We start from the raw sequence: 144,179 nt of genomic DNA on the forward strand, positions 1-144,179 counted from the left end.
AAATAGCAAATGATCTAGTTTGCACGGAGCGTTGGTAAGACCGGACCACGCAGGGCCTTGAGGTCATAGCAGTTTGACCTTTCTATGAGGATAAAGAGGAGTTTCTGAAAGATCTTAAGCTATGGAAAGCTTAAAACGCATTACAGCTGCGTCGTAGTATCATCACCTTGGTATGCAGATGGACAATGGAGGTGCGGGGCCTGGGTGGGGCCTTAACGAGGAAATTAATGGGCGGTCTGGGGCGGGGAGTGAGCAGTGTGGTGAGCTGGATGGAGAGGAGGGACGCCCATCGGTTGTTTCGACGGTAGGACGCCGAGGTGGGCGTGGGGCGTGGAAGGCGTCGGTACAAATGAGAGGGCGCGGGTACCACTCATTGCACCAGGTGACCGCGCGGGGGGAGCAGGTCAGCCCTCCGCCGCGGAGCCGGAGGCGCCTGGTCACTTGTCCCTCGCGCGGCGCCGTCTGCGCAGCTCTCGGTGGGGTCGAAGGAGGCCGCGGGCTTTGCGGTTCCACTTCTGGTTCCGGTTCCGGTTGGAGCTCACCTGCGGCGAGGGCGGGTGGTCATGGCGTACTCCACCGTGCAGAGGGTGGCCTTGGCCTCGGGGCTCGTCCTGGCTGTGTCGTTGCTTCTGCCCAAGGCCTTTTTGTCCCGCGGAAAGCGGCAGGAGCCACCGCCGCTCACCGAAGGTAAGCGATGCTACAGGGAGGGCGGCTCCGGGAATCTCCGTCCCCGCTAGAGAAGGCGGACCCGGCGGCGTGTGGGAGGTGCCAAGCCCCTGGGTTCTTTTGACACCAGCGGGCAGCAGCCCGAGCGGGTCCCTCCTGACCTTCCACCGCAGGCAGGACCAGGAGCGCACGCAGACAAGCCTGGGCACACTCCCCGGTTGCTGGCAGCCCCTTCCCCTCACTGGCCTAACGCAACTAGTCACCGTCTGCTCAGGTGCTCTGAGTCAGGAGGGCTCCCTCTTGGATTCCCCTCTTCAGGGCTTCCGTATGCTTTCTGTCGTGCATTTGAATGAAATAGTTGGAATTGGTACTGTTAACCTTAATTCATTGTGTACTTTCAGTTTGGTGTTGGGTGCTCACTGCTTCAGGCTTTTTTTGTGCCTTTGTAAATATAACTTGAAGATTTTAATAGTAAGAATTTAAATTGCTGAGATGAACAAAGCTCTGCGTTGCCCTTACCTGAACAAGTATTTGTCAATCTTTTGTTATTGGCATGATGTATGTGGTGGTTAAAAATCCACTGTTTGGTCTGCATTCTGGGACTTTATGGGTGAGTGTAACACGACAGGGATGCCAAGGCTGGGAGAAAGAACTGGAACAGTCCTTTGTAGGTCGTGAAGTTACGCTAACTTGAGTCATGGTTTTACAGTCTCCACACTTACACTAATATGCAACCTGTTGATTGTTGGACAGCTGCTTTTGAACTGAAACTGATTTCCCTCTAATTTGTATACACTGGCTGTAACTCCACCCTCTGGTACCTCACAGATAGTAAATACTAGAAACGCAAAGCACCAAGCTCTAGGGATGGAGAGCAGATCGAACTCATAATTGTTTATAGAGTTTGCTTAATAATCTTTGTAAAACTCTACCTGGGAGAGACTTCTTAAAAAAAAAAAAGTACATGGTGGTTTTTTTTCTTCTTTCTGTTTTATTACAAAACCCCAAAGGTTTTACTCACTTTGTCTAATGATATTGTCTGCATTGAAGAAGAGTAAATTTGTGATGACCCTAAGCAGTAAAGATTTGTTTAGAATAGTCTCATCACAGTGAATTTTCATTATGCTGAATTATCTTGAATAAGTTCTATTCACTGTGAGTGGGAGACACTCTTCTGAATGTTGTATAGAGAGGCGTTTAGACATGGCTTTTTCTCTTAACGCAGGTGGTAATAATCAATGTTCTCATCTCAGAATCTTTGCACTTTCTGTTCTCTTCATTCTTGAAGTGTTCTTTTCTCAGCTTCCTTCTCATTGCTCACGTTTCAGCTCAAATGTGATCTCCTCAGAGAGACTTTCCCTGATGACCCTAGCTAAAATAACTTTTTTTTTTTTTTTGGCCACACTGCGTGGCTTGCGGGATCTTAGTTCCCAGACCAGGGGAACCTGGGATTGAACCCCAGGCCACTGCAGTGAAAGCACTGAGTCCTATCCACTGGACCATTAAGGAACTTCTGACACTACTGTTTCTTTTCACTGTTCCTCCCTTGTCTCCGCATCCCCTCCCTTCCCTAATTAAAAACTGTTTGAACCTGCTAGTTGGAACTCTGGGAAGGTCATGGAGGCCGAATGAAGCCGATTTTCTGTAATCGAGTAATGAGGGACACAGAATTTTGTGCCCAGGAGCCCCACAGTGTCCTGCTCAGTATCAAGTCTTCCCAGGTTTTTCAGTAGTTCAAAGAAACTAAGAAGCCAAGCTTAGAGAAGATTTAGTTTGGCAGATGCAGAAGAAAACTTGAATACGAAAAGTGCCTAGAAGTGGGGAGGATAATGAGGGGCTTTAAAAATAATCACGTTTTCTAGAGGTTAATGCCAAAGCGAGGGAAATAAAAGGTTAGAAGCCGGACCCAATAACATGCAATTAACCAAGTTCACATTCTATTTATGAATTCATCTAGTTTATGCCTCTTTGTTATTCCTGTGCTAGAAAACCCCAAGTTCCATCTTCACCACACCCCACATGACTTACACAACATTTCAGGTCTGAAGACAAAATATACCTCCTCTGGGAAGTCGTTCCTGGCCACCTCCTGACCCCAGGTGCCCCACACATGTGCTGCACTTAACTCCATCCTATCATATACAAGGCCCTACACTGTAAATGTTGGTGACTGAGAGACCCTTGAGGGTAAGGACAGTGCAGGAAGAGAGGAGGGAGAAGGGAGAGATTAAGAGATGATTCTTAGAAAGAACCGCTGGGTGAACATAGGAGATGAAGGAGTCACTAAAAAGTTGCACCGTCTGTCGTTTGAACAGGCACAAATATTAATGCAAGTTCATGTGCCCGACGAAGCGTCGGCGTTTGGAGCAGCGAAAGGTTTATCGCGAGGCCATGCAAGGAGACAAGGTGGCTCATGTCCTCAAAAGCCTCCTGCTCCTAAAATAACTCTTTACACTCCCCTCATTCCCTATTTCATCATGTTTTATTTTCTCTGTTGAAGGCATTACTCTATGATACGACATTTTCTTATTTATTTGCTCTTTTTTTTGTCTCCACCTTCTAGAATGTAAGCTCCTGAGGGCAGGCACTTTGTCTTGTTTACTATTATTTCTTCAGCAGTTGGCATATAATGGACAATCAATAAATACTTTTAAATGAATAAGATTATGAAGATACTAATATTGTGAGTTCTCTTTTTGCATTAATTAACCAAAGTAGTATAATCTAGGCAAAAACCTACCTTGAATGATGTATTCCAGTAACTGAAATTTGCTAACTAAAATCCCTGCCCTGGTACACTGACATTTTAAAAACAGTGAATCCTAACCATTATTGGGTTATATACCCCTTTGAGAATCTGATGAAAGTTATGGATTTTTTTCCCAGGAAGAATGCACATGCTTTTTATACATACGTTCAGAATTTGAGAATCAACTCAGAGAATCCACAGAACCCAGACACCCCTGTTTTGAATAAAGGGACAGCCCTGATTATTTGAAAATTCCTAAAATTCGTGCCATTGTATCAATAGCTTCCATTTCTGCCCATTGGCATATATGTGGAACAAGCACAGTCCCTTTTCCATGTAACAACTGTTAGGATAGTCTTTTAGCAAATATTTATGATGTACACTTTTACATAGTTTACACACAACGTATAAATATTGTTAATTCCGTGAAAAAATGAGCCAAATCCCTGCCTTGAATCCACAGTTTAGTAGAGGGAAACAGACATTAAATAAGTGCAAAAAAGTGTCAATTACAGGTACTCAAATCCTTGCAGGGAAGTGGGGAGACACATGTTAGAATGGTCAGTTTTTTTGTATTCTTTTTTTTTTTTTTTTGCGGTACGCGGGCCTCTCACTGTTGTGGCCTCTCCCGTTGCGGAGCACAGGCTCCGGACGCGCAGGCTCAGTGGCCACGGCTCACGGGCCCAGCTGCTCCGCGGCATGTGGGATCTTCCCAGACCAGGGCACGAACCCGTGTCCCCTGCATCAGCAGGCGGACTCTCAACCACTGCACCACCAGGGAAGCCCAGAATGGTCAGTTTTATTGGTGGCTCAAGAAAGGTGTCATGGAGAAGGAGAGCCTTTTTTTTTTTTTTTTTTGGTAATAGCTTTCTTAAGATATAAATCACATACTGTGCAATTCATCCATTTAACGTGTGTAGCTGAATGGTTTTTAGCATGGTCACAGAGTTGTGCAACCATTAGCACAATCAATTTTTAGAACATTTCATTATTTTCACCCCCCCAAAACCCATACTATTTAGCCATCACCCTTCAACACTCCCCAACCCCTTCAGCCCTAGGCAACCATTAATCTACTGTCTGTCTTTATAGATTTGCCTTTTATGGGCATTTCATATAAATGGAATCATACAATATGTGATCTTTTGTGACTGGTTTCTTTCACATAGCATGTTTTCAGGGTTCATCCATGTTGTAGCATTTATCAGTACTTCATTCCTTTTTTTTTTTTTTTTTTTTTTTTGCGGTACACGGGCCTCTCACTGTTGTGGCCTCTCCCGTTGCGGAGCACAGGCTCCGGACGCGCAGGCTCAGCGGCCATGGCTCACGGGCCCAGCCGCTCCGCGGCATGTGGGATCTTCCCGTACCGGGGCACGAACCCGCGTCCCCTGCATCGGCAGGCGGGCTCTCAACCGCTGCGCCACCAGGGAAGCCCGAGTACTTCATTACTTTTTATGGCTGAATAATATTCCATTGTGTGGAATATTCCATCCACATTTTATTCATTCATCAGTTGAAGGGCATTTTGGGTTTTGATTATTAAGAATAACACTGCTGTTAACATCTGTGTACAGATTTCTGTATGGATACATGCTTTGGTTTCTCTTGGGTATATGCATTTGGGAAATGTAAGCATTTTAGTGTAGCTGGAACTAAGAGTGGAATCTCTGGCTCATATGATTACTCTATGAGCAGTTTTGAGGAACTGCTAGATTGTTTTCCAAAGTGGCTGCATCATTTTACATTCCCACCATTAGTGTGAGGGTTCCACTTTCTCCATATCCTCACCGACATTTGTTATTGCTTGCCTTTTTGATTATAGCCATCCTAATGGGTGTGAAGTGGTATCTTATTGTGATTTTTTTTTTTTGTATTTCCATGATGACTAACAACACTGACATCTTTTATAGACTATTTGTGTATCTTCTTTGGAGAAGTGTGTATTCAGACTTTTGCACATCTTTAAATTGGGTTTCTTATTGTTGTAAGAGTTCTTTATGTATTTTAGGTACAAGTTCATTATCAGATACATGACTTGCAAATATTTTCTTCCACTTAGTAAGTTGTCTTCACTTTCTCGATGGTGTCCTTTTAAGAAAAGTTTTAATTTTGATGAAGTCTGACTTATTTTCTTCTCTTCTGCTCTTGGTGTCATATCTAAAAGCATAATTGCCAGATCCAAGGTCATAAAGATTTATGCCCATGTTTCAAGTTTTATAGTATTTACTCTTATATTTAAGTCTTTGATCCATTTTGAGTTAATTTTTATACATGGTGTGAGGTAGAAGTCCAACTTCATGTGGATATACATTTATCCCAGCATTATTTTTGAAAACACTATTCTGTTTACATTGAATTGTTTTGACACCCTTGTTGAAATTCAATTGACTGTAAGTGTGAGAGTTTATTTCTGGACTCTCAATTCTGTTCCATTGATACAAATATCATATACACCCATCCTTATACCAGTACCACACTGTCTTGATTACTGTAGCTTTGTAGTTTTGAGGTCATGAAGCATTAAGTCTTCCAACTGTGTTCTTTTTTCAAGATTAATTTCTGAGTCTTGTGGCCCAGCATTTCCATACACATTTTAGGATCAGCTTATCAGTTTCTGCAGAAGCCAGCTGGGATTTTTGATTGTGTGGGATCTGTAGACCAATTTGGAGAGTATTGCCATCTTAACAATATTAAGTCTTTCAATCTATGAACATAGGATTTCTTTTTATTTATTTGGGTCTTTAATTGATTTCAAAGAACTTTGTAGTTTTCAGGATACAAGTCTTATTTTGTTAAATATATTCCTGAGTATTTTATTATTTTTGCTGTTATTGTAAATTGAATTATTTTATTTTATTTTCAAATTGTTCACTATTTTTTAGAAACACACTTTTTGTGTATTAATATTGTATTCTGCAAACTTGCTGAATTGTTTATTAGCTCCAATACATGGTCTTGTTCTCTGCGAACAGAGATTGTTTTACTTCTTTCCAATCTACATGCCTTTTCTTTCTTTCTTTCTTTTTTGCCTAACTGCCTGGGCTAGAACCTCTAGTACAATGTTGAATAGAAGCAGTGAAGAGGGAACATCCTTGATTGTTCCTAATCTTAAGAAAGCTTTCATACTATTAAGGGTAATGCTAGCTGTGGATTTTTTTAAAGATGCCCTTTGAGGGAGTTCCCTTCTATTCCTAGTTTGTTGAGTATTTTTGTTATGAAGGGGTGTTGAATTTTGTCAAATGCTTTTTCTGTGTCTAGTGAAGCGATAATGGGGTTTTTGTCCTACATTCTGTGGATATGATGCATTACATAATTGATTTTGGGGTGTTAAACCAACCTTGCATTCCTTGGCTAAATTGAGGAGGTAATTCTAAAGTGTTTTTATTAGCCAGATTAAGAAGAACATTCCAGGCAGAGGGAACACAGAGCAAAAACAACACCCAGAGCCTTGAAATAGCTTTAGAGTTGTAAGAGATGAGACTTGGGGCCAAACTGTAAAGATTTTTTTTTTCTGCCATACTTAAGGAGTTTGGATAGTATTCTAAAGGAAGAGGAGGCCATTGTAAGTTTATGAGTAGAAGAGAAACATACAGTCTGAAAGGACACCTTGGCAACAGTATTAAGTCTGTATCGTGAGGATTTTTTCAGGGAGAATATTGTTGCAGTAGTCCAGTTGAGACATGAGCATCATTGAGCGAATGTCTTTGGGCTCATCAGTTAGGATTCTCATGATAAGTCACAGGAAATTCAGCTGAACTGTCTTAAGTCAAAAAGAGAATGTATTGATTAGTCCAAATGAAAAGACCCTGTGTTAGAATTGGCCTCCTGTGTGGTTTGATCTAGAGATTCACAATCTGATTTTCTGTGTCCTTTTCACTTCTGGGTTCCTTCTCAAGTTGACTCTGTCTGTTGACTTCTCAGGGTAGCAAAAATAGTTGCAACAGTTCCAGATATCACCTCCTCACACTTAATTGTCCAGAGAAAGAATGTTTCTGTTCTTTTGAACTCTTCCTTCACTCCCATCTTACTCTTATCCCCTCCCCCTCCTCCCACACCTATTCTTTCCCAATAGTTCCAGCTAACACATCCTCCCATCTTACTAGCTTGAGTTAAGCTATTTGCAGTGCTGTGGGTAGAAAGAATATGCTGATTGACCACTGTGGAGTTGAGAGTGATTCCCAAAGGGAAATAGGGGTACAGGAAGAAGAAGGAGTAAATGGAGCAGGGGAGGCATCAACGTTGGATAGGAGGGAAGAAAACAATTTTAAGAGACATTTTTAAATAGACATGGAGCGTGAGAGAGAGGGAGGCATCTTGAATTATTCTCAGTTTATTGGCTTAGGTGAATACATAGATGGTAACACCCTTTACCAAAATAGTAATGAAGCAAAGTAGATTAAAGGGGAAAGATGATGAGTTCAGGAATTTGCAGACTAGTGTCACGTCCCCTTCTTCCATCTTTTTTCCTAAGTTGACATCCCTAGCTGCCTCATCCATTCCTCATATGACATAGTTGCAAGTATCTAAACATAGCCCTCTTAGATGGCAAACAATAGCAAGTGTAAGCCAGTTAGCTCATGGAAGAGCACCCCCCCACCCCCCTTTTTAAAATTCTTTACTTCTATTAATGCATCTTGGGGATTGCTTTAGATTTTTGGCATTTTACTTGCTGACCTTGCTGTATATTAGAATCTTAAATTTTTTTTTTTTAAATAGGAGCTACTCATCTAGGTTTTGTCCATTTTGTACATTCACTTGATGTTTTGGAACCAAATATAGCAGTTTCTAGCCTTTCCTGTTACATTTTATCTATTGGTCCAGAATTCTAGCCTCTGGACATTTTTTCAGAATATTTATCGTTCCATTCAGTGTATTTGTTTTACCATCGCTCTCAGCTATATGCCATTCTTGATTTTTTTAAAAAACTTTTTTGTTTGACATTTTCAATCATAAGCAAAAGTAGAGAGAGTAGTAAGATGAATCCACATCACCCTGCTTCATCATCTTGTATCATGTATATCCCCACTTACTTTTCCCCCCATATACTCAATTATTTTGAAGCAAATCCCAGACATTGGGTCATTTCATCCGTAAATAATTTTGTATACATCTCTAAAAAATAAGAATTCTTCTTAAAATAGCCGCAATATCATTATCACACCTAAAAAATCAATAATTCCTTAATGTCATTAAATATCCAGTCGGCATTCAGATGTCCCTGACTGCCTCACAATTTCTTTTCACAATTTCACCCTTGCTTTTGATTAGCATGTCGTCTTGATCATTCAAATTATTTTTTTAAATCTGTCAGTCATTTGAAACTGCTCTTCAGATCACCCCAGTCTATTCATTGAAACCTTTTGTGTAGAGTCATTAAACCAGTTGGTCATTTGATTGCTTTACTCCATCTTATTCTGTCTGTTTTAGGCTGTGGTCCACCTTCTTCCTCCCTTCTCCCTTCAGTCTGTTCTCAACATAGCATCCATACTGATCCTTTTAAAGCGTAAGTTTCTCCCTCCATAAAACCCTCCAGTGGCTTCCTGACTCAGATGAAAAGACAAAGTCTGTACATGACCTACTTAATCCTTTTCCCCATTTCCTTCTCCTTTTCCTTTCTTTCTCATTTTGCTTTGACCATGCTGGCCTCTCACTGTTGCTTGAACATGCCAGATGTGCTCCCACCTCAGGGCCTTTGCATTTGTTGTTTCCCCTGCCTAAAATGCTCTCCCTTGGATAGCCATGTGCCTTTCCTTTATCTTCTTTAGGTCTTCATCTCCTGAGCCTTCTCTGGATACTCCAGCTAAAATCTTTATTTCCCCCCAACACATCCTATCCTCTTTGCCTGCTTCATTTTTTCTCTTTAGTATTTATCATTATCTTGTGTATTATCTTTTCCCATTTAGAAAGGAGGTTCCATGAGGGTAAGGATTTTTGTATGTTTTGTTCACTGCTGTATCTCCAACTTTAGACCAGGCCTGCACATTGTAGAAAATCAATATTCATGAATAAAGGAATTAGTGAATTGGGCGAATTAATGAATGCTGGCTCCCAGGGATCATGGTTTCCTCTATTAGCATTTATAAGCCATTACTTTATTATTACTATTATTATTACTGTTATTTATGGTTACATAAACTATTGTGCATCCATATGATAGACTATTATGAATCTAGTAAATTATATTCATGAGGGGTTGGAGTTTTTTTTGTTTTTTGTCTGTTTTGGTGGCCAGTTTTCTTTTTCTTTGAAATCAAAGGGGAAAAAATACCAGTTTGTCTGGGATCACTGTGGATTTATAAACAGAGTAGACAATACAAATACAGTATTAATTATACCTGAACTTGAAATCTGATACTGTGTACCATACCTATTTTTTTTGAGGGACTTTCTTTTTTTTAATTGTAGTTGATTTACAATGCTGTGTTAATTTCTGCTGTATAGCAAAGTGATTCAGTTATACATACATATACATTCGTTTTCATATTCTTTTCCGTTATGGTGTATCACAGGAGATTGAATATAGTTCCCTGTGCTATACAGTAGGACCTTGTTGTTTATCCATCCTGTATATACTAGTTTGCATCTGCTAACTCCGCACTCCCAGACCTTCCCTCCTGCAACACGCCCCCCCAACAACCACAAGTCTGTTCACTATATCTGTGAGTCTATTTCTGTTTTGTAGATAAGTTCATTTGTGTCCTATTTTTTAGATTCCACATATAAGTGATATCATTGGTATTTGTCTTTCTTTCTGACTTACTTCACTCAGTATGACAATCTCTAGGTCCATCCATGTTGCTACAAATGGCACTATTTCATTCTATTTTATGGCTGGGTAATATTCCATTCTATATATGTACCACATCTTCTTTATCCATTCATCTGCTGATGGACATTTAGGTTGTTTCCATGTCTTGGCTACTGTGAATAGTGCTGCTATGAACATAGGGGTGCATGTATCTTTTTTGGATTATAATTTTGTCTGGATATGTGCCCAGGAGTGGGATTTCTGGATCATATGGTAATTGTATTTTTAGTTTTCTGAGGAACTTCCATACTGTTTTCCATAGTGGCTACACCAACTTACATTCCCACCAACAGTGTAGGAGGGCTCCCTTTTCTCCACACCCTCTCCAGCATTTATTTGTATACTTTTTAATGACGGCCATTCTGACCAGTGTGAGGTGGTACCTCATTGTACTTTTGATTTGCATTTCTCTAATAATTATCGATGTTAAGTATCTTTTCATGTGCCTGTTGGCCATTTGTATGTCTTCTTTGGAGAAACGTTTAGGTCTTTGCCCATTTTTCAGTTGGGTTGTTTGCTTTTTTGTTTAAGTTGTATGAGCTGTTTGTATATTTTGGAAATTAAGCCTTTGTCAGTAGCATCATTTGCAGATATTTTCTCCCATTCTGTAGGTTGTCTTTTTGTTTTGTTTATGGTTTCCTTTGATGTGCAAAAGCTTGTAAATTTGATTAGGTCCCATTTGTTTATTTTTGTTTTTATTTATATTGCCTTAGGAGACTGACCTAAGAAAACAATGGTACTATTTATGTCAGAGAATGTTTTGCCTGTGATCTCTTTTAGGAGCTTTATGGTGTCATGTCTTATGTTTAAGTCTTTAGCCATTTTGAGTTTATTTTTGTGTATGGTGAAAGCTGTCCAACTTTCCCAACACCACTTGCTGAAGAGACTGTCTTTTCCCTGTTGTATATTCTTGCCTCCTTTATCGAAGATTAATTGACCATACGTGTATGGGTTTATTTCTGGGCTCTCTGTTCTGTTCCATTGATCCATATGTCTGTTTTTGTGCCAGTATCATGCTGTTTTGATTACTTTAGCTTTGTAGTATTGTCTGAAGTCTGGGAGGCGTATGCCTCCTTCTTTGTTCTTTTTCTTTGAGATTGCTTTGGCAATTCTGGGTCCTTTATGGACCCAGGATTTAGGATTATTTATAAATAAATAAATTTTAGGATTATTCTAGTTCTGTGAAAAATGTCATGGATAATTTGATAGGGATAGCATTAAATCTGTAGATTGCTTTGGGTAGTGTGCTCATTTTAACAATATTAATTCTTCCAATCCAAGAGCATGGGATATCTTTCTATTTCTTTGAGTCTTCTTCAATTTCTTTTATTAATATTTTATAATTTTTAGCATACAACTCTCACCTCATTGGTTCGGTTTATTCTTAAGTATTTTATTTTGGGGCGTGTGATTTTGAAAGGTATTGTTTTTTTACATTCCCTTTCTGATATTTCATTGTTAGTGTAAAGAAATGCAACCAATTTCTGTATGTTAATCTTATTTCCTGCTACCTTGATGAATTCATTTATCAGTTCTAGTAGTTTTTGTGTGGAGTCCTTAGGGTTTTCTATGTATATAGTATCATGTCATCTGCATATAATGACAATTTTACCTCTTCCCTTCATTTGGATACCTTTTATTTCTTTTTCTTGTCAGATTGCTGTGGGTAGAACTTCCAATATCATGTTGAATAGAAGTGGTAAGAGTGGGCATCCTTGTCTTGTTCCAGAATTTAGTGGGAAGGCTTTCAGCTTTTCACCATTGAGTATTACATTGGCTGTGGGTTTGTCATAAATAGCTTTTATGTTGAGATATGTTCTCTCTATACCCACTTTGGTAAGAGCTTTTATCATGAATGAATGTTAAATTTTGTGAAATGCTTCTTTTGCATCTACAGAGATGACCATGTGGTTTTTTGTGTTTTCTTGTTTATGTGGTGTACCACATTGATTGATTTGCGTGTGTTGAACAATCCTTGTGAACTTGGGATGTATCCCACTTGGTTGTGGCATATGATTTTTTTTATGTGTTGTTGAATTTGGCTTGCTAATATTTTGTTGAGAATTTTTGCATCTATATTTATCAAAGATATTGGCCTGTAATTTTCTTTTTTGGTGGTGTCTTTGTTTGGTTTGGGTATCAGGGTGATGGTGGCTTCATAGAATGTCTTTGGGAATGTTCCTTCCTCTTCAGTTTTCTGGAAGGGTTTGAGAAGGATCAGTATAAGTTCCTCTTTGTATGTTTGGTAAAATTCGCCTGTGAAGCCATCTGGTCCTATAATTTTGTTTGTAGGGAGTTTTAAGATTACAGATTCTATTTCACTTCTAGTGATTGGTCTGTTCAAATTAGCTGTTTCTTCTTGATTCAGTTTTGGTGGGCTATATGTTTCTAGAAACTTGTCCATTTCTTCTAGGTTATCAAATTTGTTGGCATATAATTGTTCATAGTATTCCCTTATGGTTTCCTGTATTTCTGCAGGTATCGGTTGTTAGGTCTCCTTTTTCAATTCTTATTTTGTTTATTTTGTTCTTGGTGAGCCTGGCCAGAGGTTTGTCAATTTGTTTACCCTTTCAAAGAACCAGCTCTTGATTTTATTGATTTTTCTTTCTGTTGTTTTTTTTTTAATTTAGTTTATTTTCGGCTGCGTTGGGTCTTCGTGCTGCACGTGGGCTTTCTCTAGTTGCAGCGAGTGGGGGCTACTCTTTGTTGCAGTGCACGGGCTTCTCATTGTGGTGGCTTCTCTTGTTGTGGATCATGGGCTCTAGGCACACAGACTTCAGTAGTTGTGGCTCATGAGCTCAGTAGTTGTGGCTTACGGGCTCTGGAGCACAGGCTCAGTAGTTGTGGTACACAGGCTTAGTTGTTCTGCTGCATGTGGGATCTTCCCAGACCAGCGCTCAAACCCTGGTGTCCCCTGCATTGGCAGGCTGATTCTTAACCACCTTGCCACCAGGGAAGCCCTCTATTGTTTTTTAGTCTCTATTTTATTAATTTCCTCTCTGATCTTTATTGTTTTCTTCCTTCTGCTGACTCTAGGGTTTTTTTGTTTTGTTTGTTCTTTTTCTGATTCTCTTAAGTGGTAGGTTAGGTTGTTTATTTGAAGTTTTTATTGCTTTTCGAGGAAGGCTTGTATCACTATGAACTTCCCTCTAAGAACTGCTTTTGCTGCATTGCATAAATTTTGTATGGTTGTGTTTTCATTGTCATTTGTCTCAAGGTATTTTTAAATTTCCTGTTTGATTTCATCATTGACCCATTGTTTGGTTTTTTAGTAGCGTGTTGTTTAGCCTCCATGTAATTGCTTTTTTCTCATTTCTTTTTTCTGTGGTTGATTTCTAGTTTCATGCCATTGTGGTCAGAAAAGATGCTTTTGATAATTTCTATACTCTTAAATTTGTTGAGGCTTGTTTTGTGTCCTAGTATGTGATCAGTCCTAAAGAATGTTCCATGTGCACTTGAAAAGAATGTGTATTCTGGTTCTTTGGATGTAATTTCCTGAAAATGTGAACTGTTCTATTGTATCATCTAGGATCTCTGTTGCCTTATTGATTTTCTGTCTAGAAGATCTGTCCAGAGAAGATCTGTCCATTGATGTGAGTGGGGTGTTAAAGTCTCATACTATTATTGTATTCCTGTCATTTTCTCCCTTTATGTCTGTTAGTATTTGTTTTATGTATTTGGATGCTCCTATATTAGGTGCATATATGTTGATGAGCATAAAAACCTCTTCTTGTATTGATCCTTTTATCATTATATAGTGTCCTTTATCTTTCTTTATGGCCTTTGTTTTAAGTCTATTTTGTCTGATATGAGTATTGTGACCCCCGCTTTCTTGTCATTTCCATTTATGTGAAATATCTTTTTCTGTCCCCTCACTTTCAGTCTGTGTGTGTCCTTTGCCCTAAAGTGGGTCTCTTGTAGGCAGCATCTTGTAGGCTTTTGTTTTTTAATCTAATCTGCCACTCTGTCTTTTTATTGGAGTATTTAGTCCATTGACGTTTAAGGTAATTATTGATAGATATGTATTTATTGCCATTTTAAACATTATTTTCCTGTTGATTTTATATTTCTTCTTTGTCCCTTTTTCTTGTTGTTTTTCCTTTTGTGGTTTGATGCTTTTCTTTTGTATTATACTTATGTTCTCTTCTTTTTGGTTTTTGTGAGTCTATTTTATGTTTTTGATTTGTGGTAACCCTGTTTTTCAAGTATGTTAACCCCATTGCATATCTACTTGCCTTAGACTAGTAGTCACATAGGCTCAAACACATTCAAGGAAATTTAAAAAATCTATGTTTGCTTACTCTCCTCCATCACATTTTATGATTTTGGTGTCCTCTTTTACATCTTCATGTTCATTGTTTTGCTGTTCATTGTGGTTATCATCACTTTCACAGAAATTTTTTGATTTTTTTTTTTAATCTGTGTACTGGTTTATTTAGGTGATTTGCTTTCTAATTGTGATTTTCTCTTTTCTATATATTCTATTTAGAGAAGATCTTTCAATATTTCCTTTTAGGGGATAGTTTTAGTATTGCTGTATTCTTTTAGTTTTGGCTTGTCTGAAAAATTCTTTGTCTCTCCTTCTATTCTAAATGATAATCTTGCTTGGTAGAGTACCTTAGGTTGCAGATTTTTCCCTTTCAGGACTTTGACTATATCTTGCCACTCCCTTCTGGCCTGCAGCATTTCTGTGGAGAAATCAGCTGATGGCCTTATGGGGGAACCTATGTAATTAACTCTTTGTTTTTCTCTTGCTGCCTTTAGAATCCTCTCTTTAACTTTTGCCATTTTTATTATAATATGTCTTGGTGTAGGTCTGTTTGGGTTTACCTGTTTGGGACCCTCTGTGCTTTCTGTATCTGGATATCTGTTTCCTTATTTAGGTTTGGGAATTTTTCAGCCATAATCTCTTTTAATACATTTTGGATCTCCTTTTCTCTTTCTTCTCCTCATGAAGAGTTCCAAATAATATGGGAAAATTGTATACTATAAATGAAAAGTAAAGATGTATTCACTGTATGTATTCACTAGGAAGAAGTAGGTCAACATCTTAACAGTGGTTATTTCTGGGTCATGGAAACATGGGTGGTTGTTATTTATACTTTTCTCTACTTTCTCAATTTTCTATAGGTATGCGGGTTTTTTTTCTTATATAACCAGAAAAAAAGTTTCTTCCCTTCCATGTCCACTCCATCAAAAAAAAAAAAAAGGAAGAATCCTTTTTAGAATTGAGTCCAAGAAGCGTTCACTTCTCTATAGTTGAAAAGTCCACTATCCACCTTTTGCTTTTTGCAAACTGGAACAATAATTATGTCTCCATTCGTTCAAGATTTCTCTTTTTATCAATATAATTTCTTAAAACTTTCTTCAGTTCAGTGACCTTATGTGCAAGTTTTACCAGTTTTCCTGGTAGAAATTACTTAGTGAACAGACTTGTATCTTACCCTCCTCACCCATCTGGAACTTTTTTTCCCTCTAGGATTGTTAATTCTCTCCCATTTAACCCCAAATTGATACCCTTTGATAGAGAATATGGAAGCAAAATAGAGGTTGAGAAATTCTGCTTTCTCAGCATTACATTTTATCATCAAGCAAATTGCCTTTTCACTCTAAAAATACCCTTTTTGCTTTTGCTAGTCTTTTTTTTTTTTTTTTGTGGTACGCGGGCCTCTCACTGCCGTGGCCTCTCCCGTTGCGGAGCACAGGCTCCGAACGCACAGGCCCAGTGGCCATGGCTCACGGGCCCAGCCGCCCCACGGCATGTGGGATCCTCCCGGACCGGGGCACAAACCCTTGTCCCCTGCATCTGCAGGCGGACTCTCAACCACTGCGCCACCAGGGAAGCCCTTGCTAGCCTTTTTGTAAACCTTAATTTGTTTTGGACCTTGGCCTCCTCATGTGGTCCTTCCAAGTCTTGCTACTCTTTCATGCTGATTGCTGATGTGCTCTTCTGTTCATTTTTTGTCTGTTCTTTTAGAATAGCTACCAGTACATCTGCTGTTTTCCTTTGCCTTCCCCACCTGCTTAAGAATTTTTTCAATGCCCAAGCAAAAATGCACTTTAAGAGCTTTCTTCTTAGAGTCTCATGAAATGGAACCACGTGTCTCTGTTCTCAGGACTTCTTAATTCTGCCTTCCTAGAGCCTGTGCCACACACCCCCTACATTTTTGCCACAAATTCTAAGATGGCATGATCTCTTTCTCCTATGGTTCTCGTTTGATTTCACCAACAGGTTTCTTCTTTGGCCAGAGTAACCATTCCCTGACTCACCTTATGTACCTGTGGAACGTGAAGATGTCAGCATACTAGGTCAGGAACTTGTCAGTTGTTCCTGGTTAGCTGACTGGGACTTTGAACAGGTTCCAGAGTAGTTGAAGCCCTCCAAGGTGACAGTGTGCTGCTTCTATGCTAGAATTGGCTTCAAGAGAGTCCTACCTTCCATCTCCGTTGGCTGGGGCCTGGGGGACTCCTACCGTAATGTTAACGTTTGGCATCTCTCCTGCTGACCCTGCCCACCTGTGTTTTCCATTGAGCGTCTCACTGTGAATGCCTATAAACAGGATTCCTTACCAGCCCCTCCCCAGTAACCCTGTTCCTCTGGAATAGTTCAGACTCTTTTTGTCACCATATTCTCCTCAAGTGAGTCCTGCTCACTGAGTCTGAAGCTCTCCAAGATGTGAAAATACACACACACACACATATGTGTGTATATGTGTGTATACGTATTTATACGTGCATAGGTAACACACACATATACGTAATTCTTTGTTATCTTAAATTTATGTGTTGGTATGTAGGTGCCTGAGACAAATGGATTATTTGGGTCCTTTACCTTTTCTCTTAATGAAACATCAGACATCTACTCTGAAAGTGTGCAAAGAGGAGCAGAGACAATTTGAGAGTCTGTGAATGAATGTAAATTAGACACATTTTCAATTTCAGAAACTCAGAGGTGGGTGGGTGTGGGGCACCTCGATCAGTCTGACTGCCATTTTCTGTTCTCAAAACTGTGAAATTGAAAACACTCAGGATAATGAAGTAAAAAACTATTTTTAGCTCTGAGAGTGACTGGGCTGGGTCTTCAGATTACAGCAAGGCCAACAGGCCTAGTGTAAGTCATTCAGATCAGTTCAACAAAGTGTATAGCATGCAAGACCCAGAGCATGCTCTGTAAGCATAAAGAAAATACTAGACTTCTATTAAAGAAGTTCATAGTTTGTCCTTCAGCCACAGAGCACCAGGAATGCACCTACAGTTGAATAAATTGGGTTTATTGCTTGTTGCAGCAAAGGAGGATGCACACCACGAGGAAGCACGCAGCATCTCAGTAAGAGTGTTAGAAAAGTCTTACTATAGGATTTAGGCTTGTGTTAGGTGTGTTTGGTTTTTTTTGCGGTACGCGGGCCTCTCACTGCTGGGGCCTCTCCCGTTGCGGAGCACAGGCTCCGGACGCGCAGGCCCAGCGGCCACGGCCCACGGGCCCAGCCGCTCTGCGGCACGTGGGATCCTCCCGGTCCAGGGCACGAACCCGTGTCCCCTGCATCGGCAGGCAGACCCTCAACCACTGCGCCACCAGGGAAGCCCCATGTTAGGTGATTTTGAGGAAGGTTTAAGGATGTCGGGCTTTGCTGTGGATCGGGTGCTGTCAGAAAGTGGGGCACATTCTATGACTGGGTATCTTAGTAGAGTTTATGTCAAGAGAGAGCAGTCTAAAGAAAAGCTATAGCTATAATTGGCAAAGAAGCAGCAGTCACTCATCATCCAGGAATAGGGGCTATTTGATATTTTTTTGGTTTGGGCAGTGTTCATGTTTTGTGTGTGCTCAGACAGATTACACAATGTTCTTATTTCTTTTGTCTTGATCCATCATGGTCACAGAATGGTCTTGCCTGATGTTCATGTCTGAAATTGCTTATGTGTAAGAAGAGAACACCAAGACCTAACTGTGAGTGCCAGGCTAGCTCATAGCAATACCAGACCAGCTCCTGGGTATCAGAGGCTGCTTTTCTTATTCTCAGGTATGCTTTGTAGGTTTTAATCAGCACTAGCTAAAATTGGGTAGAAATGGTACTTAGTGGAAGATGTTACCCATTTCTGTTCCAATCCATTCAAATAGAGGATGTAAGACACATAAATAGAACTCTTGAATAAGGCCAGGTGCGATAAGTGCAATTAAAGAGGTTCAGACAGTGTATTCTAAGCAATGGGGATGATAAGAGAAAATGCTTCAGGGACAAGGGCAGTATTTGGCCTGGGCTCAGGACAGACTGGATTTAGATATGTGGAGTTGGAGGGAAAAGCAAAACCATTGGAGTAAGCAAAGGCTGAGAGGTAAGAAATCACAAGGCAGGCTCAAAGCATGGTGAGAAGTCTAGTTTGGCTGAATCAGGAGTATGTAATGAGAAAGAAGCATGAAGAGGTACTTTTGGGCTAGATTGTGGAATTCAGTTGTTTAGGAGTTCACTTTGTAGGGAGGGAAAAATCAGAATTTGCTAAATACCTACTGTGTGTGCTGGGAGCTTTGTATATGTTATTTAATCTGTAACCCTTGTAACAACCCTGAGAAGTAGATCTCATGATAGTCATTTTATAGATGATGAAAATGAGCTCTAGTAAGGTTAATTTAACCTCCACTTAAATAGTTGGACACACAGCGAGGATCTTAATAACTCTGACTGAAAAGGTGGTACTCACTTTATTGATACTTCCTTCTGCTCTCTCCTGTGTGATGCAGTCTCTTGTCATTATGGGAACCGTTGAAAGCTTTTGATCAAAGGAATGGCAAGACCAGTTAGAATTATGCTTTAGGAAGATTACTCTGGTAACAAACAGTAATAGTTAACATGTGTTGAATATATGGACTAGGTCCCGTGCTAAGCAACTTAGACACACAAATATCTCTTTTAATAATATGTAGGGGGCTTCCCTGGTGGCGCAGTGGTTGAGAGCCCGCCTGCCGATGCAGGGGACACGGGTTCGTGCCCCGGTCCAGGAAGATCCCACATGCCGCGGAGCGGCTGGGCCCGTGAGCTATGGCCGCTGAGCCTGCGCGTCCGGAGCCTGTGCTCCGCAACGGGAGAGGCCACAGCAGTGAGAGGCCCATGTACCGCAAAAAAAAAAAAAATAATAATATGTAGGGTGAGTTGGGAGTGGGGAGGTTGGTAAAAGATGAAGGAAAAAATCTGATTAGACAAGCAGAAAACATTAAAGCAGTGGTCAGCAAAGTAGAGTTAGGTGGGAGGGGAATGCGGTAAGATGGGTCCTTGGGGGAGACGAGCTGGTGAGGAGGAGACAGTCAGCTGTTGTTGGAGACTCCACTTTAAGTAATACTGAATCAAATATGACCTCAAGAACGTCCTCAGTATTTAGGGAGACGCTTTCGTATCTTAAAGGACTGGCTACATTAAGACCTTTCTTGTTCTGTGGTAATCTTGTTCTTTATTGATTTATTTGCCCTAAGAATGAAATGCTGCAAATGGTTTAATGTTGCTCTCAGAAAGCTCTTTCGTTAACAGTGCTAGAGTTTCTGTTTTTGTTTTTAGCAATAGGGATGGTTATTAACAAGGGAAAGTAGAACTGCACTCTGTAAAATCCATTAAGCTTTTAGTCAAGCTTAAATGATTTGCTAAGTGAACTTTTAATAATTAAGTAAACCTAAATATGGGGAAAGCTTTCAATAAACAATTGGGATTTAGTCAAGTCCATTTAATAGAATACTTAAGTACATATAGAGATAGGGAACACAGCTGTTTTCTATTTTGGAAGGTCTGCAGTTTTAATGTTCTAATATCTTTAATGTTCTGATCTCTTTAGTTGTTTGTCTTAAAGCAATTAAAAAACAAAATCACAAATCCTAACCTCCTAATTTATCCCACCCCTCCCCGCTTTCCCCTTTGGTAACCATAAATTTTTCTATGTCTGTGAGTTTCTGTTTTGTAAATAAGTTCATTTGTATCTTTTTTTAAAATTCTACATATAAGTGATATCCTATGATATTTGTCTTTCTCTGTCTAGCTTACTTCACTTAGTATGATAATCTCTAGGGCTGTCCATGTTGCTGCAGATGGCATTATTTTATTCTTTTTTATGGCTGAGTAATATTTCATTGTGTATATATTACCATATGTATGGGATTAACATATACACACTACTATATAGAAAACAGATTAACCAACAAGGACCTACTGTGTAGCACAGAGACCTATACTCAATATTTTGTAATAACCTCTAAGGGCAAAGAATCTGAAAAAGTGTGTGTATGTATGTATACATATAAAACTGAATCACTTGGGACTTCGCCTGGTGGTGCAGTGGTTAAGAATCCGCCTACCAGTGCAGGGGACACGGGTTTGAGCCCTGGTCCAGGAAGATCCCACATGCCGCAGAGCAACTAAGCCTGTGTGCTACAACTACTGAGCCTGCGCTCTAGAGCCCACAAGCCACAACTGCTGAGCTCACGAGCCACAACTACTGAAGCCCATGTGCCTAGAGCCCCTGCTCTGCAACAAGAGAAGCCACCACAGTGAGAAGCCTGCGCACCACAACAAAGAGTAGCTGCTGCGTGCAGCAACAAAGACCCAACGCAGCCAAAAAAAAAAAAAAAAAAACTGAGTCACTGTGCTGTACATCTGAAACTAACATGACATTGTAAACCAACTATACTTCAATTAAAACCCCAGAAATCCTTTTTGTAATGTAGCTATAAAGTAGAACATTTGTAATAGTGAAAAATTGTGATAGGTATACAAGGAGATGTTATATAGCAGTTTGAGTGAATGAACTGGAGTTGCATGTATTAACTGTATACATTTTGCCAGAAAAAGGCAAAAAGGAAGTTGCAGAAACATCAGTACAGTGTGATACTGTAATATAAAGGTTTTTTCAATTGTGGTTAAAATATACATAACATTTATCATTTCAACTATTAGATATACAGTTCAGAGGCATTAAGTACATTCACACTGGTATACAACCATCACCACCATCCATTCATAATATAAAGTTTTAAAATACTCAGTCAATATTGTATATTGTTCATGGATGTATACTTACATAGTAAAGTCTAAAAGCACATATTCTAATAATAACCAAATTCGGAGTTGTGGCTATTTCAGTGAGGGTGGGAGGAAGAGACATAAGGGGCTCCAGTTATATCTGTGTGGTAGGTAGGTATACAGGTGCTCATGTATTATCATCTGTAGTTTTTTGTACCCTTGGAGTATTTTCTTTAAAATTTTTTTCTTAAAAAATCATTTCAGCTAGACATCTCCAGGTGTTTGCTAGCCGTTGACTTTTTAGGCATTCTGGGCTGTTCAGTTCTAAGAAACATGGTGATACCAAGATCCAAGAGGTGAGCTTGCTCCCTATTGAGAACAGTTAACTTTATGAAGAGAAAAATCTGTTCCAAATTCAGCAGTCTGACCCTAGCCTGCCATCTCAAGTGTACCCTTGGTCACAGGTGGCAGAGGTTATAGGTCTGAAGCCTAAAGGTCTGAGAGAGTGACTCTACAAAGAAGAAATACAGGAGGAGAGCAGGTTTTGGAAGGTGAAAATTAGCTTCACTTTTAGGTTTGAGTTGATAGACACACAAAAGAACATATATATTAATGGGATTTAGAGATAAGAGCTTAGAGGACAGGTCAGAACTAGAGCTATACATTTTGGACATTACAGTGTATGCCTTGAGAATGAATGAGTTTACCAAAGGAAGAAGAATAAGGAAAGAACAAAGGTTGAAACAAAACGTTGGGGAGAGAGGATTAAAGAAGAACCAGTAAAAGCGACAGGAAGAAATAGGTTGAAGGACTAGTCAGTGGGGAAGGAAGAAATCAGGAGAGTGATGTGCCACAGATATTAAGGCAGGAAAGTTTGACAAGAATTTGTTCAGATTAATCCAATATTTATTGAATGGCTTGTGGTAATCACTTTCTTGTGTAGTAGAGGAGTCTTAAGAGTGAGAGCTGAGTAAAAGCCATTGGATTTGATGGTTACAGTACAGTTACCATGTTGTGACTATACTTCTTATTCATAAACTCTTTAAATACAGGCATTGTTGTATTTATCATTTTAATCTCAGTGTCTGACACAGTGCCTGGCATGTTGTTAAGTGTTCAGTAGTAAATATGTGAACTATTACATTGAATATAAAATGCACAGATTTCTCCTAGGATATAAAACTTATTTTTACCATCTAGCCTGTCTCTTCCATTGCTCTCAGTTGCCCCTCCTACCTTTGAAAATAGTATTCTCTACTATTTCAGTGCTTCTTTGATTCTAGTGTACAATCTCTTTATCAATAATCTCTTTTAAAATCAATTTTAATGTTTCTCTACTTCTTGCCACATCACCATTCATTTAGTATTGCTTTTTGGAACCCTATATCACACTTCCTTTCTTACTCCCATTGCTCACCCCTTAACTCAATATAAAGAAGACAGTTCTAACAATCAGAGCTGTACAGACGTGGCATGGGCTTCCTGTGGGGAGAAATACTGAGTTTCCTGTTTGATGGTATTCAGCAGAGTCAAGACCACCACTAGATGACTCTTCTAAAAAATTTCCAATTTATTGAGAGATAAATAACATATCGTGCAATTTACCTGTTTAAAGTGCACAGTCAGTGGCTTTTAATATAGTCACGAAGTTGTACAACCATCATCAGAATCGTCACCCCTCAAGAAAAAAAAACCATACCCATTAGCAGTCACTTTCCTCTGCCCCCTCTCCACCCTCCCTCCCTCCCCCCAGCAAGCAACCACAAAGCTACTCTCTGTCTCTATGGACTTGCCTATTCTGAACACTTCATATTAATGGAATCATATAATATGTAGTCTTGCATGACTGGCTTTTGTTCACTTAGGATTATGATTTCGAAGTTCATCCATACTGTAGCATGTGTCTGCACTTCCTTCCTCTTCTATGGCCAAATACTGTTCCATTGTATGGATACAGCACATTTTTATTTGTCAGCTGATGAACATCTGGCCATTATGAATAATGCTGCTTTAAACATTTGTACAAGTTTTTTTTTTTTTAATTGGGGTATAGTTGCTTTACAATGTTGTGTTGCTTTCTGCTGTATAACAAAGTGGATCAGCTGTATGTATACATATATCCCCTCCCTCTTGGACCTCTCTCCCACCCCACCCCCCATCGCATCCATCTAGATCACCACAGAGCACCGAGCTGAGCTCCCTGCGCTATACCGCAGGTTCCCACTAGCTATCTGTTTTACACATGGCAATGCACAGACGTCAATCCCAGTCTCCCAGTTCATCCCACCCTCCCTCCCCAACCCCCACCATGTCCACACGTCTGTTCCCTATATCTGCATCTCTATTCCTGCCCTGTAAATAGGTCATCTGTACCATTTTTCTAGATTCCACATACGTGCGTGTATATATATAACACCATACACAAAAACTTAAAATGGATTAAAGACCTAAACGTAGGGGGCTTCCCTGGTGGCGCAGTGGTTGAGAGTCCGCCTGCCGATGCAGGGCACACGGGTTCGTGCCCCGGTCCGGGAAGATCCCACATGCCGTGGAGCGGCTGGGCCCGTGAGCCATGGCCGCTGAGCCTGCGCGTCCGGAGCCTGTGCTCCGCAACAGGAGAGGCCACAACAGTGAGAGGCCCTTGTACGGCAAAAAAAAAAAAAAAGACCTAAATGTAAGACCGAACACTATAAAACTCTTACAGGAAAACATAGGAAGAACACTCTTTGACACAAATCACAGCAAGATCTTTTTTGTACATAGTTTTTGTGTGAACATATTCTTCTTGGGTATATACCTAAGGGCAGAATTGCTGGGTCATATGGAAACTTTGTTTACCTTTTTGAGGAACTGCCAGACTGTTTTTCAAAGCAACTGTACTATTTTACATTCCCACCCAGCAGAGTACAGTAGTTCCATTTTCTCCACATCCTCACCAACACTTTAGATTATGTCTTTTTTTTTATTAATTTATTTTTTGGCTGTGTTGGGTCTTCATTGCTGCACACGGGCTTTCTCTAGTTGTGGCAAGCGGGGGCTACTCTTTGTTGCAGTGCGCGGGCTTCTCTTTTTGGTGACTTCTCTTGTTGCGGAGCATGGTCTCTAGGCACTTGGGCTTCAGTAGTTGTGGCACGCGGGCTCAGTAGTTGTGGCTCATGGTCGCAGTTGCTCTGCGGCATGTGGGATCTTCCCGGGCAAGGGCTTGAACTCGTGTCCCCTGCATTGGCAGGCAGATTCTTAACCACTGCGCCACCAGGGATGGCCCATCAATTATGTCTTTTTGATTATAGCATCCTATGGGTGTAAAGTTCTATCTCATTGTGGGTTTAATTTACATTTCTTTGATTGCTAGTGATGTTGAACATCTTTTCATGTGCATGTTGGCCATTATATATCTTCTTTGGAAAAATGTCTATTAAGATATTTTGTTCATTTTTAATTGGATTGTCTTTTTGTTGAGTGGTAAGAGTTCTTTATATATTTTGGATACTCAACCTTTATCAGATATATGATATTTTCTTTCATTCAGTGGGTTGTCTTCACTTTCTTGATGGTGTCTTTGCAGCACAAAAGTTTTAAAATTTGATGAAGTCCACTTATTTTTCCTTTGGTTGCTTGTGCTTTTGGTGTCATATCTAAGAAAACAGTGCCTAATCTAAGGTCACAAGGATTTATGTTTTGGGGTTTTTTTTGTAGGATTTATGTTTATTATTTTTCTAAGACTTTTATGGTTTTGGTTCTTATATTTAGGTCTCCAATCTATTTTCAGTTAGTTTTTAGAAATTTAATATGGTGTGAGGTAGGGGTCTAACTTCATTCTTTTGCGTGTGAATGTCTTGTCCCCATAGCATTTGTTGAGAGGCTGGATGACTTTTAAGGCTCCTTCTGACTCTGAAGATTCTATGATGCTTTGTAGTATATTGGTTTCTGTTATTGTCCAAATAGGTGGACAGTCAAGATTACATGTGATGGCCATCTTTTCCCAAGAATACATTGTGTCTAAAAACAGGGATAGTCATTAGTCTTTTATCAGTTTGTTCTAGATTTCTCAGTTGCTTTAAAGTCTATCCTCCTTTGACTTTTATGATACTGGTTTGCTTCTGGTCTTCTTTGACCAGCGCAGTTTTCTTTTCTTCCTATTTTTGCACATAAGTACACATACCCCTCCATTTTTTTTGGTACGGGAACTGTTCATGCAATTTTAATTAGCTTTGTCATTTAGGTAGCTCAGAGTTTCTTCTCAAGCCTAACTACAGTCTAATAAAAATTTCCTCTGAATATGCCAACAACGCCTAGAATTTAACATGTGAAAAATAGGTGTTCAGTCTTCCCCTAACCATAAGCCCTCCCAGTTTTCCTCATTGTCTTCTCTTAGTATCTTAAACCAACCTTCGAGTTTTCCAATCCCCCACTCCCCATTCATTATTAAATGTTGCTGATCATTACATGGTAAAAGCCCTTGGACCCATCTTTTCCTTTCTATAGCTATAGCTGTCTTCTGGCTGATTTCCCAGACCCTAGTTTCTCTCTCTTAGGTCCTTACTCAACTGCTGGAATAACCCTCCTCAGACACCCTTCTGATTAAATCATTTCCCTGATCCTAGATCCACAGTATTAAATTTATATGATACAAGTTAACATTTAACCCACCACTGCTTTCCTCTCCTTATCTCTTGTTACTTCCCTTATTGGATTTGAGTTAACCTTATTTATTCTTTGTTCTTATTTCTTTGTTCTCATCTTTTTTCTCATTGCACAGTCCTCTTTTCTCCTAGTGTGCCTTTGCTTCTCTTCTGTTCTGAATCTCACTCCCTTCAGTGATTGATCCCATCTGATTCCTCTCCCTTTTTTTTGCATTCTTTCAATACTTAGACATTTAGTTTGTCTAGTAATAAGATCCGTAGTACCCTGTTCCTTTTTTGCTGTTTGTTTTGGATATGCTACTTTTTAAAAGCATTGTTTCACGTGGGAACCATTGTTTCCGTCTCATTTATGGTTCTCTTCCTTTCCTACCTACAGCACAGAGTCCTGAACATAATAGTGGTCCAATAAATCTTCTTGGCTGACAGATCTATAAAAGTTTTGGGGGCAGATGTGTGATGTTTAGCATCATCATTTTTCGATTTTAGAAATGCAAAATAATGCCTTTTGTGCCATTATTTGGTTTTAATTTTTTATATTTTGTTTTATGCCAAGTTTTGAGAACAGTCTTCTCAGTACAATTAAATGAAGTTCAACAACGTATTACTACAGATATTAAATCTAGTTTATTGAGCAGCAACCACCCGATATATCAGATTCTCTCAAGGGAAAGGTTAGCTTCTTACATGCTGGCTAGGCATTTGTTCAAAGTGCATTATAGCCTTAAAGCTAGGACCATTTAAGATATTAAGATCCTTGACAGTTTAGTAGCAAAATAGTCACCAGTACCCGGAATAAGGAGTAGTGACCTGCTTGCTTGCTTCTACTGTCTGAAGTTGTGCTTCTGTTGCTGGCCTCCTCTTAAAAAGAAGCATTTCTTCTAACTTCCATGTCACCCGAAGTCAGTATCAAGAGGGAAAAAAGGATTGTTGGGGTGGAGCCCGGCTGAGAGAGGATACAGGCAGAGGGCAGCCCCCAGGCCCAGTGGCTGCCTGTCTCACTCCTTGCCTGCCCACCCACCATCTCTCTCACCTCAGGAGCAGAGAGTTGACTTGAAGATAGTCCTCAGTTCATAGCCCCCGATTAACATCACCAGTGCAAGGTTGCTTTCTTATTTCGTTACTTTCTTTTTAACCCTTTAACCTTCACTCCACATGCCCATTCCTTTCTCCGTTCATGTGCACCCACTCTAATGTGTTTGTTTTATGTCCTTATACCTACATATTTGCTTGAAAGATATGTAGTATAATTATAGTGTGTCTTTAGCTTACATGTGGTATTTGCTTATTTTTCTCAATGCTGTGCTTTTTAAGATATGTTCATATTGCTGTAGGTGTATCTAAAGTGTTTTCTAAAAGCTGCGTGGAATTTCATGTTTGTATCTACTCCATTTTGATTCTGCATTCTAACAGTTACAGAGATCCAAGTTACTTCAGGCTCCCTGCTACAACATCGTCACAGTGAACATTCTCACACAGGTCTATAGAGTCTATAGTTTGAATTCGGATACAGACAGCCTTATTTGAGAATTTCTCTGGAATTTATCCACCAGTATAGGATCACTGGATAATAGGGCGTAGCTTTAATGTCACTCAGTGCAGCCAGATCACTTAGCAGAATGGCTGTATCCGTTTACACTCTTACCCATAATACACGAGAGTTCTTGCCTCCCCACATCTTTGACAGTACCTACCATTACCCACCATTCTAATTTTTGCCCTTCTTATAGGTATAAGTGCTAGCTCATTGTTTTAATTAGCATTTTTCTTGTTGGTTTTATTTTGATCATCTCTTTATGTACTTGTTAACCACTTGAACTTCTCTTTCTGTGAGTTTCCTACTCATATCTTTTGGCCATTTTTCTATTGGGTTTCCTCTGATGTTCATATCAAATTGTAGGAATTCCTTGTCTATGCTAGAGATTTAATCCGTTGTCAATTTTAGACGTTGCAGAAGCTTTTCCTTGCCTGTCATCTATCTTAACCCTGTTATGGTATTCTTTATTGAACAGAAATCCATAATTTTATTGAAGTCAAATCCAACAGTTTTTACTGTGTAGTTTGTATTTTTAGAGCCTGAGTCGGGAAGTCTTTCTGCTCCTTAGTGTTTTCTGTCAATGGATTATCCACACAAGCCTGTTTACATGGCCTTTTGAAGAGAAGTCTTTCCTTTCTTTGTCACCTGTGACTTGGAGGAGGCTTGACGCTGTTAATGTTCGGCTGCCCCTGATGGAAGAAAAAAATGTGAGAAAACTGATGCACGCTCCTTTCTCTAAGCCCTGAACTTCCACTCACAGGACTGAGCCCCTGTGACCGTTTGTACTACATGAATCCTGTCTGCTCAGCTACAGCTGATTAGAAAGTGCTGCATACCTACCCAAGCTGAGAAGGTATGCAGGGAATTTGGAATTATGACCAGTCTCTGCTGGCCCCTTGAAGGACATGCAGATTGAGGTGTTTTGGGAGTGAACATCTTCCTTTATGTTCACAGAGAAGCTAGAGAAATGCTGGCGGAGAAATGAGAATGAGGAAGATATGCACAGAGGAACAGAGAAAAAAGCCCTCTGGCCCCACAGAGAGGGAGAACGATTGAAGTAGAATGTGAGAGTAGCTGTCTGGTATCCTGATGGCTTTCCAGTTTCTGATTGTGTTCTCTTCTGAGATCAGATTGCATTTCCTTATGTGTATTAGTTAGGGATGGCTAACTACTCTAACAGATAAACTCCAAAGTGTATAATGGCCCTAGCACAACAGAAGTTTATTTCTCACTCACATAAACAGGTCCAGATGGTTCTAAGTTGGTGAGGTGGTGGCAGTGGACGGCTCTGTGCCACACAGTTACTCAGGAACTCGGGTTGATGGAAGCTCTGCCATTTTCAACACATGACTTCCAATGTCTCTGTAGGTGTTAGCATCCAGCCTGCAGAAAGGAAATGAACATGGAGTTCAATACCTGGGACGTTGTATAGGCCAGGCCTTGAACTAGCACCTGTCATTCACATTGCTTTGTCTGGAACTCAGTCACACGGCCACATTTAAGTGTATGGGAAGCTGAAAATGTTATCCACCTGTGGACCCAAAAGGAAGAGAAAATGGGTTTGGTGAACAGCTAGAGATGGCCACATCATATTTATTATATGTGTGATACTCTTGTGATGCCTCTATATCCTTAAAATCAAGTTGGGGTTTTTTCTTAAACTTGTTTGAGTTGACTTCTGTTGTGTATCTCAGTGCGTGAGGTGTTTTCCTAATAGCCATATTTAAAATAGTAGAAGTAATAAAGACTGATTGATTTATTTTCTCAGGGAAGTTGGGTCGATTTCCACCTATGATGCATCATCACCAGGCCCCCTCAGATGGCCAGACCTCTGGGGCTCGCTTCCAGAGGTCTCACCTTGCGGAGGCCTTTGCAAAGGCTAAAGGACCAGGTGGAGGCACTGGAGGAGGAGGTAGTGGAAGAGGCCTGATGGGGCAGATTATTCCAATCTACGGTTTTGGGATTTTTTTATATATACTATACATTTTATTTAAGGTAAGTGGAGTCATCCTGATCATATTACATCAATGAAAATCCAGTATCATCATAATAAAAATCATTGTCAGCATTAAAACCCTTTATAGTTCATAACCCTTTTTCAAATCTATCATCTCTTTAAATCTTGCCTCCTCTTTATGAGGTACCTAGGATAGCTGTCACGTATCTCAGTTTTACAGATGAGAAAATCTTCACTCAGAACCTGAACAATTTGCCCCAGAATTCACAACTAAAAATGCAGAACCAACACTTGAACCTGAATCTTCTAGTTCCTAATCCGCTGAGCAATAAAGTTCAAAGCCTACCCTCCCCCGACCCTGCCCCAATTTTTTCTTGATTGGGCATCTTTGCAAACTGTAAAGGCATAAAGGTGTTCTAAGAACTTTATCATGAGGATTGGCATAATGATTTCGAGGTAGCCACTGTGAGGCCAAATAATGACGGTACCAACACCACTTTTTCTTCCTTTTACCCGCAGGAGCATGAGGTGCTGTTTTTAACATCAGTTGTAGTAATTCTCCTGAAACAGAACTGCCGCGTCCTGAAACTAAGCCTGATATTTCCCAGCTCTGGGGAGATATGATTTGGGTCCTTTTATTTTATTTTTTTGCGGTATGCGGGCCTCTCACTGTTGTGGCCTCTCCCGTTGCGGAGCACAGGCTCCGGACGCGCAGGCTCAGCGGCCATGGCTCATGGGCCCAGCCCCTCCGTGGCATGTGGGATCTTCCCGGACCGGGGTACGAACCCGTGTCGCCTGCACCGGCAGGCGGACTCTCAACCACTGCGCCACCAGGGAAGCCCAATTTGGGTCCTTTTAAAAGTAGACTCCCAGTTAAGTTCTACCTCCAGGCGGGCTTTGGCCAGCCATGAGCCTGGGCCTGGGCACTGTAAGTAGAAGCAGGAGGCTGCCCTCCTAGCTAGAGTAAGAGGTGACTTCATTCTTGCCTAGGAATTCTGCAGGCAGCCCAGGTTGAGTCTTGGATGAGCCTGGGCAAGGCAGATGGCTTGTGAAGAGATTTTTTTCTTGTGCCTTGACCTTGATAATTTTTTACTTGGAAACCTTCTGTTGGCTTTTTTTTTTTTTTTGAGATGTTTCTCTAATGTTGCTATTTGATTTGATTTTCTCCCAACCTTTTTTTTTTCCATTTAATATGAGGGGTTCCATGACTTTGAGGTTCTGAGCTGCTGTTGATGTACTGTACCTCCTTCAATTCTCAGCTCTCAAAGGGGAAAAGTACTGCAGAGGATCGGAAGTGCTCTACTGCCACACCTGGAAGCACCCACAGGAAAATTAGTAAGTGCCCCTTTCAGTATATTTATAAGTTTTATTGAGTCAGACAGCTGTAATACAGCCAGAGGGACAATCTGTGGATATGTCTTAAAAGCATGTCTCAAAAGTTGTCCCAGATTAATCTGATGCCGATTTTTACCTTAGCTCTGGGAATTCTCAAGTTTCCATATTGATGTTGGGCTTTTAAGGGAAAGATAGTTATAAAAAGTAAACAACCACCAGTTCACTTTTTTTATATATTAGCAGCTTAATATTTTACACTCGGAATGGGTTACTTCTCATTTCTAGACTTCAGAATATTGGTAGCAAATTTCTTTACTTCACATAGAGGAAAACTGAGGCAGTGAGATCAAGTCATTGTCAAAGTCAGTTATTAGATCTAGGGACAGAGTTTAACACTTCTGACTCTTGAAACATGATCATCCAATATTTACCGACCAATTAGAATATTCTGTGCTCTCTGGAAAAATGAAATATATATGGCATGCCTCTTCCCTCTGAGAATTTATAGTCTAGGATGAATGTCAGGGAAAAATAACTTGTGAAAAGTTTACCACCTAGAAGGAAGGGACTTGGCGAAAGCCTTCTGGGAAATCGCACCTAGCTGTGTATGAAGGAGGGCCTATTAGATAGGGTGCTTGAGTAAGACGCAGTCTGACAGAGGGCAGCTGTGGGAAAGAAGGCATGAAGAGTAGGCAGGATAAGCTGTGTTGTTGAAGGCCAAACTATCCTGTGGATACTGAAGCCTCATCGGAGTTTTTTAAAAGAAAGGCATCAGCAAAATGACTGTGATCCCTGCTGTATTCTTTTTTTTTTTTTTTGAATTTTTGTATTCTTAATTGAAATAGTGTCTTACCAAAAGTGATTGTAAATGCATCATGAAATTGTTTTTAAAGACTTGTGAACTAAAGAGTAGCAAATTCTGTATCCTGTCACATAATGCATTTAAAACAAAGATAATGTAGTAGCAATTATATCAACTTCTTATGCTTCAATTTTGAATCATACAGAAAATAAAAATAACCTAAGCATTTGTGTGGCACAGATGTTAATTGCATGCATAAGAATTTGTTGTACAAGTACTAAAAAGCCTTTGAAATATTACATTTTATAGTGACCCTCTAAATATATCTGTGTACAATGATACTCGGATGTGAAACAGAATAACTAGATTATCTACATAATGAGCAACATTTTATTTTCCTGTTACCTTAAAGTTCATTTCGTGTACTGATTGAGTGATTGATTTTTTATGTTCTACTTTTAGGGTCTTAACATTACTTTTAGTAGTTGTGGTCCTGTCTGACCCTTGTTGAGAAAGCTGCTTCTGGGAGATAGGGTTATACCACTCACCCCAGATGACTGAAGTAGAAAACCTTGGGCAGGAAGGTCTCAGCCCTAGTTCAAGACTTCTTCTGTTGAAGAAGAGTAACTTTTATACTGTTATCTTCCATATAAGTTTTCAGACCCTAGGGACAGGTGAAATATTGTTCATTTCAGGGTCTTAACACCTTTTCTGAAGCCCTTCAGCAGATTTGGTACTTTATCCTCAAGTATCATTTGAATTAGAAAGGAGTTATCTTCATTCCTTCTTGGCTGACTGTGTAGGGCTATGTTTTTCACTCCTAGGTATTTTCTTTGGCTGGTCCTGCTATATTTCTGTGTGTGAGAGAGTGATTTATTCATCACTTTCTAAACGTGTATCCTTTAGATCTTGGTGTCTAGACCTCAGTACCCTTTGTGTCCTGATTGGATTAGCTGGATCTCAGGACCAGCCTGGATTATTGTAGAGCGTCACAGCCAGCCGTGTTTCAGAAAAGGGCTTAGGGAGTTGTACGTGTTGGTTCTTAGATTGATGCTTATTTTCCAGCCAATTTTGAGCTTGTTCAACTACAAGAAAAACTGAAGGAGACAGAGGAAGCCATGGAAAAACTAATCAACAGAGTGGGGCCTAATGGTGAGAGGTACGTTTTCGCATAACAGAGGTCAGACTGTTTCCCATTTAGAGAGTCAATTCAAATTTTTGTTTTTCTGGCCCACTTGCTTTCATTGTTGTCATATTTGTCACTTACATATTATTTTTCCCTGAACATTTCCATTTTCACACTCTCAAGCAGTTTCATCTTCAAGAGTATATGTTCCATGTTGTGCAACATTATTGTGAGAGTGAGTAAATTTGTGAGCAGATACTACAGGCTAAAATAACTGGGTTTTAAGGAAGACAATATCCTAGCTGTCTAAAAAAAGGCAGAATTTTAAGTAAAACCAGATTATTAAATATTGTGGTTTCTGTTTGAGGCAAAATGAGAGAAGAGAGCAAGTACGATCAGAGTACACGTTTGTTTTGTGTTGACTATTCCAGAGCAGAACTAGACGTGTAAAGTAGGTGTCAGGAGCCAAACTAGCCCTTGAGGATGCTCTGCAGCGAAAACACACTCCTCTTGCTACAGGGCTGGCTGAGGATCCGAAAAGGTGGCTTCAGGGGGTTGATGGAAGTGGGCATCAACTAAGAAAACGTGGGTGTAGGAAGGCCAGGGAGGAGAAACCAGAATGTGAGATTGAGAACAAAGAGGAATTCGGTTCGCGCTAGGCCTTCTGACAAGAATGGAGGAAGCACTGGGGGTGAGCGGCAAAATCCCGTGCAGGAGGATGTATTGAAAGGTCCCTACTATAGCCCCGTGGGCTCAGTGTGGAGTCTTTGCCCCAGAAAACTGCTCTACCTTAGCCTCTTCTGTTTGCCATCCTTGTGCTGCTAGTACCCCACACTGGTTCCCCTGCTTCCTGGCTCCTGCCTTGCCCATCTTTGGCCAGATAGCAGAAGAGTAAACGTCCTCGAATTGAAGTCCCTTGGCTTGGCTTTTCCCTGCAAAGTCTACATTGCTGCTGAAATGACATTCATGAGGGTGAACCTTGCCTATCTGGGCCCATGACCATTGACCTTCTTTTGGTCCAGAAAGCAGAGTGACTATCTGTACTTCTCCAGAGTGGTAGAGATAGGTGTACATATCTATACGTGAGTATATCTCTGTGAGTGGATAATACTATTTGGCATTATTGAGCACTTGCTAAGAACAAAGCTCTAAGCTAATGCTTTATATACATTATCTAATGTTTGACTGTTTTGTATGAGTGTGACTAAACCAATTTGTGCAGCTATACTTTTCTGGCATTTTCTGCCCTTATCCTGTACCATTCACAGTCTGGGTGGGGAAGTACCAGACCTCTATAGACCCTTGTGCCTCAGAAAATATCTGTACCCTGGCCCTGGTCTATTTGAAGCGCTAGGCCACACCTAAGTGTCAGGAAAACTATAGGTGAGTATCTGTGGGCAGGGCCTCCCACCTAGGAGATCCAACCCTGGGCTTTGGGCTAAGAAACCATGTGAAGATATTTTCTCACTATTCTTCACTGCTATTCAGACTCCCTTAGCTCAAACCAGATGACCCCACCACGCATACCATTTGTCCATTGCCGAAGCCAGGGGTGCAGTACTGTGACCCCTAACTGCCGTCTGTCCTCCTTGTGCCAGCTAGGGTTGCTGCTCCACGTTTTATGTGCGAAGGCAGAGGAGTTGCGTGCCACCACCGCCACTGCCGCTGGAGCTGCGCCATCTCATTGTTTCTGGGACAGCGGGTCCTAGCTCAGGTTATATATTCCTAGTAAGTTGCTGGAGCATGGGCTCTTTGAGAACATGCTGAGGCCACTGCCACATGGCAATGATTGTGTAAAGTATTTTCCACAGTACCTCTCAGGAACCAGGGAGCAGCTCTCCTTCCCCTCAAGAGAGCATAGCTTGTGTCTCTCTTTCCCAGATGTCTCATTTTCCAGTCTATAAGGAGGTGACCTTCTCTCTGAAACTCCTTAATCTAAAACCTTTTATCCTTACAGGTAGGCCCTATGGGACTTCCACCTTCAAAACTGCAAGGGCTAGGTAGCTGCATGTTTTACATTCTTTTCCTTTTTATGCTTAAAGCCTTTAACCTTAGTTTCTGTGGCATTTGTTCTTTTACAAGTCTGTGCTTCTAGGATTATTAGAAGAGCCCAAAATACCCCAGTATTTTTTCTGTCAGATAAGATTTTATCACATTGCCAGGCTTCTGGAGGTCAAGGAGAGGATTTAAGACAAAGAAGGCTTGTTCCTTTGCAGCCTTCTAAGTCCTTTTATATAATATCACTCCATAACTGTAAGATTTTGCTTAAAATTCCCAAAATATGCTCTTTCTGATACTTCATCTTAATGCTTATGTAAGCATCAAGATATGGGAAAGGTTTTTAATACTATCTAACAAAACTTTTCAGACAGCTTTCACCTGTGAGCGATATTAAGTCTGCACACATTTTAAATAATTAAGCCTCCTGGAAGGTTGGTATTGTGCCATGTTATGTCTGACATTAAGCAGACTCTCTACCCCAAGGACACAAAGACTAAGGAAAGGATCTAGGAATCCGAATCAAGGTGTCCTCATTTTTGTCCTTGTGATCAGTGAAAGTTCCTTCCTGGAGCAGCACGTCCCACTGTAACTATTTACCTAGAAGCATGGAATGGCCCAAGAGGAGAAGTGAGGGTACAGCCTCGGGCAGCAAACACCTTGGCAGGCATGTCAAGCATCATGTGGGACCACAGATTGCTGGCAGGCGTTGTGGGGGTGTAAAGTCTGAGGACAGGCTTAGTCTCTCTTGTTCACTGTGTTCACATAGTAGGTACTAAGTAAATACCATTGGAAAAGAGTAGATATTCACTTTTGATGCAAGCATCTGTACTTATTACCATGATAGAAGAGTAAATCATGGCCATTCCCTGTTGAGATCCTTCTCTTCATTTGCTGACCTCTATATTCAGGGTCCTACTGGCCATGTCTCATAGATAGCTACTCTTATCCTCATCAAACAGTAAATGTCCCCTGAGTGAATGAACATCCAAAGTGGAACTCATCATCTACCCCCAGATGAACCTATTCTACCTTTAATGTTCCCCATCTCAGCAAATGGCTCCTCCATCTACTTAGTTGCCCAAAGCAGAAATTAGATGTCATCTTTGATTCACCTTTTCCTTCACTTCCCATATCTCATTAATCACCATGTCTTGTCATTTCTTCCTAATTAATAAGTCTGTCTCCCTGTAAAACACTCTAAACTCTACTAGGGCAGGGATTATCCTTCTTATTCCCAGAGCCTAGCACAAGCCAGTAGTAGGCTTTAGAAAAGTATTCATTGAAATGGAAGAATGAGTAAGTGAGTGAGTAGAGAATGCCTTTATTTTTGACATAGGTCAGAACTGTCTCATGTGGTTTCTTTTCCTCTAATTTGCCTCCTTTCAATTCACTTTCTGCTTTCCAAACCAGTGGATTACGTCTTTTGTTTTAACCCTTCAGTAGGTCCCTGTTGCTCTTGATAAAGAGTAGAATCTTTAACATGACTTACATGGTCCTAGGTGACGTGGCTCTGCGTACCTCAATTGCTTTATCTTTCTCCGTTACTCTCTCTCTCTGTGTCTGTGGTCCCGCTACACTGCTTGCTGTTCCTCTGAAGTACCTGGGCACTTCCACTTCTAGGATTTTGCATATACTTTTTTCCTTTGCTTGGATGTTGCCCCCGACCGCCTCCCCACACACACTTGTTTTAACTCTTGCTTGTCTTAGAGGTCTCAACTTAGACATCATTTCCTCTGAGAGTCTTTCCCTGAACCCACAACTTGGTTAGGTGTTCCTCCCATATCCTCCCTTGGCCACCTCTGTTTGCTGGATAATGTAAGCATCGTGTTACTTCCTTACCTTCTGTTAACTTTTCTGTCTTCCCTAATGCCCTGTAACCTTATTGAGGACAGGGAATTTTCATTGTTCAAACTTGCATTCCTAGAGCTGGCTCATTGTTCAAATTTCGTTCCTAGTGCTGGCACATCGACAGTGTCTGTACATGTTGAAAGAATGAATGAGGTAGATGTAAAGAAAGTAGTTTAAAGCAGGCATTTTCAGCAATAATAAGAATATCTTTGGTACCTATTTTGATTCGTTCTGCACAGCCCTCTATGGTTGTCAGTAGCAATTATTTTCTCTTTAAGGAACTGCATCTCAGAGAGAAAAAGTGTGCTCTGGGAACCTGTATTAGTTTTCTGTGGCTGCTATAACAAATTATCCCGAACTTGATGTCTTAAAACAATACACGTTGTTATCTTATAGGTCTGTATGTTAGAAGTCCTACACTGGGCTAAAATCAAGGTGTTTGCCAGACTGCGTTCCCTTCTGGAGGCTCCAGGGTAAAATCTGTTTTCTTGCCTTTTTCAGATTTTAGAAGCTGCCCACATTCCTTGGCTCATGGACCCTTTCCTCCACTTTCAAAGCCAGCAACAGTGGGTTGAGACTTTCGTACGTTATATTATTACTTTGGCCTCTTCTGCCTCCCCTTTCTACTTTTAAGGACCCTCATAAATACATTGTGTCCTCCCAGATAATCCAGGATAATCTGTTTTAAGGCCAGCTGATTTGCAACCTTTATTCCATTTGCAACCTGAAGTCCCCTTATGTATAAGGTAACATCATTATAGGTTCCAGGGACTAGGATGTGGACATATTTGGGGCTGGTGAGGAGACATTATTCTGCCTACCACAGAAGGTCTCAAGAAAAAGAGAGAATTTAAATAAGCCTTACAGGATGGAAGGATTCCCTCTGGCAGAGTTGGGGGAAGAATGTTCCAGAGGGAGAGGGGGGCACAAGCAGCAAACAAGGTGAGAGGTGAGGCACGTTTTTTGGAATAGCAAGTAGTTCGAAGTAACGGGAGTAGGGTACACCAGGGCTGTGGTAAATGGTTAGGGAGGTAACTCATGGGAGAAAGAACTAGAAAAGTAAACTGGGGGCAGACTGGAAGGCCCTGGACGGTAGGCTGAGAAGTTGGCATTTATTGTCTTTACAGTGGAGGGCCTCTGACGGCTTTTGAAAAGAAATGGCATAATCTGCTGTGCTTTAGAAAAATAACTCATGTCTAGGGTGGCTGTATGCTAGGACATTGAAAAGGGTCTAGTCTAGGGTGGCTGTATGCTAGGGTGTTGAAAAGGTTCTAGTCTAGGGTGGCTGTATGCTAGGATGTTGAAAAGGTTCTAGTCTAGGGTGGCTGTATGCTAGGATATTGAAAAGGTTCTAGCAAAAGTGATGCATAGGCCAGTGAGAGGAGAAAAGAGGTGGGGGGCAGATTAAGGGGACTTCAAGGAGGAAAAGAGAATCGCAGGCTGTATCAGGATTCCTTGGTTTCAGGCAGACAACTCTGGGTAGCAAAAATTTGTTTTTTGGGGGGTGCGGCCGAATTTATTGGAAGAGTATGGGGTCGCTTACAGTATCAAAAGAATAGCTGAAGATCTAAGTTTCAGGAAGAATGGGAACCAGAGCAGCTGTCGGGATTTAGGAGCAGGAGCAAATAGACAGTCTCTTCAAGGACTGCTGCCGGGATGAATTAACATGAAAAATTTTCAGTTCAGGCTTCGCTGTGTTCAAGATCCAGTTTTAGGAGAAAGTGTAGTTGGCCCAACTGTATATATCACTGAATCAGTCACTGCAGCCAAGGGGATGGAGTGTGATGATAGGCCGTGGGGCACGTGGCCACTGTAGAAGGAGAAGTGAGGGGATGGGTGGCTTCAGCCTCTGCACTGTGAGCAGAAGAGGGATTGGTTTTCCAAAGGCAGACTGACTAGATAAGAGAAATGAAGGAGAGGAGATGGACGATTTGGAGACTTACAGCCCAAACTGGGAGGAAGATTACGGCATCAACCAAAATAAAAACACAGAAGAATGAAGATAAGGCTTTGGAATAGGGATCATGAGTTCAGCTTTGAGTATGGTCGAAGTGCCACCAGAACACCCACGTATGATAAGCAGCAACAATAGGAAATTTGGGTATTGAGGTCAGAACAGAGGACACAAGTCCGGAAGTCACTTGGCTGGGAGCAAGAGGTAAGGGCCATGCGGGGAAGATGAGATCCCCAAATCCTTGAGGCATATAATTACTGTGTGGCAGTCGCCAGCATTCTTTTGCTGGTCTGGTTTCCGTCCTCATCATGAATGGTGTTGGAAGACACTGTTTCATTCTTCTCTCTGTGTTTAACGCTTGGACTCAGAACTTGATGCTTCCTCTGGATTTACAGCAGTAGCATTCAAAAGTCTGAGTTATCTCCCAGCTTGACTTTTTATTTTTCTAGCATCTTGGAATCGGCCATAGCCAACCTCACCTAGCTTACCTGTTCACACAGCTGCTTACGATCCTGGGCCAACTAGGACGTGGTTTTGAAGCGTGAATTTAAGTTTAACTTTATTATAGTGACAAGGCCTCCAAGTAGAAATGCCCAGGAGGTAACTGGAGTTATGAGACTGGCCTTTGTGTGAAAAGTCAAGATTAGAGGTAGAGATTGGGCGTCGTCTGTGTAGAGGTGATGGTTTAATCTGTGTAATTGGGTCAGCTTCCTGAGGGCATGCTTGTAGGAGTGGAGAAACAAGAGTCCTAGGATTGAGCCTTCAGGAAAACCATGTTTTAGGATGTGGGAGTAGGAAAGTGAGCCAGGATCAAAGATACAAGGAATGGTTAAATAAGTGGGAGGAATACAAATGCCGAGGGAGGAGGACATTTCAAGGAGAGGATGGTCCTTAGTACAGAAAAGTCAAGAAGAATGAAATGTGAGAAAAAAGACTTCTGGACTTTAAAGTGGTCATTGGGGAATTCCCTGGGCAGTCCAATGGTTACGACTCTGTGCTTCCACTGCAGGGGGTATGGGTTCAATCCCTGGTCGGTGAACTAAGATCCCACATGCTGCACAGAAAAAAAAAAAAAGTAAAGTGGTCACTGGTCATTGATTTTCACAAGTTTTGGTAAAATGATGGAGTGGAAGCCAGATTTCAGGGAGGTAGAAGACATGGGGACCAATCAAACCAACACATTCATTGAGCACTTAAAATGTTCATGGCACTGTGCCTGTACACTGTGCCTGTTGTGAGCTTATCACTGCCCTCCAGGAGTATCAAACCAAGTTGAGACAATGAGAAATCCATGAAAGTCTTCATTGCAATAAATTCAGAAGATGTAAGGTGGACCACGATTAATTGCCTAATGTATGATATGGGCACTGAATACCCCTGAAGACACTCCAGTTTGGAATGCTCTAAGAAAGCTTCTCTTGTCTGTTTCTGCTTCTCTTAGCCTACCCGTCCCCCTTTTGTTTAAAGGTTCCGATTTTCCATGAGTTAGGAAACAAAGTTAAGACTGTTTCCTTTAGTAAAAATCAGAATGTACTAAGTACAGTCCAGAGAAGTAACGTGTGCAGCATGTTGTGATAATCACATAGGCTCTTTCAGCTAGGGGTGACCTAGCTGCCCCAGAAGCCTCCCACAAAGTGAGTTGTTGTAACAGTAAGAATTAGGGATTATAGAATACATGAGTAGTTAGGGTGAGTCAGCACTCCTGTACTGATGGGAAGGAGTAAAGCAGCTGTTCAGCTGCAGGTAGAACAGACAGGCTTCTTCAGTTCGTGGCTTTGAGGCCATTTATTGTAGAAAAAGTGGAGCTCATGGGGCTTTTGTTTTCCTCCCACTGAGGTCTGTAGAAATGTTGCATCTCCATTTTCCTTAGTTGCCATCTTAATGTTGGCGGGAGAAGCAGTTTTTCCTTCTTCCCTATTAGTCATTAAGGGTAACGTAATGTAGGTTAAATGTAAAAAGAAACGTAGGCTCGGGGCTGGACTATTAGAAAGAGTGGTGGCACTTCCATGAGGCTGGTACAGAGTGTATCATTTCTTCTTCATGAGTGTTATCTTGACTTCGGGTGCTTTGGGTTTTTAAGAGGAGCATAAGTAGCCTCTGTTAAATCCTGCCACTAGGTAAAACTGGTCCCAAAGCAGACAGTTCGCAGTCTTCTGAGTAGGGCCTTGCTTGCCTGCCAGTTCGATGCAGCGCTTCCCTCTCAAAGAGTCACACCATTATCCTTGAGCCTCATCTTACTTGTGTAGACGTTTCCCCAGAGCCACACAGCTAAGTTAGGGGTCACACCCAGGTTTTCTGAACTGTGCAGCTTGAGCACTGTGCGTCAAGAATTGCACCAGGGGCTTCCCTGGTGGCGCAGTGGTTGAGAGTCCGCCTGCAGATGCAGGGGACACGGGTTCGTGCCCCAGTCCGGGAAGATCCCACATGCCGTGGAGCGGCTGGGCCCGTGAGCCATGGCTGCTGAGCCTGCGCATCCGGAGCCTGTGCTCCGCAACGGGAGAGGCCACAGCAGTGAGAGGCCCGCGTACCGCAAAAAAAAAAAAAAAGAATTGCACCAGAATGCTGTCAGAAGTCAGGAGACTTTACTTTTAGAACTGACATTAACTAACAGTGTGATGATGTATAGTTTCCCCTCCATGGGCCTCAGTTTTCCCAATTTCTCTGGTTTCGGTGATTTGTCAGAATGAGCCAGCTCTGAAATTTTAGGATATATCTTTATTTCTGCACAAACAGATTCAGCCTGGTAATTCCAGGGTTGGCCTAGTAGCATATTTTTCCCTAGTTGAGGCAAATGGTCCAGCACATTTTCTTTTGATGACATTACTTCAGAGAAAAGTGGCTTGTTTGTAAATGGAATAATATAAGTAATGGTGAAATTGCTTGAGATTAGAGAATCAGGGCAGTGAGGTGTAATGAAAGAACACTGAACTGAAGGCTCAGACAGCTGGGGTCTTGTCTCAGTATTGACATTAAATCATTCTGGGACCTTGGACAGTCACTTGATCTATCCTGGGCCTTAGTTTCCCCATTTATAAAATCAAAACATTGAACTGACATCTCTAGTTCCCAGCTATGCAGTTCCAGGATCAGTTCCCAGAGTAATTATCTGTTGCTGTTGAACTTCCTGGAGCCCAGACAGATCACAGTGATGTTTATGTTCCTTGCCTAGGAGTATTTACCACTAACTGGCCGGATTGTCTGCTGTTTCTAAGCAGAGCACAGGCCGTGACTTCTGACCAAGAAAAACGATTGCTGCATCAGCTCCGAGAAATCACCAGGGTCATGAAAGAAGGAAAATTCATTGACAGACCCACTCCAGAGAAAGAAGCTGAGGAGGCCCCTTACATGGAGGACTGGGAAGGTAAACAGTGTCTTCTTATCTCTTTGTTAACCATCAGCCCAGAAAAGAGATCTTACAGAATTTTTAAAAGTCAGCTTTATTACGGAGGTATCATGTGGATACAATACAGTTCACCAGTTTTAAGTGTGTAGTTGGATAAGTTTTGACAAATGTGTAGAGTTATATAATCATACCATAGTGATGATTTAGTCATGCTATTTCCATCATCTCAGAACGTTCCCACCCACTTTGCTGCTAATCCCCTCCCGCTCTGGCAACAGCTGAACTGCTTTCTGTCCCTAGAGTTTTACCTTTTCTATATAGATGGATCACACTGCACGTGCTCTTTTGTTTCTGGCTTTGTTGATTTAGTATAACGCTTTTGAGCCTCATGTGTTGAGTGTATTAGTAGTTCTCGCTCTCTTTTAATTGCTGAGTAGTGTTCTGTTGTCTGGATGTAGTTTGTTTCTCCATTCACCAGTTCAGGAACATTTGGGTGCCAGCTTTGAGCTATTATGAAGCAATCTACTATGAACTTTTGTGTACGTGTTTTTGTTGGAACATATATTTGTGTATATATCTAGGAATGAGGTTTTGGCGTTTTATACATGTATGTTCAACTTTGTTAGAAACTGTCAATCTGCTTTCCAGAGTGGCTCTGCCATTTTGCCTTCCCACTGGAAATGTATGAGAATTGCAGTCCTCCACATCCTTGGTAACACTTGGTATCATCAGTCTTTTTAATTTTAGCTATTCAAGTGAGTGTATAATGGTATCTAGCTTGTGACTTTAGTATGCATTTCCCCAGTGACTAATGATGTTGAACATTTTTTCACACACTTATTTGCCATCTGTATATCTTTGGTGAAGTTTGTTCACATTGTTTGCCACTTTCTTTATTGAGTTGGTTGTGTTCTAGTTGCAAGGGTTCCTTCTATAGTCTGGATATAAGTTGTCAGTTATGAATTTTGCAAATATTTTCTCCTAGTCTGTGGCTTGCCTTTTTATTTTCTTAGTGACATCTTTTCAAAGAACAGAAGTTTTTTTCATTTTGATGAAGTCCAGTTTATCATTTTCTCTTTTATGACTCACTTTCATTGTGTGCGTTTAAGAAATCTTTGCCTAACTCAAAGTTTGCCTAACTCCTCTGTTTTCTTCTAGAAATTGTATGGTTTTAGCTCTTACATTTAGGCCTGTGATCTATTTTTAGTTATTTATATATGGTGTGAGGTATCAGGACTGAGGTTAATATTTTTCATATTGATATCCTATTGTTCCAGCTTATTTTGTTACATTTAATTACCTTGGTGTGTTGGTTGGAAATCAACCAACCCTTCCCCTTTTGGAAAATGGAAAATCATTTGCCCATGTATGTGTGGATGTATTCTGGACTTACCATTTTTTTTTTATAAATTTATTTATTTATTTTTGGCTGCGTTGGGTCTTCGTTGCTGCGCGCGGGCTTTCTCTAGTTGTGGCGAGCAGGAGCCAGTCTTCATTGCAGTGCATGGGCTTCTCATTGCGGTGGCTTCCCCTGTTGCGGAGCATGGGCTCTAGGCGCGCGGGCTTCAGTAGTTGTGGCACACGGGCTCAGTAGTTGTGGCTCACAGGCTCTAGAGCGCAGCCTCAGCAGTTGTGGCACACGGGCTTAGTTGCTCCACAGCATGTGGGATCTTCCCGGGCCAGGGCTTGAACCCATGTCCCCTGCATTGGCAGGCGTATTCTTAACCACTGCGCCACCAGGGAGGCCCCTGGACTTACTATTCTGTTTCACTGATCTATGTGTCTATACTTAACACCAGTGCCATAATGTCGTTATCACTGTGTCTTTATATTGTCTTGAAGTCAGGTAGCCCAAGTTCTTCAACTATGTTTTTTTCCAAAATTATTTTGGTAATTCTAGGCACTTCACATTTTCATATAAATTTAGAATCAGTGTGTCACTTTCTACAAAAAGAAAAAAGCCTGATGGGATTTTAATTGGCAAGAAGTTGGATTCACTCTTACGCTGCTGGTGGGGATGTAAAATACACCCACACTGGAAAAAAGTTTGGCCGCTTCCTAAAAAACTAAATATGTAGCTACTACACAGCCTTGCAGTTGTACCTCTGGACAGTTATCCCAGGGAAATGGAAAGTTTTATGTTCAGATAAAGCTTGTACGTAAATATTTATAGCAGCTTTATTTGTCATAGCCCCAAAGTGCAAACAACCCAAACGTCCTTCAACAGGTGAAGTTGAAGTTAAACACTGTGTTGGTACGTACATACTGTGAAGTACTACTCAGCAGTAAAAAGGAATGGACTGTTGATACATGCAGCAACTTGCATGAATTTCCAGATGACTATGCTGAATGAAAAAAAGCTAATTCCAAAAGGTTATATAATGTGTTTCTATTTATATAACATTCTTGAAATGGCAAAATGATAGAAATGGAGAACAAACTAGTAGGTGCCAGAGGTTAAGGAGGGAGTGGGAGCAGGAGGGAATGGGTGTGGCCAGAAAAGGGCGACATAAGGGATCCTTGTGGTGATAGAAAACCTCTGTATATTGACTGTATCAGTATTAATATCCTTGTTGTGATATTGTAGCATATAGTTTTGCAAGGTGTTACCGTTAGAAGAAACTAGGTAAAGGGTACATGGGATTTCTGTATTATTTCTTATAACCAGATGTGAATCTACGATTAACACAAAATAAAAAATTAGTTTAGAAAAGCAATGCAAGAAATTATAAGGGAAAGGATAGTGTTTTACATAGTGCACATAAACCTTTTCTGTAGATCAGAGAGTTTTCAAAGCCAGCACTAAACTGGAAAAAGATTCGTAACAAATATGATTGATATCAGCAAAGAAGCTGATATCTTTAATATACAAAAAGTTCTACAACTAATTTAGAAAACACTGATATCTGCCTAGATATGCAGTGCACAAAAGAAAACAGTGCAACTGGCTACAAAACAGAAGAAAAATTATTCCATTCTCACTAGTAATCAATGAAATGAAAATTGGAATTCCTTTTTTTCTTGCAAATTGCAAATCTTCATTATATAACCTTGTTCCCAAATAAGGTAAAAAGTTTTTATCTCATTTATTTTCTACCTACTGCTTAGGTTTTGTTGAAATTAGGTAGAATTTTAGCTATAAGTGATGTTAGCTTTTACAGCCTTTTCTCTTTTAAGTATTTAACAATGGCATTAAATTTCTAACCACATTATCAATGATTATTTTACATTGATAATTCTTATTGATTTCATTTTTTACCACTTGTGTACAGTATCTTCTTTCTTGAATTTAAATTTTTGATTAATTTTTGTATCTGTCAGAATACTTCCTTAAGCCCCTCCCCCCACAAAAAATTTGAATTTGTACAGATTCATCAGCATATGTCTCCGTATGGATTTTTCAAGGTATTTTTACCTAGCATTTATCCATCTGAAGACTTGAGTTATTTTTTCAAGTAAAGAATATTTTCTTGTAATTTTATTGCTTCCATTTAACCTGTTCTGCCCTCTCATTGTAGAATTCTAGTAATTCTGAGATTCGATCTTGGATGGGTCTTCTGTGCAGCTTATCTTTTTTCTCATGATTTCCATTTCTTTGCCATATTTATCTTTGTCCTGGGAGAATTCCTCACCTTGAACTTCTACTATATTAATTTGGTTCTCAGTCATGTTTATTTCAACCTACTCTTTTCTTCCTCTATTAAGTTTAAATTTTTTTTTGTAATGATGAGTTTCTAACAGCTCTCTATTACACTGTGTTTGCTCCCTTTTTTATATTGAAGCCTGGTTGGTTTTATACATTCAATAACCTGTTGAATATTACCAGGAACATCAATTATAAGCTGATTGACATTAACTCTTGTTTCCTGCATTGACTTTTTTCAGGGGCTATTTACATAGTTTGCTTAGTTTGGTTCCTGTTGTGAGCTGCTGATTTCCTCGTAGGACCAGTGAGTTTTTGTTGCTTGCTCATGTTTCTAATGAAGTTTTGGGTAACCAGTGCCTTGGCTGATACGGGCTACCTAAGTAGTTATGTGAGTCACTATTTGATTCTCCTCAGCAGGCTTCCCCCTCGTAAACCAAAGCAGATAGTCATGGGATTCCAACGGCAAGCTTTGTTCCTGGTGGGGACAAGGCAGGAAAATGCCAGAGGATGGACTTCTCTTAGGCATGCAGTGGCTAGGAGCTAACTAGCAAATGGACTTCCCCAGCCTCTGCCCTTGACCAAGGAGACTGTGAGGGCCTTGGGTAGCAAAGCTCCAGTTTACCTATGAGCCTGGGAACTAAGACTGCATTGGCCAGATTCTTGACATACTACTGTTAGTGCTGGTGAGGATGTGATAAGATGGACAGTTTTTTACATCACTGGTAGGACTAAAATTTATACCATTCTTCTGGAAAGTAATTTGGCAGAGTGTAAAAAAGGCTTTTAAAATGTCCATTCCCTTTGGTCTAGTTTTCATATTTCTAAAAGTCTATCTTAAAGAAATAGGGAAGTGGACATAGATTTATATTCAGGGATTTTAACTAATATGAAACTTATGATGGAAAATTGGAAAGAATCTAAATGTCTTATAGAAGAGGCATGGTAAATCATGTCAGTTACGTAGCTGTATGATGGAATACTTTGCAGCCAACTTTAAAATGCCTAATAACATGGAGAAGGGCTCACGACACAATGTTGAATGAAAAAAATCTGGGTACAACATTTTATATACAGTATGATCCCTCTTTGTTAAAAAAAAGAGAAAGATATATGTTTATATGTGATAAAAAGGCCACAGGTAACACAACACATTGTTGTCAGTGGTGGGATTCTAGGTGATTTGTGTTTTCTTTTTAAAACTTGTCTGTGGTTTTCATATTTTCTACAACTGAGTCTGTGTGACTGTTTTTTCCTCCTAATTATAAACGTTGTAAAAATGTCTCTCCACACTCTACATGGCACCAAAAAAGACCCCTGCTTTTCAGAATTTGTAGGCAAAAAGATGGTTTATGTCAGGGTTCAATTTGCCAATTATCATAATGTGCAAATGGATTTCAAATCCTCCAGCTTTCCCATTGTGCGCCGAGCATGGCTGCTGTTGCCAGCACTGGCATATGAGCTCCAGCACGGCCCATCTGCTGCTCAGGCGCGGCTTGGCTGACACAGATGTATTTCATTTTGTTCTTCAATTTGGCAACATTTTCTCTTTTCTCATTATCATTGCTGGGATTCATTTTGTTTACCAGTTTGTTGTTTTCTTTTGTTCCCTTTTGTGAAGAGGAAGAAGCCAACAATGGAAATTCTGCCTTCTGAAAATGCAGTCCTTGTCCTTCGGGATCTTGGACATATATTGCTAAAATGCTCTCTCTTTCTGACACTTGCAAGCCATTTCAATTGTTTTGATTAGCAGAAGGCTTTGTCCTGTATTTTTCAAAGAGCTCAGCATTCCTTTCCTCCTCCCTCCTCCCCCCCCCTCCCGGGAAGATTTGGAAATGGTTCCAAGTAGAAATTATAAACATTAGCCTTGAGCTATGCTCTCTCCATCTGGTGTTTGGTACATTTTTTTTAAACTGAGGCTCATGTTGTTTGTTTAATCTTCATCACTACTGCAGAAGCTTGAGGAGTGAGACTTAACACTCTGCCCCAAGCACCCTGCACTTAAGAAGGGATTTTCAACTGAATTGATTTGTATTTCAAAGAGCTGGGGGACAGTCAGCCAGATCGCCAAGAATTTGCTCAAGTGAAACTTGAGAACCGTTAGAATCTTCTTAGAGACTTCTTGAATGGATTTGTTGGGATAGGATGGCTGCTGCTTGAGAAGCCTGACACTTTATTTGGAAGAGACATTCTTTGTAAGACTTTGTACTGCTTTTTTCTCTAGGTTACCCGGAAGAGACCTATCCAATTTATGACCTTTCAGATTGCATCAAGCGTAGGCAAGAAACAATCCTGGTGGATTACCCTGACCCAGAAGAGCCCTCTGCCGAGGAAATAGCTGAAAGAATGGGAGTGATAGAAGAAGAAGGATCAGGCCATTTGGGGTGGGAAATGCCTACTGACCCCAGAGCTCAGGAAGATAATTCTGTTACCTCATGTGACCCAGAGGCAGAAACATGTTCCCGCTGTTTTCATGAAGAAGAGGATCCCGCTGTCGTGGCAGAGAATGCTGGGTTTGGTGCAGACAGTTACCGTGAGCAAGAGGAGACCACCGAAGAAATGTGGCCCCGCGACTTGAGAGATGAAGGGCCAGGCGTCAGTGCTGATAGAGCAGAGGCAGGGGGCATGCTGAGGAAGCGGGACCCCCACCGTTTAGAGTACAGACAGCCAGTTTGGTGAGGTGCCCATTACTCTAGTCCCAAGGTGACCTTTCTCTCCTCTCTGATTTCAACCTTGGCCCTGTGCCCTGTGTTTCATTCTCTGTGTTTAAATATCATAGACAGGCCACTGCCATGGATATCATGTGTCCTTCCTGGTGCTTACACACCTGTCACCTGTAAAACATCACAGTAATCAGTATGAACACAAGACAGCTTCCCTCTCTCTCTTCCTGCCTTTCCTCCATCAGAGAGTTGATCCACTGAGTAATTTTCTATCTATTGTGATTACAGATGGGACCACTCAGGGCAGAGGTCTGACTCTTCGTGTTAGGAGTAACAGATGGTTTACCTGTGAACAAACATCAGATTATACATGATGAGGACTTAAGGTTGTAAGAGAGAAGATTTCAGAGTCCAAAATACCTTATTCTGTGGGCCTTGAGCAGGTTAGTAGTCCGCTGAGCTCAAGAAGAAAACCTTCTGTTAGTGGGGATGGTGGGGCCAGAGCAGGGTAAGACTCTGCTGTCTGAACTGAAGCCCCTTTCTCACAGCAAGGCCCTTTTTAGGGGCATCCAGGCTGCCTCAGATCTCCACTTTTCTCCAGAGTAGAAGACTCCCACTGACCTGAGAATGAACCTAGAGGCTTATTGGGGGATGGTTTTGCTCTACTATTGCCTGGATCTCTAGCTTCCTTTATCCCTGTTCTGCTTAACAGAACTGCCAAATGCATAAGAACCTTTGTACCTCTGGTCTTCAGTGGCCAGAGGAAACTTGAGTTAGAGACTTTAGTCCTTGCCCTGCAGAGCCAAGGTTTGAGGCTTCAGGAAAGCCTGCCGAAGGGTGGTGGTCCTGCCGTGAGATGCTCAGAAGGCCAGGGAGCCGGTGATGGGGAGAGAACCCATGCGCTTATAGGCAGTCCTTGCTTAGATGCTGTTTCTGAATGTCGTACCCTCTGGGAAGTTTGTTCTCACAACAAATTCAATTGAAACAGAAGCGAGGAGGACTGAGCCTATAGACCAAGTGCCAGCCCAGCAGGGAAGCTGCAGGGACCCAATGCAGCAGTGCCCGGGAAGAGACCATTTGGAAGAGACCATTTGTTCCATATGTGGATGTCTGAGTCTGTTGAGAAAGCTGGGCAAAGTAGGAGGTCGGTTAGGACTGGGAGGACTGTGACCAAACCAAAAGCCTATCTCTGAGCTGCGATCTGTCACGCGTCTCCTTGAGGTAAGATGTATTCTGTCTAGTGAGGATGAGTGAATTCAGTTTACAGGTAAGACCTAAGAGTTTAAAGAGGACACATTCCTGAGGATATTCCCAGTCATGAAATGCAGAAGACTTGAAAATTAAGAAATCATGTAAAGGTAGACTTGGCTTTTAGAGTTCCATTGTGCCTGGCATGAGCAAGCGGCCAGGAAGATAGTTTAATCACTGTTAAATCACATAAGCATACACACTGCTGTCACAGGTACAGGATTGTATTAAGATAACGTATCAGCTACTGCTGTGAATTTGTTAGTTAATGACTACAGAGAAAAGTCACTGAAGACTGAGTCTATAGAAAGCATATTGTCTCTATCTCTGTGTGGAACATTTGATTCACTTGTAAAGAATACAGTTTAAAATGTACTGAAAACAGTCTAGATGTAACGTAATGCTGAAGGTAAAAAATAATGTAGGTGCTCTTTACTGTTTCGATAAATTAGTTTTCGTGTTGTTTCTCTTCATTCACAATGAGGGGTTGATTTATGAGAAGAGTTCTGGGAGCCTGTTTCGAGTTTCTTTTTTGCCTTAGGATATGATTCCCTTATTAGAGGTATGTATTTGTTTCCTTCTAGCTTATTCACTCATTTATTCATTCAGCAGACACTGCTCAGAGCTAGGCAGTGGGAACAGAAGGCTCAATTCCTACCTTTAAAAAAACTCAGTTGAATGTGGGAGCCGTATCCAATTTATTTTTAAAAATGAACTGTGAACTATAAAAGGGCTCAAGATCGAGAATTCTGCAGGCAGAGAAATGTTGGTCACAATTCCATCCTTGTCTATTCTAGTTGTAGAATCTGGCCAGTTCCTTAACCCCAAGAACCTTGGCTTTCTCACTCTAAAGCTGGCGGGTCAAAGTCCAGGTCTCACAGGGTAGTTATGAGGATTAAATGAAATCATCAGTGCCTATAAAACAGCACTATCCTATCTCATACAGGATAACCACTCAATAAGCGGTAGCCACTTTACTTTTATTGTACAAGGTTTTATGCTGTATTTGAGATACGGACCCAAATCTATAGGAGCACCAAAAAAGATCATTTTTGCTAAAGTACTTCAAGAAACTTCACAGAGGAGGTGGGTCTTGAGGGATGCTAAGAACTCCAGCTGTGCAAGGAAGAGAAAGGACATTCTTGGCAGAAAGGGTGGTGTTAGAGCAGTGGGGTGTGAAAGTAAAAGGACGAAGTTCAGGTATTTTGATGAGGCTGGTATGTAAGGTGTCACATAACCAACTCTTTTTTGGAATGTTAATCTTTGGGGGAAATTGGCTTACAGAAATAGTTCCTGCTGGAAGTACTAAGACCTCATGATAGCTCTTGCTGCCATGGTTCTTGGTGGGTTTGTATAGCAGGAATATATTTATGTATTTATATTTCAAAAATTTTAATGTACTTCTCAATAATTTCAGATTAGGCAGTCCTTTTTGGATTTTTCAGAATTATGTTATTCTTCAGGGATGACAATTATATTTGTATATACAATCCAGGAGGACCAGAAGCATGGGACTGGCTTTTGTTGTCATGCCTGCTGTCTCTTTCCTCCTGGTCTTCATTTCTCCAGAACTGATCTGGGCTGAGTCCCCTGGCACTAGGTCTGCAGTGACTTTTAGGCACCGTGGCAGAGCACAGTCATACCTCTGGGGGCAGATAGTTGGCCCAGGAAACAACTGCATCACCTGGGACCATGCTTGGTAAATCAGGTGGGTGATCCGGCCAGGAGATCCCCTTTCCTGGTCAGAATAAGAGCACAAGGAGAGTACATCCTTAGTTCCAGGACTAGTGCTATGTGAGCTCAGGAGCCAGGCCCAGAGAGCTGCATAGAGGAGTGCGGGCACGTTTGGCCTCTAGAAGAGATGCCTTGTGAGGACCCCACTCTCTGCACCCTCTATGGCCTGGATGATCCAATGACTTATGGTCCAGTCTGGGACACTTTGGGAAAAGGGAGCTTTAATTATGCCAGGATAATAGCTGTAAACTAAGACTTGGGAAAAGGGAGCTTTAATGACGCCAGGATAATAGCTGTAAACTAGGACTCTCCATGGACCCTGTCCAGGGCTAATTTACGAGGTTTGTCTTTAACCTGACCACTAAACAACGAAAATCTCTTTCCTTTTTAGTAGTTCCCTGCAAATGTTATTTCCCAGAGGCAGAGCCAAGGAGAGAGGCCACAGTTCAGGTAGGAAATGCTGTTGACCACAAAAAACTCCAAATCTGGGGTAATAAATAAACCAACCCTACTTACTACCACACTCTTAAGATTCCCTCAACCCAGACTATTTAGGTACCAAAGGAAAATCTAATACTTCAGCTACCCAGCAATGAGAAAAACGTGAAGTATCACAGACTTTGCCTTGACCATTTTCACACAAGTGTTTCTAAAATGTACCTAACCTTGTTTTTCCTTTCCCATTTTCTTATACAAAGTAAATAGGCCAGATTTCTCCTTTTTCTTGATTACTCCTTAACTTCTCTAAGCACCAGTTTCCTCACTTATGCACTGGGAATAATCCCCCCTCGCAATGCTGTGTGTAGTGTCTGTCCAGGGTGTAGCCTGTGCTAGGTGCTCACGCCAGTGCCATCAGCAGCGTCACACTCTGTCATCAGGTCCTGTGCTGCTGGGCTGTCGCCCTTGACACCCTCCAAGGCTACCCTGACTGCTGGGAATGGCCCAGAGCACAGGTCCTGCAATCTCTGGGTGACTTCAGTTTTTACCTCCCTCAGGATCAGACCCATAGCCTTCCTGTCTGCTTCCAGCCACAACTGCAGCCTCCCTTGCTGTTGGCTTCAGATCTGCCACAGGCCGAAAAGAAAATTCCCAAGTGTGTAGTGTGTCCAAGTCCTGTTTAAACAGGTTAGGCTGCTCTGCATAGGGCTAGAGGAACCCAGTGGCTGGGTCTTCATGTTATTTCTACCACTTGGGCCTTTCTCACCTTTTTTCAGCTCTATGGCCCTGTTTTTGTTTGTGCGGGGCAGGCCCACAGGGGTTTACTTAGGAAGCAGCAGCCCATTCTTCCAGCTGGCACAGCTGACCCTGCAGAGGATGCTCTAACTTAAGTACCTTCTGTCCTTACCCTTCTTCTAGCCCATCCAGCCTCTGCGTGTGTGGTTCTGACCATCCTTAACTTGACGAGCACGGCCAGAGGGAAGACAGTTTCCACCCATATGTGATGGTTTCTAAACAAGCTATGATCCCCTTGTTACCACCACCTCCTGCCCACCCCTGAGGCTCTTAGGACAGAAGGAATGAATGATGTAGAAAAAAACTTTTAGGTAAGAAACATGTCTTTTTCTTTTATAGGGGGAAAAAAGTGCACAGCAGTGTTGAAACAGGTCAAGTTTAATTTGTTGATATATGGTTTGTGGTCTGTACTTAGACAAACACTAAGTTCTACAACATACATAATGTCAACATGGGAAAATACCAACTTTGTCATTGCACATACCAGTAAATAAATACATTTGCTCCAGAATACCAAAGAGTTTATTCAAAAAGTCACTTAATAAAAGCACAGTTTTGCAAGTTTGTCTAAAACTTGATGATTTTGAACAAAAATAAAATGTCTGACCACTCCAAAATAGGAAAAGACAATCTTGTGCAAATAGACGTACACATTCTAGGCATTATGAAAACTGGCTAAATGTATGCTCCCAACAAGGGAAGTGTCACCATCCTAAGTCCCCTTAGTCACCAAATGCAGGATCAAAGAGGCCAGAGTCGGGCTTCCCTTTCTAAGCCACTCTGTTACTCTCTAGGAAATTCTGGATCTTGGCCTCATCTCCAACTCTGCCTGGACCTTGATAGAGAAGGAGAGAGGGACAACAGAAGAGAAGAGGAAAGGGGTGTGACGTCTTTCTTAGGAAAGAAAAAAGGCACGGTGATGAGCTAGAAAGTGATGAGAGCAAGGATCAACTTTCATTCACCCTGAATCCTACTGCAAGCTGTTGACAGTCCAACCTCCTTATTTCGTAGGTGAGAAAACAGACCTAGAGAAATCACGTGGTTTGCTCAAAACCACATGGTTACTAAGTGCAGTAGTGCTTTCTGTAAGACCAACTTGCCTCTCAACTTGGTTGGAATTCAAAACCCAAACCCGTCCCAAATACTTCTGCTGTACCTTTCCCCCCATATCCTGAGATGACAGAAAATTACAAACAGGAGGTATGGAAGGACAGGTGACCACTAAACTCAAACAAGAGCCCATCCTTTGGCCTGTTCCTGGGGCTGCTAAAGTTCTACAAGCCAGGGCCCAGGGCAGTGTAGGGTCCCAACGCCAGGCCCTGAGTGCAGGGGAGTCAGGCCCCACTCAGTGCTGGGCACCAAACTCATTCAGCTATCTGGAAAAATGTGCCCTGAGGGCCACCTGGCATCCTGAGGTCACAGGGGCATCTCAGCTGGGGTGAAGAATTGTAGAGAGGGGCAGGCTGGTGTTCCCGCAGGAAGGGAAAGCCAGGGACTCCATCTAGGAGATGGAATTTGTGCTTGCATAGCAAAGCCATGGGCACAGCCAGCCCAGCCTCTCCCCTCACTGTAAGGAAAGCACATCACTGTGGCTTGCTAAATTCAGAACTGCCTCTAAATATACGGTAAATTCATTTAGAAATGCCCCACCATTTCCAGAGCAAACAACGATGTCTGCGTCTTCAATTTTGTTGCCCTTGTCAGTGAAGGAGGTGGGCCCCAAATGTTGTCTTCTAGCCTGTGATTGTCACACTCCCTGGCTTTTAACACCTGTCCTCAGCATGGGTCTGGACCTTACATGCTCGTTCTGAATTAGTGTCATGATTTTTAAGGCACATTCAACTAGAATAAGTTCAAATTCATCCAAAAGCACACATGCAACACACCAATTTCTTCAGGTAATGCAAAGTGGGAACTGAAGAACTGAACTTTTGGGGATGGCGTCTTCCCAATCAGAACCTTGGGAGAAAGAGTTGGTACTTTCCCAAGTATACTTTCTGATCAAAGAGCACGAAATGAACAAAATCCACCGGTGATCATAACTACATCCTTATTCCTTTCCTATTCATCTGTAGAAATATGATTGTAATAGGAAACCTCAATTGATTGTTCACAGATTGCCCTTTGCCCCAAATACACACAGAGACACACAGACAGACACAGAGCACCTTGGAGCCAGAAGGAAAGAAAAGCCAGAATTGGGGAAGAGTTAAGGAAGTGAACTTCACTGCTCTGTAGAACTGTTTGGGCGTGTGGCCCCAGGAGGAGGGAGTTAGAGCTAGGAGCAGTTACAGAGGAGCTGCCTAAGGTCCCAGCTACCCAACACCCTTAGGGACTGCTCATTCCATCATCAAGTTCCCTGCCCAACCAAGGACCATCTGGTTAGAGGGTATGAAGGGCAAGAACTCTTCCTGTGGGAGAGGCTGAGCCCAGGTGGCCTTCAGGGGCCCTGGCAGCTTTATGAGTCTTTGGGCCCATGGCTATGAGGCCAGTGGTCAAGGAGAACCAGCATCACCAGGAATGGGGTCTTCAGAACAGACCTCCTTGCGAGGCTGGGGTCTTAAGCAGGTGACTCGAGTACTCTTGCTGGTCACTCAGTGCCCAACAGAGGGTTTTGTTGCTGAGCTACCCTTGTCCATGCCCAGGCTGGGACTCTCAGGCCACATTCCTGACCCTACGAAAACACCTATCAACCCCCTCCCCTGTGTACTAGAGGAAAAAGCAGGGGACTAGTTTTCCATTGTGCTTCTGATGAATTTTCCACTCTGCCCCAGGATCCCCCCTCTCATGAGGATCCAGAACCAACCTGTTCTACCTTAAAATCACTGACCCAGAGAAACAGCTTGACTAGACTTTAGAGATCATCTACTTTCCATCATTCTAAATGTCAGCAGGTCTCTCTTTTCAAAGTCAAGAAAGGAAGAGCCAAACTGGGACTATGGACAGGAGGACGGCGCGACAGTATTTCATTGGCAAGTGGACCAGCTCCGGTATAGAAGGTTCTAGTGCCCTAAAGATGGCCCCAAGTCAAGAGCTGTCCAGAAACTAGACCATGTTAACAAAACCTGGATCATTGGAGGGGCCTCTCACAGAGACATATGCCCCAGGTGTGGGCAGATCTAGCAAGATCTAGCAGATCTTGCTAGAACAAGAATGTCTTGCTTTAAGCACTCAACGTAGGAAAACCCAGATTACCAGGAAATGAGAGCATACTACTCCCACTGAAGTCAGAACAACTTCACCTCAGAGCCTTGCTAACATGTTTACTTCTTAAAAAACCGACTTCTATGTAGTCTTTCCAAGCACATCTGCTCTGAAGTGGGGAACAACCCTTGCTTGCTTCCCACTGATTTCCGATCTCCATCTGGGTGAGTAGCCTCTGTCAGGGTAAATGACAAATATGCAAGACTTCCCAAGTTGTCAGAGTAGATGGTACCATCCACGGAGGAGGGCGGCGGAGGGAGAGGTCAGGCGCAGCCCTGAACACCCACAACCCACCCGTCACACCTAGGTAGCAAAATGGGCAGCAGCCTTGCTGAGGCCTGCCCTCGGGGAGGAGCCAGGCACAGGCCAGTCACTATCAGACGGACATGCAAAAATCCAGGCAGCTTTCGGCAGGGAACTGCCCAGTTTCCCACTGAACATCCCTAAGTCTCCGGAATCAGGTGCACGGGCATGCGGACTGTGCCCCAGGAAGGTTAGAGAGAGCAGTTTCTTGGGGGATGGTGGGGACAAGGGAGCTGAAACTCCGAACTCTGCCCCTAACCAGCCAGGTGACCCAGGGCAAGTCCTACTTTCTAGATGATCTCTCAGATCTTTTGTGGTTCTGAAACATTTCCTGCTCTCCTTACCCTGTCCCATTCCCAGCTAAGAAGAACCACATACAGTCCCTCAGCAACCACAGCCCAGGCTGACTGCAGTGGGAGCTGAAGCACAGGCGGGAGCTCCAGGCACGCCTACCTGTGTGCAGTCTGGGGCTGGTGTCCTGGGGTTCATGGGGTTTGTGCAGGGACTGCTCAGCAGGGAGCTCCTGGGGAACAGCCCTGTCCCACGTGCCGCCTGTATGCTGAGCCTGCGTCCTGCAGGCCCCATCCTCTATAAGAGATCTGACCTTGGGGGCTGGCCTCCTGCTGCCTCTGTGCACACAGAGAAATCAAATGAGCTCAAACCCTAGCCACCAGCCAATTCCCACAGCCACAGCCGGGCCCCTGCAACCCTGGCAAGGTCCTGCCACTCACCTTTCCCCATGCCCGTAACTCTTCCCAGGCCCAGCTGAGGCCTTCTGAAGCTGGAGAACTTTGTGTAGTTGTAAGGGCCAGGCTCGGCTCCCCAGCCCTCTGCTCTGTAAAGTAGGTGTGCCCTAACACTTACACACACACACTCACTGGGCCCCTCACAGTTGGGCTGAGTGCACGGCCCCGCAGCCCTGCACTGTGCTTCCTCTCCCTCTACACCTCTTCCTGCCTCCCCGGCTGAAGAGGCTGCTCAGCTTGGCAAACGTGACTGCAGCAGGATACCAACCCAAGGGTCGGGGGTGGGGGCGTTGATCTTGGGGCGCAGAAAGAATTCACGCTGGTCCCTTCATATCCCCCACTCCTCTGCATCAGCAGTGGAGGCGCAGGAGCCAGTACCTGGATGGCTGGGCCCAGGAGCCCACTGAGAGCCAAAGGGTCACCTGGCACGAGGCCTATGTACAGGGGGTCGGCAAGGCTGTCTCCGCAGGCAGGCAGCTCCACTCCAGGCTGGGCAACCCCAGAGGGCACGAGGTGGCCTCTACTCGCAGGCCAGCTTGCTGTCGAAGCTGGACAGGGCAATGGCAAAGGCCTGCAGCGCACACAATGGGTAGTTGTAATCCATGGTGAACACGTCCTCTGCTACACGGCCAAACTGCATCACAATGTAGTCCGCTGGAGCCAGGCACAAGTGTGGACAGAGACAGAAGGGCAGAGCAGGGATGGCGGAGATGGGGAAGGACAGACACCCAAATCACAAGAGGGAAGAGAAAGCGAGAAGCAGAGAAGCCAAGAGAATCCCAGAGGTAAAACACAGACCAATTGGGAGAAGTGGCAGGAGAGATGGAACAGGTGGCAGAGGAGAAAGATGCATACAAACACCAGGAGACAGGGAAGAAGAGAGGAAGTCCATTCAAAGGGTGTTCCCACGCCTGAGACTCTGCTGAGTGCACAGAATCTAGGGTCAGGGCTCCAGAGAAGGTTCCTCCACGGCCTCCCAGTCATTATGGTTAGAAAGTTCTTTACACCTAATCTAAGCCGTATAATCCATGTCCTTAAACTCTGACCTCTACGGGCAGGGCTAGGTGAGCTGAACCCTGAGCTAAGGGCCCCGGGTATCACGTGGACAGTAAAGTCAGGGCAGAAACACTCACGGTCATTGCCGTGGATGATCTGGAAGTTCTTCACGGAGGCCTGAGTGACGCGCCCGTGGAAGTTGAGTACGTAGGACTGCGTGTCGTCATTCCAGACAGGCGTCTTGTTCTGCAGCTCAATGATAGTCTCCGTGTTCTTATTTTGCCAGCGTGATAGCAGCGTCTCATGCTCCTGGGAGGGCAGCCTCAGCTGAGCCAGGCCCAGGCCTTGGCACCATGACCCCCCCCAAAGAGGGATCTGCCCCAGGGGTGGGAGTCCTTAGATTTCCCTAGACCTCCAGGGCTTCTCACACTGTGTCTCCTCCACACATACACACCAGCTGGAGTTCTGCCCTTAGACGCTCATGCAGACGCTGGGATAATGGGGAAGGCGGGTGGGATGGGGTAGAGACTCACGTTGCGGGGCCGGATACAGACTCTCTCGTGAACCATGGTCATGCCTGGGACAATCACACTCATCTTCCGCGGCCCCTTGAAACCTAAAACATTTGTTTCCTAGGAAATAGCGACAGAGAACTCAACACTGGCCCTGTGAGGACTCAACTTACCTACTGGAGAGACTGGGGGGAGGGAATAAAGTTGAGCTGAGCTAGCTTCCACCACTCACATGTCTAACAGGCATCTCTAAACTTACCATGTCCGGAAGTGCGCTCCTGAATCTCCACTCTGCCCAAATGAGCTGCTCTTACAGTCCTCCTCGCTCCCCTTAAGAGCATCTCAATTCTTCCATCTGCTCAAACTACTTGGAGTCATACTTGACTCCCCCCTCTCCCTCACACCCCACTTCTAATCCATCAGCAAATGCTGTCGGCTCTCCCTTCAAATTATATTCAGAATTCAACCACTTTTCACCACCACCATCCCTCACCAAGATCACAGTACCGGCCTTTAGCTGGAATCCTTGTTTCCTCACCACCACCACCACCCCCCCCGCCTTCCTCCCCGTCATCTGTTCTCCACACAGCGGTGAGTGGTCCTGGTCAGTCAGATCATTTTCCTCTTCAGTTCAGAGTAAAAGCTGACGGTCCTCCCTCGACCTGCAAGGCCTCACGTCATACGGCCCCATTACCCCCTCTCTTCACCACTCCCCTGCATTCTCTGACCTCCTTGCTATTCCCGCTGCATGCCAGGCATCCAGGATTTTGGCACTCGCTGTGTTCTCCCCGACACCTGCACAGCTGGCTCTCACTTCCTTCTGGCCTTTACCTAAGCACTACCTTGGTGGGGCCCTCCCTGCCATCCTTCCTAAAAGGACATTCATAGGCCTCTTCCCTGCTTTATTTTTTCCTTCTTACCATTTATCAGAACATATTTATTTTGCTTATATGACTGTCTTATAGCATATCTCCCCACTAAGGGTTCACATCCCATAAGGGTCTGTATTTGTCTCTCTCTTCACTACTATCTCTTCAGAGCCTCCAATAGCACCTGGGGCTCAGTATCTGAAGAGTCAGACTGCCTCCCCAAAGCCGACCAGCAGGTGGCACCACTGGATCATACAAAACAGCTATGCATTCCCAGGCTGATGGTACCAGGTCCTCATTCTGAAATGAGATGGAGAAACCCTTTGTGTTTATATTCATTCCAGTTTGGTCATCTGTGAGCTGTGTGACATTGGCAAGTGACTCAACCTCTGATCCTAGGTTTCCTCATCTATACAATCAAGAAGATAGGATGGAGCTCTTAGGTTGAATATTCAATGAGATGATAATGCAAAGGGCCTTACAGTCCATTCAGGACCTGAACACGGGAGGGAGGACTGGAAGCTTGCACCAACAGGAACCCAGGCCTTCTGCCTCCTCCTTTGCAGGAGGCATCCAGGCTGGGCTTCAGAGAGCCAGGCCTAGTCCCCAGAACTCGCCAAGCAGATGGCCAGCTGTGTCCTGTCCCAGGCAGGGGCCACTCCACTGCGCCTCCGTGTCTGCCCGTAAAGGTAGATGGGATAGGCCACAGACAGGTAGCAAGTCCTGAGTGTCACGTCTAACTTGGAGACCAGAGACCCGGGAGCCCACGACTCACGTAGCATACAGCAGCCAGCTCCTGACGTAAGGTTCCACTTTCCAAAGGAGATGATGCCTTCTGAGGGTTGACTCCATTGTCATAAACGGTGAACTTTGTGCCCATGAGGTTGGACCTGAAGGACAGGCACGATCAGCACAGGGTCATGCACCCTGTGCCCCAAGGCTGTCCTGTGGCGAGCCTGCGAAGCATTCTGGGCCGGGCCAGGAGCGGACCTGGGGGCACAGGCACACTGCGCATGGAGTCCCCGCCTCTGGAGGCGCTTCTTGGACAGAAGGCCTCAACTTGCTCTGAGTTTAATCAAAGAGCATCTCGGTTCAGTTCAGGGAAATCTGAGTTCCACAGAAAGTCTCCCTGGAGGAACAGGAGTGGCTCCCCACACGGGAGGTGAGCCACCAGAGTAGCATCTGACAAGACTGCAGAGGGGACTCAGCGCCCCAAGGAGGGTGGAGATGTTCTACTACTCTGTCCCATTCAGCCTGTGAGCTTTGGTCCAGCCCCATCTCCAGCTTTAGCTCCTGACTGCTAAGCTTGACTTATGCTCCCAAACCGGGCACTCTTCCTCAGCACACCTTCCCTCACCTGAGGCCTAGCTCAGAGCCTTTCCCCCACCCTAAGGCTGCTTTCTCTTCCCTCAAGGGCTCACTCTCAGCCACGCCCCTTGGCACTGACCATGGGGCTAAGGCGGCTCTTCCACGGTGGCCTACGTCGTCACTGACATCCTAGGGTTTGATCCAACCCTCTTTGCGGGCCTGCATCCCCTCTGCCTAGGAGCAGCTTAGGGTAGGGCATGTGAGGCCCATCTTCAGATCGGCTCTAGGCTGGCACAGACCGGGCCTATGGTTGATCTGATAGAAACGACTTTGGGAGAGGATCGACCCCTGGCCTGGATCTCCCTCAGGGACAGGAGATGTCCTCTACAGAGCCTGCCCCTGCCTGCCCCACCCCTGCCGGCCTCCTGGGGGAGTGCTCGTACCGCAGTTTCCCGATGTAGCTGTCCCCTCCTCGAGACAAGTCTGTTGGGTCCACAGAGATGAGGTAATTGGAAGTTTTACTCTTCTTTCTCTTCCTTCCCGCCAGGAGGAACACCTTGGGAGTGGAGCAGGGTCATGTTCCAGGCCCGGCCTCCGGTCCACACACAATCACGGGTGCCACTCACACACCTGCACTCACGAGTGACTCCCTTGCTTCAGCTCTGGAACATACGTGTGTGCACACACACACACACTGACCAGGCATGGAGGCTTCTGTCTCTTTGGGGGAACTGGCAGGTCAGTGCTGGAGCTGAGGCTTCCAGTCCCATTCCAGCCCCCAGGACTTCAAGCCCACAGGGTGAAAACTGTGTGTCCAAGCCAACCTCACCTTCTTCCCATCCTCACGGTCCAGGTGCAGAAAGTAGGTGGGGTACATGCCCCGGTCCATGCCCTTCTTGTCCCGTGTGATGCGGCACTTGATGGTGATCCCCTGTGGGGCCGGCCTCAGGACGAACTCCTCAAGATCCTGGACCTCAACATCCACCGACGGCTCTGGGGCTGGGGGGCTGGGGGCTGAGGCTGCCTCCTACGGAGGAGAGAGGAGAAGCCTGAGCCCCAGGGACCCTGAACAGCTGAAACTGGTGGTCTGGTATCCAAAGCTGCCCCCAACGTGGTAATGGTGGGAGACAGGGCAGGCCCCCTGGGATGTGGACCCAGCTATCCTGGCCCTGGGACCAGCAGCTAGCTTCCTAGCCCTTCCCTCACCTCAGCAGCCCTGGGGGTGGGGAAGGAGGAAATGGGCAGGTTCTCAGGGGCCATCCTGTCCAACTCCAGCTCCCCCCAGCCCCCAGCCCGGCTGAAGAGACTGGGAGGACAGAAGAGCCCAGGCCGGAGAAGGTCCTGATAGGCACCTGGGCCCAGCCCCTGGCCCAGAAAAGCCAGCTCCCCGTCACTTCACACTCGTTCCCCTCCCAGCTGGGTGACACTGCCGTCTGCCCCTCTGCTGAGCAGGAAGCTCCGTACTCACCCTGATGGACTTCCTGCTCGTCGCAGAGCTGGGGCGGGTGTTGCTGTTCAGCTGGGAGGAGCTGGAGCTGTTCTCGTCCTCATCCTCCTCCTCCTCTTCGAAGCTCATGCTGCTGGAGACGCCTGGGCCACAGAGGAGCGGGAAGGGACGAGCGGTCACACAGGCACGCCCGGTCACCGGTTCCCAGGCTCTGAGTCACCCACACGTGCAGAGCTGCATGTACACATGTGCATCCACACACTCCCACACACAACCAGATGCACACAAGGACGCTTTCTCTCTGGTGCGTACGAGAGCTGGGGCTGGTCGCTATCCCCAGGTGCAGCCCCCCTCCCAGCTTCGGCCATCAGACCCTCCCTCTCTAGCGGTCAGGGTGCCCTGTCTCCGTGTAGCAAGTCCTGAGTTGAGCTGACCCCGCACTGGGAGCCTCCACTTCTGGCCTCAGGCCTACAGAGGCCTTGGCTAGCACAGGCCGTGAAATCTCGGGAAAGGCCCGACTCCTTACTCAGCCTGATGCGTGGGGCCCACCAACTCCTCTCCAAAGCCTGCCTGGGCCCCCTGGCTACGTGCTTCTCCACACCTGGGATGCCATCTCCAGCCCTCTCTCCAGGAAGCTGTCCCGTGGTCGGGAAACGATGTGGGCAGCAGGTTTCCTGGGAGGATCTGCCTTGCCTCTCAGCCTCCTGGCCCCGCTCCCCCTAGCTCAGCAGACAGGGGGCACGTTTCGCAAGCAGGAGCTTTTTCAAAGGAACCAAAGGGAGAGGAAACCTGTCCCCAAACCTGGGCCTCCCTGGGGGCAGATGGGGATGGGGAGAGACAGGGCTGGGCTGCGAGCTGGTTGGTTATCTTAGTTCACACTTCCCTTAACTCAGCCTTATCAGGGGCCCCTCCCTGCCCAAGTTTCTCATTGCTCTCCAAGTGTGCCCCACACCAGGGCCTGGGAGGGGCTGGAACAGACACAGGAGAGTCATGCTCCCCAAGAAGGGTGCATCTGAGAACCTGGGGCTGGGCTTGGGGGGCATCACTGGACCCCCACGGGGCTCACCCTTCCTCTGCATCGTGGCACGGACGTCCTACCCACTGGGCCGTGTGCCCCCACCAGCGGCTGTCTCCCCCTCGTCCCGGGCGTGGTCTGACTGGCCCACAGTCAGGATCCGCATGGGGCCTCGGGCCTCAGACCTGTCTTCTGCCAGTGCTGCTGGCCCGCTGGTGCCTGCAGGCCACGGACACTCCTGAGTCCCATCCAGGGGTGGGGAGGGCGGGGGGAGAGCCTGGATTCTCAGATGTCCAGGAAGAGGGTGAGGGAAGAATGGGGGGACCCTCTGAAAACTTCATTGGCAAAACCGAGTTTTTAAAAAGGAATGACAGCTGTCTGTCAGCCGAGTTTTTAAAAAGGAATGACAGCTGTCTGTCAGCCTCTGAACGATCAGTGAGCTAGGAAGGGGCATGGGCTCCGTTTCTTCTGCCGTTCCCCTACATCTGTGGCCGAGGGTAGGACTGAGATGCCTCACATCCCAGGCAGACAGCTCCCAAACCAACTGCACGGTGGAAAGGACGAGAGGGAGAACGAGGCCGGATCCGACACGGCGAGGCCACCACTCGGCACAGACGCGGCCAGCTCCACGTCGTCCAAGCTGATCTCTCTCCCTCACACACGCAGACTCACACACGTCGTAAAAACACACAGGCCCCTCAAAAAAGCCAGGTTGGCATACACTTGCTTTCCCGAATGGAGGGGCTCCCCTCCCCCGTCAACCTTCCTGCCCAAGTTGCCACAGATTCAGGCAGAAGCAAGGCTCTACCCAGAATGCTGCGGTCAGTCAGCTCCACAAGCCCACAGACCCCAACGCACCACTGTCCAGCCACGACCCAGAGGCCCGAAGCCACTCCGTGTAAAGGCTTGAGGAGACAGGGTGTCTAGCCAGCAGAGACAGGGCTCGGGGCAGGGGCCCGTAACCGTCCTTGCTCTCCAGGGATCTTCTCTGGAGAGGCAGGAGCAGAGGGAACAGACTGGTCTGTGGGGCCCAGAGGGTGGAACTGGGAGTAGGGAAGAGTCGAGGAAGCTGCCCAAGGTGGGGACGGGCTGCCGGGAGGTAGTGAGCCCCCCGGAGGGCGTGTCCTGGGCAGGGCGGAGGTAGAGGCGCTCAGGCCCCCCGGTGGGGAGCTGGACGTCACGTCCCGGCAGCCCGCGAGGCCAGCCCGGTGCCGCAGGAGCGAGAGGAGGCCTGCGAGCCAGCTGGGACGCGGGGCCCGGAGCGCCACGCAGGGCCCTCGCCAAGGCCTCCCACCCGGTCCCGCACCCCGAAGTCTGGAGGATAAGCCTCCCGCCCACCCCGCAGAGGGGCTGGGCTTCCTGAGGACGCCGGCAGTGAGGGCAAGCCAACCTTTGTGCCTCCCCTTCTTCTCCTTCCCAGAGGCCGCGCCCTGGCCCCCCGCCGCGGCGGCTGCCTTGGTCCTCTTGGCTGAGGCTGGCGCTGTGGGGCGGGCAGCTCCCAGGGGCACACTGGCAAGCGAGTCGGCCTCCTGAACTGCTCAGGAGAGAGCGAGGGACAGAGCGAGAGAGAGAGAGCGAGCGAGAGCGGGAGAGTGAGAGAGCGCGAGAGAGCGCGAGACAGCGAGAGACAGCGAGAGACAGAGCGAGAGAGCGAGAGAGAGCGAGAGACAGCGAGAGAGAGAGAGCGCGAGAGAGACAGAGACAGAGCAAGAGAGCGAGAGCGCGAGAGACAGAGCGAGAGAGCGCGAGACAGAGCGAGAGAGCGCGAGAGACAGAGAAAGAGAGCAAGAGAGCGAGAGCGAGCGAGCGAGCGAGAGAGAGAGAGAGAGAGGGCGCGAGAGCGCGAGAGACAGAGCGAGAGACAGAGCGAGAGACAGAGCGAGAGAGCGCGAGAGACAGAGAAAGAGAGCAAGAGAGCAAGAGAGCGAGAGCGAGCGAGAGCGAGCGAGTGCGAGAGAGAGAGAGAGAGAGAGAGAGAGAGAGAGAAAGAGAGAGAGAGAGAGAGAGAGCGAGAGAGAGCGCGAGAGCGCGAGAGAGAGCGAGAGACAGAGCGAGAGACAGAGAGACAGAGAGAGACACGGGCGCAAGGTGAGGCCAGAGCTCCAGCACAACACTTCCCAGTTCCCCCACCACTGGCCAAGCCCCGCCAGGGCCTCCACATGCCGTCTCTGCCAGGCAGGCCAAGCGGGAAGGAGGCGGCACCACCCCAGCCCCCGCGGGGTGCTAAGTCAACAGCCTGGCCCGCACCACGGCCAACCCAGAAGCAGAGCAGTCTGGGAGGGGGTGGGAGAGCGTCTGGGAGAATGTGGGCCATCGAAATGGTGGGTGAAAGACAGAAAAGCTGCAGCCCCTGGGAGAGACCACAGCGAGGGCCAGCACCCCAGGGAGCTGCACTGGCCGTATGGGATGAGCCCCTGAGGCAGGACAGTAAGGGACAGGAGCCACACGCCAACAGAGAGGTCTCGGAAGGGCCACTGCTGGGCGTCTCCACGCTCTCCACACTTCAGAACCCCAATCTGCTCAGGGTCCTTGGGTGGTTTCCTAGTGCTCACAAGATGACCACCGACATCCTTCTGCAAGTCTGGCCTTCCCCTTGGTCTAACTGCGCACTCCTCAGCTCCCGGGCACCCCAAGTCCCAGGCACACCAGGCTCTTCCGGTGCCTTGTACGTCCTGGACTCCCTTCCTGCCACAGGGCCTTGCTCTTGCGGTCTCACCGCCTGAACCGCCCTCATTGCTCCCGCCCATGCTCCCACCAACTCCCATTCATCCTGCAGATTCCAGCTCAGACATCATCTCCTCAGGGAAGCCCTTCTCTGGCCGCTAGCCTGGGAGCAGGCTCTCTGCCATTCACTCACTGGGCCCGGCTTCTTTCTGCAAAGCACACCTATAACAATCTACTTCATTCTCTCTCTCCTCCTAGACCTTAGGGTCCATAAGAGAACAGAGACAACATCCGTTTGTGCTCACCCTGGACCCGCAGCCTCTAATCCAGAGCCTGACACGAATAGACCCTCAATAAACATTTAAGCAATGGGTAAATATACAACATGAATGAGCATGGCCAGTAGGTCAGAAACTCATTACTGGGATAAACTGTCCGTTCTCATTTATGTCAAACTCCCTCATCTTCCTCTGAGAATGATCCCCCTGTATATAACACCAAGAGCCAGCAGAGGGCAGAGCAGGAGGCAGCAGAGGCTACAGGGGGCAGGGCGGGCGGGGCTCCTGGAAACCGGAATCCCACGTCAGCCAGCTGGGTGAGGGGCCTCCTCAGAGCTGGGGAAGCCGGGGCCGTGGAGAAGACCCAGCCCGGTCTGGAGTGGCAGCGGGGGACAGCATTCAGCTGAGTGGCTCTTGGAACACACCACGGCTGCTTCAACTTTCAAAGCCCTGAGACAATTTTCCTCACTTTACAGGGCAGGAAACAGACCCAGAGAAGGTGACTCGCTCATGGGGACCAGCGAGCAGATGACAAGTGAGCAAGCTGTCTTCTGACTTGGGCCATTCGCTCTGTCTCAGAGGGGCTGCAGTCTTTCTGCGGGGCTGGCCCCACCCGGCACACAGTCGGTGCTCAAGAAACACCTGCCAAAGTGACCGCACAGCTGTGACCTGCCAGACTCTCTCAAAGCCTCTAGACGTTGGCCCTGGCGCCAACTGGCAGGGCCCGAGGTCCCAGGAGCAGGCTCCCCTCCCACGGGCAGCCTCGGATGGCCAGGTGCCAGGCTCCACTGGATGCAGAACGGCGGGGGCCTTCTCTGCAAGGCACTTCCGCCACCCTTGCGCCGGCACCCACAGACGAAGCACGCGGAGAAGGCTGCCAGGTTAGGGTGGGGCCGGAGGCCAGTTCCATGTGGAGCAGAGCTGGGACTGCCTCCCAGAGACTGACCCTCCCCTGAAGGGCCTCTCAGGTGGAGCACAGACACGCCAGCTGTGGCCCGAGCTGCTGAACTGAAGCACACAGGGGCGTTACTGTGAAGGGGCCCCGAGGCGAGGCAACGACCAGTAAACTGAAGGAGCTGGAGGCAGCACGCCCTGAGGAAGCCGCAGAAGGAGGGTAACACCGTGGCTTCCTCCAGCTGCAAAAGCCAGATGCCTGCAACCTTCTTAGAGTCACTGGCTGATGGAGAAGCCCCCGTGGTTGCCGGCACCAGCAGGGGGCAGCGGGGACTGAGTCTGAGTCCTCCTTTCAGGCTCAGAGAGACCAACCCTCCGCTCAGCGCAGGGTCCGGAGCAGGAAGGAGGGTGCCGAGCACTGGGATGCAGTGGAGCCACCCGGTCCCCGGGCCCAGGATGAGCTGCCGCGAGTCCCCTGGCGAGACCCAGAGTGTACAAACACAGATGGGGGCTGCAGGCTGCTGGCTAGCACGGCTCCGTGCCCGCACCCGCAGGCCAGAAGCCAGGACACTGAGGGTATGGGGAGGCCAGGGCAGGGAGGCCACAGGTGTCTGCCATAAGAGGCACTGGGCAGGCGGGAAGCTGAGATGGATTCCTCTCAGGAGGCAGCATGCTGGTGGGGAGCAGACTGTTCTGCTCCTGGGAGCTGCCTCCTGCTCTCAGGGAAATGTTTCAGATCAGAAGCCTGGACTTTTGAACTCCAGGGTCCATAAAGCTGGACCTTCTGGCCCCAGCACCGGACTCAGCAGCCCAAGGCTCCAGGTCCCAGCCTCCCTCCGCCTGCCCCACTCAGCTGCCCACCTGGGCCGGGAGTCATACTCGGCCTGGGCACCCCTGACAGGATGAGCCCCCCGCCTACTCAGGGCAGCAGGAAGTCCCAGACGGGCTCCCCAAAGCAGTGCTGGGGTCTAAAGCTGCAGCGCAGGGGCCTCCCCAGGCTGTCCCAAGGGCGGGGTTTACCTTGGTAGCTGGCACTGCCGCTGCTGCTGAGGTAGGACTCCACCAGGGGGGCCTGCTCCTCCGACTGCCGGGCCCGCCGGCTCCGGGGCCGCCCGTCGGCATTGGCCTGCACCATCAGGGGCTCCTGGCGCTTCTTCTTCTGCTTCTGCTCCAGCAGGGCCCGCTACAGAGGCAGCGGACAAGCACAGGGGTCGGCGGGCCCTGAGAGGGCAGACCGCCTCGCCCAAGGGAAGGTGCCCAGCCTGGGACCGGAGAGGACCTGCTCGCTCGGCTCGGTTCCAGAGGTCACAGTGCGGTCCACAGCCCACCCTGGCCTCATGTCCTTGGTGCCCCAAGACGTGGGGTCCAGCGGAAGCTGGCAAGTGTCAGCCCAGGCAGCTGCCCTGGCAGGATCACGACACAGACGTCCAACTGCGGTCACCCAAGCTGCCCGCCGGCAGAAGCCCCAGGTGCCGGGGCAGTGCTAATGCCGAGCTGGTAAAGGAGAGAGCTGGCCTCTCTTCTCCTGGGAGGGGCCCCTCTCCCCACCAGACAGGATCACCCCAGGAAGGAGGACAGCCCTCCCCCCGGCCCAGACTCTGGCCGGGATAGCCAGCGCTGACCACCCTTCCGCCCGGCTCCAGCCTCACTCACCTGCCGATCGAGCTTCTGCTGCCGCAGGTTGCTGCCCTCATCATCTAAGACACTGCGGACGGAGAGACGAGTATTCAGGGCCTGCCCACAAGGAGCCAGGACAGCCCAGAGGCCAGCCCCAGCCATGTCTGCTCTCTTTAAACCCCTCCCGTCATGGCTGCTGGGCATGGGAGGGGGAAGAAGGGTGAAGCTACTATCTGGGAACCAGCTTGAGACATGAAGCCATGAGCCATCTTTCTGCCACTTTGGGGACTTATCTCCTGCTGGGATGCCTGCTCCCCAAGGACTTCCCAGTCCGCCCTGCCCCAGTAAATACAGAGGAGACATTCCCCTTGGGTCCATGAGAAGGGCTAGGCCTGACTGAGATCCAGAGGCATCAGGCACAAGCCAGGCCCGAGGCTGGGCTTCAGACCCAAGGGCCTGTCCCTCCAGCTCCATCTTTCCGTCCTTTCTGGTAGAGGTTGGGTCTTCTGAAGCAGACTCTCTCCCCACCCGTTTAAGGCAAACTCCTGGCTCTCCAGGTGGTAAAGTGGAAATGCTGACACTGCCCACCCCCCCCACCCCTCCACTTAAAGAGGACTGAAGGTCCCCTCATTTGGGAGAGTGAAACTATGACACCAACCAGTCCCTCGGGAAATGGCTAGGGCTGGGTGCAGATGTGCGCAGGGCAGACACAGCACAACAACGCACAGCCCATCAACCGGCCACCAGGCCCTTTCCCTGGCCACAGACACAGCGTGGGCGGCTGCAGGGCATCAAATCCTTGAGTCCCTACCTACGGTGCTGGGACGGGCAGCATCATCTCACACAGACCAGCTCTGCTGCCAAGTGAGGCAGAGCACAAGTAGGGATCCCCAACCACTTAACTTTGTTTCTAGTCTAAGACGCATGCATGAGACCTAGGCCCAAACCTATAAAGCCAAGGTCAGGACAGCTGCGTGGGGTGGGGTTGGAGCCTGAGGATCTGAGCTCTGGGAACTCCAGGCTGCCCTGGCCCAGTTATTCCAGAGCCTGACCCTGAATCAGACCTTGTGTGGATGCCTGCACAGGAATGTCCAAGTGTGTTGGGTCTGTGTGTGAGGCTGCAGGAATATCTCATGCGTGTGCACTGGGAGATGTGTGAGGGCATCTACATGTGTAAGCACATACCTGAACATAAATGCATGCAGACACCCGTTTACGAGGTGGGTGTGCTTGTGTGTAGCTGAGTACAGTACACACGTAAGGAGGAAAGATGAGGTCACATCACCCTGAAGACAAGGTGAAGCATTTCTACCTACTTCTGACAGCAGTAGCCCTTTCCAACTGGAACAATCGACCTGAAACGTCGTCTCAGCTCAGGCAAACTACTTGTGCTGCGGAAGCCAGCCAAAGGGTGGCAGCAAGTCCATGGATTGCAGACAGCCCACCACCCACCTCTGGCTTCACCTCCCTGGCCACAACCTGTGAAGACTGCATATTTTGAACTAGCAGCTGTCCGACCTACTTGCCATCAGGGAAGGACTTTCCTGATGCCCATGGGCTGCTCTACACGCAAGAGGAGCCCCAGCTGTGATCTGGGGCCCTGCACAGAATCTCAGCCTCATTCACCAAACCCTCAGCTGCCAGAGCACAGGAGAACACACTACTCAACAGACACGCTTCTAGTCAAGGCCTCAGTCTACCTAAAGTAGCCCCCCTGCCTAAGAGCGCACAGCTGCACATGGCCTCCCTGAGGGCAATGCCAGGCCCAGAGGACAGGAATAGCTCTGAAAAACCCCAGCTGGCTGGGGTGGTGAGTATCCCATCACAGAAGGCCGCACCACAGGCTGGAGGGGGGCACCAGGGTGAGCAGGGTGCCTGGGAGCCCTGTCAGGTAGCCTCTGGGACCTGAGGCTGACTAGAGAACACAAGGGCGAAACGTCTTCAAAGGGTGAGTGTGCAACACCACTGTCCGCTGTGGTCTGTGGCTTCCAGGATATGGGTGACAACTACAGTCTGGCTCTGTGTGCCACCTGGCCGAGAGGAGCAACGGGGCCTGAAATCCAACTGCGCCCTCCTTGCCTAGCTCTGTGCCTGGCCCACACAGGGAGGCCCGCCAGCTCAGGCCTGTCCTGGTGGTTGGGCCACAGGAGGCCATGTCACCCCCCACAAGGCAGTGCTGGCTCCTCCCCTTCCTGCCAGCAGGAGAGGCCATTCCCTGGCTCACCGGGATGACGCGAGCCACTGCGCTCTCACAGGACAGGCCCGGGGGCAGTCCCCTGGGTCGTCCCCAGCCCTGGGCTTGGCTGAGCAGGACACAGACGATTATTCCCACGGTGCTGACACCATGAAAGGCGCTGACCCCTAACATGGAGGGGCAACATCCCGCTGAGAGGTAAGCTCGCGTTAGCAATGCCACCTCCAAACTGCCGGTCACGGTGGCTGCTCGACTCAGCCATGAGGGGAGGACGTCTTCCTACCACAGGCCACTGTCCCACTCCCATGGAGTTTCCACGCAGTTCCACGAAAGCATCACTTCCTCTTCCTCTGTCCCCACCCCATTCCCTGACGGGGGAGAATGACAAAGAGCCTTAGGCTTTAGTAACACTGGTCAGCAGGTACGGTTATAGGTAGGATGGACTTAGTCACTGGCCTTCAAAGAAAGACGGATGAACACAAGGGTGAGGCTTCTGAAGAGATTCCAAAAACTCAAGACACCCCAGAAGCGCCTGGAGAGCCACCCACCTCCTCTTCCCTCACCACCAGGCGCGCTGCAGGAGTGGACGATGCAAGGCTGGGAGAAGCCACACGTGCTCGGTGAATAAGGACACGCCTGGCTGAGCAAGACCCATTCAGGAGGGCCGGCGATCCAGCCGAACGAGGAGGCTCCGAGAGCGGGCAGCGCCACGCGCAGGACAGCAGGCTCCTGGTACGGCAAGGCGTTTCCAGGAGAGCCGCAGAGGCACCAGGTGGACCACATCACCCAGCAGGGGCAAGCCTGTACCGGGTGGTGTTTCTGCCTGACAACAACGTATCCGGAGCACACTACATCTGTCCCTGGTGAAGGACAAAGACTCCCCTGCACACAGCTGAACAATGACAATAATGACGGCGTCTCCAGGGACAGCAGAACGGAAGCTCCTCTCTCCTCCGCAGCAGGCCCAGGCCCCCTCCCCTCCCCGTCCACCAGATGTCCCTGCCTTCCCATCTCCTGTGACGGAATCTCTCCTAGGCATCTTCCTTCCTCAGGACACACCCAGGCCTGCCTCTTTCTGACGGCACTGTTCTAGACAGCACTAAACGATAACCCTGAGAGCAGACGGTAATGGCTTTTTAATGACTCAGGCTCCTATAATGGAACCACTGCCCAGCCCAGGCTGCCAGCTGCAGCCCCGCCAGGAGACTCAGACAGGAGACAGGGCACTGACGGATGGGTCTTCCAGCTGACCCTGGCGGCTCCTTCACGACGGTCACCTCTTGCTGAGGGGCGGACCAGGGAGGCCCAGGGAAACACCGGTCACTGGCTCATGAAGGCCAGAGAAACCTGGTCTGCTGTGTCCACCCGTCCATTTGCTCTGCCCAAGGCCAACCAAGTGGCCCCCTCACCTCCCAGGAGACAGCCCCTCCACATCCCCTTGCTTCTTCTGAGGCGCCAGACAGGTATCCGAAGAGTGAACCGTGTGTGACAACGGAAGAGTCAGGGACATTTCCCCCACGGCTGGAACAGCCACACTTGGCCAACACAGTTAGGAAGCGGGTGCCCCCTCTCTTAGACCCCACCTCCATGCTGCAGCTCATCCACCAGAGCTGACCAGAGGCCTGGCGGCCAGGCCAACCTCAGGCCAGGCCAACTCTCCACGCCCATTCCCCGCCCTCTGCCCTCCTTCCTTCCCCTCAGTCACAGTGGAACCTGCCCCTGCTGGATTCAGGCAATCAGGGAAGTGGGCTGTCAGGGGAGGAAAGACCACCCAATGTGCCTGGCTGCAAACTCTGTGGTGCATGCCAGACCCCACCCGCCCACCCAGCATGTCTAGATCTGTGGCTTCTGCTGCCGAGTGGCTAACTGGAACATTGCGGGAAAGACACACGGTGGGGCAGCTCCAGAAGGGAGAGGACCACGCTGCTCGCAAGAGTTCCAGCCTCACAAGATGAGGCGTCTCCATTCCAGCCACTGGCTCCCAAACTCACCAGGTGAATCCAAACTGCTGGGGGCACTCAGCCTCACCTGATAATTCAGACCTGCTGGGGAAGATGCCCCACAATGAATCCTCCACCTTACACTTCCTTTTTTAAAGCAAGTGACTCAGGTGATTCTTCTGCTCAGCCATGCAAACAGAGACCAGGAGCCAGAGCTGGGGATCTCTAAAGAACAAAAAAGAAACTGAGGAGCTGCCCTAAGGCTGGAAGCATGCAAACACAGCCTTCTGTTCAGATGGGGGAAGAAATTACAGTGTGCAGATCAGTGTGGCCCCAGGTAAGACCGTGTGGAAGGGGTCGACTGAACAGCTAGAAGGGACGTGACCGTTAGGGTCAGGCCAAGTGTGCAAGTCAGGGCACACGTCCACGGACCTATCAGAAAAGACAGGAGGACAGTACAGCCAGGCTTCCGCGTGGAGCTGGAGGGACCGGCAGCGATACCATGCGGGGGAGACAAAGCCACGTAAGCGGTGTGCCAGGCCAGTCAGACGGACAAAGGTTCTGGCAACAGTGCGTCATGCCATCATCAAAGGAGGTTTCTAGCATCATGCTTCTCTTGGTTAACGAGTTTATCGATGACCTGACACAAGGCAGCCCTCTCAGCAGACTTACAGGTGACACAAAGTAGAAGAGATACTAACTGTTCACTAAGAGAGTAGGAACTCAGAAGACCCTGGAAACCTAACAGGAAGTGGCCAAGCCTTACAGGTGGGCCCCCAAACCCAGGTCTTCCCACGCAGGCACAATGGAGGAGACAGGGCTTGACAAGCAGCCCGATGAAAGACTTTGCGGTTTTGTTTACAGAGGCCTTGAGGTGACTGATCAGTATCAAAGCCATCCCACGGGGGTACCGAGGCCTGGAGGACAGCGACAGGAGCAGGTCCAGAGAGAGGGAGTAAAAGCCTCACTCTGCTCGGTGCTGGACAGCTGGACAGGCCACACCCAGGCCCCCGCCGGCGGCTCCAGGATCCGCGCTGGAGGAGGGCAGAGACCAATCTGAGGGCATCACAGGATCCCTGCTCCCTGAATCATCTGCCAACCTTGTGCGTCCTCCTTCCACCCCAGGCAGCAGCAGGAAGACTTCCCAAAGACGCTCAGGGTGGCAGAGGAGACAGACTCCCTGCGGAACTGGGAGCGGAGATTCTGCTCTTCCTTCCCGTTGCCAGAAGTGAAGCAGTGGGCCAGAGTCTGGGCACCTCTGAGGCTCCGCCCAGAGGGAGAACTGAGAGTCAGAGTCTTGTTTAATAAGTAGTCATTCCATTCCCCGGTAAGCAGAGTGAGAGGAGGGGGATCCAGGAGGATCTTAACGAGGACCAAGAGGAGGGGAAACCCAGAGACGGGCTTAGGCTCACCACCGCAAGGGAGGATTTTCTAACGTTCTCGTCCACCTGAATGGAGGTTGTTCGCACGGATGCTACACAGGGAGCATTCACACAGAGGACGGAACAGCCTGTGAGGGCCACTCCTGCCTGAGGTTCTCATTCTCTGACCTAGAGCTGTGCTTTTCCAGCAGCACTCAGAAAGCCCCATTGTGAGGGGAGAGTACTGCAGCCCTTAGGTGTGCTGAGAACACAGGTGTGGCACCAGGAAAGCCAGGAAGTCCTAAAATCCACCTGGGGATGCCACTTTGATTCAAAGTAGTGGGCATCACATCCATGCTGGGTCATGCCAGGCAAACAGGCTGCTCTCCAGATGCAGTTCCTGGTCTCCAGTTCACGGCCCAGTGAGGGAGAGAGCGGGCAACGGCCGCAGGACTGTGCAGACAGAGCACTGAGGACAGGGCTGGCCATCACTCCCACGCTCCAATACACCTGTGGGCAGCAGGCTTTCCTGACTCTCAGCGCTCCACCTACAACCCATAAAAAGTTGTAAAATCATGAAGCAGGGACAGTTAATGCTCCTCAAGAACACAGGTGAAGACAGAATGGCAGAAATAGAAATCAGCAGTAGTAACAATAGAAAAAAAGGCAAAAAGCTATTCCAACTGCTACACTTTATCAACTAAATGGCTCGCTTCTAAGTCAGAATGTGAGATTAATCTGTGATCATAAACTGAGTCACAATTACCCTTAAGATGATTATCACCAGCTGTCACTGCTTCAAAGAAAAGGAGCTGGGCCCAGGGGACGCAGGTGCAACCACCACAGAGAGAACAGAGCCCTCACCAGGAGAGCTAACGAGATATCGACCGACCTGTGGTCCCCAAGCCAAATGACACATTCCGGTCTGACATGAGGGAAACCCCACACGAAAACACGTGCACACGTACCCATCCCCCTCATCTGCAAGTGCACTGCCTTGCCGCCTTCCGTCCCACTTTTCTCTGTAATCAGGCAGGCATGTGGCTTTGACTGCAATCAGCAGCCCTGCTAGTGCAAAAGGCCATTTGCATCTCCTCTCAGCCGGATCTCCCCATTCTGGAAGTCTACACCCAAGTCCAGCGCTTTCCCAGGCACAGTACAGGCTCAGAAAGGCCCCAGCAAGGCAGGAGAGAGTCTGGCAACTTCTGACTACAGCCCGTCCCCAGCTAGACACCCACCCTCCCTGCCACAGAGCAAGAAGGCAGGGTGGCAGAGCACTGGGACAGTGCCCAGGGCAGGGCCACAAGGGTGCCAAACTGCTCCCTGGGGCTGGGCTTCGGGGCGGCAGGATTCTGTGCTCCAGATGGAGTGTGTGGGCTCAAGAAAGGAATGAGGGGATGGCATTGCTGGGCCTAGGCTGGGGCAAGTGCCAATTCACTCTCTGCAGGATGCCAGTGCCTGGGCACTCGCCGCCGGAGGACAGAGCCCTTTTCCAGAGACGACCCGACCTCCCTAGGGCCCTCTTTCCCAGAGGCAGGCTTACGCCTCCCCAGTTTGAGGCAGACTTTCTCTAAGACCTGTGTACTCACTCTACAAGTTGCTTTGGTCCTTGGCTCCTGGGAGAGGCTTCCTTGAACCACGACCTGGCCTGGCCCCCAGCTTGCCATGATCTAAACACGCCGTCATATCCCAGCCCCATGTGCTGCCCCTGTCCTCCCTGCCTCCTGAGTTAGTCTGTGGCCACCACCCTGCCATCAGCACCCCCGTTCAGGTACTTCCCCAGCACTAGAGGCCTCTGAGCCCACAGGCACTGTCCAGGCACCTCTGCTGGGTGATTAGAAAAGGTTAATGATACTCTTTGTGGCGGCACTGTCTTCTGGAAGGGCCTTAGCCCACATGTTGTCAAGAAGGCCAGGATGCTCCGGAAACGACTTGTGCCCCCAGCCGGGATGCCCTGTGCAGGGTGACAGCCCTCCTAAGTCAGCACAGCCCCGGTCCCCTGATGGGAGAATCTCCTGGTCTATGCGAGACTCTGAGGTGTGACTGTATACGTCTACCGGAAACCCTGGGTTGACCCGTGTGTGTGCACACATGTGTGTGTGTTGGTAGGAGGGGCACCCACAAATTCTAACTTGGGAAGCCCTGAAGCCCCCAAAGGTGCTGAGATTAGAGACAACAACAATTCTCAAGAGAAACTCTGAATCCCCAGGCCAGTGACAGGCGCTTCTTTGTAGAAGGATCTGCTCTTAACAAGCCTCAGGCAGTTTCAGCTGGTTTCCATTTTGGATGCTGTCTGGACAGACTCATAGAAGAGCTCTGTCAGAATTACTTTCTATCAGTGACTGGAATCAGTTCACTTTGAGGGTAGGCTGTGATACAAGGCAGGTCTGGAGAGTCTGTGCCTACCAGCCACAAGCATGTGCACCTGGGCCAGCAAGAACATAGTGGACCTTAGCAGTGGGCACCCCTTTTACACACATGCCTCTCAGGGGAGGCCTGGAGATAGCCCCGTAGCCCATGGCAACCAAGGAGCCAATGGGTGGCCAAGGATCTGGTGCTGCCATGGCAATGAGCTCTTTTCCAGTGGTAATGAAGAGAATGGAGTAGAGTGGATGTAGAAAGGCCTGCACCTGTGCAAGCCCCAGGGACCCCTCCCCCACCCCGACCTCCACACAGGCAGGAAAGCCCAGCTGTCCTTGGGGCAGACCACAGCATCAGGGAACACAGGGTGGCCATGCTTCCCTGAGTGTGCCTGGGTTCCTAGGTGCTCTTGTGCACGTGAAGGCAGTTCTCACATATTGTGAGTTGGTGTGTGTCCAGGTGTAAACCAGTTAGCAAGTGGATTTCTGACTCTCTGAAAGATATGAGTAGTCTTGTGTGTGGGTAGTGGGAGGCAGGTATTCCCAATATAGGATGTGTATGTGCACGGATAGGCAGGAGTACACCTGTGTGAGCCCGAGCATCTGTGTGTGTGTGTGTTTGTGTAGCAATACATGGTGCTTGTATATAAAAGCAGTCTGTGCTTTAGGTTCGGAATGACTGTCTCCAGGAATTCATGCCCTGAGTGTGTGAACTGACCAGCAGGAGAGTTTTGGTCCTGTAGATGCATGCCTGCAGATGTATGGGTGTGTGTACGCCGCTATACTGGCGTAAGACCGGTGTGCTAGGCCTAGGAGGGGGCTCAGCACCGTTCACTCCCTCCCCAGGCGGCCACATGGCACTGACTGCCCCAAGGCCCACACAGGCCCAGAGCACTGGCCTCTTCCAGCAACCCCGGCGGATAAGTGGGGGAGCGGAGCACGCTAGTTCAGTCCACTGGGGCCCCCAAAGTTGGGACAGGAAGGCCCAGAGCCTCCAACCCGCGCCCCCGGGGCTGGGCCAGATGAAGAGGGTACAGCTGCCCTGCGCCCCAGTCCAGTGTCCCCAGCCAGCCCTGCGCTCCGAGTTCGGGGTGGTGGGCACCTTGGCCCGGCACCCCCGACCCTGCCCCAAGCCCTCAGCGTTGGAGGGTGGTGGGCCAGGCCCGAGCCCCCGAGTCGAAGAGAAGGTGGGGGCCGGCGCCCGCGTACCTGTAGGGAATCCAGTCGGAATGCGGCTTGGAAGTCATGTCTCTCGGGCGCGGGGTGGCAGCTGCGGCTCCGGAGGCCGGGGCCAGCGGGGGCCGGCGCGGGGGCCCTGCTCAGCTCCCGGGCCGCCCAGGGCCGCATCCTCCCGGGACGGAGCGCTGGGCCCCGCCGAGGCCCGCGCTGCACGCCAGGGCCCCGGCCGCGGGCTCGGCGAGCGACTGCCTGCGCGGCGCGATGGGCGAAGCGGCGGAGTGCGCGGGGCCGCCGCCGCCGCCGCCGCCGCCGCGGGCGGGCGGGCGGGCGGGCGTGCGCGCGCGTGGAGGCGGGAGAGGCCGTCCGCACAGCCCGGCGCCGCCAGATGGGCTGGGTTCCGCGCCCAGCGCCCGAGCTCTGCTTGGTAGCAGCGGCGGCCCGCCCCCTCCTCCCTCGCCCCGCCCCCGGCGGAGACCCCACCCCCAGACCGGCTTCGGCGTCCCAAACGCCCCCATCCCCCTCACCGAAAGCCCGGGTCCCCAGGCTCCGCACACGTGACGGCGCCTGAGCCCACTTTGGGTGAACAGGTGCTGTCACTGGGCGGGTCTTCGACCTCAAGCCTCACTTTCTCCTTCTGTGGAACGGGGATAATTCTAACACCTGCCTACCTGGCCTACCTATCTCCACTAAGGGATGGGAAACCTATGCTCAAATGGAGGGGGAGGGGAGAAGTAGGGGGTGGGATCCAGTTGTATAGGAAGGGAATGATGCCAAAAAGGACCGAAAGAGGTCCTGGGGAACGTTCAGGTCCGAAGCCTGGAGGCTGAGCTTCCCCCCTCCATGCCGCCTCCAGTTCTCACATGCCGCCCGGGGGACCTTCTTTCTTTGGTTTTAGTAAAGGAGTTGTTTCCTCATTGCGGAGGAGTGCTTCCCCTCGAAGCAGTCAAGGCAAGGATACATGTACCGTCTATTGCATCCCCAGCCGTTGTAAATTTATATTACTTAATCTCCACAGGAGCCTTGAGAGGCAAGTAGTTGTTCCTGTTTCCCAGAGAATAAAGCCTCAGGAAGGCCAAGATGCCCAAGGACATAAAGCTTGGCCGCCATGGAGCTGAAACGGAACCAGGGTCTCTGTCCTCCAAAGCCCTTTCTAAGGGCCACACTTAAACGGAGGCAAAAACCTCTCAACAAAGATAATCTTAAAGTCTCTGAGCACTGAGGAGGTCCTGGCTGTGACGAGCACCAACTTTAAAGCAAACTGTGGAAATGTTGAGGTGAAGGATAGCAAGTCCACAGCAGGGCTGGCAGAAGCAGGGAGAAGAGACCAGGTGATCTTGGAGGGGTCTGCTGAGGGGCACCGTCTCCACACTGCAGGTGGGTGTCCTCCTGTGTACCCTGGATTCAGCAGTGCCATCCCCCAACCATGGCAGAAGAGTGTCCATGTGGGATCCTTTGACTGCCTGACTGGTGGGGAGACAGTGTAAGGACAGCCAAATGGGCTGAGGGAGGGCCCCATCCTACTGCCCTGGGTCCACAGCCGGGACTCCCCACCCCAGGACTTTGCCAGCCTTGCAGCCTGACACATTTGCTATAAAAACAATAACCAGGACATTTGGAGCATTTGCTGAGCATCAGGTGCTAGCTATATACTGTAACTCGTAATCCTCATAACCACCCTAGGAGGTAGGTGCTATTATCATACCCATTTTATAGCAGAAGAAACTAAGGCACAGAGAAGGCAAAGATCTTGCCCAAAGTCACACAGCTGGTCAATGGTGAAGCCAGGATTCACACACAGCCCTTGTCCTTAGCTTCCTCCTGCCTATCACAGTTCTTGCAGTGCACATGCATGCACGCACCCACACCCAGCCTCCCTCTTCAGGCTTCTGGAGTGGACAGGTCATATCCATCTCCAACTGGCACAGCATTGACGCTTGCCAAAGGCTGTGACCTCTGATTATTTATCAATCTCCAAGAGCTATCACTGTCAATGGGGACAGAGGGCAGACAAAAAAATTCACCCCAGAGCAGGGTGCAGGGGGCAAAAAGTAGGGCTGTTTCCTTGCCTGCTGGGATACTTGGCCTGGGCCTCCGTTTTCACCCCTGTCGGGCTCCCAGGAAGGGCAGCAGAAAGGGACTGGTCCCTGCCTTGGAGACCAAGGTAGCATAGCAAATCACTACCTGAGGGCCTCTGTCTGTCAGGACCTATGGACAGAACCCTGCATGGAAGCAAGAGGTCAGCCCCACCCTCCAGACCATCAGCAGCTACCACTTCAGAGATGAACTTAGACGACTTCCTCTTCAAGAACCTAAGGCTGCTTCTCCCCTTTATTCCCAAATTATCTGACACCTTAAAGCAATCAGAATCAAGTTGGAAGGTCTCGGGAGCCTGGAGTAATTGAATCTATTAAATAGACACTTTAAGTTCTGTCCTAAGGGAGCAAAATCTGGAGTCAGAGTGAGGTGCAGAAATAAGACGGCTCTCCATGTCTCTTCCTGCCAAGGCTGTGTGTGCACGTGGGATATGGGGGAGCCAGTGGGGCTGTGTGCCGTGTGTGTGTGTGTGTGTGTGTGTGTGTGTGTGTGTGTGTGTAAGGTGTCCCTGCAGTCAGAATGGGTCTGCACAAGAACATTTGTTAGTTGGTATGTTGATGTATGTGCATGGGAGAATCTAAGCATATGCTTCTGTGAGTTCTACAGGGATGTGTGAGTGTTCACACTCAACTCAGAACTGGTGGTGGGTTTTGCTGCTTAGATGACTTCCCTGGTTGACATCTTAAGCCTAGGCCCTTGGCTTCTACCAAAAAGCCACTCCAGAAAGCAATGTGAAGAATATTGTACTAAGCTGTGGTTCAAATACAGCTCTGCTGTACACTGACCCTTGAAGAAGTACCTAAGCTTTCTAAATTTAGCCCAGGAACAAGGTTACCTCTACTGAAACATAGCAAACCCACACGGCCTCCTCACCACCTGTCCAATTCCTCAAGGATGAGGTATTTGCTGTGAATTTAAATTCTCCTCGTTGCATCTTAGGCATTTTCAAACATAGTCATGGTTTGTGAGTGGAGTGAAAGAATGCATGGGAACAGAAACAACCCGAAGGAGACCCTCACATCTGCCATCCCAGCTGGAGAGGACCCCAGTGCAAGCTCCCCTCAGCAAGGCTAGTTCATCCAAGGAAGAAGGTTAGCATTTTGGCACCGTGCTACTTCCATGTGGAGTCTTAAATGTTCTATTTCTAATTTAACTGTTTTATTGAGTGTGGGCCACCTCTCATCAATTTTGGAAGCAAAAGGATATAAATAATAAAAGAATATCTATTCTGATTGGGTACCAAGTCCCAAGGTGTCCTGCCTCCTAGCTTGGCATCGTACCCTTGCATTCTGAGGAAAGCAATGTAATCAACCAAACGGCAGCTCAACCCGACTGGGCTCAAGGGTCCATGCAGCACTTTGGCAGGCATCAGGCTCAACCCTGCTCTCAGGGAGCTTTCAGTTTGGCAGGAGAGACAGAAAGCACCAAGGTTCTGGAGTCACAATCTAGGTGTACAAAGTGTTGAGAGCAGCCAATTGTACTGAAGGAAGGGGAGTCAGGTTAGGACAAGCGTTTCCTGAGAATAAGAAAGGATGACAGTTGAATTGGACCTTGAAGGATGAGGAGGGTTTGTTTGTTTGTTTGTTTTTTTTGCCTCACTGCAAGGCATGCGGGATCTTAGTTCCCTGACCAGGGATCGAACCCACACCCCCCCTGCAGTGGAAGCGCAGAGTCTTAACCACTGGACCGCCAGGGAAGTCCCGAGGAGAGTTTTGATAGACAGATGAGAAAGGAAGTCGGGGGGGAAGTTTAACAGTTCCTGAGATTCTACGGCTGGCCAGGCGTGGTCCTGGGCTCTTTTACCAAAGGGCATTCTGGACAAAGAGGATGACATGAACAAAGGCAGGGGATGTGAGAGTCTGTGACCAATGCACTTGAAAACCTAGTACAAATCACCTAATGTGGTGGCATGTAGGTGAGTGGTTCAGTATGGCACAAGGGTCAGGTCACATGGTCCCCTGAGCACCCAGCTGGGGGGCTTGGATTTTATCCTGCAGCCAGTGGGGAACCACTAAAGGGTTTTAAGCCAAGGGTAACCTGTCCAGATGTACCTTTTAGAAAGAGAGAATTGGGAGCAAAATGGAGGATAAAGGGAGACAAGACCAGAGGTACTGAAAACTGTTAGATGGTGAATGGGAAAGTCCAGGGCAGAGATGAAACTCCCTACACCAGAGCCCAGTGCCTTGCAAAGCTGTTGGGCAGATGTCATGGCAAGATGGTGGCTCATACGTGCACAGCCAGAGAGTGCCCTCTGAAATTCCCCTTCAAACTGCAGAATATACAAAGACCACTGCCCCATCACACATGATTAAAGTGAGATAAATAGGGGCTTCCCTGGTGGCACAGTGGTTGAGAGTCCGCCTGCCAATGCAGGGGACACGGGTTCATGCCCCGGTCCGGGAAGATCCCACGTGCCGCGGAGCGGCTGGGCCCGTGAGCCACAGCCCCTGAGCCTGCGCGTCCGGAGCCTGTGCTCCACAACGAGAGAGGCCACAACAGTGAGAGGCCCGCGTACCGAAAAAAAAAAAAAAAGTGAGATAAATAGGCTTACTGATGTCTGTGGAAAAATGTAGAGTAACCACTAGCAGAATTAAAAACAATATGTCTATTTTGTCTCACTGCCTAAGAGAATAGCAAATAAAAATCTCCACAACAACAACAAAAGTGACCCTAGTCTAGGGACTTCCCTGGCAGTCCAGCGGTTGAGACTCCGTGCTGCCAATGCAGGGGATGCAGGTTCGATCCCCGGTTGGGGAACTAGGATCTCACACGCCACAGCACGCAGCCAGATTTTAAAAAAAGAAAGGAAAAAAGAAAAAAAATGATCATAGTCTAAAGGAAACATAAGACTCAGAGAGCATAAAACAAAGTAATAGGAAGGAAACCAAATATAATGGTGATGAAGTCGATGTAAACGGAGAGCCTATGAGATTGAATCAGACGTGACCATCATCTGCGGAGCACATACTCTATGCTGGGCACCCTCTACATGTTTCATAAAAGCAATATGGGCAATAGGGGGATGAGATGGAACTCTTCAGTGAGGCTCCGAGGCAATAGGTATCACATTCGAGAGTGAGGTGGGATAGCACCAAATGTGACATGGAGAAGAGGCTGTACCATTAGCTGGCACATTTCTGGTACGTACAAAATATAGGAGGCTGAGAAAAGGGTTGTTGGAGGTTGAAAAGGAGTTTTAGAGAAAGCCCCCAGGGTCCAGTGAGCCCTGAGTGGGAGGGGGGAGGGGTTATGGCTTTCACCTCCAATCCGGAGAGAGGGCTTGAGGAGAGCTCAGTATGTGGCCACAGTAGTCTTGGGACCACAGTGCTGGGGCATCTGAGTCACGCCTGTCCTGATGGCTGAGAAGGTGCTGCTGCTTCAGGGTCAGCCTGTGCTCTCAGGTTTGTGGGGTGATGGATACAGGAGTATTTTCTGTGGACCAGTGTGGGCCCCAGCATGAACAACAGGTGTGACTGTCTTAGACCCCAGCCCAGAGGGCCCCCTTGTCGGGAGGAGGTCACAGTGCGGGAGGGCATGAGTTCAGCTTTCCCACGGCCTGAGAATGGGTCCATAGGATGAGCCATGGTGAGAAGCATCACCCGCATCAAGGGAGCTTCACCTGGGGAGACATCCCAGTGATGGAATGGTCCCTAAGAACCCACAAAACACCCCAGCGATAGAGACGGCCCAGAGAGTGTGACGCCAGCTCATCAGAATATCAGTCAGGGGCGACTTCCCTGGTGGCGCAGTGGTTGGGAATCCGCCTGCCAATGCAGGGGACACGGGTTCAATCCCTGGTCCGGGAGGATCCCACATGCCGCGGAGCAACTGAGCCCATATGCCACAACTGCTGAGCCTGCGCTCTGGAGCCCACGAGCCACAACTACTGAGCCACAACTAGAGAAGCCCGCACACCGCAACGAAGAGTAGTTCCTGCTCGCTGCAACTAGAGAAAGCCCACGTGCAGCAACAAAGACCCAACACAGCCAAATAAATAAATTAATTAAAAAAAAAAAAGAATATTAGTCAGAGAAGAACTTTCCTGCCCTTCTCTCCTCTCCTCTCCTGCTTTGTGCCTTCACCTTGGACCCTGGAGAGGGTCAGAATTGCAGGATGGACCCTCTCCCACAAGCAGCTGGTCTGCAGTAGACTGGGATGGGCAAGGGAAGCTGGTGTAACTCTGAAGTTTAAAGTTTGTTTGTTTTTTTAACACAATAGATAGGACATATTAATTACTGACAGGACCACCTTCGGTTACTTGGAAACAGCCAGGAAAGTCATGGGACTCACCCTCACTTTCATCTAGGTTTAGGGGGAAAAAACAACCTCTAAGAATACAATTAAAGAGACCACAGGACACAAAAATAAGGTTGACTTTATGATTCCATCTCAGGAGTCAACCCAACAGCTACACATGGCTTCTCTCATCTAATCCTCACAACAACACTATGAGGTAGGTACTGTTACTATCCCCATTTTGCAGATGAAGAAACAGGAGGTTACATAACCTGCTCAAAGTCCCACAGAAAATAAGTGAAAGAGTTCAAATCAAACTCAGGCAGCCGAGAGTTCTCGAGCCTACAGTGTAACGGCTATCCTCTAGAGAAAACCCAACGATGATGGCCTTAGACCTTCGACTCATTAATTCCTGTCCTAGAAATCTAGCCAAGGGAAACATGCACTGGAGTCAAAAGTTTATGTACAGAGATAGTCATCCCAGCTTTATTTCTAATGGGGGAGATTGGCAGGAGCTGGGGTTTACAAAACGGCTATCAGTTGGGACTTGGTTAAGTAAATAATTCTACGTTCACAGGATGGACCACTGAGCATCCTTTACGAGGAATTTAATGACAGACGAACAGGTTTATGAGATACAAGACTGTAGGAAAGTCTAATGTCCTATAAAGAAGGTCCATACGCTGGCACATGCACAAATGGTCGCAGGAAAAGTTGCCCAGGGTGAGAAAGACGCAGTCTAGTCCATCAGTGAGGCCACCTTAGGACCACATCCTCCTTTTCAGGTGGTCCCTCCTTCCAGGTGCTGGCTTCCTCTTAACTCCAGGTTTCGGCTCCTTAGACCTCCTGGGGACCCCTCCACAGCACAGACAACGCCCCACCACCGTGGCCGTGGGGAGACAGACAGTAGATAAACACTCAGTGCACAAGCGGTTTGGTAAATAAATAAATACTATTTTAAAAGCTGTGCAATTGAAATATCCTTAGTCACCTCACGTAGTATGATATATTACCGAGGTGGCACCCAGGTGGCCACACTCCAATGCACGGAGGCATTAAAAACGTCGGCAATTTTGAGGCGGGAAATTTATCAATATCTTGGAGGGGGGTTGGGAAGTGCGAGAAGTCTACTTAATAAACTGGGCTCTTTGCCCAGTTTACCAGCTCCACTTTGAGGATCTGCTGAGCTTCCTCTGCTCAGAGGACCCAGACTGGGGTGGGGTTGTGGCTGGGAGACCCCGAGCTGAAGCACAGCATCCCTGCCTGCTTCCCCACAGGGCATCTAAGCCCAGCCTTCCAAGGAGCAGGCGCTGAGGTTATAAATAGGAAAAGGTTTCTGAGGAGAAGTGCCCAGGCCCCTGTCCTCAGCCTGCAGGAGGGGTTTGTTTTACCAGCGTTATTGGATTTGCAGATAAGCAACAATGAATTAAGCTGATCAGGAAGGGAGGGAGGGAGTTCTCCTTTGTTCATAATGCAAGATTTATCTAGCAGAGCCCTCTCCTTTGTCAAACAGAGAGCCACTGCCTTTATATCCTCCAGCAAAGAACATTTTATTTTGTAACCTTTCAGAAAAGCCTATGAGTTTGCGGTTTTGACCAGTTCTTTTCCCCTCATCTAAGAAAACCACGGTTATTTAAAATGTGAAATACATTTTAAACAACCCTACTCTGAATTCACAAACGCATCTCTCTAGCAAGAGGAATAAGACCCTGAAATGCAATTTAAACTATCTGCAGAGTTTATTACCCCTAACAGATCATCTTTTCTTCGCTCCACGGTCCTTCCCTTTTGCTGATAATGGTTCATAAATATAAGATTCTAATCAGATTCTAAAGCCATCAGCCATTCTAAGGTCACTGAAGAAGCGATGTCCTCTAAGGCAGAGCTAGGGAATTAGATTGGATTTTCTCATCTCTGAAATGGGGAGAAAAGTCGCTAAGACCTACAGAGGCAGCAGGTATAGATGAAAGAACACCAGACCCAGATTCCGGTCCTGGCTTTGTTGCTGATACGCTATATGACCTTGAGTGAGTATGTGGCCTCTCTATGCCTCATGAAATTCAGGGGGTGGGATGTTCTCGAAGCCTACCTTCCAGCACTACATTTCTCTGATATTTTAACTCTTTACAGCAGGGCTGTTAGGAGACAAAGGAAGGTGATTCGAGTCTGCTCAACTCTGAAATAAGGATGAAAGTCTTGCATTTTATAGAAGAAACACACAGCAGTGAAAACACACTAGACTTAGAACTGAATTCTTGTCCTCTCTGTGCTGCTAACTCATTGGGCGGCCAGGGAACCACTTGCCTGGGCTCGTCTCAGTTTCCTCATCTATTAAGTGGGGACAATGCACATCTTGCCTACTGCATAGGGTGTGTGAAGCTGAACGCAGAGAAGGAATGCGAACCTGTGATCGCTGTGTCGAAAGTCCAAATCACCACGGAGATGTGACAACATGTAGTAATTAGAGCTTCCACTTATTGAGCCCTGGTGTGGAGCCAGCACTGTGCTGAGTGTTGCCTGTATTATCTCACTGATTGCTCACAGCAGCCCTGAGGAGCTATTATACGAAAGGAAGCATAAGCGCTGTGGGTGGTCACAACAGCAAGGGTTTACTCGCCTTGGCCAAAGCCTGTGCTTCAGGGCCTGGGCCCATCTCAGGCAGTGAGAGAGAACAGGCAGTGCCGGCGGCTGCTGCCCTACCTGGGCTCTGGGGGCGAGGGGAGGGCCCTCCGCCTCAGCGTCTCTGAGCTCTGGGCAGCCCCTTCTAGACATCCTCGGGTGAGACAGTGCCCAGGGCTGGTGGGGATGGGAGGGGAGGTACCCACCTCTGCCTTTCTCCAACTCCAGGCTGCTTCGGACCTCTTTCTGCATCTCTCTCCCTGATCCCTGGCCCTCATCACAGCCCACCCTCTCTCACGTTTCCTCTGCAGGTACCACCCTCCCTGCTGCCGCAGACCCTGCCCCTTCCTGACCCCACCACCCTGAGGCTGACATGGGGCAGGTGGCAGGAGTGAAGGGCTCTGCTCAGTGGGATGAGGCCCTGGAGTTTGGCTGGATCCTCTTAGGCCATTTGGCCCCGTCCAGGCCCTCACACTCGTCGAGACTTCTGCGGTCTCCCTGGAGGTGGGCAGGCTGGGCTGGCCCTCAGAAGGGACTTCAAAGGTCTCCCCTCCCCATCAGCCGGGGCCCTGGGAGGTGCTGTGTGTCCCTCTAGCTCAAGCCACCCTCCACTCTGCCCCAGCCTCCTAGACATCCGCTCCAAAATTGCCCACGTCCCTCTGCTAGGTCCCAGCTCCCCTACTCACACTTCAGCCCATCTGGCTTTCCTGAGTGATTAGAACCCATTTCTCTGGCTCAACCCAACCTATTTTCTACTTTGCCCCATCCCACCTATTGGCTCTGATACACTGTCGCTGGACCCCGACCAGGGCAGGTGACCAGACACTTGCTAATACTGTTGGCCAATGTCCTCACTTGATCCAAAGATGCCTTTAGTGCCTTGGATGTTGGGAGACCTAAATTCCAGGTTTGACTAAGTCCCTGGCCTCCTACATGACCATCGACAAATCTCTTCCCAGTTCTCTTGGCCTTGGTGTACCCATGTATAAGATGATGCGGTTGGATTAGATAGTGTCTAAGGCCTCCAATATCACTAGAGTTCTAGTATCCAGGGCCCCATCTGACAATTTACATGAAAAAGATGCACATTTCCCACCTCCCCCTCCAGAGGCCCTGGGAGAGCTGAGTAGGGAACACTCAGACCAGGCTCACCTTGCTCGCATACCCCCCTAAGCAAAAGTATGGTGAGCAGAGAGCATCCCTCACCCAGCCATACACCCAGAAGACACATGGGAGATGCAGAATGCACCCTGGCAATGGGTCTGAATTCTTTCCTCCCCCAGGAAAAAGAGTAGAGGTGATAAGCGCACGTGAACAACCCAATGGAAAAGTAAATAGACAAGTCCTAGAAAAACTCCAAATGGTCACAAATATGTGGGAAAACTGGTACCTTGGTATTTCCTCCCCCCACCACCCCACATCCAATCCATCACCAGGTCCTGCTTATATTAAACCCGAAGTATCTCTTCAGTTGGTCCCCTTCTTCAATCTTCTCACCATTTCCAATGCCACCATCCTCGTCCATACTACTTCATCTGTGGGATCACCTGTGTGCTTCAGGTGTCCACTCTGGAGCCATACCTGCTGGCTTCAAGTAAGCTCTGCCACAAACTCCCTGTGCACCTGGAGACTTAAGAGTTAATATACAGAAACCACTTCAAACAGCGCCTGACACATCGTAAGGAGATGTATGAACTGCTGTTACATAATGAGCTGCACCCGCTTTCCCTCCGGCTCCCCTGCAGTCTATTCTCACATGGCAGTGAGAGTGATCTTTTCATAATGCAAATCTACCATTGCATCTGCTGCTTTAAATCCTTCACTGACTTCCCTTGCTCACAGACCCAAAAAAATTTTAAATATCCACGAAACCGATCAAGTTTCCATTCTCCAGCCATACTGGTCTGCTTTCAGACAAGTCAGGCTCATGTTCTCCCAACCTCAGCAGAGGCTGTCTCCTTGGTCTGGAATTTACCTCCCACCCTCACCGCTTCCAGTCCCAGGCCTCACTGCTGAGCCCCAGGGTGGTGGTTCAGTGGGGATGAAGCCAAACAAACTACCCCAATTTTTTAAAAGTTCCTGAGGGTGACATTGATGCACACTCATTAGTCTACTGTATTAGGAAGCGGAGTCATAATTTATATTACTGCAAAAGGCACACTGTACTGGGATCCTGAGAAAACTTACGTGGATCAATGAGAAAACCTCTAGAATCAGAAAGCTCAATAAAGTCACCAGATAAAAAGAGAAAAAGAAAATAGTCAATAACACTTCTATTACTATTATAAAATAATCGTTTACAGATCGAAAAAAAAGATCTCATTTACAGTGGCAAGATCATGTGTGAAATGTTTTAAAATAATATTAGTGAAACTTATTTGTGATCCACATGAAGAAAATTATAAAATATCATTGGGATTTATAAAAAGAACTTGAATGGAGATTCCTAATATATTCCTACATGATAAGAAGACTATTTTAAAGGTAGTAATTTTTCCTAAATTGGACTTCACTTAGTTCAAAGAAAAATTTGAAGGGGATTCTGAAACTTGATACTGTACAGGGATTTCTTAAGGATCCCTTAGGTGATGACCTGAGGACAGGAGGGCACAGGCCAAGATGGTTTGTGGACCCGGGTTCTATGACAAGAAAGGCAAAGGGTTCGCTTTGCCTTGCTGACTAGTGTCAATCAGCAGTGTTCCTAAAAATAGATAATCAACAAGGACCTATGGTACAGCACAGGGAACTCTACTCAATACTCTGTAATAAGCTATATGGGAAGAGAATCTGAAAAAGAATAGATATATGTATATGTATAACTGAATCACTTTGCTGTACATCTGAAATTAACACAACATTGTAAATCAACTATACTCCAACATAAAAAAAAAAAAGTGTTCCTAAATTCTGTCTCACAAAGCAGTTGGGTTACTGATATAATTAGGTGCCCATTCTGTACCTCAGGTGAGTGTTTTTAGGGGTAAATGGGCTAATAAGAGGTGAGGTGTTGTTTTTGAGGTAACAACTTTGGGAGAGTGGGCAGTGAGAGGCAAACTCTTGCACCAAAGCAAAGAGACCTAAGGGTGGAGACAGACTCTGCGGGAGGCTTGCGCCCTTGCCAGGGAGGCGGGAAGGCTGCAGGGCTGGTGGTGCACGTCAGAGGATGCGTGGGCCAGGCCTGCTCCCCAGGCTCCCCACCCCACATAGGCAGCTGTCGAGAGGCTCCCAGTTTCAGGCAAACTCACAGTCATTGAGTGATCACCAGCACCAACTACATCCATCCCGAGGCAGCACGCCTACCACTGTGCAGGCATCCTGTCCTGCCTCCCAGGACGGCAGGTTAGAGGGCAGTGGCAAGGGAGGGCGTGGTCAGGGAGTTGGGGCCACCACTTCCTTTTCCTGTTTCACCCAATCAATGGGCCTCTTTTCCATTTTCAGAACCACGAGTTAAGAGTACCCAATTCAATTGACCCGTATCGATGCCCAAGATTAGGGCAGCCTGGGATAAACTATTTCCCTGCCCTTGATTCCTCTAGATAACCCAGGTAAAAATTATCTGGAGGAAAAGAAAACTAAGAAAAGCAAAGAAAATTCTGATAACGATGGCTAATGACAGGAGGACTGGCCCCACTAGATATTAAAATATAAAGCGGCAACAACTAAAACGGTGTGTTGATGGATACGAATCTCACATGAAGCTTCAATGGACAAAAATAAGCAACCCAGAAATATACCCCATTCTCTATAAGAACTTAATTTAAGGATTACAGAAAAGTACTAAATAAGAAAATGGGAATGCAAAGTTGTGATGACAACAGTGTAAAATGAGGCGAGCATGTGGTTATCTGGAAGGGGAGGGGGGAACGTTCCAGAGCCTTGAGATGTGGGCTGATTTTTAGTGGAAGTATTGGGATTACTATAGTAGGCATATAGTTTATGTACAGAAAGAGCAAAGAAAAGATTGAACAGTTCAGCAAAGCAGAAAGTATGCTGGCGTCTGAATTCTAGTCACAACTTCTCCCTGCTGAGTGACCTTGGACTAGGTCTTCCCCTTTCAGGCCTCAGTCCAACAATTCAAAGATAAAGGATTAAGACAGATGACCTCTACTGGCCTATCCAGCTCAGCCATCCTTCTGGGATTTGACAATCGGGAAATCATCCCCCATTTCTGGTTTCTACAGCAGGACTTGATGGGAAAACAGAAAGACACTTGGACCTTTCCTGCCCTGAATCACCGAGTGACAGTGAAAGCCAGCTCTGTTCATCTCAGTGTTGAGGTTTCCTCTGCACCTGGCCCTGTGAGTCCCTGAGACCCAGAGATCGCAGGGCAGTGGAGGACACAGGTGGACACAACGGCAAACAATAGTCCCAAGCAGAGTGAAGTCAGCCAGCGATGGTCTGGACCAGTGGGGCCCAGTGCTGTGAGGGCACAGGGGAGAGCAGTGGAGTCTGGCGGAGGGTCAGGCAGGGCTTTGCAGTAGACGCACCACCCGGGGCTGGATGAAGATTTAATGAAGAGGGAGTGACGGAGACACGGGAGATGGGAGAGCGCTGGGGTGGGTGGCGTGGGATACGGAATCAATGGGGAGGTTATTCGGGGCCGGGCTCCGAATGGTGTGCTGTTTGGTCTTGAATCTCTTAGCAACAACAGGAAATGAACGGTCCCGCCTTGGGAGGGAGAAGATCACAGGCAGCCCTTGGAACAGGGCCTGGGGTGAAGCGAGAGGGAAGCAGAGATACAGATGAGTGGGCTCTTCAACAGCCCAGACCAGAGGGGCTTGGCCTGTGGGTGAGAAGGGGACCCGGGTGAGTGGCACAGCTGAGGTGAGGCCACGGGCCCGGGGCAGGGTGCACAGCCTTAGGGAAAGCACAGCCTTTGCAGACAGCTTCTGAGGCCAGGCTACCTTGAGATTTTATGTTTTAGGTTTTTTTTTTTTTGCTAATAATCCTGGCTCTGCCATTTATGAGTCGTGGGACCTTGGTCTCTTCATTTAACCACTCTGGCCTCAGTCTTCTCATCTACAAACAATCAGAACTATTTCTTAGGGATTTCAAGAGATTAAATGATTTAATAAATAAAAGCCTTTGGAATAGGGCCCGACATAGGAAGTGCTCCATAAGGGGTGATGATGAAGATGCAGATGGTGATGATAGAGGAAAAGCTAGAGGTGGGACAAGGATCCCCGCTCAGGAAACACAGTGGGAGAAGAGGTTTGAGAGGGGGGTTGGATGTGTGGGTTCCAGTTTGGATGTGCTAGGTTTGCGTGTCTAGAGGACACATTCCAGGTAAGTGAGGAGAATATACGAAGCTTAGCGAGAGGATGGGCCAAGAGATGAGAGTCAGGGAGTCTTGAAGGAGGAGGCTGAGGCTGGGGGAGAAAAGGTGGAGAGACTGCCTCAGGGGAAGATGCAGAGAGGAAGGGTGGGCTGACAGCCGAGGGTGAGTTCATCGGGGTGGAAAGGAACAAAATATAAACTGCCCAGGGCAGGGATTTCCTCTGCTTTGCTCCCTGCTGTCTCCCCAGTACCTAGGGCAGTGCCTGGAACAAAGGAGATCAATATTTATTTGGTGGGTATATAAATGAAGATAATCCTTCCTGACTACTCCAAATATTTTCTTAGGCACGAAGAAACAGAAGCTAACATTTATTAAGCACCTACTACGTGCTAGGCACTGTGCTAAAAGCTGCATCTACAGGGTCTCACTGAATCTTTATGACAGCCCTACACAGAAGGTACTATTAGTGTTCCCATTTTACAGACCAGGAAACAGGCTTCAAAGGTAAAGCAACTCGCCTGAGTTCACACAGCTAGGAAGGAGCAGAGCCAGGGTCCAAACCCAAGGTTGTATGACTCCTTGACACTGGCTGAACAGGACAGGAAACTGGGAAAAAACAGCCGATCAACCAACCCATTGTGCTAGCTCCCAAGTGCCCAATACAGAGTGAGTGACATTTCCTAGATCTTGTTGTTGGAAGGGGAGGCATAAGTATGATCTGGAGATGCAGGACCTAGTTAGTGTGAGACTGATGGGGTAAGGCCATTGACAAACCAATCTCTTGCAGCCAGATGCTGGGGGGCAGTAGGGGATGGAGAGCAGATCAGGAAGCAGGAGTGGAGCCACTGGAGTGAGAGGTTCAGGATGGAGGGCAGAAACAGAGAGAGGGCGGGGACCCATCTTTACACGGTGATGGCTGTGTGTGTGTGTGTGTGTGTGTGTGTGTGTGTGTGTGTGTGTGTGTGTGTTGTGTGTGCATTGCAGAGAGGTGGTGGGCTATACAGGTTGCCCAGAGGATCCTGGCAGGTCCAGACAGATCCAGGGGTGTCCCGGGGGAAGGGGACTGGGGGCCATTTGCCAAATACAGGGGCTGCACACCTGACAGGGGCGGAGCTTGTGCGGTGGTTTCACACCCCTTCAGAACGCTTTTGTAACCACTGCCGAAGTCCCCAAACACCAGCAGTAATAAACAGTCTAGTTCAAGAGCACCAGGCCCAGGGACCAGGTCTGATTCTGCCCACTGCTGCATGGGGCCTGACGCATGAGGGCATTTTCCAGAAAGGGACACAAAGAGTCAGATAGGCTAGACTTGCCCCAGGTGTCTAGCTTGCAGGTGACAGATTGGGATTCAGAACCCTGGAAACCTCTTGCCCCAGAGCTGTGGTACAGAGCAAGGTGACCCAGGGGGAATCTGAAGCAGCTTCAGCCTGACTCTCTCCAGATGTCTGGATCCTTGGCATGGTGCACAGTAATGGACCAGGCCTGGGATCAGGGCCAGGGCACAGGCAGCTGACCTGCCCAGGGACCGAACCCAGGGCCAGCTCCCTCTGGACTGCACAGAGCTGCTTGGCACCCCATCACCCCCAACTCCTGACCCATGCTGGGCCCCTCCTGACTCCCTCCACCACTGTGCTGCCTGCCTCCGGCAATGCTCCTGCAGGGAAAAGGTCGCCCACCCAACGCCGAGAGAGACCTCAGCCCCGTCCTGAGCAAACCGGCTGGCCCCTGCCTGGGAACACCCTACGTGTGGGAGAGAACTGTTGAGTGCCCGTTCTGCCCCTGGCAGTGTCCCGGGGCCTCAGGGCAGCTTCCCCCGCATCCTCCCTCTGCAGCCAACCCTAGGACGCCGGAGCACTACCTACCATGCACATTCCCGTTCTCTCTGTGACCCCAGGATCACAGAGAGAAACCCCTTACAGTGACAGGATTCTGAGGTCAGAAGAGGTGTCAGCGGCCACAGCAACCATACTGTCGTATACGAATGGACCTACTATGTGCACGAGTGGTGCGATGCTCTCCATGCATTATCGCTACTCCTCACACGACTCCGGACATAAGGTGTTAATAAACCCGTTTTTCAGACAAGGAAACAGAGGCTCAGAAACTTGCCAGGATCTAACCCTCCCACTTGCTACTTCCCACGTTGTGCATTCACTGGGCTAAATTCACCATGAAGTGCAAGTCAGATTAACCCAGAAGCTGAGGTTCTATTCCAGCTCTGCTCCTGGCCTTTACCAACACATATGCAACCCCTCCCCCACCTTTCCCCCCCAGGCCCCGCCCCCCGCCTTCCCACTCCCCAGAAGCCCACCTGAGACACACGCGACCCTGCTCTAGGAGCTAAAAGAGGGAAAAGGAGGGAAACTGGCATTTGTTGAGCAACAACCTGTGCTGCGCACTTTCATATATTTTTTTCTAATTTAATCTCTTCAACCACCCTATAGTGAATATCCCCATTTTACAGAAGAGGAAGCGGAGGCTCAGAGACGGTAAACTGAGGTCACACAGTAACGTACAGTGCCAGGATTAGACCAGGTTATCTGAATCGAAATCCACGCTTCTGCTGCACCAAACCACTCCTCAGCTCTGTCTAGCTGCCATTCGAGGGTCCTGGCGTACCTGCCACATCTCCTCTGTCCATGACCACCTGCCCACGCCCCACCCAAGCCCTGGGTCCATGAGCAGCAGGCCAGGGATGAGAGGGAAAGGGAATTCACTTCCTGCCCAAAGGCTGGAGGACCTTGGAGCCCAGGATAGCTCCCGGCTGCCCCCTCAGCCCCATGTCCATGATCTGGGCCTGCCCTCCGCAGACCCAAGTCCAGGTGCTGGGCTGGAATGCCGATCCCTGGCCAGCTTCTGTCAGTTCCCCTCCAAGAGGCTGGTCCCTGTTTTCTGTATCACACACTGGCCCTGTGTCCTCCCCTCCCCCAGTGTCCTGCTTCCTCACGGACAGGCCCTTGGTACGGGGACTCCCAGACCCCTTTGGCTCACATACTGCTCTATGGCTCCACCCTACCCAGAATATCCTTGAATGTCCATATCTGACTCTTTGTTTTCAAATTTTCTGACTGCTTTGAAACTGTGACTGTCAACCTCACACCTTAGTTCCCTCTACCCACCAGCCATGTCTGCCTGGACTTACTCTCCTCCTTCATACGGCCTGTCTTCTCTGAGATCCCAGGATGCCCCGTGGCCCTGCCTGCAATGACCAAGGCACCCAGTTTCCATCACCGGGTTTCATGCCCCCGAACCTCACTGTCTCTGTCTTGAGTCCCTCTTATCACTGGTGAGCCCTCCCTTCATTATCTGCAGGCCACAGTCCTAGACCCTGATGTGGGTCAATGTTCCCTAAGGCCCTCCTTGTCCCAAGCTCTTCAAGCTTGGACCTCAGCCAAGACATGACAGCCCAGACCTTACAAATGTTCCTGGCCTTACCCAGATGGCCTCTCTGGCCACCGTCCAAGCCCTGGCTTGACAGGCAGTGGACAGACTCTTGGTGTAGCTCCCCAGTGGTGGTCAGGGTCAAACAACAGGCAAGTAGACTACAAAGCCCAAACAGGGTTTATCCCCATGACAACAGCCACAAGCACAGCATGGTAACATATGCACCCAGGAGGCCACAGCTGGTACAGGCGGCTGTGAGTCACTCACGGCTCAGCCTCAGAGCAGGTAGAACTGCGGTTCTGGTGTGCACGCTGCCCTACTGCTGGAGGCAGAAGGGCTAAGTCTAGAAAACCAACATTTTCCACTTCTCAGCCCTGGTCTAGCTCTTTGACTCAGGACTGGTCCCATTATAATCCCTGACCATCAGGTTCTCTGGGTCCTTCAGAGAATGCCCAACTCCACCAGTCATTATGGGAATACATATTGAAACAGCTTCACAGCACCGCCCCTGACCAATATGGCAAGACAGGAAAAAAATCAAAACAAAATAAAACGGACTTGTGGTTGCTAAGGGGGAGGGGGAGGGGGAGGGGGAGCGGGGAGGGATGCTTTGGGAGTTTGGGATTAGCAGATGCAAGCTATTATATATAGGATGGATACACAACAAGGTCCTACTGTAGAGCACAGGGAACCATATTCAATACCCTGCAGTCAACCATAATGGAAAAGAATATGAAAAAGAACATATATATATATATATAATAAACTGAATCACTTTGCTGTATAGCAGAAATTAACACAACATTGTAAATCAACTATACTTCAATAAAATAATTTTTTTTAAATAAAATAAAATAAAACAGCTCCAAACAAATAAAAACGATGAACCTTACTATTGGAGGGCTGTGTGGACTGGCCATACATAATTGGGGCCATGGTAAATGGGTTCAATATTTCCAGAGAACTCTCTAGTAATATGTGACAATACAGAACTGTGCACATCCTTTGACCTAGTGATCTCGCTCGGGGATTGCTTCCCAGTGAAATGTTAAGAAAGTAATTTGTACAGAGATATTCATAGCAGTGATATTTATACCAGCAAGAAATTGGAAAGGGCCCAAAGGTTCAGCACCTGGGGACTGACTCAGCAAACTGGGTCGAGTGAGCACCTCAGATGCTCTGCAGCCAGGAGGTGTGGATGTGCGCAGGGTCGGGGGAATGGACATGAGTCCCTGGGCAGGCCAGACAGGAAGTGACCCAGCTCAGAGCCCCACAGACTCCAGCTCCACCATGTAAATGTTCAGTCAGTTACTTCACGTTACCTTCATGTTGATTCAGTTAAGTCAGTAAACATCATGTGAATTAGGAAAGCTTTAAAGGTCGTTTTTCAAAAGACATTAAAAATGTTAAAAAAAAAAGGAACTCCAATTGACAAAATTCCGTCATGATCCTTGGGCACGCTTGCCTTCCAAGATGTCCTCTCTTGAACCTCTGTTCTCTTGTGTCTGTGCAGAAGGAGCCAGGCTCACCCGCGGGACCAGATGGCGGCAGTGCAGGGGCTGGTGTGGACCTGGGGGCCCTGGGCCCTGAGATGGCTGAGGACCACAGGCCTGTGCGTGAGGCCCCAGACACTGTGGTGGTGCAAGAACCCCATCCTTTCAGGCTTCATCCTTCTCTTCCTGAGTCTTTCTCCCTCAAGGGACCACCCTGGGCACCATTCTTTCTCCTCTGTGTCTCAGGAAGAGGTTATTAAAGAGGCCTTCCCCTCACATGAGATTCTGGGGGCCTAGAACATCTCTGAGAGTCAAAGCATGAGCGTCTATTGGTGGCATTGCAGGCAGAGGCCTGGGCTTCCACATACCTACAGTAGGACTAGCCCGGGGTATGAGTCCTCACCTAGCTACTGTGCTCCATTAGAATCACCTGAGCGGCTTGCAAAATAGAGATTATTGGGCCCCATCCTAAACTCTTTGGGGGTAGGGGCTGGGAACATGTATTTTTCAAATCTCCGGAGGTTTGCACGAGTCAAATCACTGTCCTAGAGCCTCTCTTGCCTAAGAAAGAAGCCATGGGTCTGTCTTCCTGGGTTCCCGGGTTCCGAGGGCTCTTATTTGGACCAAACGCCAGCTTGCAGTCAGCAGTCATGGCAGAGACCATAGTCCCTCACGCACGCACGCACGCACGCACGCACGCACGCGCGCGCGCGCAGATACACACGTAACCCTCAAGGGAAGGCCCCAGCCCAGTAGCCTAGAGCATCGGGGAAGGTCCTCCACAGGCCCCTGAAATAGGAACCAGCCTCCTTAGGTCCCCAGAGACCTAGCTTCCCAGCCCCTGCCTTGGCCCCAGCATTGTGTGTCCCTGACACAGGCCGCCTCCCAGATGTCCGGTTCCCCCACTGCCTGCTGCAGGGTCACCAGCTGCATCTGCGCCTAGCCCACGCCCACGTCCCAGGGGGGACATCGGGGCCTGCGGCCCCTCCCGCCCAGGCCATACTTACGGAGTCATTTTATAAAGCTGCGTCCTCCTCTCAAACAGCGACCCTCCCCAGGCCCAGGGCCACACCCCGGCCACGGGCGTGGCCTGGGCAGACTCGGTCTCACTGTCTCCCCCTGTCTCCAGGACTCTCTTCAGCTTCACATTGGTGCTTGAGTCCCCCAGCCTGTTGTCAGGAAACACCGAGAGTCGTCACCCCTGCCCCCATCCAACCACCCTGCCACGTGACAACCGCTGCAGTGGCCTCTGTGGTCCTGGGGGACTGAGAGAGCAAGCGGAAGGATGGGGAGGGACTCTGGATTGGGGGCTCGTCCCAGGGGTGCTGGAGCAAGTTTCTGAGCCCTATCTAGGATGTTGAGGAGTGACAGGGCGGAGGCCACTTCTGCTGAGGTCTTCCTCCCAACTGTTCCCGAGGTAGCAAGAGACCTGGGGACCCCGGAGCTCCCCAAAGGCACAGTCTTCAAGCCTATGTGGCCTGATTTGGGGGATCTGGATGACTTCGAGGGTAGGGGCAGGGGTAGCACCACCTTCCCAGCAATGGCAGGGCTGTACACGCTGGGAATGAGCTTGGGCTGAAGGCGCGCGGGACAAACAGGTATGATGGCTGGCCCCACTGAGCTGACCGCCTCGCGGCAGGATCCCGGAGCGAGGGTGTGGGCAGCACCCCTCCCTAGCTCAGGGGCCCTGCCCTGAGCGAGGAAAGCCAGGCCTGGGCTTCCCGGGGACGTGAGGTCACACAGACCTGAAGGGTCCAAGTTTTCCCTGCGGGCACTGGAAGGACATTTCCGCTCGCATCTTGGGCCCCCCTCTCGTCACCCTCCCGCACCCTGGTTTACGCCCAGCCTCCCTCCTGTTTGCTGATAGTGCCCAACTATGAGGGGTGTTTGGGGGCAGCTCGGTGGGGCTGGAGGAAGCCAGGGTTACCGACTGAGGCCTCGGCACTCGGTGGGCGTCGTCACGGAGGCCAGACTTTAGGAAGCACTCGAGTGCTTTGCATCCTGTGCAGAGAATCTTTGTTCTGCTTTTATAGCAACAGTGGACGGAGAACATGAAGGGACAGGGAGGCCCCTGCTGCTTCACAGCCAACCTCACACTGTGCTGTCCCTGGGAGCCGTGGGGAAGGGCCAGTGTACACAGACCCCCATGAGGGTGCACTGATGGCTGAGGCTGGCAACCCACCAGCCAGGAGGAGGGAGCAAGTTGGGCTGCATCAACTGCTGAGATTGCCCGCAACTAGGCAGAACCAAATCCTGGGTAACCAAGGGCATGACCGTGACTGTGCTCCATGGGAAACGGGCATCGAGGCTCACACAGTATCTATCTGAGGATAGTTCAGTTTTCTCATCGTGTTTTATTACCCTTCAGTCTCCATAGTGTCTTTGTGGACAAGGCTTCACAGACCTGGGATTCTCTGACCCAGTGGTTCTGGTTGGCAACCAACATAGAAAACATAAAAGCAAGTGGCTCTGGACGAAGCTGGGGGAGGGGGGGGACTGGAGCACCACACCCTCAGCTTCTCCCTCCACCTCCAGTGATTCCCTGGAGTTAGTTCTGGGTGATCCTGGGGCTCCAAATGACATTTGAAAGTCACTGGTCTGGTCCAACCTTCCCATTTTCAAAAAAAGAAGCTGAGGCCCAGAGAGGGTGGTGATTTGCCAAAGGTCACACAGCAAGTTGGTAGCAAAGCCAGGACTGGAGCTAGAACTGAGGCCCCAAGACTCCTAAGCATTGTGACCTCCAGCTCCTACCGAAGGCAGCCAGCCACCCGGCCCATGGTTCTGAACTCCTCCAGCCTTCTCCCGCCCACTATCTGGCTCTCGCGAATGCAGGGACCTGGTGTCTGGGCCACTTCTTCCAGAAATGAGGCCAAGTCAGTCACCTGAGTTCCTGGCCCATCAGGACTGGACCTCGACACGTGTTCTGAAAACCTTCTCATTCTTTTCTCCCGGGGAACCTCTCCACTCCCACCCCCCAACCCCCTGCCAACCTGCTGGGACTCCCAACTCTGCTTCCTGACGGCTCCCCTGAGCTCCAAATGCCTCAGAGTCCCTCCAGAAGAACCCCAACTCCCCAGGTCCAAAACTGAACTCATCTCACTCCAGACCTGCTCCATCTCCTATGTTTTCTGGCAACATCTACCCAATCACCCCAGAAACCCAGATGCCACCCTAACTCCTCTGTCCTTCACCTAGCCCTGTGGGTTCGACCTTCAGTGCCCTCCTATCAGTCCCTCTCCTCTGTCCCCCATGGCTCTCTCTGGGTTTAGGCCTCACGTGTCTCCAGCCTCCTTCCAGTCTCCTGATCTCCAGTTCTGCCTGCTCCAAGAGCATCACACTTTCCAAGGTCAATCTGAGCACATCACCTTTCTGCTCACAAGGATTTTTCGACAGCCGCTCATTCCACAGGACAGAATCCAAACCCCTTGTGAGGCTGTGTGAGCTGCCGCCCTCTGTCTCCTGCTTCTCCCTGCCCTCCCCTCCAGGCTGGCCCACCTCTGCTTTGCTCCAGTCCCCCTTCAAGTCTCCTTCCAGATCTCCCCAAGCGACTTCAACTTTCTCATCTCTCTGCCTCTGCACACACCCTCTTCTCTCCCCAGGTCACGATTTCTCCAAGGGTGGCCTGAGGGTCGCCCACTTCGCTATCCCCAAGCACACTGCAGACAGACTCCTGGGCAAGGCACCGCCCAGACTGACCGAAAGAGAGTCTCTGCGTGTTTAACAGAGAGCCCATGGTGCTGAGGAGCAACTGTATCAGGCCAGCTGCCCTTGTCCTGGCCTCCCTCCTTCTCCAGCTGGGCGAGGGGTCTCCTTTCTGCCCCACGCTCTCAAGGGAGTGGCTGGCTGGGACTGGGTGTTTCCTCCTCTGGGCTGTGAGCTCCATGCAGGCAGGGACCATGTCTTCCTCCTACTTGGGACTCCCCAGCACCTGACACAGAGAAGGGGCTTAGGTAGCTAGTGCTGAATGAATGGGGCCTCCAGGTGAGCCCCAAAGCCCAGGACCGGGAGGAGGTCCCAGCTGAGCTGGTGACCCACTGCAGCTTGTCTGGAAATCTGAGAAGCGGCTCCCAGTGTCTCTGAGGTTGCACCTGCCCCCTTCCCCTCACCCCATGCACAATAAAGGAGACGTGTGGTGGGGGGTAGGTAACTAGGACCTACTGAGAGCTTCACACAGCGATGCTTAATACCCAGGTCTCCAAAGAACGTTTGCATGCATACATACGTAAGTTTATTATAAATTTTGCTGATGTAAAGGATGCATAGCACATAATTTACAAATAAAAATTCCATATAGCCAGTTGATTGTCCCCCAGATCAATGTGTTCATTGATTTTTGCTTTATGCTCTAGCTGGAGCCAACCTATGGCTGCAGTGACGAATGGGCGTAGTTCCAACTTGCATGTTGGTTGATATTTTCGTTTAACAAGTAAGATGAAGGTGAAACAACTGTGTCAAAACATCACTCATTCATCAGTGATTTGAGTGACTTCTTTGCTGAATCGGTTAACAGTTTTTGAACACTGGAAAAATAATTCTTCAATAGTTTGTGCTATTCACAAAAAAGCAGCCACAGACAGGACAAACTTGAAGGTTTAATCTTCACTCCTAAAATTGTTTTCCATCCCTTTCTTAAGTCTAGACCATCAACAAAAGAATAAATCAAGTCTTAACTTGTAGCATCTGCTGACTTCCAGGGAAGAAATACTTCGATTTTGAGACGTGACTGAATGCGGAGTCGGGAACAGATGCACGGCGGTGCCTCACAACAGACCAGCCGCCACACAGACACAAGGGACACACATCACCTCAAGGGCACAGATGCGGTCCAATGTAGTAAAAAAATTAACAAGTGGGGAGTCTGAGTATTTATCACCTTTGTTTTTAACATTATTTAATTTTACATTTATATAGTTTAAGTATTAATAACAGCTATATTTAGCAACTGGCTTACAAAACTCTTCCTTTATCGTAGAATTGATTCTCATGGGGCGATGGGACCCAGATGCAGGACAGTAATCCTAAAGGACTGAACATGACCGGCTGTAACCCACCAGGCCACCAGAGGGGCTGGTCCTCTCCCCAACCCTCGAGAGTCTAGGTTGTGAGCTGCCAGGGATGGGATCGTGCTCGTTTCCCCACATGAGCCTCAGGTTCCTCAACTTGGAGAGGAAAAACTACGGCCACCAATGCCTGTCCCTTCTCCAAACACACTCTGCACACTCACATGCTAGTTCATTTCCATCCCTCCCCCAACACACACACACACACACACACACACGTATGCGCGCGCACACACATGACCTTGGACACACCTTGGATGCATGTAACTTCATGTAGCCCTCCCCCTCCCAAGCCACACCACATACAGCAATGTGCCTGCCCCTCCTCCAGGTGCAGACGAGCAAGCACGTGTACAGCTGCCTCCCGGACAGCACCTCAGACGCGCCACATATATATTCTTCCTGCAGCTATATCTTATACTCACCGCTATCCACATACCCTACACCACAATATACACACACGCACACGTACCCGAAACGCCTTCACATACTCCACATGCGCATCTCCCCCACCCAATACCTGTTACCCCCGACTCAAGGCATCTCACACATCAATGGGTACCACACCCTGCCCACCACGCACCTGCCCCACTGCAGACGCACCACACACACCGTGCACGCGTGTATCCCGTCACCCGCCTCATCCCTCCACGCTCACCTAGCACAGGCGTTCACACGTGCCACCCCGCACGCGAGCTCACGCTCCAGGCATCTTCATATCACGCCCCCTTTCCAAGGCAGGAGACTCCGCCCAACCCCCTACCAGAACTCTAAGCCCACCTCCTGGATCAAGGAATGTGAGGGGATCCTGGCAGCAAGAGCTGAGAAAGCTGGAGTGAGTTTCCCTGGGGTCACAGCTCAATTCCTGGAGGTCACGCCCCGGCATGAGGCCCAGGGAGGATGACACAGGACGGGACAAGGGATGGGACAAACACTGCTGGCTCGATACTTTTGTGTCTTTCAGACCCAGCCTCAGGCACCTTGGGTGGCTCCAGCAGCCCACCTCCTTCCTGCTCTCCCCAGCGCCCCACCCCCCAAACAAAGATGCCCCACCTGCTTCCAGAAGCTCCTCCCACGCCTGGCCAGAGCAGGTCTCCCTGGGGTCTGGGGGCCTCGCTCAGGCGCAGTGAGTGCTGAGCTCAGGCTCTCCTGGGCTGGTGGGAAGGTGAGCAGGGAAGTCAGGGCCCCCAGCTACAAGCTCCACAGATGCTCGCAGGACGCAGGGGGCGTCCCCTTCCTGTCTTGCCAGACTGAGGCTGTGGCAGAGGCACACCCTGTCCTTGGCGGTCCCGACCCTCAGACCCACCTAAAGGCCAGGCCCTGCCCAGTCCCCCCAACCACCACCCTGTACTCCTTTTTTTTTTTTTTTTTTTTGCGGTACGCGGGCCTCTCACTGTTGTGGCCTCTCCCGTTGCGGAGCACAGGCTCCGGACACGCAGGCTCAGCGGCCATGGCTCACGGGCCCAGCCGCTCCACGGCATGTGGGATCTTCCCACCCTGTACTCCTTTACTGTCCTGGCCACCCGGCCCATTAGGGGCGGAGGTGGTTCCTGGGGTGAGAGGGCTATCTCTGCTTCCATCACCCCAGCATTTGTGTGGCCTGGGTGAGGGCCTCCCTCCTGGGCCTTGAGGGAGGAGGAACCAGTGTCCAGCAGATGCCAGCTGGGCTCCAGGTCCCATGATGGGCAGATGCCAGCACTTCTGCCTAGAGCACCTCCAGCTCACTCTAAGAGCAGCCTCAGACTGGGTCTGCTGGACACAGGAAAGTCATCTCAGCAGCATATCTCCCCTCCTTACAGCCACCGCCCAGCATCAATCCAGAGTACTGCACCAGACCTTAGTGAATGACGGTGAGGTACCCACCTCTCTCTTTAGAAACTGTTTCTCTCTCTCTCCCTCCTTCCCCCGCCCCCATCTCCCTCTCTCACACACACACCCCCTAGACTGGCCCTACCCCAGTGCAGCCTGTTCTCTCTGGACTCCACATCCTGGTCTTCCCAGAAGATGCTGCCTACAGGTTTCCATGGAAACAGTAGTTGGGCTCCCTGACTACTGAGTTACAACAAGTCCTTCTCTCTGCCTAACTTAGGAGGCTTCCAGGGGACCCAGGCTGGGCATCTAGGCCTGGGCTCCAGACTCACCTTGTGGCCAGAGGCAAGTCCCTAACCCTCAGGCCTCAGTGTCCCAGGGGCTCAGTGAGGATGAGCTGGTGACACTACAATTAATAATTTTCTTACATATCAGAAATATCTAGTTAAAAATATAAAACAAGAGATCCTATCCTTTTCACAAAAGCAACAGAAGAAATAACATATCCCGAAAAACTTTACAAGAAATGTCTCAGACATACATGAAAACATACTAAAATTCTAAAAAAAACACAAGAAATCTTACCTGTACAAACACCCCTGATTTAAGGAGATGCATACTCTGTTCCCATCTGGTATTATAATTTTGGTATGCATTTCTACAAATGAATTTATAGATTTGATGCCATTCTAATCAAAAGTGCAGTAGGATTTTTTTAACTGGATAAATTTATTCCAAAATTCATCTGGAAAAATAAGCCAATTTTCCAAGACAGCCAAGAAAATTGTATAAAAGAGAAAGAATAAGGAGGTACTTGCTACATCAGCTCTCAAACTGTACTAAGACTGAAATAACCAAAACAGTGAAACTGGCTCGAGAACGCCCAAACAGACCAATGTAGTGTGGAAAGGGACTCATGTCTATAGAGGAAACTGGCTTATGATAAAGATGGTCTTTCAAAAGACTGAAGAAATGTTGTACTATTTACCAAATGGTTTACAGATCAACTCGCTATCCATTTGGGGGAAAAAAGTTATATCCCTACTTCATATCAGACACAAAAACAAGTAACGGGCGGATTAAGATTTATTGTAAAAAAGAAAACATTTCTACAAGGAGAAAACATTAGACAATACTGTTCTAATCATGCATAGGGAGTAGGGGAGTTTTTCTAAGCATGTTCCTGAATCCAGAAGGCTACAGATTTTATTAGGTTCAAAACGACAGTCTTCTATATGGCAATAGACACTGCAATTGAAGTGAGTGCAAAGTTGGCAAACGTGCAACGGGGTGGCACGTCATATGTTGCTGGAGAGAGTGCTGAATGATGGTCTTTCTGGAAGGAATGTCTAATAGTAATGTATCAAAGACCTTTAAAGGGCTTCCCTGGTGGCGCAGTGGTTGAGAGTCTGCCTGCCAATGCAGGGGACACGGGTTCGTGCCCCGGTCCGGGAGGATCCCGCATGCCGCGGAGCGGCTGGGCCCATGAGCCATGGCCGCTGGGCCTGTGCGTCCGGAGCCTGTGCTCCGCAACAGGGAGAGGCTGCAGCAGTGAGAGGCCCGCGTACCGCAAAAAAAAACAAAAAAAAACAAAACAAAGACCTTTAAAGACATTCAGTCTTTTTGAGCCATTAATTTCACTTCTCTGAAGCTATTCTAAGAAAGTAATCAGGTGAGCATGGACATTTATGTACAAAGATGTTCATCACTGAGAATTAGAAATTATTGAAATAACCAAAATAGGAGAGTGATTAAATAAATTTCAGTTAAGTCCATAAAAAGAACTATTATAGAGCTGCTAAAAGTTTTAAATATTAAATGATATGGGAAAACATGTTACGTGAAAAACTTAGATGACAAACAGTCGACACAACTTTGCAAAAAGGATATATGCACACACAAACATATATAATTGCTTTGTGAACGAACTCAAACTGCATAATTTTTTGGATAATGCCTAAGAAGATTTTCTTCCAAAATAGTACCTAAAGAGAATTAAATCCATTTTCTTGATTAACAAACAATTTTCTGCAATAGCAGCACAAAACAAAACAAACTTATTTTTAGAATTCACTCTGCAATGTCCAGAACTTGACTCCACTCTACTCTGCAAAGCTTTACTGCTTCCAGGGGCATGACAGTAACTAGTTCTGGGCATTGGCTATACAAGGCTTCTTCTCTCACCCTGAGTTTAAGCTTTTCCTATGTCACAGCAGCCTTTCTTTGAAGAATATTTTATTAGTTTATAAAAATGCATCCCCCAAAAGGTCCAAATGCTGTTGGTAGGGCAAGTGAAAATTAAGTGGTTGAGAAAAGCACAGGAAGAAAGAGCTAAGAGGCAGAAACACAGCAGAGCATGTATTTTCTTTAAGGTCTTATAGTCAGACAGAGTTTATTTTTAAGATGACAGACTTCACTGAAGGGAAAAATAACATAGGACTTTACCCTGATTTTTTTTTTTTCTTATTTTATCAGATGTTTTTTGCTTTATGGTTTGGCCGGCCTTCTTTCCTTCCTTCCTCCCTCCCTCCCTCTCTTTCTTTTTTTCTTTTTGTATGAACTAAGGGTTGCCAGGAGTGGGCACATAGTAAAAGATTAAAAAGAAATACATGGGGCTTCCCTGGTGGTGCAGTGGTTAAGAATCCACCTGCCAATGCAGGGGACATGGGTTCAAGCCCTGGTCCGGGAAGATCCGACATGCCTCAGAGCAACTAAGCCCGTGAGCCACAACTACTGAAGCCCGTGCACCTAGAGCCCGTGCTCCGCAACAGGAGAAGCCACCATGATGAAAAGCCTGCACACCACAACGAAGAGTAGCCCCTGCTCACCACAACTAGAGAAAAGCCCACATGCAGCAACGAAGACCCAACGCAGCCAAAAATAAATAAATAAAATAAATACATTTATTAAAAAATATATATATATACATGAAGGGTGGGAATTCCCTGATGGTCGAGTGGTTAGGACTCAGTGCTTTCATTGCTGTGGGCCCGGGTTCAATCCCTGGTCAGGGAATTAAGATCCCGTGATCCATGAAGTGCAACCAAAAAAAACAAAACAAAACATGAAGGAAAAGGTGCTCAACTTCACTATTCATCAGGGAAATGCAAAGCAAAACAACAAAACCACACACTCACCAGGACGGCTAAAATAAAAACACTTTTGGTGAAGATGTGGAACAACCAGGACTCATATACTGCTGGCAAAAGTGCATTTGGAGAACCATTTTGGACAACTTTGGCAACACCAGCTGGAGCTGAACATAAAACTCAGCAATTCCATTCCTAGGTACATAGCTCGCAGATATGCGTACACACATGCAGCAAGAGACAGGTACAAAAATGTTCATAGGGCTTCCCTGGTGGCGCAGTGGTTGAGAATCTGCCTGCCAATGCAGGGGACACGGGTTCGAGCCCTGGTCTGGGAAGATCCCACATGCCGCGGAGCAACTAGGCCCGTGAGCCACAACTACTGAGCCTGCGCGTCTGGAGCCTGTGCTCCACAACAAGAGAGGCTGCGATAGTGAGGGGCCCGCGCACCGCAATGAAGAGTGGCCCCCCCGCTTGCCGCAACTAGAGAAAGCCCTCACACAGAAACAAAGACCCAACACAGCCAAAAATAAATAAATAAATAAATAAGCAAGTTAAAAAAAAAAGGACTGAATGTGTCAGGTACTTTAAAAAAAAAAAAAAAAGACTGTTCGTAACAGCACTAGTCACAGTTGCCAAACACTTTAAACTCCCCAAATGCCATCAACAGTAAAATGGACACATAAACTATGCTATAGTCACACAAATACTATACAGTGACAATAAATGAACTACTGTACTTGCCTAACTTCACAAATATAATATTGGCAAAATAAACCAGACCCCAAGAGGATATAACAAATTATTCCATTTATATAAATGTCAAACACAGGCAAAATTAATCCATAATGTTAGAAGTCGGTTTAACTGCTTTGGAGGGGGAAGTTACCAGAAAGGAGTTCAAAGGGAATTTCTAGGGTGCTGGCAATGTTTTGTTTCTTGGTCTGAGTTTTGTTAAGATAACTGTGTTCAGGGCTTCCCTGGTGGCGCAGTGGTTGAGAGTCCGCCTGCCAATGCAGGGGACACGGGTTCATGTCCCGGTCCGGGAAGATCCCACATGCTGCGGAGCGGCTGGGCCCGTGAGCCATGGCCGCTGGGCCTGCGCATCCGGAGCCTGTGCTCCGCAATGGGAGAGGCCACAACAGTGAGAGCCCCGCGTACCGCAAAAAAAAAAAAAAAAAAGATAACTGTGTTCAGCTGTGAAAATTCATTATAATCTGTGTACTCAATATTTGTGCATTTTTATGTGTACTATACTATAAAGAAAAGTTAAAAAAATAGAAATAAATCAAAATGCTAACAGGAGTTGCCTCTGGGTGTTAGGATTATAGGTAATCTTACGTTTCTTCCTTATATTGTTTTATGTATCCCAAATTTACTGCAATGAACATACGTTCTTTTAAAATTTTTAATATTATTTTACAATATATGTTCATACCACATGATGCCACCATGTTTCTAAAAGGTGTTGTGAAGTTGGCCTGGGCAAGAGCCCTTACTTTCTTTCCTGAGGAGTATCCATTTCCTCTTTCCTGAGCCTGGGCCAGTGGTTCCCAAATCTTTCTAGACATCAGAGTCTCCTGGGGAGCTATTTAAAAATTCAGATTCTTGGGCTTACTCCCAGAGATTCTGATTTAGTTGGTCTAGGATGGGCTCCAATATGGCATCCCTCAAGTTCTAAGGTACTAGGATTACACACCACAGTGTCTGAACTGTTGAAGCTTCATCTCTCCCTGCTGGACAGGGTCTGGGAAAACCTGCCTGGGGCACTGATCATCCCCCTTGGGTAGGGCTGTGAAGTGGGGACCAGGCCCTAGGATTTGGGAGCTTTCTGGGAGAGTGAGAGCTTGGAAGTCCCAAGGCAGCCCCTGCTTCAGCCAGACTACAGGAGAGGGAGTACAGCAAAGCCCTTAAGAGCACAGATATGGAGTCAAATAGACATGGGCTCAAATCCGGCTTTGTGATAAGCTCTGTGACCTCTCAGGGCTTAGCCTCTCTGAGCCTTAGTTATATCACAGAAATTCACAGGGATTCTAACACCTATTTCACGGAATTATGAATGTTAAATAAGACAATTTATGTAAAACACTTAACACAAAGCCTGGCATGCAGTAAGATCACAATGTTAATAGTGATGCTATAGACTATATGTGAGCATTAGTTAATACTTACAGAATTACTACATTTAATTGAATATTGTATTTAACATTATATATATTATAGAGAGAGACATTAATTGATATTGAGTATGGACAGTCCAAATAATGGAAAGTCTGATGTTCTGATGATTGTTTTAAGAAATATATCTTTATCTATTATGATATGGTCCCCTTTGTAGACACTATATATCAAAATACTCATATGTACAAATTCATTCATTCATTCATTCAATAAAGGTTAAGGGCACAAGCCTTTGAAAGCTTGCCTCACCACTTACGTGACAATGTGACTTTGACCAATTTACTTAACCACTGTGTGTCCCAGTTTCTTCCTCTCATATTGAGAATGAATATGGTGGTTGTGACTGTTACATGAGTTAATACGTGTAAATGGCTTAGCACTGTGTGGTACACTGTAAGTCCTCAGGAGATTTTAGCTATTATGGTCCATTCAACATTTATTCTGTGCTTACTGTTTACATGCACTGTAGGCTGAGAACCCAACAATGAAAAAGACAGACATGGCCCCTGCCTTCATGGAGCTTGTAATCGAATGACAGTAATATATATAAACCACTTTTAAAATGGATGAGCCAATGGGAACTTTCCTAGCAGAGTTACATTGCATGGTGGCATGTCCCAATCATCAAAGCCCTTCACCACATCCTATTCTAGAATCTCTTTTCAATACGAATTTCCTGTGACACATCAGGCTCCTTGTGGCAGTTTCTGACTTTCATGTAGGAGATAGCTCTGCCGAGAAGCCTAAAACCCAGCTACCCCAAGACCCTCCCTGGGGCTCAGGCCCATGCAGGCCAGGATGACGATACAGCAGGGCTCCCTCTGAAGCAGGTATAAATGCAGCCACATGAAGGCTCATGCAAGTCTAGCCCCTGTGCAGCAGAGCACGAACCCTCAAGCCCAGTGTTGCCCAGCTCTGGGAGGAAGGCTCTGCTGCACTGAGCTCTTCTGCTCTGAGACAACCAGGCCAGTGAAGGGCAGCTGGTCTTGGGTCTCCTTGTTTCCACCAGCCATGCCTCCATACCCAGCTTTCATTCATTCAGTGCACTCACACTGAGCACCCACTCCTGTCCTCCACCAAGAGTACAGAGCCAAGCAAGATGGGGCTTTACCCTCAGAGAGGTCACAGTCCAGTAGCAGATTCACATGGAACCCATGATTACAGTAAAAGGAAAATGATACTAGATGACAATTTGAATACACGTATGAAGAACACTGGAAATGGTAAATATGCAGGTATATGTAAAATATTTTTCCTCATTAAACAAACAAACAAACTGAATTCAGCAACATATAAGAAGGATTATACATCCTGACCAAGTAGGATTTATCCCAGGGGTGCAGAGTTGGCTTGTCATCCAAAAGTCAATTAATATAATCCACAATATCAGTAGAATAAAGGACAAAACCACACAATCATCTCAATAAACGCAGAAAAAGCATTTGAAAAAATTTGACACCACTTCATGAGAAAATCATTCAACAAATTAGGAATAGAAGGGGATTTCCTCAACCTGACAAGGGGCATCTATGGAAAACCAAAAACTAACATCATACTTAAAAGTGAAAGGCTGAATGCATACCTATTAGATCAAAACAAATCTATTCAACATTGTACTGGAGGTTCTAGCCAAGAGGAACAGGCAGGAAGATGATATAAAAGGCATTCAGATTAGAAAGGAAGAAGTAAAATGACCTCTATTCATAGATGACATGATTTTGTATAAATAACACCTGAGTGTCCACTAAAAGCTATGAGAACTAATGAACAAGTTCAGCAAGCTAGCAGGATACAAGATCAATATATAAAATCAGTTATGTTTCTATATACTTGCAGTGAACAATCCAAAAACGAAATTAGGAAAACAATTCAATTTACAAAAGCATCAAAAAATACTTCGGAATGAATTTTTTAAAAAGAAGTATAGACTGTTCATTGAAAACGACAAACTTCTTTCAAAGAAATTAAAGAAGACCTAAATAAATTAGAAGATATCCTGTGTTTATGGATCAGAAGATTAAATGTTGTTAAGACAGCAATACTCCTCAAATTGATCTACAGATTCAACACAATCCCCATCAGAATACCAGCTGGTCTCTTTGCAGAAATTGACAATCTGGTCCTAAAATTCATATGGAAACTCAAGGGGCCCAGCATAGCCAAAACAATCTTGAAAAAGGACAAATTTGGGGCTTCCCTGGTGGTGCAGCGGTTGAGAGTCCGCCTGCCGATGCAGGGGACACGGGTTCGTGCCCCGGTCCGGGAAGATCCCACATGCTGCGGAGCAGCTGGGCCCATGAGCCATGGCCGCTGGGCCTGCGCGTCCGGAGCCCGTGCTCCACAACGGAAGAGGTCACAACAGTTAGAGGCCTGCGTACCGCAAAAAAAAAAAAAAGAACAAATTTGGAGAGCTCACACTTCCTGATTTCAAAACTTACTACAAAGTTACAGTAATCAAGACAGTGTGGTACTGGTACAAGGACAGACTCATAAATCAATATAGTAGAATTGAGAGGCCAGAAATAAAGTCACATTTACAGTCAATTGATTTTTGGCAAGGATGCCAAGACCATTTGATTGTAGAAAAAACAGTTTTTTTCAGCAAATTGTGCTGGGACCACTGAATATCCAAAATAAGAAAAATCTGGGAACACCCCCCACCTCACACTATATACAAAAATTAACTCAAAATTACTGAAAGACCTAAATGTGAGAGCTAAAACTATAAAACTCTTAGGAGGAAACATAGGCATAAATCTTTGTGACCTTTGATTAAGCAATGATTTCAATAGATATGACACCAAAAACACAAGCAACAAAAGAAAACAATAGGTAAATTAGACTTCATAAAAATTTAAAACTTTTGTGTTGTAAAGAACACCATTAAGAAAGTGAAAAGACAACGCACAGAAAGGGATAAAATAGTTGCAAATTATTATCTGACAAGGGACTCCTTATATCTAGAATACATAAAGAATGCTTACAACTCAGTAATAAAAAGACGGTCCATTTAAAGATGAGCAAAGGATCTGAATAGACATTTTTCCAAGGAAGATACATAAATGACTTACAGGCACACCATTAGTCACCAGGGAAATATAAGTCAAAACCAGAATAAGATACCACTTTACACTCACTAGGATAGCTATAATCAAAACCACAGATAAAATGTGTATTGGCAAGGATGTGGAGAAATTAGAATTCTCATGCATTGCTGGTGGGAATGTGAAATGGTACAGCCACTTTGGAAAACAGTCTGGCAGTTCCCCAAAAAGGTTGAACATACAGTCTCCCAGAAGTTCTACCCTTAGGCATATACCCAAGAGAAAGGAAACATGTCCACAAATGTTCACAGCAGCATCATTTATAATAGCTAAAAAGTGGAAACAATGTGAATGTCCATCAACTGACGAATGAATAAACAAATGTGATATATCCATATAATTGAATATTATTTGGCAATGAAAAGAAATGAAGTATTGAGACATGCTACAACATGAATGAACCTTGAAAACATTATGATAGGAAAGGAGTCAGTCACAAAGGACCACATATTGTGTGATTCCACTTACATGATATGTCCAAAATAGGCAAATCTACAGAGACAGAAAGTAAATTAGCAGTTGTGTATGGATGGGGGTGGGGAGAGGAAGGAGGAGTGACTACTAATGGGCATGGGTTTTTTTGGGGGGTGTGGGGTAAATTAAAATGTTCTAAAATTGATTGTAGTGTTGGCTGCACAACTTAAAACACATTGAACTGTACACTATAAATAGATGAATTGCACGGTATATAAATTATATCCCAATAAAGGTTTTTTTTTAAAGATAATTGACTGTTTAAAGCAAAAATAATGACAATGTATAGTTGGGTTTATATCAAAAGTAAAAGCAAAATGCATGACAACAGCTAAAAGACAAGAAGGGGGAATGGAAGTACACTGTTGTAAGTTTCTTATGATATTCATGAAGTGGTATAACGTTTTAAGGTAGACTGTGGTAAGTTTAAGATGTACATTGTAAACCCCAGAGTAACCACTAAGAAAAACAAACATAAACATAAACAAAAACAAGCTAAGAATAGAGATAAAGTAGAATCATAAAAGACACGTAAGCTAATAACTAATAAGCTAAGAAGAGAGATAAAACAGAATCATAAAAGACACCCACTCTCAAAGGAAGCAGGAAAAGAAGAAAAAGAAAACAAAGAACAAGTGGGACAAATAGAATACTAATAGCAAGATGGCAGATTTTAAATCAACCATATTGATGATAACGTTAAATGTAAATGGTCTAAACATTCCAATTAAAAAGCCAAGCTGGTCAGCCTGCATAAAAATGACAATGAGGGACTTCCCTGGTGGCACAGTGGTTAGGAATCCGCCTGCTGATGCAGGGGACACAGGTTCGATCCCCAGTCCGGAAAGATCCCACATGCCTCAGAGCAACTAAGCCCGTGCGCCACAACTACTGAGCCTGTGCTCTGGAGCCCGTGAGCCACAACTACTGAGCCCGCTCACCTAGAGCCTGTACTCTGCAACAAGAGAAGCCACTGCAATGAGAAGTCCACGCACCACAACGAAGAGTAGCCCCCGCTCGCCGCAACTAGAGAAAGCCGGCGCACAGCAAGGAAGACCCAACTAAGCCCAAAATAAATAAATAAATTAATTAATTAATTTTAAAAAATGACAATGATACAATTTCCAAAAGAAACCCACTTTAAAGTCAGAGGGACTTCCCTGGTGACACAGTGGTTAAGAATCCGCCTGCCAATGCAGGGGACACAGGTTTGAGCCCTGTCCAGGAAGATCTCACATGCCATGGAGCAACTAAACCTGTGTGCCACAACTACTGCACCTGCGCTCTAGAGCCCATGAGCCACAACTGCTGAGCCTGCGCATCTGGAGCCTGTGCTCCGCAACAAGAGAGGCCACCACAATGAGAAGCCCGCACACCGCAACGAAGAGTAGCCCCCACTCGCCGCAACTAGAGAAAGCCCGTCGCCGCAACTAGAGAAAGCCCATCACAGCAACGAAGACCCAGCGCGGCCTAAGATGAATGAATAAATAAATTAATTAAAAAAAAATAAAGTCAGAGAGGTTAAAAGTAAAAGGATAGAAAAAGATACGCCATGCAAACACTAATGAAGAGAAAGCTGGAGTGTTTATATTATTATCAGACCAATTGGACTTCAGAACAAGAAATGTTACCATAGATAAAGAAGGACATTTCTTGTTGATGAAGGGGTTAAGTTCTTGAGAGGACATAACAATCTTACATGTTTCTGTACCTATGAACAGAACTTCAATACACATGAGGAAAATCTGATAGAACAAAAAAGAAAAAGTAGAAGTAAGGAGAAGGGTCTAGGGAACAGCTCTAGTCATCAGTTAGAGATGGAAATTAAAGCCATGGTAATCCATGAGACCACCAGAAACAAGTTTAAGGGAGAAAAGAGACCAAGACAGAATCCTGGGCCATATCAGCACTTCCAGGGTGAACAGAGGAAGAAAATCTCATGAAGAAAACTGAGAAATAATTATCAGGATGGCAGGTGGTAAAGGAGAGTGAGGGGTCACGGAATGCAAGGAAGAGGGCTTCGAAAGGCAGAGTGCACTCAGTGGCATCAAATGCTGCTGAGAGGTCAACTGGGAACTGAAAGCTTCAGCTGGTTTTACAGTAAGACTCACTGGAGACACAGGATGAGAAGCTCGGGTGGTAAAGTGGGGGCAGCAGCCAGGTCGCTGTGGACTAAAGACTCAGCAGGAGGTGAGGAAATGGAGGTAATAAACAATGGCTTTGATTTTAACAGGCTTGGCTGAGAAGGGCAGGAGAGAGAGGAGGTTGTAAAGTCAAGGTGTTTTTGTTTTATTTCGTAACTGGCTTACAAATGAAGGAGCCAGGAGAGGGGAGCCGATGAAGATGAAGAGGGGAGAAGCAACAGAGGGGGGGATCTCGGGTGGAGGGGCAGAGGGGAGGGTCCCCAGATCTCTGGTAGAGAGGTTAGCTGGAAGAGGAACACCTATCTCTCAGTATGATGGGGGCCAGAAGCATGGATGGGCATGGATGCAGGCCAGGGCAGAGGTTAAAGAAATTTCCTCTTGGCAAATTTTCTTTACTTTATAAAGAGAGAGCCTAGGTAGACTGCTGGGAATGAGTAGGGAAACTGTGGAGTAGAAAAGCAGAGGGATTGGGACTTCCCTGGTGGCGCAGTGGTTAAGACTCCACGCTCCCAATGCACGGGGCCTGGGTCCGATCCTAGGCCAGGGAACTAGATCCCACATGCGTGCCTCAACTAAGAGTCCGCATGCCACAACTAAGGAGCCCGCCTGCCACAATTAAGACCCGGAGCAACCAAATAAATAAATATTTTTTTAAAAAAAGAAAGAAAAGTCGAGGGATTATGTGAGAGCTTTGAAAAAGCTGAAGCGGAACTGGAGTGGGCCTAGGCAGCAGGACTGCTGGGCCGTACTGGGGGCTCAGCTGAGGCTGTGGACCATGAACTTGGACTAGTGTCAATTCGTGAAGCGATTCCCATCCCCCACCCTCCTCCCCATCCCTGTAAGTAAGGACTAGAGAAGGCAGGCAGTTACCATGTTCTAGGGGTGGCGTGGGAGACTAAGGGGGCCAGGTGGTGACTGGTGAAGAGTTGAAGTAACACGTCATGGGGTCCAGACTGCATAGGATCAAGGGTTGATTCAGGGCAAGGAGAAAAACTAGGAGGTAGGAGCCTGAAGGTGTCTATGAACGGACATAGTGGAGTGGAGGGAAACTGCATAGGAGGTACGGAGAGACTAAGACTTCAGAGGTGGGACAGCTTCAAACGACAAGATCCCAGTAATGGGTGACATTCAGTGAGTTGATGACAACAAAAATCTCAGAGGCCAGGGTACAGAGGAACTGTCCTCACGGACATGGAAGCTGCCAGTATGATCGGTAGAACCTACAATAAAAACACTGTGACAAGATTCTTTTACTCTGGCTACGTCCTTCCATGGCTGGACCATGTAACTTTGCCATCGATTATGACTATCCCCAGCGTACAGAGATATGTCCCTAGAACTCAGCCTTAACCCTGAGGCTGCCTGGCCCCTCAACTCCCTTGTCCCTCTACTCACGGCCCTGTGAGCCCATACAGGCTGCCGTGAGTAAAATGTCACGCTTGTTGGCACCAGAGCCTTTCAACATGGAAGAGCCAGGGTGGTGTGGGGGACCCTGGGTAAAGTAGAGAGGCCCCAAATCCCGGAAAGAGTCATCCCAGAAAGCTGGTATAGCCAGGTGTCTCTGCCAGCCAGGCATCAGCTGTGGGTATATAGCCCACCGTATGCTCAGGGCCTCCATTCACAGGAGGCAGGGTCAAAACCAGAGGACTGTGCACTCCCAGTAGGCCCCTTGACTCCCACACAGCGAGGCTGGCTCCCGGGCCTGTAGTGCATAGAGCCATGAGCAGGGGGCCTGGGTTCTGGTCCTGACTCTGCTGTGAACTTGCAGTGTGACCCTGCCCTGACGCCTCAGTTTTGCCTGCTAATCAAAGGGTAAGATGCATCTTAGAGATTCTCTCGGCCTTGACGGCGTATGGGTGGCGGGTGCAAGCAGGAGGCTCATCAGCTCACATCACTCAAAATGCACCAGCTGCAGAGGACAAATGAGCTGAAGTCTTCAAGCCTCATTAGAGTCATACAGCAGAGTCCGCCCCCTGGGGTTCAATCCTTACACCCCTCCCCCTCCTCCTTCCCAAGAGCCTGTGAAGTAGCCTCAGGGGATATACCACCTCCCCACCCCCACTCCCCATCTTTCTCCGCATGAACTTTTCTTTAGGCTAAAAAGTCAACCTGGTTTGAGGCTGTAGAAAAGGAGAACACAGGGCCATACTGAGACCCATGGTTCTCCACAGAGCCCCCCTTTTAGGACACTTCATCAGAGACCTCAGCAGAAACCCAGGACCAACATCCATGAGGGCGCAAACCAGAGCCCCTGATGCCCCCCATGTCTTCCGCCTGGTCCCTGAAAGGGCAGGCAGATTCCGCAGGTACTGGGAGCCCTCGGCCCACACGGCACCTGGGAAGGGGGTCCGACATCTTGCCTCATCTATGAGGCAAGGCCCCTCCTTCAGAGGGCAGCTGTTCCTGCCCATCCTCTGGGCCAAGAAATATATCCTAGGGACCCTGCTATCAATAAAGCACAAAGGAGGCTCCGGTCAGGAGTCCTAGAAAAGCCCCATCTCCTGACTGCAGAAGCAGGCCGTGGGGATGCCAGCCTAGGGCAGGGAGAATGTGGGTCTGGGGATCTGAATACTCTTAGTGGTCCTGGGAATGCCTGGCTGAGGGACCCAGGACAGGCTGGGCAGCAGACTCCCGAACTCTGGGCCCTCTCAGCAACATCCCCTGGCTGGAGTTGGGCAAAAGGACCACAGAAGGGTCCAGGAGCAACAAACCCAGGCCACCAGCCCCAACAGCCACAGCGAGGGAAGACTTCACTTAGGGGTCACACGCTCCAGCGCACCCCACTTCCCACGCACATGGCTGAGCGCAAACCGCGTCCACTGCCACCGAGCCGCCCTCTCCTGCCCACGCCCTCCCCACACAGGCTCCTGTGGGCAGCCCTTCCCCGGGCAGCACACCCTCCTCCCCTGTCAGCTCACCGAGCGATCTCCCTTCCTTCCTTCCAGTACTTCCTCCTGGTTGTTCTCCTGAGGACAAAAAGCAGGGGTGACTCCACGGCCTTGTGCCTCACCTCGTCATTCCTGCCCCTTGCCTGGCCGGACCGTGCCGCTCAAGGCCTCCTCCAGGGCCTCGGTCCCAGCCACTTCCAGTGGGAGTTAAGCGGGATCAGGTGGAGGGACTTCCCGCAGGTGCTGGCTCTGTGGGGCGCAGGACAGCAGTCAGGCAGCTCAGAATGAGGGCAGTAACGGCTGAAGCCAGAGGAACAGAGCACAGGGGCGGGGTGGAGGCTGCAGGAGGAGCCCACCAGCAGAGGCAGAGGGCAGAAGCCGCCAGGGGCAGAGGCCTCCCTCCCGTGGTGGAGGGTTCCCCCAAGATCCCGGGCAGGCAGGGGAGCAAAGGCCCCCTGTTCACCTGTCTAGAGCCTGAGGCTTTGGGAGGGATAAGCAGTGGGACCCCATGTGGTAGGGGAAGGGAGGGCCTTGGGACTGCAGAGGGGGGAAGTCGTGGGGAATGCAGTGGACACAGGGTGGGGTCCATGGGCTAAAGGTGGGGGTGTTGAGTGCTTACCGATCTCTTCGGTGGCCCCGTTTCAGGGGCCCAGGTTTCCTGTGTTGCTTTGAATGCTGAGATCCCATGGGCCGGGGAGTGCCTCCTGGGAACAAAATCCCTGTCTTGGCAAAAGGGTGCAAACCCAAAAAGAAAGCAAAGGGGTCCTGGGCCCCATGGCAGCCAGAGGATGGGGTGAATTTGCAGGCTGGTCCTGTTCAGGCTGCACACAAAGACCTGGAGCCCGTTGCAGTGCCTTGTCTCACCAGCTCAGTACTGAAGCTAGCACAAGCCACCTGGGTGTCTTCCTCCATCTCCGTGGCAACAGTCAGACTAACCACCACCATCACTGATTCATTAGGACATGGAAACCCTCTCTGCCAGTCACAGTCTCACTCCCAAACCCTTCAGGACAGAGTGAATCTCCAAGTCCTCAGTGGCCATGTCACTCAGGGACACCCAAGTGCTCGTTTCCATGGCAACACAGAGACCGAGTATCCCTGCAACTGTGGTTACTATGACAACCCTGGCAAAGGCAGGTACATTGAGGACAAAGGCCTCATCTGGAAGAATCACAGCCAGACACATTCACTGATGCCCTCTCTGTGGCCAGCCCTGGGCTAGGGGCCAGTGGCAGGCTGTGTCCTGGGGGACACACACACTGTGCCTCTGAGGAACTGACGGGGGATCTAGGAGTTCCTTGTCTGTGTCCTCAGCCTCTTGTCCTCTCACTCAACCTCAAGTGTACCGAGTGGTCTTATCCCCTCACAGGGCTTCAACTCCCACAGCCTTTACATAGAGAACATCCATGCTTATATCATGGGCTCACTCCCCTCCTAAACTCTAGACCCCGTTCCATCTGCTTGCTCTCTGGACACATCCCTCTGGATGTCCTGCAAAAGCTCACACTGAGGTACACAGCTTGGGACTTTCTGTGACTCTGAGCATTTGTGCTATATATCCTGTCTCTGAGAGTGACACATACAGCCCCCCAGGTGCCACGATTGCTCCCTCTTTTCCCTGTCCGCCTTCCTCAGCCAATGCAAACAACCAAGCCGTTCTGAGGTTATCTACCAAGCATCCCTTAGCTCCCCCCTCCCCCTTCCCTGGACCCCTATCCTCTGTGGGGCCTCCTCATCCGTTGCCCAGAGTTCGGCACCAGGATGGTGTCTGCTTAGAACTTGCCCCTCTCAAATCCATCCATCCTCCAACGGGCACCAGAGTAAGCATTCTAAATGCAAATCTGATCACGCCTCCCGACCCTGCTTAAACCCTTCAGAAGCTCCCCGCGCCTCAGGGCAGAACCTAAGCAGCTTTCCTTTGCCGAGTCCTGCCAGCCCTCCACTCCCAGGTCTCAGTCTGGCTCCTGCTCAGGTCACCTTCTGCCTCTCTCTTTCCTCCGTCCAGCCCTGCTTGTTCCCTTTCTTACCCATCCTCGGCCATGCTCTTGTAAAAATTATACTCAGATTTTCAGTGAGAGCTTAGAATAATAATTAGGAATCTTTGGGATTCAGTTTCAAATTTCTGAGCAGAAAATGATGCCTAGTTACAAAACCAGACATTGCTGACCCCACCCTGACCACACCCCGGAGCCCTTAGCCTCTAAGTCTGCCAAACAGACAAGAGAAGGACTTGTGGGGAGACTGTAAGTGGCCGGGGAGGAGAGTGCAAAGGTGAGCCCATTCTGTCAACTCTCGCAGCCTCTAGAGAACGGAACACAGATTGTCAGCTGAGAGGGCATCTCAGCCCCTGCCCTTTGCGTCACCGATGGTTCAGAAGGTGGAGGGGTCACAGCCAAGTTCTGCAGCTCTCAGTTTGCTGTTCTCTCCACTTTGCAACATGCCTCAAAGCTCCAAAGCCAGTGCAGGGAAGACAGCACAAAGTGTAGTGAGCAGACATGCTGCACGCGGCGGCTTCCACGTGCGTGAGTATACGTGTGTGGCCACCTGAAACCGGAAATCACATCCCTCCACACCTCATGAACTTCTCTCAGATGCCTTCTGTCCTGCTTCAGGCAGAATGGAACTTTGCAGCCAGAGTCAAAGGGCATCTCAAAGCTGATGGTCAGGCCGGCACCTTCTCAAGCACAGCATCCCCCCGTCCCCTTCCTGCCCAGGCTCTCAGGTTTATATATTGGTCCACAGGAATGTGGACCAGGAAGAAATGCATCGACTGTAGATGAAGCCAGCTTCCTCCAAGGAAGCCCATCCTCACCTTGAGGCTGGCGGTGGCGCCCACCTGCATGACACCCGGGGGGGAGGACTGGAGAAGGACGGACAAAAGGAGTCACAGAACCTCGGGGCTGGATTTCTGACCTCTTTTACATACATTAGCTCTTTTAATGGTGAGCACACCCCTCAAAGGAGGGAGGTGTTATTGATTACTTCCCAGAAGAGGAAACTGAGGCTCAGAGGGGGAGTGACTTGCCCAGTAAGTGGCAGAGCAGGCACTGGGCGACCTACTGCCAGGATGGGTGACTGGAGAGCGTGCCGCTCAGCAGGGCTGTGGAGCCTCAGCAGGGACATGCTGCAGCAGAACAGCAAGGGTGGAAGCGCTCCCCACGCCTTTCATCTGAGACCCTCAGATCTCCCACTGGGACAGCACTGGGACACTGAGTGGCTGAGTGACCTAGGCCTGGACATGACAGTGCCTCAAGTCCAGAAATAATTTGGTGTCCTGGACACCCCTGCAACATCGATCTTTCTGCAACGTTGGTTTAACCCTTAGACAAGCTGAGCACAGCTGGAGGGCGGGGCTGGTGGGAACAAGTGTCCCTCGGCTTAGAGGCCCTGCTCAGCGAAACAAAAGCCCTTCAGTGAATTAGATCTACCCCCTGCGGAAGCCTGGTTAGTCAGCATCCATGCTTCCCTGTCACAAACAGGTCATCACAGTTTTCCTTTAGCCACATGCCGTTCTCAACCCACCGCGGCCCCGGAAGGATTCAGGTCAATGTAATTCTCCCCATCTCCACGCATGTCCAGCAATGTTTTAGCTTCTTCTGAGACTGGTGCATCAGGGACGCTGTCAGACATGCCTGCACTTATCCAGTCCTGGCTGGACGTGATTATAGGAGTGGGGCAAGACCGGCGTGTTCTGTCCTCCAGTTACCACAGCAGTTACCATGGCAACCTGCAGGTCCTCTTGAAGATGCCTGAAGGCTGAAGCAGGGTCCACAGGGATCGAGTGGAGGATGGGCACCAGGTGGGGACCCCAGCTCAGAGATAAGCTGAATTCCCCACACCTGAAGCAGTGGACAGTGAGAACTGAGGGAGCAGGGATGGAGGGCCCAACAGGAAGTGGGGGAGCAGAGCCAGGACAGGGGTGAGCTGAAGGAGGCACTCGCCTGGGCGCAAAATTTACGCAAGTACCAAAACAACCGTGATCAAGATAAATCATATTTAAGTCAAGATGAATGCAAAAATATCCTCGATAAAATATCAAAATTGTAAACAAAGACAGGGTCCTAGAAAGCTGGAATTCCAGTGAGGCAAGTGAAGCCAAGTCCTGCTATCCAGGGTTGAATCCTGTCTTTACTAAAATTTTGATTTTGTTCATTATGGATTTTTTTTTTTGCATTCATTTTGGTTTTTAAAACTTATTGCATTAAAATATCATTTATCTGGTCACTAAGCTTTTTGGCGGTCCTTTAAATTTTGTACCTGAGGTAAAGGCCTCACTTGCTTCACCCTAGTCTCAGGCCTGGAGGGGAGGACAGACTGAGTCAGGGCAGGAGGGACCCTGATGCAGTTGAAAACGCCACTGTGTGACAAGTCACCAGGGGGCACGGGTTCACTAAACTGCGGGGATTCCTCTCAGTTCTGACAGAACCAGCTTCAGCTTCTACAAGAATCTGCAGCCTGAAGACTGCTGCTGGGGCTCACAGGTGCCTGGCACGCACATGGGTCTCCTCCATTGGGGGGGGACGGGGACTCAGGAGGTGGCTCCCAGCTCTTGCCCTCCCTCAGGCTGGCTGCTAAGGGGAGAGGAGGGGAGAAGAAGGGGAGAGGGGAACGGAGGGGGCGGCAGGGAAGAGGCTGGCGGTTTTGCACGGCTGGGAGCAGGAACGGCAGATTAGCTGTAATTGCCTGAAGCTGAGAGGCTGTTGATAAATGTTACTAATAATCAACCTTCAGATCTGACACCAGCTCAGACTGGGATTACTGTTTTGAATGGAAATTGAACCCAAACCAGTAATTACCCTGGTGAGTGATGCCAGTCTCACTCTGGAGACTGTTCTAGGCAGGGAAATGGCACCTGCGTGACAGTGTCAGCCCTTCAGGTAGAAGATTCTGCAAGGGGCCCTTTCCCAAGAGCACAAGCTGGCCTGGCCTCCACTGACTCAATGGGACAGAATCAACAGAAATATCCACCCTTCTTCCAAGAAACCCCCACTCGTCATCCACTGCTTCTAAGCAGAATCCAGACCTCAGACCTCCCTGGCACTGTCGGCCCCCTTGGGCTGGGTGGAGGTCCGCGCGGACATCTTCCCTAGCTGTCAGAAGGAATTGCTTGGTGGATGGCAGTCCTCCCCAACTCTGATGCAGCTCTCTGGGCCTCTGTCTGGGACCCCTGGGTGGCCACACAGTTGTTCCCTGTTAGACTGGGTGGCTCTTGGAATGGGCAGAGCTGGGGCCAGGTGAGAGGGGCAAGGCCATCACAGGTGCTAGAGCCCACCACAGCCTGTCTCCATCCCTGGTGAGCGTGTGCTTGCTCCAAGTGCCAGACAAGAGCCAGGTGTGCCTGGAAGCTCTCCCCGGAAACAAGCAGCTCTCCGGCCCTAGGCTGTGTCCCCTTAGCACCCCTCATCCCATCTAGAGGACACCTAGAAGGCTGGCACCAGCCAGAACAGGACAGAGGGAGAAAGACTCCCCTGATCCTGAACCAGCTTGCCTTCCAGGGTGCACTCGTGCCTGGCTCCTTCCCTCTGCCCAGCTTCTCAGCAGGGTAGCCGCATACCAAAGAAGCGCTAGACGCACCACAGGGATAAAGAGTGACGGCAAGTCTCCCTTCTGTTTGCACATCATACACCACCAAACACCTTCCGCCCCCTCCGTTGTGCCAGGCCCCGTGGCCCAGAGAATGGAACAACTGCCCTCAAGTTGCCCTGCCGGAGAGGAGAAGAAGGCAGGTGATGACAGGTCATCACAACTGCAGGTCGTCCCTGATGGTCCCTCCCCATGACCCAAGTAAAATGCCCTGAACTACAGTCTGGAGGTGGCGAGGAGCTGCCTCAGGGGCAGATGGAGCTGGTCAGGCCTAGTGGGACTCAGAGTGTGTGCGACCACAGCCTTTCAGGTTGGAAATGGACCTTGAACAGGGGGCAAGCGGCAGAACACACAGGGCCCTCCCCAGGGGGAGCCGACACCTCAAGGGTGCCACCTAGTGGCAGCGCGGCAGGACTGCAGCTCTGTCTTCAGGCCCTGGCGTTTCCCTCTGCTCCTGTCCTTTCCCTAAAGCAGACCCCTGAACTCAGGTGTGCAAAGGGGAACCAAGGAAAGGGGGTTAGTTTTGTTCTCAAAGGCTTGAGGCTTAGAGAAAAGAGAGCACAATGGGCCCCAGGGTCTGCCATAGGGTAGCAGGCAGGGGAGGGGCTGAAACTCTGGAGCTCCCTGTCTCCCTCCAGGGCATACTTGTGCCCTATAATTACCTGCTCACTCAGTAGTGTCTCCCCACTGCTCCACTGGGACCTCAGTTCTGTCACCTGCTCCTGGCCTGGCCCACAGGGAGAGGTGACAGGAAGCCCACACCTAGAACGGGCCTGTTCATCCTCTCAGCTGCTGTGATAGATGGGGGGCTCCCAGAGAAGCTGCGCCCATCATCAGCTAACTCACCTTGCTCCTGGGGCCTAGGAAGGGGCTCACTTTCTGCTTGGGGTCAGGCAAAGGTGCTGCAGGCACTCAGCCCTCAGCTCTCAGATATCCTGTTGATTATGGAATGCCTGTTGCCCCCAGTCATTTTCCTCTCTTGCCAGAGAAAGTAGCAGTGAGGAGACGTGAGGTGAGCGGTCCCCAGAGTAAGGTCCCCAGGTGTGGAGAGCACTCAGCCAGGGGTGAGCCAGATGTGTGGAGATGCAGGTGTAGGGGGAGAGGAAGAGAGGTGTGGAGGGTGAAGGGGAGCATGTACTGGGGGATAGATCAGGTGGGTAAACCTTTTCTTAAAGGGCCAGATAGTAAATATTTTAGGCTTGCAAGCCGAGCTGTGTGCAACTCTGAGGTTGTGGTGTGAAAGCAGCCACAGCCAATATGTAAACCAACAGGCGTGCCTGGGTCCCATCTTACTATTTACAAACCAACAGGCGTGCCTGGGTCCCATCTTACTATTTACAAACCAACAGGCGTGCCTGGGTCCCATCTTACTATTTACAAACCAACAGGCGTGCCTGGGTCCCATCTTACTATTTACAAAAACAGGCTGCCTGTCTGCCAGCCATGGTTTGCACAACCAATCCACACTTGCTGCCCACCAGAGGGGCTGTCCACTCTCCACCACCCAGGACTCAACCCAGTAATAACTTCACCCCAAAGGCTGCCAGCAAGTACCAGTCCACTTCGCCCCTGCCCCCCAGGGTGAGGCTGCGGATGGTGTCAGAAGGGTTAAGGTGCAGGGGCTGGAGTAGAAAAGGTCAGGGTGGTGAGACGCTTGGCCAGTCAGGACCCCCCAGATCTCAGTCCTGCCCTCCTCTCCCTTTCCCCCAAGCACTCAGGGCCCCTGACACTCACCTGCAGGGAGAGGCTCTCCGTAGTGGCGGCTACTCCCCCTCCTTCCCCTAGGGGATCTCTCTCCGTCTAGCTGATGCCCCTCCAGCCCCTTCCCGAGCAGAAAATCCCCAAAGCCAGGCAGGGGGATGGGACTGAACCGGCCCAAGGACACACCGCCGCCGCCGGACAGATGACACCCCAGGGAGGGCGAGGTGGCCCGAGGCGGGGAGGAGGTGTAACCCGGCACCGGGCCCCACGGGCCTAGGAGAGGCCAGGCTGGAACCGACCCCTGCCCCGAGAGGCCGGGCCGGGCGGGCGCCCACCCGGTCCCGGTCCCGGGACACAGCACCGGAGCCTGCGCCAGCCTCCCCACCCCACCCCCGGTCCCCCCGCAGGTGGCGCCGTCGTGAGAAGATCGCGAATCGCCGGCTCGGGCAGGTGCCTAGGCGCTCCAGTTACACTAAAAGTGAGACCGAGCAAGATGCTATCGAGGCCGCGCAGAGGCAGTACGGGCTCATCCAACATTGATGCGGCCCCGCATTGCCCCAGAGCCCCTCGTGGCCTGGGGGACGCAGGGTCCCCGCTCCCAACTCCTTTGGGAGGGCCAGGTGGGCAGGAGAGGTTCCTCTCCACCTCTCACCACCCAAGGTCACACCTGCACCTTTCAGGCCCGCGATCTAAGTGGAGCCCCTCCAGCGCCACGGGGCCTTGCTGGGTCCTGGGCGTCTCTACAGCCCACCAGCCCCCAGAAACTGCCCAGGCAAGGCAGCTGTCAGAGCAGGCTCCTGGCCCAACCACGCCTAGTCTTGGGCCGTGGGAAAGAGCAGTGGACCCGTCCTCCCTCCACTTCCCAAACCTCCCTGACAGGGGCAGGGACAAAAGATGGAGGGAGGGAGGGGAGAAGGCAGGGAGGGAGCTGGCCAGTCCACCCCCAGCACACACAGAGTCAATGCTGTCCAGCACACCGCCTCCACTCAAATGCACATCCACATAGAGCCACTCCTGGTGGCTGCACACACCCCTCCGTGCAAAGATGCACAAACTCATCAATACACACAGTGGTGCACACACTCCCTGGCACAACAGGAACGCCCACCAGATATACTCTTACTGGTGCACACACTCACAGAAGCCTTCTCCCAGAGGAGCCCAACCCATCACTGCATCTGCTCTCTGCCACTTGGTGTTGGAGAGGAGGGAATCCCACCCAGAATGTCCCACCCAGGGTAAACCAGACTGGAGGGAAAGGCTAACACGAGGGCAGTGCCCTCTCTGTGCCCTGTGCATTCCTGGTTTAGTTGGTCTGCGGCGCTGGAGGGGGCACAGAGGAGGCAGAGCCGGGTTGGGATGAAGTCTTTGCTGAGGAACGTGCCCTTGTTAGAAGATAATCCTAGGTCCGCATTACCCTGCTGCAGGCCCTCCCTGACCCGAACTCTGCCCCTCATTCCGACCCTGGCTTCCATTCGGGCTGGCACGGTGCTCTAGCATCGTCCACCTGTGGAAATATGCCTCCATGGCAACAGCACGGACAGGCTGTCCCCTAAAGCCTGCTGACTCCCCCCACCCCACCCCGACACACACACATACACACACATGCTGGGGTTTCTTTGTCCATCTTCAGATTAGAAGACCAGATCATCTGCCCAAGACCTCAGAGGGGGCCTGACTGGGAACACACACCTGGCTCAGGATGGAGAGCACAGGTGGGCATCTCTCCCAAGCACATGCTGGGCCGGAATCTCCCAGATGGGACCCAGGCTCAGCTGGCATTTATCCATCGACAAGCCACAGGATTTTCCAGGATGAAGGGATTAGATATCAGCAGGTGCCCACGAGCCCCTACTTGGCAATCGTTCTCCAGACTGTGGGCATAGCCGGTTCTTCCTTTCTCCTTTGGTCACAGGTAAGATGTCCCTGTCCCAGGGTCTTTCTGCTTTTGCTTGAATGCATCCAGTAACCCTACCTGGGAAACCGCAGTGACTGATGACTTCACACCTCAGTGGGGACAAGTCCTAAGGGACTCAAGAAGTGCTTGCCTCCATGAAAGGATGCTCAACATCACTAATCATTAGAGAAATGCAAATCAAAACTCCAATGAGGTATCAGGTATCACCTCACACCAGTTAGAATGGGCAGCATCAGAAAATCTACAAACAATAAATGCTGGAGAGGGTGTGGAGAAAAGGGAAACTTCTTGCACTGTTGGTGGGAATGTAAACTGATACAGCCACTAGGGAGAACAGTATGGAGGTTCCTCAAAAAACTAAAAATAGAATTACCACATGACCCAGCAATCCCACTACTGGGCACATACCCTGAGAAAACCATATTTCAAAAAGACACATGCACCCCAATGTTCACTGCAGCACTAGTTACAATAGCCAGGTCATGGAAGCAACCTAAATGCCCATCGACAGACAAATGGATAAAGATGTGGTACATACATATAATGGAATATTACTCAGCCATAAAAAGGAACGAAAGTGGGTCGTTTGTAGAGACATGGATGGACCTAGAGACTGTTATACAGAGTGAAGTAGTCAGAAAGAGAAAAACAAATATCACATATTAACGCATATATGTGGAATCTAGAAAAATGGTACAGATGAACCGGTTTGCGAGGCAGAAATAGAGACACAGATGTAGAGAACAAATGTATGGACACCAAAGGGGGGAAAGCCGGGGTGGGATGAATTGGGAGATTGGGATTGACATACATACACTCATATGTATAGATAACTAATGAGAACCTGCTGTATAGCACAGGGAACTCTACTTCACTTATCTGTACGGTAGAAACAAACACAACATTGTAAAATAACTATACCCCAATTTAAAAAAATTTTTTTTAAAAGAAACAAAAACAGAAGTGCTTGCGTCACAACCATGACTGGCTCCTTTCCCCATCCCCTAATCACCCCGAGCCTCCATCATCCCAGCTACATGGGAGACACACCACCCCCACTCACCACCCTCCTCCACAGCTATCCCTCCACCGACCCCTGGACCACCTCTCCCCTTTGCTCCACCCAGTCCAGCTGTCTAGGTCTTGTACTGCCACAAATTCATCAAAAGAAAAGTAGCGATACTCCCAAAGCTCTGGAACAAAGCAGGCCTCCAGTCACCTGCCTCTGGTGGCCAAGAAGCCTCCCCCGCCCAGCAACACCTAAGGTGGCACAGCCGTGGCCAGGACCCCCAAGCCCTCCACACCATTCTCCTCTCTCCATCCCAGCCTTTCCAATCACAGGACACACTGAGGCCACAGGTCATGCATTCACAGAACTACAAGAGTGCTTCGTCACCTAGTCCAGCCTCTTCAACTTCAGGGGAAACAGGCCCAGAGAGCCAAGGGACTCACCCAGAGCCAGAATGGGAATGAATGGGGCAGCCGGAATCAAATCCTGGACTCCAACCCCCTTCCAAGTGCTCTGTGCAATACATCTTCCTGCTTCATAAAACCCAGTGTACAGACAGCAAAAGCATCCCTTCCTGGGCTTCCCTGGTGGCCTAGTGCTTGAGAGTCCGCCTGCCGATGCAGGGGACACGGGTTCGTGCCCCGGTCCGGGAAGATCCCACATGCCACGGGGCGGCTGGGCCCGTGAGCCATGGCCACTGGGCCTGCGCGTCTGGAGCCTGTGCTCCGCAACGGGAGAGGCCACAACAGTGAGAGGCCCGCGTACACCAAAAAAAAAAAAAAAAAAAACGTCCCTTCCTTAGCTCAGAATAAGCTGCCTGTGAACTTACAGGCCACAGTGATCGCCCTTGCTGCCCCAGGGCCTGGGCTGCCCTGCTCCCGCCCAGTTCCTTCCAGCTTCTCTGCTGATTCTGACCCACCAGCAGTGGGGACTGGAGTCAGCTGGCTCATCCCTACAGATCCCTCTGCAGTGGTCTCTCAACAGCTGTGGCGTGGGTCCAAGCCCTAAGACAGGGGTCTGTTTCAGTGTCCTGAACTACTTGTGAATTCTCCACGGGGGCTAAAGGCCCAGTCCTTCCCGGGGAAGCTGAACCTTGTCACCCATGCCTCAGGCACTGGCTAAGGTTCCCAGCCCTCAAGTCTCCAGCGTACTTTCCTTCTCATCACTGGCCTAGAGGTCCTAGAATGTGCCCTCTCACTCAACTGGTCCCAAATGGTGCCCACTGGATCTTCATTAGCCTCTGCAACCCCCGGACAGCCTCCCTCCATGCAGGTCTGACCCATCTCCACCTCTTCCCCTTCCCTGCCCACTCTCCTCACAGAGCTCCTCCTGCCTGGGTCACCACACCTGTCCCTCTCCCTAGGAATGGCCCAACTTTCAGATTCCACTGGACAGAAAAGTCCTAATATTAGTGGAGGAGCCCTGCTGTGTGCCAGTTCATAAGGACAACAGCTAACACTTAAATAGCACTTATTATGCGCCAGGCACTATCCTAATCACTCAGCATTTACTAAGCTTTACATATATTAATTCATTTCATCCTCACAACCACCCTATGAGAGATAAGTACCATTATTACGTCCTTTATGAAGATGAGGAAATGGAGGCTCACAGCAGTTAAGGAGCTTTCCCAAGGTCACACACGTACTGTGCGTGATTTGAATACTGAGAAAGAACAAATCCAACGTTCGGGAACATCCAGACATGACTCTGGCTGCCCCTCCCACCCCAGCCCCACCCCCCAACCCACCAAAAGTCTGTGGTTTTGCTGACATCAAGTTAGATTCAAGAACCAGGATAGACTAATTTTTTTTTTCTTGTGACAGGAGACCTACTTTTTGAAAAGAGAAGCACATATTTTGTTAGTATCACGTTCTCTCGGAATGGTAAAGTAAGCCTTAAATACGAAAGGGTTCCTTTTACAGTAAGAATTTAGCTACTTTCTCAACTTGACAGAAACCTACCTGGGCAGAGATTATCACCAGAAGCTTTGTGCCCTGTGTGGGGAACCAGGGATCCAAATATGTTGTAGAGACCCCTGGCCAGTGTGGTCCCTTGTCACCAATAAGATCCAGGCCAATTAGGAAATTCGCTTTACCTAGTCCTATAGTGGATATGTGTGTGGCCTGTTTCTGTTAATCCACAGCCCACTTGAAAGGGTACACAAGCATTATCTCATCCAGTTCTCACAATGACCCTTCCCTATAAGGAAATCATCACCCCATTTTACAGATGGGGAAACTGAGACTAAAGGAGATTACTTGATACATTTCTGAACTATTATTTTTATAAGCAGCAGATACAACTTCTATAATCAACCAAAACAGTAAGGATTTTCCCTTACTGTGCTACATTTACACAGCTACTAAGAGGTGGAGCTGCGATTTGAACCAGGTCTGTTTAATACTAAAGCTCAAGTTCTTTCTACTGCCCCTTTTGTGCCATCCCAGTGACCCAGTCTCTTGGGAGTCACAGCCTTCCCTAGACATGTTTAGCACAGGTTACATCTTGCTTCCTTGCCCTTCTCTCCTATTCAAAACTTATTACAAAGCTGCAGTAATCAAAACAGTGAGGTACCAGCATAAGGATATACATGTAGACCAATGGAATAGAATTGAAAGTCCAGAAATAAATCCATATATCTAGGGCCAATTAATTTTTTTTTAATTTTTAGAATTGAGATAGGGCCAATTGATTTTTCACCAGAGCCCTAAGTTCATTCAATGGGGAAAGAACAGTCTCTTTAACAAATGGTGCTGGAACAACTTAGTTTCCACACTCAATAGATTGAAGTTGTACCCCCACCTCACACCATACACAAAAAGTAACTCAAAATAAATCAATGACCTAAATATAAGTTCTAAAACCACAAAACACTTAGAAGGAATCAGTGGTAAATCTTCATGACCTTGGATTTGGCAATGGATTATAAACATGACACCTAAAGCATAAACAAAAACAAAGATAAATTCAACTTTGTCCAAATTAAAAACTGATGTGCTTCAAAGGACATTATGAAAAAAATGAATCTTTGTATACTGTTGATGGGACTATAAATTGGTACAGCCATTGAGGAAAACAGTATGGAGGTTCCTCAAAAAATTAAAAATAGAACTATCATATGATCTAGCAATCCCACTTCAGGGTATACCCAGAAAAAAATGAAATCTGGCTGTTGAAGGGATATCTCCACTCCCATGTTCACTGCAGCATTATTCACAATAGCCAAGATATGGAAACAACCTAAATGTCTGTTGGCTGATAAATGGATAAAGAAAATAGATTATATATATGTATATGTATATATATATATGTATATGTGTATATATATATACACACACACATATAAATATAATGGAAGACTATTCAGCCTTAAAAAAGAATAAAATTCTGTCATTTGGGGCAACATGGATGAACCTGGAGGACATTATGTTAAGTGAAATAAGCCAGACACAGAAAGATAAATACCGTATGGTATCACTTATATGTGGAATCTAAAATGGCCAAAGTCAGAATTCCCTGGTGGTCCAGTGGTTAGAACTCTGTACATCCACTGCAGGGGGCACAGGTTTGATCTCTGATTGGGGAACTAAGATCCTGCATGCCAGCGCAGTGCAGCCAAAAAAATAAAATAAAATAAAATAGTCAAAGTCATAGAAGCAGAGAGTAGAACGGTGGTTGCCAGGGAATGGAGGGATGGGGGAAAATGGGAGGATGTTGGTCAAAGCGTACAAAGTTTCAGATATGCAAGAACAAATGCCGATGCTCTAATATACAGCATGGAGACTACAGTTATCAACACTGTATTGTATTCTTGAATTTGCTAAGAGGATACATCTTACGTGTTCTCCCAGAGCGAGAGAGAGAGAGAGAGAGGGAGAAAGAGAGAGAGAAAGAAAGAGAGAAAGAACAAAAGAACGAAAGAAAGAAAGAAAGAAAAAAGAAAGAAAGAAAATGGTAACTATGTGAGGCGACGGATTTGTTAATTAGCTTGACTGTGGTCATCATTTCACAATAAATATGTATATCAAAACATCAAGTTGTACACCTTAAATATAAATAATTCCTAGGCATCAATTATATCTCAAGCTGAAAAAATCAAACAACCAAAGAAAATCTACCAAAAGACATGCATTAAAATGTCCACTATTAATAACAGCCAAAACCTGGAAACATTTCAAGTGTTGGTCACAGTGCATTGGAAGAACTGTGGTAAGTTCATACAGTAGGATACTGCATAGCCACGAGAATGAACAAACTGCAACTTGATGCAAAAACTCAGATGAATCTGCTGTTGAACTACAGAAGGAAGACCCAAGACTATAGCTGGTACTCTTAAGGCAAAAATCAGCAAAACTAAACTTTGCTATTAGAAGTCAGCCCAATGGAAGTCAGGATGGTGGTCACCCTTGTGTCAGGGGCGGTGGCAAGGAGGGTTTCTGATTATAAGAGTGTATTCACTTTGTGAAAATTCACCAAACTCTTCACTTATGACTTGTGAATTTTTTTCCTATGCAGGTTATACTTCAATAAAAAGTACTAGAAAAACAAACAAAAAAGATGGGCAAATGACTTGAATAGATATTTCTCCAAAGAAGATATACAGATGGCCAATAGGCACATAAAAAGATGCTCAACGTCATTAGTCATTAGGAAAAATGCAAATCAAAACCACAACAAGAAACCATTTCACTCATCCTAGGATGGCTATAATAATAATAATAAATAAATAAGTATATATACATATATATATATATATATATATATTTTTTTTTTGCGGTACACGGGCCTCTCACTGTTGTGGCCTCTCCCGTTGCAGAGCACAGGCTCCGGACGCGCAGGCTCAGCGGCCATGGCTCACGGGCCCAGCCACTCCGCGGCATGTGGGATCCTCCCGGACCGGGGCACGAACCCGTGTCCCCTGCATCGGCAGGCAGACTCTCAACCACTGCGTCACCAGGGAAGCCCCTAATAATATTTTTTAAAACGGAAAATAACCACTGTTGGCGAGGATCTGGAGAAATGGGAATCCTCATATACTGCTGGTAGGAATGTAAAATGGTGCAGTCACTGTGAAAAGCAGTTTGGTGGTTCTTCAAAAAGCTAAACATAGGGCTTCCCTAGTGGCACAGTGGTTAAGAATCTGCCTGCCAATGCCCGGGACATGGGTTCGAGCCCTGGTCCAGGAAGATCCCACATGCCACGGAGCAACTAAGCCCATGCGCCACAACTACTGAGCCCGCATGCCACAACTACTGAAGCCCGCACGCCTAGAGCCCGTGCTCCGCAACAAGAGAAGCCACCGCAATGAGAAGTCTGCGCATCGCAATGAAGAGTAGCCCCCACTCGCCACAACTAGAGAAAGCCAGCACCCAGCAACAAAGACACAATGCGGCCAAAAATAAATAAATTAAATAAATAAATTTATAGAAAAAAAAGCTAAACATAGAATTATCATATGATTGGGCAATTCCATTCCTAGGTATATATCCAGAAGATCTGAAAACAGGGACTGAAACAAAAACTTGCACACCAATGTTCACAGCAGCATTTTCACAGTAGCCAAAATGTGGAGACAGCCCAAGAGTCCATCAACAGATTAATGGATAAACAAACGTGGTATATGCATACAATGGAATATTGCTCAGTCAAAAAAGGAATGAAGTTCTCATACATGCTACAGCATGGATGAACCTTGAATACATTATCCTAAGTGAACTAAGCAAGAGACAAAGAAAAAAATATTGTATGATTCCACTTATATACAATATCTAGAATAGGCAAATTCACAGAGACAGAAAGTAAATTAGTGGTTACCAGAAGCTGAGAGGAAAGGTAATGAGGAGTTTTTTGTTAATGAGCACAAAGTTTTTGTTTGGGGTGATGAAAAGTTTCAGAAATCTACAGTGGTGATGGTTACACAAAATTGTGACCACACAGAAAAAAACTGTACTGCTAAACCCTAAGAACGAAACTTGGAATTGAATTTTTAAAATGTCATTTACAATTTCATTGAAAAATATACAATACTTAGGGATAAGTCTTCCAAAACAGGTTAAAGACTTGTGCTCTGAAAACTACAAAATATGCCTGAGAGAAATTAAAGATGATCTAAATAAACAGAAAGATATATCATTTTCCTAGGTCATCAGAAGGCCCAATATTAATGAGTCAAATCTCCCCCAATTCATCTATAATTCTAATCAAAATCCCATTAGGCGTATTGTTTCGTTTCATTTTGTTTTTTGCAGAACTTGAAAATCTCATTGTAAAATTAATGTGAAATTTAAAAGGACCCAGAATAGCCAAAACTTTGAAAAAGAAGAACATCCTGGTATCTCCAGGGCTTGGGTGAAAGGGCCTCTCCATATTGTCCCTTTCATCTTGTTTTGACTCCACACTCACCAAAAAACCTCCAAATTTTATTTGCCATGTAGCTTGATTCTGGGTTGGGGATGAGCCCCAGGCAGGACCACAAACACTGTAATAACTGGAAAGAGATCCTCACAACTGTGGAGTAATAAATGAGTACTGTGGTTTGAAAAAGAAAAAGAAGAAGAAAAAGAACAAAGTTGAAGGTCCTCAACTACTTGGTTTCAAGACTTATTATAAAGTTGTAGTAATCAAGACAATGTGATATTGGCATCAAGAAAGACAAGATCAATGGAACAGAATAGAGAGTGTAGAAATAAATATAAGGACAAGGGATAAAGGTGCAAAAAGAGTAAAGTCCTTTCAGCGAATGGTGATGGAACAATTGGATATTCATTTTAAAAAATGAACTTCATACCATATACAAAAGTTAACTCAAGATGGAGCACAGACCTAAAATGTTAAACCTAAAATTAGAAAATTCCTAGGAGAAAATCTCTGTCATCTTGAGTTAGGCAATGATTTCTCAGCTATGACACCAGAAGCACAATCCGTAAAAGAAGAAACTGATAAATTGAACTGCATCGAAAGTAAAACTTCTGCTCTTCAAAATACATAAGAGAATGAAAAAAAAAAAGCCACAGACTTGGAGAAAATATCTGCAAGTCACTTATCTCAGGGGTCCCCAACCCCTGGGCTGCAGACTGGTACTGGTCTGAAGCCTGTTAGGAACTGGGCTGCACAGCAGGAGGTGAGTGAGCGAGCGAGCGAGCGAGCGAGCGAGCTAGCGAAGCTTCATCTGCCGCTCCCCGTAGCTCCCCGTCACTCCCTGTTGCTCCCCATCGCTTGCATTATCGCCCAAACCATCCCCCAGCCCCTACCCCCGTGAAAAAATTGTCTTCCACAAAACCGGTCCCTGGTGCCAAAAAAGGTTGGGGACCACTTACTTATCTGATAAAGGACATGTATCCAGAATATGCAAAGAACTCTCAAAATTCAATAATAAGGAAACAACCCAATTTAAAAAATGGGAAAAAAGATTTTAACAGACACTTCACCAAAGAAAATATATGGATGGCAAATAAGCACGTGGAAAGATGCTCAGTATCATTAGTCATTAAAGAAATTAAAATTACAATGAGATACCACTACATACCTATTAGAATGGCTAAAATTAAAGAGACTGATCCTACCAAGTTTGCGAAAGGATGTGGAGGAATTGGGACTCCCATACGCTGCTCATGGGAATGTAAAATGGTACAACCACTTTGGAAAAGTTGCACAGTTCCTTAAAAAGTTAAATGTACACCTACCAAATGATCTTGCCAGTCTGCTCCTAAGTATCTACCAAAGAGAAATAAAAACACATGTACATACAAAGACTTGTATATGAATAGTCACAAAGTTTTAGTTGTAATAGCCAAAAAGTGGAAACAACCCAAGTAAATGGATAAACAAAACATGGTATCCCCATATAATGGAATACTACTCAGGAATAAAAAGAAATGAACTACAGATTCATGCAAGAACATGGAAGAATATCAAAATAACTGTGCTGTGTGAAAGAAGCCAGACCAAAAAAGAGTACACACTGAATGATTCCCATTATACAAAATTCTAGGAAATGCAAAGAAATCAGACCAGTGGTTCCCTGAGGATGGGGGGAGTGTGGGATGACGGGGGTAGTAGAAAGGAAGTATTATGAAGAGGCACAAGGAAACACTGGCCTCCTTGTTGTTCCCAGATATACACTAGGCCCACGCCTACACCGGAACCTTTTCACTGGTTTTTCCCCTTCCATGGAACATTCTTCCCCATTAGCCACATGATTCACTCCCTGGCTTTTTTCAGGTGTCTGCTGAAATAGCACCTTATCAGAAAGAGTTTCCCTGATCACGCTATATACTACAGCATATTCACCACCACCACAACTTCCATGTAGTCAGACTCTGTCCTTCTTATTCTGCTTTATTTTTCTTCTTTACACTTACCATATCATATTTCACTTAGCACTGATATATATATATGTGTGTGTGTGTATGTAGATGTGTGTGTGTGTGTACATATACATATAATATTTTGGTCTATGTTTATCTCCCCACACTAGACAGTAGGAACTTTGGGACCAGGCACTTTGTTTTGTTCACTGCTCTGTCTCCCATGCCTAAAATGTTGTCTGGAAGTTAGGAGGTGCACAATAAATACATATTAAATGAATGGACCCCCTCAAGAGGCAGGTACAATTATTATTATCTTTTTTTTGTAGATGGAGGTTAAGTCACTGGGCTAAAGTCACATAACCAATAATTGAGGAAGCTGGGCTTTGAAGTCAGGTCACTTTGACTCCAAAATTCAAGTTCTGAGCAATTGTACTACATGGTCTCAAAGTCTGGGAGATCAAACTGACAAACAGATAATCATACAACCGTGGAGCTAAAGTGACTAACAGTGGGAGTATAAATCAATTCCCTCCTTCTGGAAAATAATCTGGTAACGATCCCCAAATCTGGAACTAACAACCCCTCTTCTAATCAAATAATCAGACATGAGAAAAAAATGTTATACAAGGATGTTTATCATGGAATGGTTTCTAATGGCAAAGATTTGGAAACAACGAAAAGGTCCCCACAAGGGAGTGACTGAAGTGCAGTAGAAGTGATGCAGAGACAGGAAGTCGCAGAAGATCAAGCCGGATGTGATCAATTTTTCTCAAAGGCAATACCATTTGCTTAGAGTATGGGGGTGTGGAGTCAGGGTCAAGCAACAGGGGTCTTGAGTATGATGGTTTGGAGAGGCTGCTGTAGGGAATGGGAGTGAAGGTAACCCAGGAGAAATGAAAAGATTGAGAGATGATGGAGATGTCCCAGCTGCAGACGAAGACCATGAAGGTAAGGACAACCTGCATAGCTGTGTAGTTTTGTGATATAGTGTTCTGGTGCCACAATAAGAAAAGGGAGTGGAGAGCCGAACACTGATAAATGCAGGGCTGGGGTGGCGGCGAGCATATGTGAGGAAATACAAAGTGATGATAGTGAGTGAGTTAACTAATCTCTCACGTGGTCCAGGCTGGGAAGGGAAGAGAGGCCCGGAAAAGGCTGGTAGGCCAGGAGAAAATGCACAGATGAAGGCACTGGATGACCCTATAGTGTCATCCCAGAGAATGGGATGCTCATGTGAATGATATCAGAAGTGAAGCAATTCCAGGTATCAACATCTAGGAGTTTATCCTGTAAATAACTGAAGAGAAGTCTCTAGAATGGGAAGATCCAGAAATTAGAAGGAGTGCTAATCATTTACATGGACCCTGAAACTTTTGGGGATAATGACTGGGGCTTGAGTAGAGAGAAGATGGTTAGCCAAGTGCCAAGCTGTTGAGAACACCTGGACTTAATGACACTTTGTGTCAGTCATTTTGGATACATTGTTTCATTTTATCTTCATAATAATCAGTGGTATAGATAAGAATAGACAGATGAAATGACTAGACTTGGAAAGTTCAAGGTCAATGTCAAAGTCTTGAAGTGTTCATTTGCCTATCAGGATGCTAAATAGAGAATATAGAGTTATCAGTGAAGGGTCTGATTTTGAACATGTTGAGTTAGATGTGTTTGTGGACTACCTATTGGGTTGGCCAAAAAGTTAATTCAGGTTTTTCTGTAAGATGCTACGGAAAAACCCAAACCAACTTTTTGGCCGACCCATATAGATGGAGAGGTCTACAGGCTCAACAGGGCTAAGGCTCAACAGAAAGATTGGGGTTGGCCTCTTGCCTTCCAAGATGGCGCACACTCTGTCTATGGAGTGTGTATCTCCCTGAATAAACCTTCTTTCACTTTACTATGTCTTGCTCTTGAATCTTGCCTGCACGAAGCCAAGAACCCACACTGGGCGGCCATCCCAGGGACTCAGACATGACTTGGGATGTGACCATCCTCTCGCACCCCACTCTCTCTTTCCTGCAGCATCTTTTCTGGCACCCAATGAGGGGCCTCAAAGGCCATGATCTCGATCCGCCTATTGGGCTATGGCTCCCCTCTGAAGGGTGGCTGGGACTTACCCTGAGCCATGGAGATTCAAGTAGCCCGTTAAGGGGCAGCTGACGTCGCCTGCAGGGTCTGGCAGAGACCAGTTCTCTGGCCGCGAAGAAGCGCACTGAGGCCAAGGCTTCTCCCCCTCAGTCTTTCTCATTCTCCTATTGCTCTATCTCTTTGGACTTGAAAAGATCCACCCAGACGACCACCAAACATCCAAATTAAGACTGCGCGGCAAGTAACTGACAACTTGGTTGGGTCTAAAGAACTCCTGCCAGGGGGCTTATCTGGTGGCACAGTGGTTGAGACTCTGCCTGCCAATGCAGGGGACACGGGTTCGAGCCCTGGTCTGGGAGGATCCCACATGCCGCGGAGCAACTAGGCCCGTGAGCCACAACTACTGAGCCTGCGCGTCTGGAGCCTGTGCTCCGCAACAGGAGAGGCCGCGATAGTGAGAGGCCCACACACCGCGATGAAGAGTGGCCCCTGCTTGCCGCAACTAGAGAAAGCCCTCGCAGAGAAATGAAGACCCAGCACAGCCAAAAATAAAAAAATAAAATAAAATAAAGAACTCCTAAAAAGATTGGGGTTGAAGATATGGATTTCTATGTTAAAAAGCATTAAGCTGGACTTCCCTGGTGGCACAGTGGATAAAGATTGCTTGCCAATGCAGGGGACATGGGTTCAACCCCTGGTCCAGGAAGATCCCACATGCTGTGGAACAATTGAGCCCGTGTGCTGCAACTAAGGAGCCCGCCTGCCACAACTAAGACCCGGTGCAACCGCATAAATAAATAAATAAAGCATTGAGTTGATAGCTGAGAATAGAATGGAATGGAACAGAATGGAAAAGAGGAGACGGCTTTGGCATGTGCTCACATTTGGACAGTAGGAACCAAGAGGAGGCAGCAATTTAAAAAATGTAGGCAGTATATTGTAATAGATTGTAAAAATTGCCATGAATTCTCGGCCAGCTCCTCCCTTCAAGAGGTGAGTCTTATTCCTCTACCCTTTGACTTACTCTGGCCAATAACAATGTGGCAAAATGATGTTGTACAAGTTCTAAACCTAGGCCCCAAGAGGTCTTACAGCTTCTGCTCTCTCACTGGGAGCCCTTCTACCAGCATGTGAGCAAGCCTGAGCTATCCTGCTGGAAGATGAGAGGGCCTGCGGAGAGAGGCCCCAGATGGGCTAGTCTTCACAGCTGAGGCACCAGGTATGTGAGCCAGTATAGCCAAGAAAAGCTGAGTGTGGCCCAGACCACAAAATCTACCCAGCTGAGCCCAGCCCAAATTGTGGATCCACAAAATCCTGGGCTAACTCAGTTATTATTTTAAGCCATTAAGTTTAGGAGTGATTTGTTCCACATAAATAGATAAATGATACTTAAATGGCCTCAGATGCTGAGGGGAGGGAATTCCCTGGCAGTCCAGTGGTTAGGGGTTGGCGCTTCCACAGCTGGGGGGCCTGGGTTCAATCCCTGGTCAGAGAACTAAGATCCCTCAAGCCAAGCAGCATGGTCAAAAAACCCCAAACAACAAATAAACAAAAAAAGAAGCAAAGGGGAAAACAGCTTAAATGAATAGGTTACACACAGCAGAGAGGTCAACTTCAATGGGAATGTGACGCAGAGTGCCTCCCAGGTTCAAAGATGTGGTAGAGGCAGAGGCCAGAGAACAGGGTAGGAAAGTGAGGGTTAACTGTTACCAGTGGTTTACTCCTAGGGGTTGGAGTTGGGGGGCTGCAGAATCACTGAGTTTCACTTTTAATAACCGCGTACCATATGCATTTGTTGCTTGTATAATCTTTTTAACAGCTCTTTTGAAGACTGTGTAACTTTTTGAATAATTCAATACTTACGTTTTGAAAACTAAGTAGTAACTAGAAAACGGAGGTGGGCGGTATATATCAATGTTTCCAGCTGTATCAGAGTCATCTGGGAAGTTTTACACACATACTGATTCCAAGGTCCCATTCCTGGACAATCAGATTCAGTTAGTTTGGACCAAGGCGAGGGAAACTGTTTTCTTCTCACAGCTCCCGAAGTGTTAAGGTTGTCAGGGTGAGAAGGAAAGAGTTCTGAGGACAGAACCCCTGGAAACATCTATATTTAGGGGTCTAAAAAGGAGAACAATGATTTTCAAACTGAGTTTCTATGGAAAACCAGGGTTCCCAAGAGATATTTATAGTATTTATTAATAAAACAGAAATAGGTACCACTTATTACTATGTCCCAGGCAGAAGGCTAAGCCCTTTATATTTATTACCCCATCTAATACTCATGATACTTCCCCATTTTACAGACGAAGAAACAAGTCTATAGAGGAAAAGTAATTTGTTCAAGGTTAGCTAGGTGAAGTCAGGATTTGAATCCAGGCTGTCTAATTCCAGAGTCTTGCTACTTTTGTTTGTTTATGCAAGGGGAAAGAAAAGTTTAGTTACTATATAGAATTATCTCAATTTAAAAATGTCTTCCCATATGTATTTCTACTAGAATCTGGACTGTGAGCTCATGTGGGGGAAGGAATTAATGTAGTTTTATCTCCTTACCTCTAGGGCCCAGCACATAGTTTGCACTCAATACATGTTTGTCGATTAAGTGAATAAATGTGTGATTTAGGATCTGAACACAGGCTCGAAGGTTTCGTTGTTTTTTTTAAAAAAATTTATTTATTTATTTATTTTTGTCTACGTTGGGTCTTCGTTGCTGCGCACAGGCTTTCTCTAGTTGTGGTGAGCGGGGGCTACTCTCCGTGGTGGTGCGCGGTCTTTTCATTGAGGTGGCTTCTCTTGTTGCGGAGCACGGGCTCTAGGCACGTGGGCTTCAGTAGTTGCGGCACGTCGGCTCAGTAGTTGTGCCTCGCGGGCTCTAGAGCGCAGGCTCAGTAGTTGTGATGCCCAGGCTTAGTTGCTCCGTGGCATGTGGGATCTTCCCTGACAAGGGCTCGAACCCGTGTCCCCTGCATTGGCAGGCGGATTCTTAACCACTGTGCCACCATGTAAGTCTCAGGTTTCGTTCTTTTAAGGTTAATATTCCAATCGTTTTAGAGTTCCTCTCCATAGAGAGCACTGCTTTTCAAAAGAGCAAGTTCACTGGAATTGTGAGGCAGACTGCAGGCTGATTGCTAGGACTGTGCAATGAAGGGTTGACGAGGAAACAGAATCAAACTGATATTTTTCCTTAAAGAAGGCAATGAAAGCGAAGAAGGAGATGTGACCCAGGTGCACCCATCTTGCCGAGGGAGACAAGACAGATTCGAAAAGGTTTACAGGCTGAGGGGAGATGGCCAGTAAAGAGGGGAAGGTGAAGATGGAGAAGAGACATGGGGTCAGTGGGAGGCGAGACCCAGGGAGGGAGGGTAAGGAGGTGTCCCAGGGGAATTGGCCTGGGGCAGGAGGAACACCTGTTTCTCCGAATCTCTAAAACCAAGGGCTGTCAGAGATGCAGGAAGGTTTTAAGCAGAGGGAAGAGGAGGACGGCAGGAAGCAAGACTTCAGGGAGGTGAGAGCTGCCTGGCTAATGAAGTTTCTCGTCCAGCCCTCATCATTTAGGGTCATGGATCAGAACACTTAACTTCAGAATTCTGCAGACTGACGTGGGGTTACGGACCTTAACAACAACATCAAAAATCTATTTACTATCCTCATGACCTCATTTTAAAAAGAGGGGTGTTATTTAACACACCGAAAAAAGGTAGAAAAGACAACATCTCAGAATAAATCTACTCTGTGTTATGACCGACTCATTCCGTTGTCCTTCTTTTTCTCATTTCATCAGTAAGGATGTAGGATCCCTTCCTCCAGAACTGTGCGTGGGGAGCGCTGCTCCAAACCGCCCACGCGCCGGCAGCCGCTTTGCATCCCCGCGAGGCTGGCACGGAGCCTGGCAACCCGGTGGGCGCCGGTGCCGCTCCTGGCGCCCCGACAGCCGGCCTCGGGCTGCCATCCACCTCCGCCCAGCAGGCAGCGACTCGCAGGTCCCGGACAGCGACCCAGGGCACTGTGCCCTGGGCTAGCCCTGTCCCCGCCGAGGGCCCCGCGGGGCGCAGACCCAGGCAGCGGCGGCGGTGCCAAGGGGGGGCGCGGCCTGGACTTGAGGGGCGCCCCTCCTCGCCCCACCCCGCCCCGCAGCCCCTCCAAGCTCTTTTGCGCTGTTCCAGAGCCGATCGACACCCGCAGGATAGCCGGGGCGGGAATGGGGGAGGTGGGAGGTGGGAGCCAGCTCGCGGGTCCCAGTGCCCCGGTGCCCTCCTCTGACAGCTCTGCCCCGCGGGTGTGAGGACACTGTCGCTCGGCTCCGGGTTCGGACATCTGAGGCTCTCGGTACCGATGTCCCGGACGCTCGAGGGTCCGAGTACACCCTGGGGGGTCTGGGCGTGAGTGCCCGCTCTCCTGCAAAAGTGCGAGCGTCGGAGGGCGCCCACGCAGGGGCACGCGGAGGTCCTGGCGGAGCCCATCCTCCAGGCGCCCGCCCTACCTGTCGTAGCTCCAGCGGCTGTAAGACAGGGTCCGGTGGCTGCTGACTCCCTCCATCTCCGCCTCACGACTCTGCTTCGGGGTAAGCTGGCAGCGGCGGCAGCGGCGCGAGGCTCTGAGCTAGCTTGCTAGCTGCGGGCCCGGCCAAGGCGCGGGCGGAGGACTGTACCATTCGCCCCCACCCCCGGGGGGGTGACCCCCCCCTCCGGCTCTGCCAATGGCGTAGACCCGCGGGCTGCGGGGACCCGGGCCCGCGGGGGCCCCCCCCCCCCCGCGCTCGAGTCCCGCGGGGGCGCGGCTGCTGCAGCCTGGACTACTTATTTATTTATTTCCGATGTGTGCCCCACGTCGCCATAGCAACCGTTCCATCTTTTCCGGCTTCACTAGGGCACCGCTGTTTTCAAACCTTCCCGGGACCGGGACTACTTAAAGGCTTTCCTGTCTCCTGCTGGCGCAGGAGTCCGGGATAAACGCCCGATAATACAGACACCCTGGACGGAGATGCCTCTTCCTTTCCCATTCACCCCCTTCAACCTGCCACGGCCAAGTGCCCCCCTTCTCAGGAATGGGAATACCCATCCTAGAATTTCAAAGATTCCCGCCGTCTCCCCGCCCCCATCCCCCCAGGAGGGAAATCCTTTAACCACTGGAGTGCCCCCGTCCTAAAACTGTCGAGACTCAGCCGCCTCCTTACCCGAGTGAAAATCCACCTCTCCCTCTCTCTTCCCCCGCCAGATTCCCCTTGCATATTGTGGCCCCCTTGGGTTCCGAGGACCAAGCTCTGTAAAAACTCCCATTCCAGGCCATCTCTTTCTGTTTGTTTTCCTTTGTGCTTTCCCTTCATTACTACCGAAAATCCTTTGGGGGGAAAAAAAAATCCAGCTTTGTTGGCTTAACTTCATTTACGCCTGGCTGAGGGTGGCCCAGGGAGGAAGGTTTTTGGGAGAGGGGTCCGCTGGGTGGGGCGGTCTGGGGTAAAGTGAGCCGGCCTGGCGGTCGGTCTGCCCCGCCCCTCTTTCCCTTCCCTTCCCCCACCCTGGACTGCTGCCTGCGGGGATTTACAGGTATAATCTTATTGCCGAGGTCGCGGAAGCCTAAGAAGGGCCTTCCAGTGTCGCTGTTGCGCGGTGGTTGCGCTAACACGCTGAGATCAAGGCCCGGGTGGAGGTTCCAAGGTTCCCTGGAGGTAGAGGGCAGGGCGGTAGGGCCTGAGCTACACTAATCCACGGATCAGGGTCAACTCCCGTGGAACTAGCCTTACCTGTTAACCCTGTGGGTCACAGGGCTTGCAACTGGCACAGCCTCTGTTGCGTCCCTCTCACAAATGTGTTTTCGTTTGTCCCGAGCAGGTTTTTTTCTTTTTTTCATTAACAGCACAAAAATTGGGAGATTTAATAGACTGGGATTTTGTTCTGTGTTGAAAACTAAGAAAATCTGGCAACTCTAGGTCTGCCTTCAGCACGGCGGGTACAGAGCAGAGAAGTGGCTGCTGTCCTTACGGGGAGTGTGTGTTCTCCCATCAGCGTCAGGCCCCAGCCAGCCAGCTTCTCTCACTTAAATAACTTGCTGGTCCCTAAAGCTCTGAAATTTGCCATGCACTCAGACCTGCCCCAAAGCATCATTAACCAGATTTGCCAAGGGCCGGGCGCTCAGCAGAACGCTGTATACAGCAAGCAGCCACTGTTACCCCCTTTGGGGTTTACAGACTGACCTGCATGGTCTGCCTCCCAAACAGAACTACTGCTTCTGAGCCACATCTTGATGGTAAGACTCTTGGCACACCCATAACCTCAGGAGTGGTGGATTGGGACTCCAAAACCAACTTGTCGCAACTCTGTGAAGGCTTGTTTCACTGTTGGGGTAGGGGTGATGGCTGAACTTCCCTATCTGGAGAACGGGCGGAGTTTGTGGGGCCTCCCACAAATGCTGCAGAACCAGAAGCCACTGCTTCTGACCCATATGTTAAAAGACAAGCCTCCAAAGATGTCTTTTCTCCAAAGGACTGACGGAAGGGCAAGAGGACCTCAGAAGGGACTCCCACAATAAGAGAGGACCCGCTCCAGTGGCA

General features: G+C 47.8%; 2 protein-coding genes across 9 annotated transcripts; one reads left to right on the plus strand and one right to left on the minus strand.

Moving 5' to 3' along the window:
• Positions 1-365: 365 nt before the first annotated feature.
• Positions 366-49,765, plus strand: RIC3 (RIC3 acetylcholine receptor chaperone). 8 transcript variants are annotated; one of them, XR_009564900.1, is made up of 7 exons: positions 432-687; positions 29,163-29,389; positions 30,611-30,686; positions 32,554-32,647; positions 41,630-41,778; positions 47,628-48,509; positions 49,055-49,765. XR_009564900.1 is itself a non-coding variant. In XM_030831293.2 (6 exons), the coding sequence occupies exons 1-6, from the start codon at positions 564-566 to the stop codon at positions 48,080-48,082; spliced, it is 1,125 nt and encodes a 374-aa protein (XP_030687153.1). In that variant the 5' UTR covers positions 432-563; the 3' UTR covers positions 48,083-49,765. The 8 variants fall into 8 exon arrangements, 6 of the variants coding, with proteins under 6 accessions (XP_030687168.1, XP_030687153.1, XP_030687160.1 ...); XR_009564901.1 differs by lacking the exons at positions 47,628-48,509; positions 49,055-49,765 and adding an exon at positions 36,965-37,045 and having other exon boundaries at positions 366-687; positions 41,587-41,703; XM_030831293.2 differs by having other exon boundaries at positions 47,628-49,765.
• Positions 49,766-55,427: 5,662 nt separating this feature from the next.
• On the minus strand, positions 55,428-117,797 carry TUB (TUB bipartite transcription factor). The gene is given in 13 exon segments (XM_060303556.1): positions 55,428-57,188; positions 57,668-57,839; positions 58,064-58,162; positions 59,687-59,801; positions 60,663-60,775; positions 61,049-61,246; positions 61,688-61,809; positions 64,072-64,215; positions 67,538-67,700; positions 68,171-68,222; positions 117,052-117,099; positions 117,641-117,753; positions 117,756-117,797. Coding segments are annotated over 13 exon segments (1,515 nt in total). The 3' UTR covers positions 55,428-57,054.
• Between the last annotated feature and the right edge of the window lie 26,382 nt (positions 117,798-144,179).

This window comes from Globicephala melas, chromosome 8, assembly GCF_963455315.2.
Source record: "Globicephala melas chromosome 8, mGloMel1.2, whole genome shotgun sequence".
Classification (NCBI taxonomy): domain Eukaryota; kingdom Metazoa; phylum Chordata; class Mammalia; order Artiodactyla; family Delphinidae; genus Globicephala; species Globicephala melas.

Excerpts from the sequence above, each read along its gene's own strand:
- RIC3 (XM_030831293.2), top strand. The coding sequence starts at position 564 with ATGGCGTACTCCACCGTGCAGAGGGTGGCCTTGGCCTCGGGGCTCGTC. Across the intron at positions 29,390-30,610 it reads TACTATACATTTTATTTAAG|CTCTCAAAGGGGAAAAGTAC; the intron begins GTAAGTGGAGTC and ends TTCAATTCTCAG. Across the intron at positions 32,648-41,629 it reads GTGGGGCCTAATGGTGAGAG|CAGAGCACAGGCCGTGACTT; the intron begins GTACGTTTTCGC and ends GCTGTTTCTAAG.